At 35.4% G+C, this 136,940-nt stretch overlaps 6 protein-coding genes across 23 annotated transcripts; 4 read left to right on the top strand and 2 right to left on the bottom strand.

The window, feature by feature from the left end:
• The first annotated feature begins 36,339 nt into the window (after positions 1-36,339).
• Positions 36,340-39,485, top strand: LOC128232926 (uncharacterized). The gene is made up of 4 exons (XM_052946728.1): positions 36,340-36,460; positions 38,112-38,349; positions 38,650-38,757; positions 39,182-39,485. Exons 2-4 carry the CDS (start codon positions 38,133-38,135, stop codon positions 39,358-39,360), a joined length of 504 nt encoding a protein of 167 aa, XP_052802688.1. The 5' UTR covers positions 36,340-36,460; positions 38,112-38,132; the 3' UTR covers positions 39,361-39,485.
• An 11,126-nt stretch (positions 39,486-50,611) lies between these two features.
• LOC128231364 (zinc finger HIT domain-containing protein 3-like) lies at positions 50,612-86,997 on the top strand. Of its 5 annotated transcripts, none has more exons than XM_052944087.1 (6): positions 50,612-50,820; positions 83,129-83,212; positions 84,603-84,634; positions 84,778-84,843; positions 85,343-85,414; positions 86,158-86,997. In XM_052944087.1, the coding sequence occupies exons 1-6, from the start codon at positions 50,792-50,794 to the stop codon at positions 86,346-86,348; spliced, it is 474 nt and encodes a 157-aa protein (XP_052800047.1). In that variant the 5' UTR covers positions 50,612-50,791; the 3' UTR covers positions 86,349-86,997. The 5 variants fall into 5 exon arrangements, with proteins under 5 accessions (XP_052800047.1, XP_052800048.1, XP_052800049.1 ...); XM_052944088.1 differs by lacking the exon at positions 50,612-50,820 and adding an exon at positions 75,991-76,025; XM_052944089.1 differs by lacking the exon at positions 50,612-50,820 and adding an exon at positions 76,012-76,039.
• LOC128231362 (uncharacterized) lies at positions 51,045-76,000 on the bottom strand. 11 transcript variants are annotated; one of them, XR_008260358.1, is made up of 3 exons: positions 69,908-69,979; positions 52,983-57,318; positions 51,045-52,807 (listed from the first exon to the last, which is right to left on the bottom strand). XR_008260358.1 is itself a non-coding variant. In XM_052944079.1 (2 exons), the coding sequence occupies exon 2, from the start codon at positions 57,287-57,289 to the stop codon at positions 56,315-56,317; it is 975 nt and encodes a 324-aa protein (XP_052800039.1). In that variant the 5' UTR covers positions 57,290-57,318; positions 75,958-76,000; the 3' UTR covers positions 51,045-56,314. The 11 variants fall into 11 exon arrangements, 9 of the variants coding, with proteins under 9 accessions (XP_052800039.1, XP_052800042.1, XP_052800044.1 ...); XR_008260359.1 differs by having other exon boundaries at positions 53,033-57,318; XM_052944079.1 differs by lacking the exon at positions 69,908-69,979 and adding an exon at positions 75,958-76,000 and having other exon boundaries at positions 51,045-57,318.
• A 4,070-nt stretch (positions 86,998-91,067) lies between the features above and the next one.
• LOC128232785 (nuclear cap-binding protein subunit 3-like) lies at positions 91,068-104,989 on the bottom strand. The gene is made up of 13 exons (XM_052946517.1): positions 104,707-104,989; positions 102,198-102,260; positions 101,950-102,041; positions 100,418-100,578; positions 98,747-98,890; positions 96,352-96,473; positions 95,512-95,695; positions 95,304-95,375; positions 95,136-95,163; positions 94,729-94,819; positions 93,908-94,034; positions 93,181-93,397; positions 91,068-92,855 (listed from the first exon to the last, which is right to left on the bottom strand). Exons 1-13 carry the CDS (start codon positions 104,983-104,985, stop codon positions 91,361-91,363), a joined length of 3,075 nt encoding a protein of 1,024 aa, XP_052802477.1. The 5' UTR covers positions 104,986-104,989; the 3' UTR covers positions 91,068-91,360.
• A 92-nt stretch (positions 104,990-105,081) lies between these two features.
• Positions 105,082-116,887, top strand: LOC128232989 (sphingomyelin phosphodiesterase 4-like). 4 transcript variants are annotated; one of them, XM_052946824.1, is made up of 19 exons: positions 105,082-105,135; positions 106,535-106,618; positions 106,801-107,016; positions 107,425-107,521; positions 108,336-108,558; positions 109,255-109,414; positions 109,860-109,928; positions 110,319-110,360; positions 110,987-111,007; positions 111,560-111,705; positions 111,992-112,082; positions 112,372-112,472; positions 112,695-112,818; positions 113,151-113,190; positions 113,542-113,702; positions 114,009-114,233; positions 114,564-114,749; positions 115,166-115,294; positions 116,128-116,887. In XM_052946824.1, the coding sequence occupies exons 1-19, from the start codon at positions 105,091-105,093 to the stop codon at positions 116,452-116,454; spliced, it is 2,487 nt and encodes an 828-aa protein (XP_052802784.1). In that variant the 5' UTR covers positions 105,082-105,090; the 3' UTR covers positions 116,455-116,887. The 4 variants fall into 4 exon arrangements, with proteins under 4 accessions (XP_052802784.1, XP_052802786.1, XP_052802785.1 ...); XM_052946826.1 differs by lacking the exon at positions 110,319-110,360; XM_052946825.1 differs by lacking the exon at positions 110,987-111,007.
• Positions 116,888-120,686: 3,799 nt separating this feature from the next.
• Positions 120,687-134,848, top strand: LOC128229849 (trichoplein keratin filament-binding protein-like). The gene is made up of 15 exons (XM_052941702.1): positions 120,687-120,898; positions 122,841-123,063; positions 123,617-123,725; positions 123,988-124,089; positions 124,572-124,628; positions 124,906-124,974; positions 126,233-126,406; positions 126,656-126,768; positions 128,218-128,284; positions 129,151-129,261; positions 129,967-130,028; positions 130,328-130,409; positions 132,095-132,280; positions 132,857-133,000; positions 133,737-134,848. Exons 2-15 carry the CDS (start codon positions 122,873-122,875, stop codon positions 133,761-133,763), a joined length of 1,494 nt encoding a protein of 497 aa, XP_052797662.1. The 5' UTR covers positions 120,687-120,898; positions 122,841-122,872; the 3' UTR covers positions 133,764-134,848.
• Positions 134,849-136,940: the final 2,092 nt, after the last annotated feature.

Genomic DNA, 136,940 nt, shown 5'->3' with positions numbered 1-136,940 from the left:
AAGAAACATTGTTTTCGAAATTTATTCAACTTTTTTTTTGAATATTAAAACAAAGTTATTAATTGTGGTAAATCTTGTTTGGGAGTAAGTGTGCATTTTTAATGTGTTTGTGCCTCGTCATGTGTACAGTTTTTTTCTTTGTGACAACATGTTTTATAATCTCCTTTTGTAACTACCATATGTATTCTTGTAATATACCAAGGGTATATTTCTATAAATTGTATTTACAATAATGCTATTAGTAGTTTTACATTTTTTTTAAACAAAGATTTACATACACTATCCACTATGTCAGTAAATGACTGACTATACATCTTCTTCACTTAAGAGCTTGACACATCTAAGTTTTCATATTTACAATTCAAATTATTCACAAAAAATATCAGAAGAAAATGTATGCATGTCCATTTCCTTCTTTTTGTATTCCATTTATATAATTATATATATTATGGTATTGTGGATATATCATCATGTATTATGGGGTTTATATCATGGTGTAACAAAATTAACCATATAATGATCTGATACAATATTAGAATCCATAATTTCATAATATATATAGCAATAGTTACATTTTATTGTTTGAAGAGTATGAATGGAACTCCTTATTGAATTTATTAATTCTACGCTCAAATATGTTTGTTTTACATATTACGTTATTTACCAGTTTCTTGTTTTGATAATGTGACTATGGTGATGTACATATACGCTGGTCATTGATACCAGATTACTGTGGTAACAATTATTTCCATTTAGCTGAGCTGCCAATGTGATGGTAAGTACTTTATTTCGTGAGGACTTCCACGGGCTCTGTAAACCTCATTAATGATACTGAGAGAAGCGCTTGTAAATATACTGGAATATGTGTGTCAATGTATTTATATAGATCTAGATCAATTAACATAAGTGCGTTTTAGTATTCCCTTATGGACGGACGTACATAATACATACCAAGTGAATTGGTCGTGTTAAATGTTGCACCCGCTAATTAATTCTATTAAAAATTATGTCACAATGTAACTACAAGTTATCTTGTTAGTTAAAGTGACACTCTTATTCAAAATCAATACATACACATGTATAATAAACATAGAAATTGAGTGATAAATCTTTAACTACTTAATAAATAATGCATTTATGGAAAATATTAATTACTAATAACAAGATTGTAACAGGGTATTTAATAGATGAAAACCCAAACATATTAAATGATTGGTGAATGCTAAAAGATTTACGGTGATCTTCTATAGTCTCATAAGGTAGAAATACCATGTTTTCTGCGCATTTCTTTCACACTAAACTCGGAATCCTTCAAAAGAACCATTGTTTTCGACATTAATTTATCCTTTCTGGTTAATTGAACCAATTGCATTTATTGTGGTCAATCTTATTTGGGAGTAATAGTGCATCTTTAAGTAATGTGTTGCTGGTCACCGAGCCGGACAAGGTTTTCCCCCAAAACACATGACCACATTCTCGAGTAAAATCGTGCCAACAAAAGTGATTAATATAATGTTGTAAAGAATTATTTCACAATCGTTCTGAAATAAATTTCTTAAAACCTAAAACAATATGTTGCTTAATTGAAACATGGACAAAAAAGTGTCCTTATTCTTGTAAACTCTGAAGGTCTGAGGAACTTTCTTGAGGTTAAAAGGGTCCGTCAAGTCAAAGATCAGATGAATGATGATACTTTTATAATTATGAAAAACGAGTGTTCCTTTTCAGGTCAACGCACGTAATATATAACAGGAATAAAAAATCTCTCCCCCAAAGAACGAACTTTTAATGAGTTAGTCTTCGTTGGTCAGCCTGTACAATTTTCTTACACCCATATTGATTAAACACATCTTATACGCCTAAAATAAAGGATATCGTAAATCGTCGCATGTTACAATTGCTGTATACCTCCATTTAAAAGTAGGTACCTTGTATCGCTTTAAATTAACCATGCTCTGTTGCAACTTGCATGCTAAATGCAACAATCTAAGTATAAGTTAAAGATCATTTTGGCGATCTTCAGAAAATGGAGAGAGTGCAGTAAGACCTCAGAATTATCTAAGTATGTTTGCATAGTACAGAACTTTACTTGGATGACCTCGTTTTCAATCGTTTTTCATTCATAATGATCAACAAAAGATTGCACATTTTGGTATTGAATATGTTTGATTGGTTGTATATTACAAAGTGCATTTCAAATGAAGAAACGTAAATGAGATTTGTATTAAAATATTGTCACGTAAATAATTTAATTGTGCACTGAATAGATGTCAATACGATTTGATAGCTGATTACTCATCTAATATCATATTCGATTTCATGACGTAAGCTTCAACTGCCTCCAGAAAACGGCACCCTTAACTTCCAATCATGGTTACTCCGTGCATGCGCAGCGTGCATAGTGATCTATAAAATATAGACGACTTACCTAATCATGTAGATTGACAAAATACTCTCTACGAAAATAAATATATATCTTCTCTATACGATAACGAGCTGCAGTGATAGGGTAAATAATCGATTGCCATTTGCCAACAAATATGTGCGACACCAAGATGAGTATCCTTCATTACTTTAACTTCCTGTTGATGATCAGATATGCCTTGGACAAGAAGAACAAGGATCTGAACAAATGAATCATAAAAGCCCTCAGCGAAAGTAGCCGTGTCACAAGTTGTGCCTGCTAATAACTTCCTTCATGTCTATATGCATTTGTTTATGGCTTATGGCCATGCTAAGTAGTTTAGCGAACTATTGTTTCACTGACTGTTCCAAGGCGGTTATCCCATCAATTAGCGATAAAGCAATTTTGATGAGGACTTAGTGTGTTTGAGGTGTTTGTAAAAGTGTATGTGGTGTAAGTTTGTCTTTGTTGTTTGTATTTGTGTATGCTGTGTTAATATGTTTTGTTTCTTGTTCATTGTCGTTTAGGACTTTGCCTTTTGCCTCTAAATAGGGTTTATTTTTTGAGTTTTCGACTACTAGCCATGTCCCTAAGTTTTCATTGTAATTTTTATTTATCGTGTTAATGATTCATTATTAAGTTATTAGAAAATACTAAATTTTAGCAAGAGAAGTAACCTTTCTGCTTTTTATGGAGAATCTTGCAGGCACTCGTAATTGAAAAGCATTATTACATGGGTATTATTAAACCAAAATAAGAAAGACAGACGGACGGACGGACGGACGGACGGGCGGACGTACAGACATACAGAGGCAGGGCAGGCAGGGCAGGGCAGGGCAGGGCAGGGCTGACGACAGACAGACAAACAGACAGACATAAACAGTTATTGTCGTTAACATGTAACATAACAGTTTCATGACAAAATATAATAAACATAAGCATACATATAAAAAGTCAGTATGATCAAAACGATACATGGCCTAAATACAAAGAAAAGAGAAAAGTATAAGTGAGTTAGATTAAAGAACATACAAGAAGGTAGCAAAAAAAGAAAAGATACATATCAAAATCAATCTGTGAGATATATAATAAATAGAGTAATAAAATATTAAGGGAGGCTATTTACATATGTCATAATACTTGAAAGATTTAAACGATGTTATTTATATGATATGTTTTAACAGAAATGCTTGATTTATAAATTTACCTAAGCTACGTAGTATGCTTACGGTTTTTTGATAACGTAAGTTCGATAAACTTGTACTTGGGTTTCTAATATAATATCATTCAATTATTTTTCTGAGGTTGTTTTATACAAGACATGTTATGATAAATGATATTCGTCTTCTAAATCATTATAGTCACAGACAATACAATAACGTTGAGCTCTATATGTTCTATTTGGCCATATTGGCCGGTTTCTATATGAAGTTTATGAGATGACAATCTTAACTTAGACAAAGATATTCTTAGTTTCTTTGGTAAAACATCTAGGTCAAGTTTAATTTCAAAATGCTCCTTAATGAGTTTATATGTGCGTATGAGTATTACTATTGCTTATCCCTTAATACCGTGATTGCTTAAAAACATCGAGCACTCTTTTCTTAAACATATTATGAACGTTTTTCAAATTTTGGATTTAACCACACATATGAGAAACAATACATATCTAACAAAGGTTTTACCTTATTGGCCCAGTTGTTACGATAATCAGGACTCCATAACATGTCACTTTACATATTTGTGATAAACATTATGTCGGTAGAAATAGTTTTACACCAAAAATTTTATAATCATAACATATCAATTGAGGTATGGAGGGTATCTACCTATTTCACCGTAAACGGCCATGTTGCATGGATTCGATTTAACACCATATTTACAAAATTTAAAGTGAATACGCTCGATCTCTTTCGATTTTCTAAATCCCCATATCTCAGAGCCATGATTCAACCTGGCCCATGCAAAGGCGTCAAACAATTGACAAAGAACGCTAGGCTTAAAATTGTAATGCTTTGTATATTTTTTTAGGACATAAATAGCCTTTAGACTTTTCCCTGCTATGGATTCTTGGTTTTGAACAAAATACCCGGTAAAGTTAAAAACCGTTCCAAGGTAATTTATATCATCAAATGTTTCAAGATATTTATTGTCATATGTTCTTTTTTTCATTTTCACGTAAACTGCCCCTTTTCCAAAATACCATTATCTTTTATGTTAACTTCTAGTCCCCATTTCAAACAATAAATTAAAATGCAACAAATCTAAGCTATTTTGTAGTTCATTAACAGTATTGCCAAAAGTACCATATCGTTGGCAACTAACATCAGTATGACAGTGATATCATCTAAGGTAAGTCCGCTTACGGGATTATCTTCAAAAAATAAAAGTAATCAGACAACGAGCTACATTCTTTTGCATATGATTTCACATTGGTATACATAATCTTAACAATTCTAAGCATTTTTCCCACCAACTCATGCCTATAAAGCTTTAGCCAGAGGCTATGTAAACAAACACTATCAAAAGCACGTTTCATGACAATAACAATAACATCTGTAGTAAACCGACACCTACGAAACCCAAATTGAGAGTCGCTCAGTATATTATTATTTTCTGCCCTGTCAGTTACTCTTTTATTTAATATTCCGGTAAAACTCTTTGAAAGCACCTTACTAATGTAATTCCACGGTTATTACTTGGGCTGCTCGAGTCGTTCTTTTCGTATACGGAAACAATCATACCTTTAGACCACTCCAATGGAAAGTGACCCGAATTAAAAATCGCATTAAAGAAATTAACTAGATGAGGCGACCGAATATCAACGAGCGTAATTAAAAACTTGCTGAATTTCGCACGATTAATTGATAGAAACAGGTTGACAACATAACATCCCTATAACTGATACAAGTTGTACTAATTGCAACATGCATGTCATTACAAACGAATACTTTGTTCTCCTGGTGCGTCCCAAATACTATAGTTTAAAAAAGAATATCCTCAATTACCCTACGTACAAGTATGTGAATTTTGGATAGTGATAAGATATGCAGAGAAAGAAAAGGTATTAATATTTCAATCCGAAATATTAGAGACAAGTATTTTGACCTCGACAGATTGCTTAAAGTGCCATTTCGAGGTATTTCGGTAATTGGTTTTCATTTTGTCAATTAACAAGCAATATCGTTTCAATTGTTACCAAAATAAGATTAAAACAAGGGGCAATGACTCGATATTTTCACATGCTTATTCGACATAGGTTTCTTTAAACCCTGAATTGCCGACGGCTACCGAATCAAAAGTTTTTTAGGAGTAAAATAAAATAGATTGACCAATGGCAATTATATATTATACAGTTAATATAAACTATGAACAAGAGCACTCCAAATGCTCTTGAATGGTTTGCACAACAGGCATTCTCATGCTAGATTCATCTCCTCATGGAAGAAAATTTATGTTAAAAGGTATGATGCTAAATAGAGTCATATCAACAAGTACAACGATCTTGGACATATTGAGCCATAACCGTATCCACCTTCAGCAAATTACATTATCCGCGTCAAGTATGTCCTTATGTCACTGCTGCTGAAATAATCTCTTTAGTTAATTATCAAGTCGCTTAAATGTTCTTAGACTGAAAGTTGCCGTTGCTCTTATAAATGCTAAAGGCCTGATAACCTTTCTCGCGTTTCAAAGAGTAAGACAAGTTTAGATAGTGTGTATAATGTGAAAATGCTTCCAAGTCGTTCAGTTGAAATTCCTCATATAACAAAATGCGTATTTGCCTTTGCCCCAAATAGGAAAATAATTATCGAATAACGGAAGCATATATTAGTTATAGAACACATATTTCATCTCATCGCTTAGATAATAAATAACTTTCATTGAAAGAAAAACTTTTATCCATATCCAAATCCCCAACATTCAAAATATTATAAAAATAGTTTTAAGAGTCTTTTCGAATAAAGTGACATCTTGCTTTTTTTGAAACAATCAAAAATAGTGATATGCCCCAGCATATATGTACGGTTGTGTTAGAAAAATATGCACGTACCTTATTCTTTGTATAATATGTATTATTGTTGTTATCGGTCAATGGCAAATCACACAAGAAACTAGCAACGCCCCGACATTCCAGGCGCGCCAGCCTTGTTTGAATTTTGCCACCGCCGAGTGAGCAATCATTCCACATGGATAAAAGTTATTACAAATGCTACACAAAGCTATCTACATTTATTTTATTCAGATTTCATTGCTCACAAACCTGATAAACTTGGGTAAAGACACAGAAAATCAGACGTGAATATCCTCGTGTTCATGTAGAGAAGATTGTTTATTTACTTTTTCAATAGTTCACAATCTATGACGACGCCATCTTGGATTGGCTGTCAGCCAATATTTTTGGGTCATTTGACCCAAATATATGGGTCGTTTTCGGTCGGGTCATTTTCGGTCGGGTCATATGACCATGATTTTCGGTCATTTGACCATGTGTGTATATAAGGCAGGGTTTTCCAGAATCGAGAGGAGACGTAACTTGGACATAGCTTGAAGCACATCCCGTACGATTCGCCCTCGGGCGTTTCGTCCATTTTGGCATTTGGTTTTGACATTTAACTGGAAATAGAAAACGATAACAAATGAAACGATTTTTATTATTTGTCTCCTTGATAAAATCCAAAAAGAATTATATAGGAAATTCGCGGGAAATTAATGTTTAAAGGACTTATAAAATTCAACACGATGATATAGCGTTTGACTGTGTCTACCCAGCGATTGCATACTGTACCTTTTCTTCTTTTGATGTTTAAATGATGATTTATTCCGCTGGTGTACTGTTTTCCAACGTTTATTAAACTTGTAAACATCGATTTGAGTTGTCTTCCCGGTGAACTAGTTTTTGACACGCAATGGTTAGACTACATACAATTTAATCGCCATTGAGAGGTTTCGCTACCAGTACCTGAGGGGCAGTCACGAGGGGAACACTTCAAATACTTGGTCACCCTAAAAGGGACAGTTGATAGCGTCGACGGACCACGGTCGTAACATTTATTGGTGGCAGCGGTGGGATCTGTTATCATAACAGATTCAGCGATACGAACTACGCCAGACGAAGGGGGTGGTGACATAGGACTTCACGCACCAGGCGGGTCAGGGGTCAGGGGTTAATCCAAGGAATTCAAGAGTTCGCGATATGACTGATCCGAGGGACGTCGATAGTGGGAATATTATATTTAATAAGCCAGAGGCAGAGGACGACGCCGACGAGTATGCCACACTGGACTCCGTGTCCGAGGCCGGGTCTACAACCAACGACCCGCCAGTTGATCGTGACAAGGGGCCGTTACGTGAGGTTATGGTAGGTATCACGGGGGCCTTAAAGGATGTTGTTAGGGAGTTACAGTCCATCAAAAGAGGGATGGCTAAGGGCAATGATGGATCAGGAGAGACGGTCAAATCTTGTACAAATAACAGCAATATAAGTGAGTATAACAGTAGTAACTCAATGAACAAGTGCAATGAAGGTAAGCATATTTCAGGTCAGGCCTGTAACGCAGATGCTTCTTCTTATGTGCGCTGGGGGACGACGTACTACGGTGCCGGCCGAGCGAAAGTGGATGCTGACCCCATGTGGGACGCGGGTAACCAGACCGGGGCGCCCTATGGCTACCACGTGACGGAGTCAACGCGATGGGATGGGTATGCGATATCCAGCTCCAGGAACACGGAAGTAGGCGGTAGTAATTGGGAAACGGACCGGATGTACCAAAGGCCATACGCTAAGCCTGATAGGACACGCGGCGTCCCCTATTTTCGCGAAAGCACTGCGAGGTACCCACCAGTTAAGTTGCCGGTGTTCACTGGTAAAGAAGACTGGACCACCTGGCTGTCGCAGTTCGAAGCCATAGCCGGACGTTTCCGCTGGTCCGAGGACGATATGCTAGACCAGCTACTGCCTAGGCTGGAGGGTGCAGCAGCACAATTCGTATTTTCACAATTAAAGCCTAACACCGTGAATGACTACAAAGAACTTATTTTTGAGCTTAATAGTAGGTTCAGGGCCGTTGAAACGCCCCGGTCATATGCCGCGATATTCAGCAGACGGACGCAACGACAGGAGGAGACGGTAGAAGAGTACGCATCGGACCTCAAGTTGCTGTATGACAAGGCACATGGGTTCAGAGACCGGAAGACCAGGGACGAGGACCTCGTGCGGCGGTTCTTGGACGGGGTCACAGACGAGGACATGCGGTTCGAACTTGAATTTAATAAAGAACCTAGGACGGTCGATGAGGCGGTGTACTTTGCTGTCAACTGGATACAGATCATGGGACGAGACAGAGCTGACGGGAGAGGGAGTTTTCAAGCAAGGCGGGCGTACGAACCATGTTGGGACAAGCACGATGGTGGCCATTACGGACCTGAGCGGCAAAATACGGTCAGACGATTCAAGGGGCAGGGAAATGAAAACAGGACCGAACTAATGCCAGATGAGCTACAAAATGACCTACTAAAGGAATTTATAACCCGACTTGAGCGTTTAGAAGGTCGAGTGAACGCAGACCCCAAGACGAAGGTCGAGTGTTACAACTGTCATGGGCAAGGTCACTACGCACGGAAGTGCCCGGATCGGAAGGAGCGGAGGACTAAAGCAATGACCAACCGCGACCAGTACCCAAGCGAAGTCGGCGGCGATGACGGCTACCCTGCAACCCGAGAGGTTCGGAACGGGTTAAGCAGATTAGACGCCATTAGTGATTCGAATTCGGCAGACACTGACGGAATCTATGACAAGGTTGGCAAAAAATGCCACGATGGTCAAGGGGGACATTTAAACTTCCCGGGACCAGCCCTTGCGACCGGAGGGTGGTCCATGTAAGCGTGAAAGGTCATGACTCGGATGAGACGATCGACAACACAACTAGATTTAAGGAAGGAGAACCATGTAGCGCAGCATGGGTAAAAGGGCAAGCACCAAAATGGTACATCCAGGGATCTGTAAACGCAACACAGACGACGGCGTTTGTGGTGGACATTGGTGCCCCCTGTTCGGTTATTTCGAACCGTTTATTTTTGTCGTTGTACGAGTGGAATCGTCCTAGGCTAAGGCAGGTGGACATTTGCCTGACCGGGGCAGATGGTGTGCCTTTGGAGGTAAAGGGCGTTTCCACGTTGCAACTGGATATAGGTCCTGTGGCTTTCGACCATGATTTCATTGTGGCGGACATTGGGGATGACGCCTGGATTGGTCGCGACGTATTGGTGTGCCATGGAACGGGACCGGTAGACATTCTGTATAGCAAGCAAAAGTTGGTTTTCGGTGGGGCGGAGGTACCCTTGATTCAGGCCGGAAATTGTAATCTAGTTAGGCGCGTGATCGTCGACGATACAGAAATATTATCCAAGGTAGATAGACCTGAATGTAAAACGGTAAATAACGGTGGAGCCCCTTTAAGTAAAAAGGGCACAAAGAAAAAGTGTGCCAAAACAAACCAGAATAAAATACGCCAACAATCTTGTTTTTCTTCGGCATCGCGCCAATCACGAACGCGCCTACTTGTAAGGGAGAGCCGTCGCCAAGGGGAACATCGCACGCGCAATGGATGCGCGCTAGCGGTTGCCATTCCCGTTTCACGTACAATGAAACGGTCGAAGAGGACGTCATCGAATGGGACGAGAAGGCAGCACCATTGCCATGGATCACCACGAGGATACCGGACGACTACTGCGATTTCTGCAGTAGTTCCGTGCCGAGACCGGCTATGTATGGGGTCTCCGTGCGGATACGGGGGATGTGAGCGGCGCACCCCCTTTCACGGCCCAGGACCACCGTCAGCTCGGAGCTTCTAACTACTGACGGATCTCGACGGAAACGAAATTCAGGATTCTTATGAAGACAAATAATGAACACTTTACTAGTGATTATTTGTGAACTGATAGTGATTAACAAAAAAGTGATATTGTTCAAAGTGAAATTAATAACTATTGATAAAAGCGACGTTAATTGCAAATAAGTTTGTGTTTAAGCTTTACCGTGGCGTAACTCAATTACAGTATGGTATTAACCTTTAGCTTTGTTGATGTTTAATTGTAGGCAGCGGGAGCTTTGCCTATTTGCCAGGGGGGTATTGATATGCCCCAGCATATATGTACGGTTGTGTTAGAAAAATATGCACGTACCTTATTCTTTGTATAATATGTATTATTGTTGTTATCGGTCAATGGCAAATCACACAAGAAACTAGCAACGCCCCGACATTCCAGGCGCGCCAGCCTTGTTTGAATTTTGCCACCGCCGAGTGAGCAATCATTCCACATGGATAAAAGTTATTACAAATGCTACACAAAGCTATCTACATTTATTTTATTCAGATTTCATTGCTCACAAACCTGATAAACTTGGGTAAAGACACAGAAAATCAGACGTGAATATCCTCGTGTTCATGTAGAGAAGATTGTTTATTTACTTTTTCAATAGTTCACAATCTATGACGACGCCATCTTGGATTGGCTGTCAGCCAATATTTTTGGGTCATTTGACCCAAATATATGGGTCGTTTTCGGTCGGGTCATTTTCGGTCGGGTCATATGACCATGATTTTCGGTCATTTGACCATGTGTGTATATAAGGCAGGGTTTTCCAGAATCGAGAGGAGACGTAACTTGGACATAGCTTGAAGCACATCCCGTACGATTCGCCCTCGGGCGTTTCGTCCATTTTGGCATTTGGTTTTGACATTTAACTGGAAATAGAAAACGATAACAAATGAAACGATTTTTATTATTTGTCTCCTTGATAAAATCCAAAAAGAATTATATAGGAAATTCGCGGGAAATTAATGTTTAAAGGACTTATAAAATTCAACACGATGATATAGCGTTTGACTGTGTCTACCCAGCGATTGCATACTGTACCTTTTCTTCTTTTGATGTTTAAATGATGATTTATTCCGCTGGTGTACTGTTTTCCAACGTTTATTAAACTTGTAAACATCGATTTGAGTTGTCTTCCCGGTGAACTAGTTTTTCACACGCAATGGTTAGACTACATACAATTTAATCGCCATTGAGAGGTTTCGCTACCAGTACCTGAGGGGCAGTCACGAGGGGAACACTTCAAATACTTGGTCACCCTAAAAGGGACAGTTGATAGCGTCGACGGACCACGGTCGTAACATTTATTGGTGGCAGCGGTGGGATCTGTTATCATAACAGATTCAGCGATACGAACTACGCCAGACGAAGGGGGTGGTGACATAGGACTTCACGCACCAGGCGGGTCAGGGGTCAGGGGTTAATCCAAGGAATTCAAGAGTTCGCGATATGACTGATCCGAGGGACGTCGATAGTGGGAATATTATATTTAATAAGCCAGAGGCAGAGGACGACGCCGACGAGTATGCCACACTGGACTCCGTGTCCGAGGCCGGGTCTACAACCAACGACCCGCCAGTTGATCGTGACAAGGGGCCGTTACGTGAGGTTATGGTAGGTATCACGGGGGCCTTAAAGGATGTTGTTAGGGAGTTACAGTCCATCAAAAGAGGGATGGCTAAGGGCAATGATGGATCAGGAGAGACGGTCAAATCTTGTACAAATAACAGCAATATAAGTGAGTATAACAGTAGTAACTCAATGAACAAGTGCAATGAAGGTAAGCATATTTCAGGTCAGGCCTGTAACGCAGATGCTTCTTCTTATGTGCGCTGGGGGACGACGTACTACGGTGCCGGCCGAGCGAAAGTGGATGCTGACCCCATGTGGGACGCGGGTAACCAGACCGGGGCGCCCTATGGCTACCACGTGACGGAGTCAACGCGATGGGATGGGTATGCGATATCCAGCTCCAGGAACACGGAAGTAGGCGGTAGTAATTGGGAAACGGACCGGATGTACCAAAGGCCATACGCTAAGCCTGATAGGACACGCGGCGTCCCCTATTTTCGCGAAAGCACTGCGAGGTACCCACCAGTTAAGTTGCCGGTGTTCACTGGTAAAGAAGACTGGACCACCTGGCTGTCGCAGTTCGAAGCCATAGCCGGACGTTTCCGCTGGTCCGAGGACGATATGCTAGACCAGCTACTGCCTAGGCTGGAGGGTGCAGCAGCACAATTCGTATTTTCACAATTAAAGCCTAACACCGTGAATGACTACAAAGAACTTATTTTTGAGCTTAATAGTAGGTTCAGGGCCGTTGAAACGCCCCGGTCATATGCCGCGATATTCAGCAGACGGACGCAACGACAGGAGGAGACGGTAGAAGAGTACGCATCGGACCTCAAGTTGCTGTATGACAAGGCACATGGGTTCAGAGACCGGAAGACCAGGGACGAGGACCTCGTGCGGCGGTTCTTGGACGGGGTCACAGACGAGGACATGCGGTTCGAACTTGAATTTAATAAAGAACCTAGGACGGTCGATGAGGCGGTGTACTTTGCTGTCAACTGGATACAGATCATGGGACGAGACAGAGCTGACGGGAGAGGGAGTTTTCAAGCAAGGCGGGCGTACGAACCATGTTGGGACAAGCACGATGGTGGCCATTACGGACCTGAGCGGCAAAATACGGTCAGACGATTCAAGGGGCAGGGAAATGAAAACAGGACCGAACTAATGCCAGATGAGCTACAAAATGACCTACTAAAGGAATTTATAACCCGACTTGAGCGTTTAGAAGGTCGAGTGAACGCAGACCCCAAGACGAAGGTCGAGTGTTACAACTGTCATGGGCAAGGTCACTACGCACGGAAGTGCCCGGATCGGAAGGAGCGGAGGACTAAAGCAATGACCAACCGCGACCAGTACCCAAGCGAAGTCGGCGGCGATGACGGCTACCCTGCAACCCGAGAGGTTCGGAACGGGTTAAGCAGATTAGACGCCATTAGTGATTCGAATTCGGCAGACACTGACGGAATCTATGACAAGGTTGGCAAAAAATGCCACGATGGTCAAGGGGGACATTTAAACTTCCCGGGACCAGCCCTTGCGACCGGAGGGTGGTCCATGTAAGCGTGAAAGGTCATGACTCGGATGAGACGATCGACAACACAACTAGATTTAAGGAAGGAGAACCATGTAGCGCAGCATGGGTAAAAGGGCAAGCACCAAAATGGTACATCCAGGGATCTGTAAACGCAACACAGACGACGGCGTTTGTGGTGGACATTGGTGCCCCCTGTTCGGTTATTTCGAACCGTTTATTTTTGTCGTTGTACGAGTGGAATCGTCCTAGGCTAAGGCAGGTGGACATTTGCCTGACCGGGGCAGATGGTGTGCCTTTGGAGGTAAAGGGCGTTTCCACGTTGCAACTGGATATAGGTCCTGTGGCTTTCGACCATGATTTCATTGTGGCGGACATTGGGGATGACGCCTGGATTGGTCGCGACGTATTGGTGTGCCATGGAACGGGACCGGTAGACATTCTGTATAGCAAGCAAAAGTTGGTTTTCGGTGGGGCGGAGGTACCCTTGATTCAGGCCGGAAATTGTAATCTAGTTAGGCGCGTGATCGTCGACGATACAGAAATATTATCCAAGGTAGATAGACCTGAATGTAAAACGGTAAATAACGGTGGAGCCCCTTTAAGTAAAAAGGGCACAAAGAAAAAGTGTGCCAAAACAAACCAGAATAAAATACGCCAACAATCTTGTTTTTCTTCGGCATCGCGCCAATCACGAACGCGCCTACTTGTAAGGGAGAGCCGTCGCCAAGGGGAACATCGCACGCGCAATGGATGCGCGCTAGCGGTTGCCATTCCCGTTTCACGTACAATGAAACGGTCGAAGAGGACGTCATCGAATGGGACGAGAAGGCAGCACCATTGCCATGGATCACCACGAGGATACCGGACGACTACTGCGATTTCTGCAGTAGTTCCGTGCCGAGACCGGCTATGTATGGGGTCTCCGTGCGGATACGGGGGATGTGAGCGGCGCACCCCCTTTCACGGCCCAGGACCACCGTCAGCTCGGAGCTTCTAACTACTGACGGATCTCGACGGAAACGAAATTCAGGATTCTTATGAAGACAAATAATGAACACTTTACTAGTGATTATTTGTGAACTGATAGTGATTAACAAAAAAGTGATATTGTTCAAAGTGAAATTAATAACTATTGATAAAAGCGACGTTAATTGCAAATAAGTTTGTGTTTAAGCTTTACCGTGGCGTAACTCAATTACAGTATGGTATTAACCTTTAGCTTTGTTGATGTTTAATTGTAGGCAGCGGGAGCTTTGCCTATTTGCCAGGGGGGTATTGATATGCCCCAGCATATATGTACGGTTGTGTTAGAAAAATATGCACGTACCTTATTCTTTGTATAATATGTATTATTGTTGTTATCGGTCAATGGCAAATCACACAAGAAACTAGCAACGCCCCGACATTCCAGGCGCGCCAGCCTTGTTTGAATTTTGCCACCGCCGAGTGAGCAATCATTCCACATGGATAAAAGTTATTACAAATGCTACACAAAGCTATCTACATTTATTTTATTCAGATTTCATTGCTCACAAACCTGATAAACTTGGGTAAAGACACAGAAAATCAGACGTGAATATCCTCGTGTTCATGTAGAGAAGATTGTTTATTTACTTTTTCAATAGTTCACAATCTATGACGACGCCATCTTGGATTGGCTGTCAGCCAATATTTTTGGGTCATTTGACCCAAATATATGGGTCGTTTTCGGTCGGGTCATTTTCGGTCGGGTCATATGACCATGATTTTCGGTCATTTGACCATGTGTGTATATAAGGCAGGGTTTTCCAGAATCGAGAGGAGACGTAACTTGGACATAGCTTGAAGCACATCCCGTACGATTCGCCCTCGGGCGTTTCGTCCATTTTGGCATTTGGTTTTGACATTTAACTGGAAATAGAAAACGATAACAAATGAAACGATTTTTATTATTTGTCTCCTTGATAAAATCCAAAAAGAATTATATAGGAAATTCGCGGGAAATTAATGTTTAAAGGACTTATAAAATTCAACACGATGATATAGCGTTTGACTGTGTCTACCCAGCGATTGCATACTGTACCTTTTCTTCTTTTGATGTTTAAATGATGATTTATTCCGCTGGTGTACTGTTTTCCAACGTTTATTAAACTTGTAAACATCGATTTGAGTTGTCTTCCCGGTGAACTAGTTTTTCACACGCAATGGTTAGACTACATACAATTTAATCGCCATTGAGAGGTTTCGCTACCAGTACCTGAGGGGCAGTCACGAGGGGAACACTTCAAATACTTGGTCACCCTAAAAGGGACAGTTGATAGCGTCGACGGACCACGGGGCTAGGTCGTCACAATAGCTAAAGAAGCTTGCTTTGCAATATACTCTTCTGCCTAAAAAAGAACGACTTCTACTAAATAAAACACCTAAATATTATTTTACTAAGCGTAGTCTATCATATTATAGAAAAAATTCATAATCCATATATCTTCCATTTGTTTCGGTAATGTTATCAGTTAGTTTCCATCTATAAGAATATATTTCATATATATTAAGAGCATTTTGAAAATCTTAATATGATTATGACTAAATGACGGGATTATCAACATATGGTAAAATAATTAAAATCAAATCAAACAAACGAACATCATTATCATATTTTGACACAATTTTATCCTTTAACATGTTCACTATTTTTTTTAATTTTAACTATGCAAATCATTTACAACAAGTGAAAATAGCAGTGGAGCTAAACTTTCTACTTGCCTTACACCTTAAGAACATTAAAAATATTTGGCCTAATTTACTTAGACACAGCTCTTTGCGTTTTCTTTCATGTTTCTACGAATTTGTAAGAACTTTTCTTCTGTACATATTTTATCTAATTTGAGCCTCTATGTAGAGCGTCAAATGCACTTTCAAGATATGTAAATGCACAAAATAGCCGCCTTCCTTTGAATAATGAAGAATATTTATTAATATAATTAAGGTCTAACAAGGTTGTCTACTAGGTTGTCTACTATTGAATATCCTTGTCGAAAACCAGATTGAAAGTCAGGTAACAAATCATGTTTTTACATATGTCTTAAGTCTGTTATTTAATATTAGAGTAAATAATTGACCAAAACAATTCAGTTAAGTAATTGGCCTGTAATTAGCTGGGTCAGACATATTTCCTTTGATCTTCTAAGTTGGATTTATAACACAAGTTCAGTGGTACCAAACCTTTTTCAAGAATGATAATGATATAATGTGTTTTTATCATATCTTCTTCACTGGCCTTATTATGTTTCAAATGTTTAATTGCTTCTTCAGTTTCAGCATATGCAATTGGTGTATTCAACGCAGCTTCGTCAATAATGGGGCTATTCATATTTTCGCCATTAAGATCTGAATTATCGGGAATTTTATCAGAGTTCATATTTTTGAAGTAAGTTTACATTTCTTGCAAAGAGGCATTGAAATTGTTAGGTTGTTTTGTTTTTCCGAAAATGTGTTGGCTAAGCTTTTCTTATTTGTTTTATTTTCTCGTATATACTTAATCAAATTTACATTCATATTTTCGGTAAATTTTTCCAAATTATGTTTATTTGCATCATATTTTCTTAATATTTACATAAACTTAGCTGTATGAAATTTTGTCTTGCATTCGTCGTAAACCAACAACGTAAGTTATCACTTCTTCTTCCAACTCAACTCAACTTTTTTTTAACTCAACTCAACTTCCATTGTTTAGATCGTGGGTTGCATTAAACAATTTTAATTAAACTGTCTTGAAAAGGTTTACTAATACAAAAACCCTTTAATGTATCTATGTTTATATAATCAATATGTTCTAAACGAATTAACTCTTCAAGAGTATCGCTAATTTAAGCTGAATCAATAGTACAATCAAACTCATCTTTTTTACTATCATCCCATTGTCTAACTGTATTCGGAGCACCGTCCCGTGTTTAGGCAATTGTTTCCCACTTTAAACAAATGTAGGCCTCAGACCTTCAGACTTTAGTACAGCAAATCGAAATCAGTTATCGTCAGATCTTCTTTTGACATGTCATGTTAAAATGAATAATGTACGGAATTCTATTTCACTATACAGTTGTGATGACACTAATTTGTTACACGTATAACACACCCTATGACTTAATACATTAATCCTGCGTTACATGAGATTTTTTGACGATTGTTTTACGTAATGATTGCATGTACGTATTTATGTGTGAATGACTGACAATTCTTTTAATATTGTTAAATTCAAGTACATTGTATAAATGCTTACCCACGCGGTATGATAAGAAGTGTGTCTTCAATGATGTTCCACTTATACTGTTGATAATTTAAAATAATTGGGAACGGTCTTCAGTTGTAACTTGTAAGGCATTTTTGTTTCAAATCATTCTACAATAACTTAAAAGGCTTAAAAGCGCATAAAAATATACGCTACGAATTAATTTCGTTTATTAATTTAATACTCTCAATGCAAAAAGACAAACTTCAAATTGAAAAATAAAATGTATTTCTAGCTTTTCAATACGTTTCCTTAGCATTCAGTTCAATCCCAATTGATTTAACAATAAAAGGGTGTGTCGCGTGTCTCCCTCTCTCACTTTAAAGTGTTGCACTGTATATTTTTCAAGGAATCCATGTTGCATCGGGCCGAAAGATAGTAAGTTCTAGAACCAGCAAAACCTATTCAATCTCTGACAAATTTATTATTCTTTTCTCTCTGAGTGCAGTTATGGGACGAAATTTACACGGTACCTGAATGGTATACAATCAATGTATGTTACCTTTTCAAAATCAGGTCTTACCTACTTATAAGTTGTTAAGGTTCTAAGGACCTGCGCAAACGATTTTTAATCAAGTCGACATGCTCTAGAAGTTAGCAAACTTTGGATTGAACCTAGCATATATGAAAATAAGTTAATTATGTTAAGTCACGCGTGTGGCGTTATTATGAATAATGCAGTAAAACATGTTCTTTTTTATGTAATTTATTGTCTGATATTAGAACTAATCTAAAAAGTAAGCTTTCAGAAATATTTGTTAACGACATAAATTATGTTCGTTGATTTCGTTTGGTAATGAGGAGGCAAAGTTGCAATGCTTCATTGGAAAAAACAACAACAACATTTAGCTTTCATAAATAAGAAGGTTCACCATTTTAAGTATCATACATTCGTGTAATACTTCTTTGCGGTATGTATTGCGTGTGTATTTATGATGTACACATAATAAAAACTTGTACAACTTGTACAGTAATGAAACAGATCGAAAACAAGTGTTTTTTGTCAAAGCTCTGAAACGTTCCTCATGTCATCTCTCACATTTTATTTCAAAGGTACGATGTTTCCCTTCCCGTGGTCGCTGAACCGTATCAAATGATTAAATCACATGCGCGTCTCACAAAGAAGTGGCGTCACGTGTTTTACTGGATAAAACACTTCCATTAGAGAGTATGTCCCAATGAAATTGTTAATGGTTGAAATAAACTTGATGATTAACGTAGTAAGCTGCTTAGATCCTGTCTGTTCTGATCGTTAGTCTTGGTATAATACAATTTATATGTTATAGGAACTTTCTCATGTTTTCTAAGGTCAGACAGTGAATCTGTCAAGTATGTGCGTAATGCGTAGATAATGCTCGTGAACATCAGGAATTCGCTTCATTAAGGAATTTGAGTTGTATAACCTTCAAGTTGTTCGTCAGAACCGTAAATAAAAGCATTATTGTGCATTGACATTTAACAATGTGACAGAAAATGACCCAAATCATGTTTTCTTCAGAAAGTTCCCACAAAAGGTTGAAATCTAAGCCTCACATAAAATCAAAACCAAATCCAAGATTTTAGAATTGTTTCACCACGGGTTAAATTTTTAAAACAAAGTCAAAAGAATCGTCACTTTTTACCAAAGACCAATGATTGGAAAAAGTTGGCCTTAAATACCAAATAAGAAAGTTGCAAAACTTACTAAAAATCCTTGAGAACTTTCGCTTTATTTATTTTTTTAAAAAAATCTTGTTTATTCTAAATCGTCTATACATGGAATTAATAGAAAATTCTAGAACTTTTCAAACATACCTCGACGAAAACATGCTAAACTATCATAGTGAAAGACATCTATTTAGATTGTTTTGATGAACTACGGTCATCATTCTAATAAAACGATATCATTAACAATGAAGAACTGCATCTAAAACCCATAAGCATGTTTCAGCATGGACAACGTGACCATAATGAAATATAGTAAAAATGACTTTGGAATCTCGTTAAAAAGATTTGCGTATCTCATTAAAACGACGTTAGTATCTCATTAAAACGACTTAATACCTCGTAAAAACGACGTTAGTATCTCGTTAAAACGACGTTAGTATCTCATTAAAACGACTTAATACCTCGTAAAAACGACGTTAGTATCTTGTTAAAACAACGTTAGTATCACGTTTAAACGACGTTAGTATTTCGTTAAAACGACGTTAGTATCTCATAAAAACGACTTAATACCTCGTATTAACGACGTTAGTATCTCATAAAAACGACTTAATACCTCGTATTAACGACGTTAGTATCTCATTAAAACGACTTAATACCTCGTAAAAACGACGTTAGTATCTCCTTAAAAAACAACATACGGATCTCATTAAAAGCACTTATTATCTCGTTTAAAGGACTAAGTGTATCTTCAAAACGACTAAGCAACTCGTTAAAATGACTTTTATTTAACTAAATAATTCGTTTTAACGGTTTATATATCTCTTTAAAATGACTAAGTATCTCGTTAACACAAATTACGTATCTCGTTTAAACGAGTGTCTCGTTAAAACGACTTAGGCCAAAAAAAAGAACATGTGTTTCCGTATACATGGCGAAAAAAAATAGGGTCGGTCGGTCGGGGTTTTTTTTGTTTTTTTACAGTTTCCATAACATGCAATTTTCTGTTGTATCAGATCTATTATGTTATATCTAAGCGTTTCCTTATTTACAAAAAGTCTGATAAAACAGCATTGTTTAATGTCTGAAAACATTTCCTTACCTTCGACTACCGTATTTTCCCTCCAATTTTGCCCATGAAATCTGGTGTTTTTTGTATACAATACTCGTTTATAAGTCGCGATCGGTTTTAATGAAAAATCCAGCACTTCAATTTCTTCAAATCTGTGATAATGTTCAAGCCAAACAGTCAATTATCAACTAAATTTGTTAATTTGCTGTGGAAAATCGCCGATTTTCTAGTCAACAGTGAGCTCCTAAAACTAGGCCTTCAAGTGGAGGTAGGTTAATAATAGAACAAGTAAACGCGAATATGGATTTATTTTACGTATCTTATTTTCGTACAGTCAAAGTTTCATTCATATTTATAATGAATTCAAACATTTCGGTCATTGTTTTAAGATTCCCAGACGACGATTAATGATTATTATTTTTTCGATCGTATGGTATTTTCTTACCAGCCTAGGCGAAATCCTGGCTTTCAAATGGGATCATACGGTATCCGACTAACCGAATTAAATACAAACCACAGCCATGCGCCTTTGATCTTGTCACCGCTCGTGCTCTGACGTCACAAATTCTACCGTCTGATCTGCAGCCGACACATTCCAAAAAATGTGTTGTTAACTTTCGCAGGTTTTTGTTTGGATTTCAGTTGATTGGACTTAAATTTCGCGAAATAAATAACCATTGATAACTGCGGATAAATTTATGTAACGATTAATGAAATGTGTTTTGGAACCTGGCAGTTAGCCTGCATGAATTCGCAAAGTCTAATCGTTAAACAGTAAGTTTTATTTTTGACATGGATATAGATAAATAACACGGCGAACTATAATTCAAAATATTTTCATTATAAAGACAGCAAAATATGTCTCCTGTGATCAACCACGTGTTTGGACCGAAAACATGCGTTTGCCAATTTGAAGATATCGGAGAGGCTTCGCCGCCCTCCGCCATTTTGTTTTCCCGTCTCGGTAATTCATAATCAGGAATGAAAGTTTATTCCCCGGTTACATTGAAAGACAAACAACGAAAATAATGATGATATATTTAAATATATATAATTTTTTGCGATATATTTTTTTTGCTTTAATGTCTAATAAAAGATTAGGGTCGGCGAGGAAAAAATAAGGTCGGTCTGGTTACCGGAACACAGGTATTTTTTTTTTTTGCCTTAGTATCTCGTTAAACGACTAAATATCTCGTTCAAACGACTTTGTATCTCGTTCAATCGACTTTGTGTCTCGTTACACGACTAAATATCTCGTTCAAACGACTTTGTATCTCGTTCAATCGACTTTGTGTCTCGTTACACGACTTAATATCTCGTTCAAACGACTTTGTATCTCATTAAAACGACTTAATACCTCATAAAAACGACATTAGAATCTCACTAAAACGACATTAGAATCTCATTAAAACGACGACAGTATCTCGTTAAAACGACGTTAGTATCCCATTAAAACGACTTAATACCTCGTAAAAACGACGTTAGTATCTCACGTTAAAACGACGTTAGTATCTCGTTAAAACGACGTTAGTATCTCATTAAAACGATTTAATACCTCGTAAAAACGACGTTAGTATCTTGTTAAAACAACGTTAGTATCTCGTTTAAACGATTTAATACCTCGTAAAAACGACGTTAGTATCCCATTAAAACGACTTAATACCTCGTAAAAACGACGTTAGTATCTCACGTTAAAACGACGTTAGTATCTTGTTAAAACGACGTTAGTATCTCATTAAAACGATTTAATACCTCGTAAAAACGACGTTAGTATCCCATTAAAACGACTTAATACCTCGTAAAAACGACGTTAGTATATCACGTTAAAACGACGTTAGTATCTCGTTAAAACAACGTTAGTATCTCGTTTAAACGACGTTGGTATCTCGTTTAAAACGACGTTAGTATCTCGTTAAAACGACGCTAGTATCTCGTTAAAACGACTTAATACCTCGTATAAACGACGTTAGTATCTCTTTAATAAAAACAACAACATACAAATCTCATTAAAAGCACTTATTATCTCGTTTAAAGGACTAAGTATATCTTTAAAACGACTAAGCAACTCGTTAAAATGACTTTTTTTTAACAAAACAACTAAATAATTTGTTTAAACGGTTTATATATCTCGTTAAAATGACTAAGTATCTCGTTAATACGAATTACGTACCTCGTTTAAACGACTGAGTGTCTCGTTCAAACGAATTTGTATCTCGTTCAAACGACTTACTATTTCGTTCAAGCGACTTAACAGCTTGCTCAAACGACTGAGTGTCTCGTTAAACGACTTAATATCTCGTTCAAACGACTGTGTATCTCGTTCAAACGACTTAATATCTCGTTCAAGCGACTTAATAGCTCGTTCAAGCGACTTAATAGCTCTCTCAAACGACTGAGTGTCTCGTTCAAACGACTGAGTGTCTCGTTCAAACGACTTAATATCTCGTTCAAACGACTGAGTGTCTCGTTCAAACGACTGAGTGTCTCGTTCAAACGACTGAGTGTCTCGTTAAACGACTTAATATCTCGTTAAAAATACTTTGTATCTCGTTCAAGCGACTTAATATCTCGTTCAAACGACTGAGTGTCTCGTTCAAACGACTGAGTGTCTCGTTAAACGACTAAATATCTCGTTCAAACGACTGAGTGTCTCGTTCAAACGACTTTGTATTTCGTTAAACGTGTCTCGTTAAACGACTAAATATCTCATTCAAACGACTGTGTGTCTCGTTCAAACGACTGTGTGTCTCGTTAAACGTGTCTCGTTTAACGACTAAATATCTTGTTAAACAGCTGAGTGTGTGTCTCGTTAAAACGACTTAGTATCTCGTTCAAATGACGTTGTATCTCGTTAAACGACTAAATATCTCGTTTAAACGAGTGTCTCGTTAAACGATTGAGTGTCTCGTTAAACGACTAAATATCTCGTTCAAACAACTGAGTGTCTCTTTAAACGACTGAGTGACTCGTTAAATCGACTTAATATCTCGTTCAAACGACTTTGTTTCTCGTTTAACGACTAAATATCTCGTTCAAACGACTGAGTGCCTCGTCAAACGACTGAGTGTCTCGTTAAAACGACTTAATATCTCCTTCAAACGACTGAGTGTCTCCTTAAATCGACTTAATATCTCGTTCAAACGACTTTGTATCTCGATTAACGACTAAATATCTCGTTCAAACGACTGAGTGTCTCGTTAAACGACTGAGTGTCACGTTAAAACGACTTTGTATCTCGCTCAAACGACTTTGTTTCTCGTTAAATGACTAAATATCTCGTTCAAACGACTTTGTATCTCTTTAAACGACTTAATATCTCGTTCAAACGACTAAGTGTCTCGTTAAAACGACTTAATATCTCGTTTTAACGACTGAGTGTCTCGTGATTGTCTCGTTAAACGACTTAATATCTCGTTCAAATGACTAAAGATATCATGAAATAAACTGCAATTGTTCTTCGTTTCAGGACATGCATGTTGTGACAGTTGGCGTTCTTGTTACAAAGTGTTGATGTGATAAAACATACAATTAATTAATTTTGCTACTCGCTGAATATATGAAACTTAGATATTAATAATAGCTTAAAAATTGAAATGATTTGATATACTACTTAAACTCGTTCATTTGTTTATCTCAAAATGTGTATGTGTATTTATAAAAATAATTTGTGACCCATCGCTAGGTATTTGTGCATAAAATAACGTTATCAATTGATCAAAGGTCAGAATTGACCTATTTCATGATGTTAATTTGTCTGAACTGTTTAAAAACGAAATAAATTGTGTTCTATTCTGTTCTGTTCGGTTATCCCTTAAGTATCACGAATTAATGGCACAAAATTCACTGCATTTAATAATTGTTGTCTTTTGCATGAGAAAACCCATTCATATTTCAAGTTAAGAATGGAAAAATGGGGCACGTCAAAAGTGCACATCCGTGTTGAATTATGAATAGGACAATGGTGATAAAAAATACACCTTTACAGTACGAGACAACGATTGTATTGAGAAACTTGCAGTGAAAAAGTGACCGTGAATTCGTAACAATGAAGGCATTGTTGTGTATCTTCAGCTACCGATATCTCCATTAAAATGGATAATTAAAACAAGCATTCTTTAGAGAATACCCAAGGATGCTTTTGATAGAATAAAGGACCTGTCATTTGATAAGCCAAGAACATGAATTTATTCTTGGCAGTGAATTAACTCAAAGACAAGTCTGATTGAAGTTGGAGATACAATAATGGCATTTCTGTTGTGTTAGCTAGTTGCTAGCTTCTATTCAGGGCTCGTGAGTGTTAATGCATGAATATAGTTATACCCATTTATAGATCGACAGCGGAAATGCTGGTTTCAAGTTTCAAATTTTATTGAAAAGGTTATGGCCCATATATGGACTGTGACAACCTGACACAGAATTCGAAAACAACGACACAAAACAGTAATCAGAACGAAATGTATAAATGGTAATTCCATTTCAAGCATTGTGCTATAATAATATCGGTTAGCTGTATGATATAAGTATTACAATGTTTTTAAAAGAGTCAACTCATAATGGAATATCAGAAAGTTTTTTTTTGTTTTTTTAACCAAAAACAAATGCCAACCTTCTTAGTATTGAGCGGAAACGCTCCGCAAATGCTAGCAAGAACGCATGCGTTAGCTTCTATTAATTACTCACTTAATAAAACACAATAATGACTAAATGGAAATTCGGCAGTTGCTATCATTACTAAATGGATATTCGGCAGTTGTTATAATAACTAAATTGAAATTCGGTAGCAACTACCGTAACTTAATGGAAATTCGGCAGTTGTTACAGTTACTAAACGGAAATTCGGAAGTTGCTATCGTTACGAAATGGAAATTCGGCAGTTGCTATCGTAACTGAATGGAAATTCGACAGTTGCAACATACTAAATGGAAATTCAGCAGTTGCTATCGTTACTAAATGAAAATTCGGCTGTTGTTATCATAATTAAATGGAAATTCGGCAGTTGCTACCGTTAGTAAATGGAAATTCGGCAATTGTTACCGTTACTTAATGGAAATAAGGTAGTTGCTACCGTTACTAAATGGAAATTCGGCAGTTGCTACCGTCACTAAATGGAAATTTGTCAGTTGCTACCGTTATTAAATGGAAATTTGGCAGTTGTTATCGTTACTAAATGGAAATTTGGCAGTTGTTATCGTAACTAAATGGGAATTGGGCAGTTGTTGTCGTTACTAAATGGAAATACGGCAGTTGTTGTCGTTACTTAATGGAAATTCGGCAGTTGTTATCGTTACTAAATGGAAATTGGGCAGTTCTTATCGTTACTTAATGGAAATTGAGCAGTTGTTATCGTTACTAAATGGAAATTCGGCAGTTGTTATCGTTACTTAATGGAAATTGGGCATTTGTTATCGTTACTTAATTGAAATTCGGCAGTTGTTATTGTTACTTAACGGAAATTCGGCAGTTGTTATCGTTACTAAATGGAAAATTGACAGTTGTTATCATTACTAAATGAAAATTGGGCAGTTCTTATCGTTACTAAATGGAAATTCGATAGTTGTTATCGTTACTTAATTGAAATTCGGCAGTTGCTATCGTTACTTAATGGAAATTCGGCAGTTGTTATCGTTACTAAATGGAAATTGGGCAGTTGTTATAGTTACTTAATGGAAATTGAGCAGTTGTTATCGTTACTAAATGGAAATTCGGCAGTTGTTATCGTTACTTAATGGAAATTGGGCATTTGTTATCGTTACTTAATTGAAATTCGGCAGTTGTTATCGTTACTTAATGGAAATTCGGCAGTTGTTATCGTTACTAAATGGAAAATTGACAGTTGTTATCATTACTAAATGAAAATTGGGCAGTTCTTATCGTTACTAAATGGAAATTCGGCAGTTGTTATCGTTACTTAATTGAAATTCGGCAGTTGTTATCGTTACTTAATGGAAATTCGGCAGTTGTTATCGTTACTTAATGGAAATTCGGCAGTTGTTATCGTTACTTAATGGAAATTCGGCAGTTTGTTTCGTTACTTAATGGAAATTCGGCAGTTGTTATCGTTACTAAATGAAAATTTGGCAGTTGTTATCGTTACTTAATGGAAATTCGGCAGTCGTTATCGTTACTAAATGTAGTCGGCTTAATGGCTTTAACGCCGTCAGAGTTATTTTAGATGATCAAATGTTAGTTAATCAGTTCGGTGTTCAATATTGGTTGAAGCATGAGTCTAAACTCTATAAATATTATTGTTGTCGAATGGTATTCTCAATTACAAAGTTTAATACTGTTAAACAACTTCCTTGTGTTTGCAAAAATGTTTCATTTTGGTTAACGTTTTAATATTGAGACACTTCTGGAGATGATATAATTGTACAGACAGTCAACCGCAGAACTTTCAACTGTTTTAAAGTATACATTGACCAATCAAACGCTATTTGCGTTACGTGATGCATTACTGAAACCAAAAGCATGTTCTAACCATTGTATAAAGATTTGGACTGTTCGTCACAGGCCTCCTTCAAAGTTTGTAAACCTTTGAAAATCGCATGATTCTCTTCAACCATTTATGTATATGTGTATGTATTTATTTATTATTATTTTTATTCCATAAAGAATATTTGAGAGCAGTTTATATATTATTTGACGAAAAGAAATACGCGTAAAAAAACAATAAAATGTATCCTCTCACGACCGACCCGAAAACATCGGCTCGACCAAAATCATCACTTAAAGGGTCAAACTATGTTTTGCCGCCAACAGATCTTACAAACATCCAGCGATAAAATTCTGAAAAGATACATTCATTAAATAAGCATACTTTGTGGGATTTTTTGAAACGTTTTGCATTAAACATTAGTGGTTTTTAGTAGTTTAAAATGAATTCTATAAAGTATAAAACACATACCTTACAATATGTCATTTAACAACAAAAGATGAGAACAGTTCCAGCTTACATTTGACATTGCTCCATGTCACCTCGACGACGGATTCCGACGACAAAAACCCGACCTCGATATTTTTTTTCTCTATTTAGCAACATAAAGTACTTAAATCATTTTCACAGTTTCTGTGGTAACAGAGGATTGACAATCATTTACAATTAAGCTTCCGTGTACCAACAGAAATACGTGGATAGTTACGTAAATATCAGTTGAGACATTAAAACCGACGCCCGACGAGTATCCCACGTTGCAATAACGTCGTAAATCCACGTCGCACGGACGTCAGAGTTTTTACGTCGCCTCGAGGTTGGTTTTTGATTTGCCACGTCGTTACCAGAACCCCACGTCGAGCGACGTCGTTTCGACGTCGGGAGTTTTTTACTGGGAGAGCCAAGTCGAAATTTCTTTCTTAACTTGTACTCAAAATTTATTTTGGCAAAAATAAGCCAAGTATGGGCTTTGTGCCTAAAACATTAATGTCATTGTATGAGGATATAGTGAATGTTACCTAATATTGGTTTTGCAGTATATTTTATTGCCTTAAAGGGACTGTACACCAGATTGGCACCAGATTTTCTGTAACGAATCTTAAGACAATTATCTAATAAAGTGTTTTACTCTTTGATATCATAATTGTAAAAAAATGCCAAAAATGTACAAAACAAATGTGTCGGAGACCAGGTTCGAACCGGTGTCGCCAAAATTGCACACCGGCGTTGTATCCACTGTGTTACGAAAGCTTACCCTTAATATTTGGAATATTTAAGCTTTATACCTAACCTGGTAATATCACGTGATAACATTGACTAGCCAATTACGCTTAAGGAGTGAATTCTACTGGGTAGACATACCTAGTAATAGTTTTTAATGGAAAAATACGAAAAAACTGCGAAAAATAAAATAATTGTAAACTATGTGATACTTCAGTTAGTAAGTTTCAATGCATTGTACACATCGATACCAAGTTTATGTCAGTTTTCGACAATTTTCTCTCTCTTTTTTTTCGCTATTTCATCATACGGAGTACAGCCCCTTTAATTCAATAAAATTTGTAGAAAAAAACAATGGTTCGTAAAATGTACTCGTCCAATTTGTCAAAGTCGGGACACTTTTTCGACTTTCATGACCTTACAAAACAAATCTTAGCGACAAAAGCGGTATCAAATGAATGCTTTCATTTTCCACAAGGTTGTTCGTGATTTTAACGATTTAAATCCCCCGTTTGCTTCACTTGCATGAAACGTGTTTAGTCTAGCTGCGCGGTCATTTATCCCCCAACAATCATATTACAAACATAAGGAACACTGTGTTTGGCTTTCGGCTCATTCCGTTCTCTCAAACGACATACACATGTACTAACAATAAGGCAACACCAAATTAGTGTTTTGTTCCTCGAAAAATATTCCAATACGCACAATTTACTCATCCGTTTAGAGTAAGCACAAATGTGGATTAACCAAATAACCAAGATAATTATAACATATTTTAAATGTTTTGATCATTCATAAGTATGATTTACATTCAGTTATAATTAATAACCCGAATGTGTGGTATGAGGGTATGTTCAGAACACTATTATGGTCATGATGCTGATCTATTTATAAATGAGTACATACATCAAAGTAGGCTTACCTACTCTTTGGTTCGCAATATTGTTGTTTTTGTCAGTAGTTGGTAAAAAGTTTTACTTTGAAACATAATTTCAGATCAAACAATGAAACGTGTGTAGTTGATAAGCTGTCGTCTACATAACTGACGTCTTCATGTACGACTCTAGTCACTAGTATAACGATTTAAATGAGATAATGGCATTTAAAATAGTAAAAAGCTTGGACACATGGTAGCTTGTGCTTTTATTACCATGGCAAGTATTTCACAGAAAAATGATAAGCATTTTTTTGAGAGATATTTTGAAAAAAATCTTTAAAGTTGAGCTTTCATTTCAGTGATAAAATAACATTTCACCTACGATCTTAAACAATGACAAAACAAGATTCATATTACATGCATGGAATAATATCAAATGAACAAAAATTTAGTCAAAACAAAACACATGTTTATTTCATATACAATATACATTATGCACATCCATCGAGACAGTGGAGATATCATGAACCATACAATTCAAACGTTATTTATATCATAAAATGTCTTACATTTCGAATCATACGGAGAATGAGTTATCGAATGTTTGATAATAATATTTCACAGAAAAGAGCAATCTTTGTTATTCATAAGTGTGTAAGTATTTAAATGAGTTATGTAGTAATGTTGTAAGCATTTCTTCCTATCATTGTAAAAAAGCCCATTCGAACAAATAATGGAATTCATCACCCACAGAATTACTGGAACAAAGGTGGCATAAACGAAGATTCCGTTCAATATTTAAATATTTACCATTTTTTATTGGTAAACTATGCTACTCAGTTCGAAAATTAACACAGAGACAAAGCCAAATCAAGATATTCCTCCAAACAATGTTCTTTTGTGTACAATCTATAAACAAAACACAACTTTAATTATAATCCAGTCTTGCAAAAATGGTAATACAGCCTAGGCTTAACATTTTCTAATACATAAAGACATATGACAAACCAAAATCGTTTACACAGGATTTAACTTACGAAAACCATGGACATTTTACCACATTATGGGTATGAAACTTATTAGCAGTATTGTACAATATCCTACAAAATTTATTATTTTTAGCAGTAACAGCGTTACTCCAATTGCACAAAATTCAAGCCTTAACATGTAATTGGTTTTATACACATGTCACCATAAATCATTCAATTTGGTGTATAAATTTTAAGCATAAATTTACACTAGTTCAAATGAAACTGCTCAATAATTTTGATATTTTTGAAACCCCATTCTTTAGATCCATACAACAAAATAGGCGTTATCATAGAATCAAATAAATATACTAGTGAGTGAATAGTGATGGGTAAATTTAATTTTCGAACTACATATTAATTACTCGTATATTAATGCAAACATAGCAATTCTGGCTTGATGAACAATACATTTCTTTGTTTTCGAGAAATTCCGACCGTAACTAAACTGTACCCCAAAAGTATGAAAAGTCATCAACAATGTCCAGTTTGGTATTTTCATAATAATTTTCATATTTGTTTTTGCTATCTTCCGTATCATCAGCATACAACAATATATAATACCAAACCAATAAACCTCAATGCCTTCAAAGCTTCAATGATTAAAGGTTGCTCATGGCAAAGTGGGTAATAGCCTTCAAACTTTTCCAACATATATGTTGTAAGACCGTTCAAAAACAAAGAAAAAAGTGTAACAAATGTTCACCTTGTCTTTCCCCCGCATGGCTAGCAAAGAGGTTCGACAAAACATCACCCACTTTAACACAAGATTACGCGGCAGAATACACAATCATTATGAATAATTTTAGGACAGTTACCTTTCAAGTATTGTTCAACAACGTATGCCAAAAGAGCCAATCTATTAATAATGTCTGAAATAGCTTTCTTGTAATCAATAAAAGACACAGACTAGCTAATTCATGTTAAGTAAATAAAAAGTTAAAACCCTATTTTTAACATTAATGAGAATATGTGGTCATCTTTAGTGCATGTATATCCTTTACGAAAACCAGCTTATTCGTCACAAAGCATAGTTCTAGAAAACGGTTAAGTCTACTGTTTAAGACAGAAGTAAACAATTTACCGAAGCAGCTCAAAATGGTAATGCCAACAAAGTTAAATGGATCATTTATATTGCCTTCATTTTTTTTAAATAGGTTAAATAATACCTTTACTCTATGCTTCATATAATATTTAGAGGGAATCATTGTTTTTATTAAACATGTTTTTTTCGGATGCCACCATGTTGCTTGAATTTATTGACACTAATGCTAAACCGGTTGATATAGGTTGATATAGTTAAGTTTTTACTTACTTAAGGACTAAAATTCGACGACATGTTGCATTTTATTGGGGTATAGCATTTTTGGACACTTTATGTGTGTATGTTTTTTTGTTGTTGTTTTTTACAACATATGAGTTTCACTTGAATTGGTTTAATATGTTAAAATATGTCACTTTTGGTGATTTCCACATATCTGCGATATGCCACATGTTTAATTGTAAAGCGCCCTTGAACGTATTTTTTTTATGAAAAGGGCGCTCAACAAATCTGGTCTAATAATAATAATGTTCAGAATGGGTGGAGTTCGAAGGACTCAAGGAAGCGACATGTCGAATTTAATACTTATATTTACATTTATTTAAATCTACATTTCTGCTAAAATTAAAAGATTATTCAAGAGCTTTTGCTCTTTTTTCTTTCTCTCATTGATTTCAACGGTGGGTAAATTAGAATAGCTATCGTAACCTAATTTTATACAACAATGAATGCACGGATAAAATAGTTCCTTATTTATATGTTTAATTTCTATCTTTTCAAGGTAAGAATACTACAAATACGTTATAACTGTATTACAAGTAGAAAAAAATATAACTTGAGCTATGAAAAATTAACAATAACAAGAAAACAGTAAAAATATCGCCATCTACAAAGTTCTCATTATATCTCGCGATAATACGTTTGTTAGGTCACGAGTTTTCAAATTGGAGAGAAATTCCAGTCAATTTACTTGTTGGGCGTTATGTTGAAGGATCAGTTGGTGTATGAATCATGCTGGAATACGGTGTTGGACAAATCAGCAAGTGCATTGTCATTTCTTTGGAAGTTAACATTCAATTCGGATAAAACGACAGTGGCGGTGGGTGGGGTAATGTGAACTTTCGCGGAAGGAAAGCCAGAGGACGCGATAAGACCTAGTGTAGAACTGAGATCTTTCTTCTGGACGTTGCTGGGGGCACTAAAAGATGTTATTGTTTCATATCTCGATTTCATGTTTTGTCAGATGCTTTATTTTTACCAAATGTCAATTCCAAATTCCGAAATAAAACGTCATCATTGTCATTTAATATTGTTTTCAACTGTTCCATCCATCATGAAATCATCTACATTAAAATCAATCAAATTATCGTTGCTTATTTTGTTTTAACTGTTTACTGCAAATTACAGTTTTGCATGTCGCCAATAATTTTACTACGATTTCATTGAAAAAATAGTTCCGTAGTAAATATGCCCCGCCCATTAGTATTATTGCGCCCAATGACAGGAAAGAAGTATCGAACAAACGCACGCGATTTCGATGGGAAATGCTATTGCACTATATACAGAAATACTGTGAAATTGAAAAACAACAACCATCGTTAAGGAATGAAGTGTTAATGTAAATATATAACATAACATAACATTTATTCAGCATTAAACGTTTGTAAACACATTCATAGCCAACATATGTTATGTTATGTAAATATATGTACATATTTTACAACGACTGTGAAACAAATTATTACAGCATGATATTTATCACTAACTTACGCGGAAGTGTGGTCTTGTGTGGTTGGGGAAACCCCGGAGGAAATCCACATGTACGGCTTCGTGATCACAAACGGAACTCACATGCGCACAAGCCGGGAATCGAACCCATGTCACCTAGGTGAGAAGCGAGTGTGCTAACCACTTGATATACAAGTATACATATCCTCCCACCGGTTACTTCCAATTACAAAACACTTTCAAACTGCGTAAAAAATTGAATTGAATATATTAAAGCTTGGAAAAAAAAGCTTATAACCATCTAAAATTATAGTTCGCGGTGAAGATAGGTGTGGTTGCATAAAACAGTATTTTTGCATTTCAAAAAAATAGGTGCGATAAAACCGCGAAACGAAGCATCAATTTCGGGTGGCGAGAGAGTCGCAATAAGTGCAGAACCATGAGTATCCGGATGAAATATTCGGTGTTGATTACAAATCGACATGAACAGCACTAAGCTGTCATCTGCTTAGTAGTGGGCGGCACAAATGGTTTGTTTTAATGTGGGCGTCATTGGATTTTAAAGGTAATTTACTTTTTATATATCAAACGTTTTTTATTGACATTATTTCAAAAACTAATTATTTCAATTTAAACTAGGAGACAAGTGCTGCTTGTCGCTAGATTTTGCATTTGTACGTGTAACTAAAAGTGAACCAAGATAACCATATTTGATAAATGCTGACATTGATTTCTTCGCCTTTTGGTTAAAAAATAAGATTTATATATATGGTCACGTTGAAACTAAGTTAATATCCTACCGATTAAATTTCGATTTCTTTTCTTATAAACATATTACAAGTGTGACAAAGATTAGATAATGATTGTGATCTGTGGGATCTTGATACAGCCAGGCGCCGACTTTCTTGTTTAGAGGACCAAAAATAAATGATAGCTTTCGAAGTGTTGAGCGCGAAATGCCTCTAGACCATGGCGGACAATCATTGGAGCTAAAACATTTTGGTATGTGTCCCATGGTACCTTCCGTTGTAATGCCAATGAGATGAAAATGGGGGTAAATGGTGAGAATGATCTCTTAGTCAAAATAAATTGTCTGTCTGTCTGTCTTATTTTTCCATTTGAAAGGTTTGTACAAGTAAAATAAAAATGAAATATAAAAGCATCCGGGAATGATTGATCGACAAAGAATTAACTATTTTGTTAAATGTCAAAGTTCTGAACTAAAATCTAAAACTAGAAACTTTTACTTAAGTAGGTTAAAATCTATAATGTGTCCTATAGAACTTAATGTGTGCTCAACATGATTGATTTGTTTTCCTTTATTTTGGTCCAACATTTTCATCTGAATCCGTCCTGTCCTGAACAATTTCAAAACATTTTTGTTTCGATTTGTAAAATATAGTTGTTTTTGCTCTATTTTTAAAGTGTACCATTAAAGGTCTCGGGCCGTATTCATAAGATAGCTTAAGTCAATTCCTAACTCAAGTTGGTTGCTTTAAGTTTTCACAGTCAAATTAAAAGAAATTCATCAAGTGTTTTGAACATTAAAGTATGTTCTTTTAATAAGGTCAATGAAAATAGTGTATTTTGGTAATTCTGAAGTTTTTATTTCATGTGATTCAAGAGATAACAAAATTAGGAAAGTGACTTAAGTTATGAATTTAAACAAAAAATTAACAATAATAATGATAATAATGGGAAAGGAAGATATGAAGATCTAAGATCTTTTTTCTTAATCTTTTTATTAGGCAATACACTTTTCTGTTACCAAAAACTAAAAATAATACGCTTAAGTACATCTTTACACTTAAAATTAGCATCAATAGCAAGTTCAAAGTTAAATACACTTCATTTGTAACTTTTTAAATAACTTAAATCGCAATAAACAGCTTTTAGATCGGGGCCAAAATATCAGGTAGGACGGGACACCGGAAACGAACATTATTTTTTAAACGCCAAAACGTAAATATCTCATGATCTTAAAGTTGCATAACCCGCAAGAAGCAATTAAGGGGTATTCGTATTCGAACAGAGCTAGGATATCGTGCCCCGATCAGCTTGTATGTCATTCTGTTTCTTCAACAGCGGTTATCTAAATATGATTGCAAATTGAGGTCACATTTAACTCCAAGTCACTTTTAGCATTTGGATTCACTGTAAGGTCTAACACAATTATGAAGCCGATTAAAGGATATGCACTCGTAATACCTCGGCCACCCGCCATCGACAACAACCTAAGATGTATGTGGACGAATGTTAGAAATCTTTACGTTTGAATACACTGCAAGTAAATCGCGTAGCAATTTTAATTTAGTAGTTAAACATAATGACTTTTCTTTCGGGAATCTTGATTATTTATGCAATGATACTCTTCACTGGCTATCAGTTAAAACTTAATTTACACAAAACAAACGTTACAACGCTTCACTTTATTTATGCTATTATTCAAAAATGTATGCACTAATTCTAATGATGAGCTGGCATATTCGATGGAAACTGGGCTCGTTCCGAATGGGTTCACGGGGTTTCCGCCATTCGGAATTCGTCGGCCATATTCTATCGAATAAAAAATCGGATGTATATAGATGTTATACAATGACAGAAATAACTACGCTGCAAGTAGATCGCGTAGTAATTTCAATTTAGCACTTAAACTTAATGACTTTACTCTTGGGAAACTTAATTATGTTTGCTATAATACACTTAGGTGCAATCTATTTTAACTCAGATATTCAAATATACGTTAAAACACTTCACTTAATTCATAATTGTATTTAAAATTTTACGAACTACTTCTACTGATGTACATCCGAGGTTGTTCTAGAAGAAGGCCGAGGAGTTCCAAATTGGTTTCCGCGCGAACGACCACTCAGTATACAGTAGGGTTCTGATATAGCAAGAGTGTTCTACAGCCTTCCTGTATCATTTCCATCAGTTTGCTAAATGTGCAACATACGGCCAATGGATTCCGAGTTACCTAACAAGAGTGATCATTGCATGAACCTTGAAAACAACAACCTGAACTACGAGTAGATGGTGAGTGCCATTAGTTTACCTTAAAAGCTGCACTCTCACAGATTGAACGTTTTGACAACTTTTTCTTTTTTTTGTCTTGGAACGAGCAAATTGTTGCGTAAATATCTGAACACCAGTGATAAAAGACTGATGTCAAAAGATCAGATAAGCCATAAAACATTAAATTTGGAATGGAAATATGAAAATCTGCGATTGGACGGTCGCACATCTTCATGTGTGATCAATGAGTATTAAAAATTGGTTAATTTCGTATTACATTACAACAGTTATTTATGGCTTTCTCCTATAATATTTCATTTTAAGTTACAGTGATTTGTCTTGTACAAACTAGAAATATGTTTAGAAAGGGATTATAAGATTAATACAATTTTAGATGTTGATGTTCTTAACTCTAGTATTGTAGAGCACGTTCCAATGTCTGGGAGTGTGTCCCCTTTTCCTGTATTAAAAGGGCCATAATAGAAATATTGCAATTTTAATCCCAAATGTATTGATTTTTAATCAGGCTTTGTCGGTGTATAATCACAAACAATCAAACATGCCGAAGTAGGTAATTACTGTCGAGCGCAGCCCTTTATCTGAATGGCGATATGTAAATATTTGTAACACTATTTGATTTACTAAACAAACTGATAAGAGGCCTTCTACGTGCTTTCGCAATTATACAAGGACATATTATAGTCAACACAAGTTTGAAATACACGGATATATAAAATGTGAAATGAAGGTAAATTTTATTTTATATTTTGATATTTATCATTTAAACTTATAAATTCATATGTTTGTCTCTAAACGGAATTAAAAGACCTTCTATATATTACTTTAACCACTTTATATTATACAACGATTGAGGAAGCTATGATAGCTTATGCTATGTCACTCCCGTTGGCACGATGTTGCGCGAGAGTGTGGTCTTGTGGTATATGTCTATATATTACCGTATACTTAGTTGCCTTTGATATTGAAGCATCGTTTATTGTAAAATAACTACCAACAACAGCAATAATCGTAGCAGCACAAACAACCTCATATAGTGTGTGGATATATATACATTGGCACCAGGCGTTAAAGAATAGTATATGCTGCCCATGTAGTTTTTTTTTAATTTTATGAGAGAACTTGCATGAAAAGACCAATAATATTAAACTTTATTGATATTATTGTTTATGTAAATGTTGAAATATATAATATAACATTTGAAGAATGGTACCATCGTAAATTGAAACTGACGCACGAAGTTGCCCACTCCTGATGTACGTGGTCTCTACGCCTTAAATACCACCTTTATTAAAACGGTGCATCATCATCATCATCATCATCATCATCATCATCATCATCATCATCATCATCATCATCATCATCATCATCATCATCATCATCATCATCATCACTACCACCACGTCCATCATCACTAAAGTCATAGTGTAGCTACAAAGGCAGCAGTTGAAGTCCTACCAACACGAACTCGTACTTCTACATTGTCGTGCCATATACGGAGAAGTCGTCCCGAATTTGGAGTATATAGTACACAGTCGTCGATATTTTGAAACAAGTTTAGGAAGTATGTCCAAAAGACAAGCTAGTTTTATGAATCCAACCCGCAGTGAAAACTGTTGCCCTTGTCGCTCTCGACAACCTATTATAATTAAATTAAATCATAATTTCAAAATCGAAGACTGTAAAATAACAGGAGATACAAACAAAGGACTATGCGTGATTTAGCGTACTTTTAATTTCGAATAGACATCTTCATTCTTTACCAGTTCAACCGACAAAGAAGAGCACCAAGTGAGAGGGTGGGTACGGTTATATTACGACGCCACTGACCTTTCGATGGGCGTCGACCCCAGTGCGAGTGGCTTGTTAGGTTGTGAGGAATAATGTACATACAGGGTGATTCCCTAATGGGACATTCTCGGGCCCTGTAATGTGCACCGGAGTTTAGAGATTACTTTGTTAATTAAGGGGTGATGCGAGTGGTAGAGCCTGCGACCCCTGGGTTGACAGGCAGGTGTTCTGCCACTAGACCGATAATCTGCTTCTAGCGAGGGCGCCACTGGTTCCATATTTCATAAAAGTATGTATGGGATTGAATTAGCGATCTTCCGCCATAGAAGCTGACGGTCTAACACTGAGTTAGCAGGACAGTAACAACAACAACAGCTGCAACAGTATCCGTACAACAATAAGTAATACCTTAGCAGTAGCAACAGCAGTAGCAGTAGCAGCAGTAGCAGTAGCAGTTTTAATAGACGACGACTAAACTAAACTATACGTATAGATATAAATTATATAATCGACATTTAAATTGAAATAGATAAGCATAAATGCGCTGGTGAGGTATTTTAAATATACAGTATATTATTCTTTTTTTCCAGCTCGATGACTTTTGACGGAAGATGCATGCATTTTTCATCTTTCTGTTGATTGGCTGTCTATATGATGTAACGGCACCAGCACCAGCGCCCTCTGGAGTTCATATTCTGGACGGACTGTGTCTCCCTAAGCGCACAGACCGTTTGCTCTACCGGAACAGGAACGACACCCATATTTACATCGCGTTTGACATTCTGAAAAAGGGCGTTGTCGACGTTTACTCATGGAAGGTTTTGAAATGTAAGTTCTGAGACAACGTGCAGGATATTGTAGTGTACAGCGTAGTGATGGTTCTTACCACGGTTAAAAAGTACTAGCGTCATTTATAAATAATCAACGTGTTTTTGCTAGCTTAACCATAACTGTCCGTATATTCCCGTGGTATACCGGTTTCTATGTTGTGTATAATATTGGCCATTTTTATTTTATTTGAATTAGTAATTTCCGTGCTTTCAAGTTTCTAGAATGTAATACTTACTTATGTATTTAGATGCAAACTATAATAAAACAAGCGTTATAATGCATCCTTTCTTTTTACAGCGACTAAAGGGACGTTTATTTCCCCGGAAGTAATTGAGGAGACGGAGCTGGCGATCGACTTTCGGAAGCGCGTCAACAGGGACCACATAGTTGGCGCCTGTGGGAAACGTAAACACTAAACATCTCTTATTGTCATCGCCATGTTTGACACCATACAAATAATCTAGCCATTTAAAGCTAATAAAATGTTATAAACTAACCTTAATCACTATTAATTCACTTGGAAATTTAAATTGGATCTTGGTTGTTATATATTTTGGAAAATGTTTCAAAAACTAAAATTATACGGACTTTTATGAATGGACCGGTAAAGTAACCATGCAATCCTCACTGTTATTCTCTCACATTGTAACTCCAACATTAACCCGACATTGTGAAATATTTCCGCCAGTGTAAATGCTTGCATCCTGTACAGTTTTGTTTTAATATGACTAGTTCGCCGACGATACTGTCGCCACCGACGACAAATGGCGACACCAGCGCAATAAGAAACCATAACTGTGTCTTTAATGTTTTCTCCTTCTCCCTTCAGGTCACCAGAAGACGTTCAAGCACCGGATGGTGCGGAAGATGGAGCACTGTAAGGAGATCCATAAGCGGAAAGGGAAGTACTGCAAGGTGAAGTCTGTTTCCGGTGTATACGTAAGGATGAAAATACGTAACGTTAAGTTCGACGTGAAAGAAGAGGACTGTAGTAACAATTTCTCCTAAGGCAATGTCGGTGTGTGCGCCGTAACCTGGACATGTCGTTTTCAACAAGAGTGCATTGTTTTTTGTTCTATATATTTGTTAGATGTAATTCGTGTAGTTACGCAATAAATTGTACAGGTCACTAATTTTCTTTGTGTTATGCTGTATTTAAATATCTATAACTCTATTAAGGTCTGGTACGTTCACGGGGGCTCTATTCATGTGGATTCATAATTGTGTAAATGGGTATCGGGGGAATTCCCTCTCGGAAAATGTTGAAAACAATGGTGCATTCTGGGCGTTCTGAGGTGCTTTAGTAAGTAAAGAAAACTGGACAGCTTTAGGATATCATTTAGTCAAGCACACATACTGCAACTTTGCCTGATTGATTTATTTATTGTCAGAATCAAGTGGATTCAGCCGCGTACACGCGTATAGGCAGCTACGCGTCTGCGTTCGCCGCAAATCCGCAATGACTATGAGTGTCACGTCTGTTATGCGCTTAGCGCCGTGATCATACACGAGCATTTTACAATTACGTATTAAAGAATTATTATTAATTGACTGATTTTGAGTCTAGTTTAATCATGCCGTTACCCATCTGCATGCGTTCCGTCACCCGGTATCCGCAGACGTAAACAAACAGGGTAAAACTCGTTGGGTCTAATCAAATGTCCTGACATCCGCACAGACGAGTACATGATTTCAGCTACGTTTCTGCGGATGCAGACCCAATGAGGATAAGGTATGTCTTGACAAAACACACAGAACATTGGCACACGATTCTTATGTACGAATAAATAAACACCGGGCAGACAGACAATTTGAAGTTACAGAGCACAGCATACGAACAATCCAACTCATAAACCGTCGTTAATTCAATTTGATTTTTTAAAGATGGAAATTGAACCTATTTAAACAAATTCATTACACATACATGTATATCAATGGTTCCCCTGGATGTAAAAAGAATGTGCAACTATCGAAGGAAACTTGCATTTTAACTGCTCTTAAAACACATGCACTATGTTAGGGGCAATAATTCAATCATGACACGAAAGAATGAAGGTAATATGTTGCTTCCCTTGTATCTTGAGAAAACCTTACAAAGGCGACATCTTCGGAACACCACTGGCCCCAATATCACGAAAATACTTAAGTCAAATCTCAAACTCAATCTCAACTCATTTTACCATATAATACAAAATTTATTGGAAACAAAATTAGTACAAAAACGACGTTTGCGATTGGTCAATGGACGTTTTGTTGCGAAAGAGGTAAGTGACGTCGTTGAAACAAGTGACGTCATTGACAACGCCGCTGTTCAGACAGCCGCAATAATGCTACGTTCAATTGTCTTGGTGAACATATTTTCAGCCTTGTCGTTGGACTATCCAAGAGAAAATTTGCAAATAATGCCTGTAAATAAGAAATATACATTGTATATTCTACAGTTCGCGGTTCATCCGTGTAAGAACATATTGTGTCTGTTGGCATTTTAAACGGCTGCGTAGTGACGACGCTATTTAGGTGGGGGGGGACGAAAATGCCACGTAACAAAGGCGATAATGTATCTTCTACTATTTTTTTCATTTTTTTTAATTGGTAGGTGACTGACGGTACGATCAAACGCATATTGACAGTTGTTGTGTGATGCCTTCATTTCAGTTCAAACAGGCATTTATTCATTATGAAATTTGAATTCAATTTTGCCGATCTGAAACTAAATGTTCCGTGATCAAGAAATGTGAAAGTTTTGAGAAAAACGAGTTTGAAATCTTGGAAATGCAAAGATAAGGGTTTGGGTTCCGTTATATTCCGATCAGGACACAGCACGTTTACAATTTCCTAAACACTGGTGATAGTGGTGTCCTAATTAAAAAGGGTTATTCATACATGTATTATCAGGTTATTGTTACAGCGGATGAAGTCTCATTTTATAGTCTAGTCAAAGCGTCTCAAAATTTGCCAACCAGCTGAATACAAATGTATCCGTCGATACCACAGGCATCTGAATCATTGTTTGTCACTAAAATATTGTTTAAAACCATTTTGGGTACATACAATGAGATAAACAACACATCTGAAGATATTTAGTGTCTTTGATATACAAAAAAGAAACTTAATATCTTCAGATGTGTTGTTTATCTCATTGTATGTACCCAAAATGGTTTTAAACAATATTTTAGTGACAAACAATGATTCAGATGCCTGTGGTCGATACGGCAGAATGGCGGCCATATTTCGAATTGCAAGGTCCTGGATCATCATTTTCTCCTTTTAGCTCAAGTTTTATGCACATGCTATGTGTTATAAATAAAAACAACAACATCAACACTATATTTTAAAGTATAACCTTTCTAGTCATCCTTGTACAAAGACCAGTTATTTGTAAAATTGATTGTTTCAGCGTTGTTGTTTAAACATAGTCGTGTAAAATAACACCAAAATGATTTGTTAAATATATTTCTTGTCAGTGAAAGCATTTTTATTATTATCGAAGCTGGTTATTGAGTCTTTGTGCAATTACGGTTTGCACTTCCGGCCCTCCTCCCCTCTCCTCTTTGACCGAAAGCCCACACCTCGCTTGGCAGTGTCCGCGTTCCAAGCCATAACCGCCGGCTGCTCGCGACGACCGATACCGGAAACCTCTGTTCCCGTCTTCTGACCATCCTGTGTTACCATTTTCCGAACCTTTTGGTCAGCAGTATGAGAACTTTCTATTTTTGCGAGAACTGACTTTTTCTTTTGAATAGTAACTTGTGGGGTCATTGTGCAGGCCTGCTCGTTCTCCAGCAGCTGTTCAATATCGTCAACCGTCGGTACCTCCTCTTCCAGCAGTCTTTTCAGCGCTGTGAAACTAAACCTCGTCTCCTCTGACTCTTCTTGTTTGTTAAAAATGTTGTTATCGAAATCCTGTATTTTATCGACCGGGTGTAAAACTGGAGCCAACTTTGTACCATGTTGCTTACTCGGTTCATCGATTCTGCTCTTTCTTTTCTTTGTTTTCCTCTTACGCTTATTCTGTAAGAGCTCCTGTCGCTTCCTGTCCAGCTCAACTTCTCTTAGAAGTTCAGCGCGTTTGAACTCATCTTCACTGATTCTTTTATCAAACCGTTTCTCCCTGTTTTCGTCTGGCCTTGTTTGTTCTGGGTCACCATGGATACTATATTCTTGACCATCATATACTCTGACGTCATCCGTGTATTCTTGGCGTACACGTTCAGCTGCGAAACTACGGTCGTCGGCGAAAAACGGTAGAATCCTACTCGAACGTCCGTAATGCTCGTCAAGACACTGTGTGTACGCCGACGCCATGCATTTCCGGCGGACTTTCTCGCCGAGCACGTTGTGGTCACTGTAATTTGAGGGCGAGTTGGTTTCCCGAAGTGCAGCAGCGGACGTGAGGGATGCTTGGCGGCAGTCCTTTGCAACCCTCTCCCCGAGTTGGCGCTTGGTAGACTCTGTGTCCAGGTAGCTCTGGATGTGCCGTGGAGCCGTCGACGTTCGGTAAACTGGTGACATGGCAGACTTTAGGTCTGAAAAGTTAAATAGACGCACTAAAATTTCCTCTAACGTTTAAGTCGATTTTGACGACAACTGCAATTAAGCTAAAATGAATCACTTGATCTTGGCGAAGGCGCACATGTAAAGTGGCAGACAATTTATCATCGATCTTTGAATTACTAAAACTCCATATGTGTAAAACGGTCACTTTCATCAACTAAAGCCACAACAAATTGATCAGGTATTGATCTGATTAACCGCAACTCTTTTTTCCAAAATGAAAAAAGTAATAGAATTCAGCCGAGACTGACTATTCTTTTCGTAATATTTCTTGAAAAGTTTACAAATTCAATGTTAAATATATGCTTTCATTTTTTTTTATCAAAATTGTGAATGCCTGCTAATGAAAAACATAATATAAGCTTTGTTTTCAAGATGTAAATCATCAAACGAACCGGCAAATTTGATCAACCTCGGCGGAATCGGAAGTCGATAACTTGAGAATATCAACAATAACGAATCGGAAAAAAAGAAAAACGCATTTCCTTGGATGGAACGTATTTGTCAAACTGTCTGAATTGTGTGTTTCATACATGCATATGGTACACACTGTCTTGAAACTTAACCTAAAACCAGGTTAATAAAACCATAGTTATGGTAAAGCAGTGAATGTCGTGGTTCTGTCATTCATTTCCAACATGTCGAGTTCTCGGATGATTATTTTGCAGTACGACTTATCATGAATAACTGGCCACAATTTCTCGAAACATCTTAAGCCTAATCGGCTTAAGTTTCTTATTTCAATTAGAAAAAATACATACTTAAATTGATTTTTTATAAATGAGAAATGGTTTATTGTGATAATCGTAACGATAATTCCTTTCTTAAATATTAAAACATTTGATTGAGTATATAAAACGCAAAATATTGAAAGACAAAAAATAGTGGTTTAAGCTTAATCCTGTTATAAGAGACTTAAGAAGTTTCGAGAAATTGGGGCTGGAGATTATCACGATTCCTTTTTATTTCAAAAGGAAAACCTAGACAAGAAATTCTAGACATGTAATCTAAAAGCAGAAAATGTGATTGTGCTAAGCAGTTTCTTCATATCGTCAGCTATGTGATTGTGCTTAGCAGTTTCATCATATCGTCAGCTATGTGATTGTGCTAAGCAGTTTCATCATATCGTCAGCTATGTGATTGTGCTAAGCAGTTTCATCATATCGTCAGCTATGTGATTGTGCTAAGCAGTTTCATCATATCGTCAGCTATGTGATTGTGCTTAGCAGTTTCGTCATATCGTCAGCTATGTGATTGTGCTAAGCAGTTTCGTCATATCGTCAGCTTTGTGATTGTGCTAAGCAGTTTCGTCATATCGTCAGCTTTGTGATTGTGCTAAGCAGTTTAGTCATATCGTCAGCTTTGTGATTGTGCTAAGCAGTTTCGTCATATCGTCAGCTTTGTGATTGTGCTAAGCACATCATATCGTCAGCTATGTGATTGTGCTAAGCAGTTTCATCATATCGTCAGCTATGTGATTGTGCTAAGCAGTTTCATCATATCGTCAGCTATGTGATTGTGCTAAGCAGTTTCATCATATCGTCAGCTATGTGATTGCGCTAAGCAGTTTCATCATATCGTCAGCTATGTGATTGCGCTTAGCAGTTTCATCATATCGTCAGCTATGTGATTGCGCTAAGCAGTTTCATCATATCATCAGCTTTTTGGGACATCAAGAAAACAAGTAATTAGATTGGCAAAATTACCAATCATGGGCAGTAAACAGATTGTACTTGAGAATTTGAAGTGAAGAAAGGACATGAACATTTGATGATTCAAACTCTGGAAACAATAATAGGAATGAATATTGGCTGTCCAGAGAATCTGCCCAGTGATTGATCGTTGACCTTTGCCGGACTCTAGTACTGACTCCTGAGGTAAATTCCCGTGTAATCAACATCAGCTTTCGACAACTCAATTTACAAGTGACATGTCAGAGAAGTAGATTTTCCAGTATTGTGACAATGTTCAGACTTGATGTCCTCGTGTCCTGGGTTTTTCGCATTGACTGCTGGTGCACAAACATCTATTTTTCCTAAATGTCAACTTCTCAGTGTGTAACAATGCATAATACATGATGTCGTGACATTCTGTATTCAACAATACAGTACAACTAGCGGACGGGTGTTCTTTTAATTTTAAACGCACCGTTCGTGAAAAATAACTGCTGATAAAAAAAAACTGCATACGTCAGAGTAAAATGTGTTTTGCTTCAAATATGAGAGGGTTAATAATATATACAACTTTTCGCTCGCCTCAGAGTGCGGCTTATATGGGGTTTTTTTTTATCAAAAGCGCCGTTCGCCGCTTCGCTGTATCTTTGAAATGGAAACAAAGCTGTTCGCTCGCTCGCCGTATTATTTTCTTGAAAATCCGTAGAACAGAAAATTGATTCGGTGTTAATGATAATTATATACGTTATCCTGTTTTGCAATTCGCTTAATTGAAAATGAATACCACTTATATTTCTACAAGGACAATGCCAGTTGAGTTCCAGGCCATGGAGATGTGAAAGATCATCCATTATAGATAATATGGATATTTATTTTCAGGCATTGTAAGGATGCCACGATACTATATCATACATTTTTGTTACAATGCAATAACATCTTATTTTGTTCGGCCATTATTTATTAATGTTGGTCGTGGCATTAGTGGTGTGATAGGCGACCAGATTTCTACGGTAAACTAAACAATTAAGATATCAAGCAAAACAGATGACAATTGCAAATTTGCAATTGCATTTATCACATGGTAGCTAAAATTGCAGTGTTGGACACTTTTCATTCCTGTCATTTACGGAACATCCTTGCGTTTGTTTACATGAAAAGAGCATTGCCTTTGAAAACTTGAATGCGTTTAAGCTACTCATTTGAAAACGACTTTGCAAACAAAAACGGTATCACCCAGCAGGGCGTAGCTTACCTTCCCCATCGTCGGGGGCGTACTGCATGCTTGTTGGGGCGGGGTTCCGGATCACGCCCGTCAGGTCGCGGGCAGTAAAACATGACCTCTGGTCAAGCCCTGTGGTCACTGCTGGTGAGGCGCGGCCTGGTCTGAGGAGGGGTGAAAATACAGTTTAAAATGTGTAGTGGAGGCTGGATTCAGGACCACGCCCGTTAGGTCGCAAGTTCGGTCGTTGATAACGGGAAAACGCGGTCTAGCCTAGGGTGAGGGTTTAGCTTAAAGCTACAATATGTGGTGGGGCTGGGATTTGGATCACGACATGTGGCTGCGGGACCGCGCGGTGAGGCATGCTCTTTACTCCAGCCCGCGGTCATTGCCGGCAAGGGGCGATCTGGTCTGAGAGTGATGAAAAGTACATTGCCGTATAAAGTTGTGAAATATATGACATTGTGAAAATTAAAATCAGTCAGTTCATTATTAAACCTTTTCGAACTATTTCTGCAGTCATGTCTTGAAGTCGACCACGATATCATAAATTTTAACAGGATTGGAAATAACAGCATATTTCATAATGTTTGACCACTAATATATTTCATAATTAGCTTTTTTTTCACAATTTAAAAATGACAAGACTGCGAATAACAGGGAAGAATCCAGGAATTGACAGCCCTCGATCAGAACTGAAATGTATATGGATTAAAAATTTTTCTTAACAGTGCAAGTCCGATATGCTCGATAAATGTATTAAAACAATTTCCAATATTGACGTAAAAAGTAAACTTGGACGATATTCCAGTGCCACCTTCACCTCACCCTAGATCCGCTAGTGAATTAAAAGTCAAATCGTGCCTGCCACGTTCGGCATGTCTTAAACTCAGAAATTTAAGACATTATTTAACAGCTATACTTACCCGTCCATATTACGATAAAAGGTGCATCTTCAAAACAGCAACAACAAACACCATGAAATGATAAACATCTTGACAACCACGTCGTGACTGTGTAATTATGACGTGTTTTCACGTTCTGAAATGACATGACGTCCCTTACCCATCACGATGCACGTATACTTCCATTTCACCAAGAATCCAATAAGCGGCTTCATACCTACATGTAGCAGGGACTTCCGACAGTGTAATACTAATCTTTCCAACCTAGGGTTCATGAAACCCATGGACTGCAGGTTGATATTTCTCGCGCGCTTTTCCCATAAACAGTGAATGTAGGTTGATATTTCTCGCGCGCTTTTCCCATACACAGTGTATGCAGGTTGATATTTCTAGCGCACTTTTCCCATATGCAGTGAATGCAGGTCGATGTTTTTCGCGCACTTTTCCCATATACAGTGAATACAGGTTGATTTTTTTCGCACGCTTTTCTCATATACAGTGAATGCTGGTTGATATTTCTCGCGCGCTTTTCCCATATGCAGTGAATGCTGGTTGGTAATTCTCGCGCGCTTTTCCCATATACAGTGAATGCAGGTTGATATTTCTCTCGCACTTTTCCTTTAAACAGTGAATGCAGGTCGATGTTTCTCGCACACTTTTCCCATATACCAGTAAAACTGCGGTCGTTCGAACAAGCGGTCGTTCGAGAGCCGGTGTAACGTTGTAAACTGACCCCCATAGAATAAAAAACCCGGTCATTATTTTATATAGAATAGTGACTCCCCGGTCATAATATTATGACACCTCTACACGTAGTAAAATGACCCTCACATAGAATTGTGACCCCGTATAGAATAACGACCCCTAACCCAAACCATAACCTTAACACATCTAAGGTACACTCACAACATAATTATCCCTCCCGATAGGCAGCGGCGGAGAATGTGGTAATGGACACCGTCCGTGCGTGCGTACGTGCAACATTTTTTGTGACCGCAACTCTTCATTCATTATTGGACGGAATTGATTCAAACTTTCAGGTAATACTACTACCGATGCCTAGTTGTGCAGAAAGAATAAAATGGATTTGCTCCACCTGTTCGGGAGTTATGGCCCTTAAATTCGAACAACATCTTACTGGCATGGGCGTTACAGTTCATAAAACATGGGACCTCCCCACAACCGATTTACATATTGTATGCCTTATATTGATATAATTGTTTACTTTTTCTATTTAAAAACGCCTGAAAGGGACACCAATACCCCAAATCCAAAGAAGGATGTCTCTTCAACAATAGACTGAAATTTGAATAATTTCTAACGACGAGGAGCGTCACAGGTAATAAAACCACTGGGCTACCCAACACCCGTTTCGCCTATTTTTGGAGGTATATATGAGTGACATAAAGATGACATAAAGAAGGTTAAGGGTATTTGACATCACTTTCAGGGGCGGCATAAAACATTGTGCTTTTCCACGTATGAATTGCCTTTTTTACAATCTTGCACTCTAGAAAATGAAATAGTTTACCGTCAATAGCATTTTTCGTAATGAACCCGCGAGCCCATGCTATAACTAAATAAGTGCAACATGTAGGATGCAATAACAAAATGATGTTTCTTCTAAAACTTCGGACAAAATCACCGTTACTATATGTTCCTGAATGCTTACACTACATTGTACAAAGGGTAAATTAATAATTATATACATGTATGCGTAACATAATGCGATGCCACAAAGTTACGAGGCTGTTAAAGGTACTATCTCAACGAATCTTGGAAAAAATAAAACTTAAGCCTGTTGAAATACTTGAAGCATGATACAATGTACCTTTATAAGTAACAAAAAGATTTAGATCTGAAACATGTTCTGAACAAAAAGTTTATCAAATGCCATATCTGGCTGGAGAAGCAAAGAAACAAATCTTCTCTGTAAAATAGGCTATGTAAAGCCCAAAATCGATGACGAACCAGCATATAAAATACATTTCCAAATGTTTCTATTTTCGTAAACGCTTTATTTCTAAAGGATGATCTCAATTTCTATCAATAAAATATGACCAGAATCATTTCCGATGAATAATAAAAGAGGATAATACACTGTTTGTAAACAAAACCAAATTATCCTCCAGCCTAAATATCGGTTCTCTCTATTTCTACAGTAACCTTAAAACTACTTAGATATATCTTCTATTATTGTAAAACTTCTCTTTAAGTACAATAATGATAATTCAAACGAAAACCATTTTAAATTTCATTTTCAATAAAAGTACGCTTATTCCTTAGCGGAGCCTCTAGGTTATACTGCTGTTGTGTAACAAGAAATATAAGCAATAGAAACACAACAGTGACTTGAATTGATGTAGAGTATGTTAGTAATAGGTTAGGTGGGGTCAATATTTTATAGATAAAATCGGGGGGGGGGGTCATTATTTTATAAGGGGTGTCAGTATTTTATAGAAAAGGGTCATAATTCTATATAAAATACTGACCGGGGGTCATTATTCTATGGGGGTCAGTTTACAACATTACACCGGCGTTCTCTCGAGGTCGGAGCTTGGTCCCGAACTTGTTTCATTCTATTTTCATATAAAATATACCTACGCTGCATCGAAACCTAATTATGTCGAGGAGTCGAGCAATATACTCGGTCCGAAGTACACAAATCATGCACAAAACCTTATGGCTCCCTCGAGGTCATAATTTCACACTTTTTTTCTGAACGCGTGTTCCAAAATAAACAAAAAATTGCTAGGTATTAAAATTTTCGCAAATTGTAAAAATTGCAATGACAGTTAAAAGGCAATTTGTTAAGGTGTGACAAACCGTTTAACACTGTTAACGCATGACCGATATTAGTTGATATGGGCATTTAAGAAGATAATTATGAGAAGTTAATGACGAGAAGTTAATTGTGAGGAATGTAAATGAGTTATAAAAATATGAGTAAACACTACCATATCGATCCAACAGCGGAATCTCTGAAAAGAATTCCTTCTTGTCACTTTGCTTTGCAATATGGCAATTTTGTAAAAATAAAAATGTCAATTTATTGAAATTTCTTTTACATTTTATATTTAGTATACATATATTATACGACGGCCTTTGAACATATGAGCAATTCCCACAACACAACACATAATCGGTGTCTTAGTAAACAGACCACTTCAAACTTAAAATACACTGAAAGATATTTCATAACAGACTGGAGAATTGAAAATCGGGTCGATCGAAACATCGGTTCCCTCGAGGTTTAGGCTCGGTCCCCGGCGACCTCGAGCGTTCGCAGTTTTACTGTACAGTGAATGCAGGTTGATATTTCTCGCGCGCTTTACCCTTAAACAGTGAATGCTAACGCAATTCAGTTTTGTAGGGAAACGCCACCTTTGACATAATACTCATCGAAGTTTTGTCATAGAACGTTGCGTTTGTTGAAATAAATCAAGGACCAAATAGGAAACAAGAGCACCGTAGGTGAGTGCCAATAATTGTCCGTTTTTCAACCAGACTTAAAAAAACCTATCACTATTCATTCCGTGTACCATGTTTCATGTCAATATCTTTATCTATTTTAGAAAACATTGAATATTTGCACGAAAAAGACAAGGACTATCCGGATTTGGACCTTGGTCAACATTCAGGTCATGGTCCATAAAGGTTGGATTTAAAATATGAATGCCTGTTTACACAAGCAAATGCTGACACAGATAACGCATAGTCGAGTCAAGAGAACTGGCACATACATGGATGTTGTAGTTTTAGACAGTCTGTGCACTTCAAGAGCATTAATAGTTAACTAGAACTGCACTACATAGGGCACTAAGGTCAGAGAAGTAAGAGATTAAATGAAGACAAGGGGCTGACCAGATAAGGCTTTTTCAGTCTATGATTAATTCTATCTTCACAGTGAAATCAAGCATGATGTGTGTAGTTTAAGCAGAAGTTTTAATGTTAAATAATATGTAGAGAATGTAGTTGGTTAAATACGGAAACCACTGTGTTACCATGTGTGTAATGCAATGTGAAAGCGGGTGCCAACACTAGTCTATTTACCGGTCTTCTTAGTCGAAAAGGGACACAACTCAACAATGAAGTCAGTAATGGGCAACGCCACACGGTATGAATCTTGTCTCTCAAGAAACATCTGTACCAAGTTAAGTTTAAATATTTTGAATGGTGTTTGGAGTTATGGCCAATTTAGCTCGCCAAAGACATGGCTATAACAAAACCTCATATTGTTAATTAACAGGAAGATTCAAACCTCCTGGCTCCTTGGTCAGTACATGTACATGTAGCTCATCTTATTCAAGTGGCAGGAGAACAAACAAATACAAAACAAAGCATATTTATACATAAACATTTATTCACATTTTAACAGAACTGTATATTTGGAATGACCAATCGCATAAAACAAAAACAAAACAATTATACCCCGACATAAACAAATATAATATAATACATGAATTGATATTTTCATATTATTGCATGAACATTTTGTGTCTTTTACAAATTTCAATGTGACAAAAAACATACATTTTAGAGAAAATTGTAAATATGTGCAGTACTAACAAAACAGAACAGCTACAGGTAGACACGCACATCAAAAACTGGCTTGTAAGTATGAAGTGATTAAACACAGGCATCATGATGGACCAAACCAGAAAACATTTGATAGCATCTAGCATTATAAATCAGCTAGTTAACAAGTTACAAATGATGAAATACCCTTAATGACAAACCCATTAAAATGATTTTAGAGAAGAATTTACTATGTGTACCAGGACACTTGAGTTCAAATAAGTCACCTTTGCTACCTTTAAAGGGACTAGACACCAGATGGTTCCAAAACCGACAAATATAGTACGTCCTCAAAACAAGCCTAGAATTATTAATACCAGCTAGTATGAGGCCGATAATACATCACTTTACATGCTTAAAAGAATATTTTGTCGCTGACCCGTTTAAAAATAACACATAATTGTTTCTCAGCTCGTAGTGTGTTTATTTAGCGTGTGAAAGTCACGTGATAAGTATAGATACATATACCGACGCTATTTTCATATTAACTGGGAGTTACGTGGCTGCGACAAACCCAGTAAATTTCTGAATTGGAAATATACACAAAAACTTTTAAAGATACATGTGTTGTAAGCGATGTAATACATCAGTAAGTAAAATTCAATGCATTGAGCGCAACAATATCAATTCTATGTTTTAAGTTTTTTTTTCTTGCAGTTGTATCAGCTGATGTCTAGAACCTTTATAGGAACTTTTGTGGGAAATGGATTAACAGTTTGGTTTGTGGTCACCAAGCCGGACAAGTGGGTTTCCTCCGGGTTCTCCGGTTTCCCCCACAACACAAGACCACACTCTCGCGTAAAATCGTGCCAACGAGAGTGATTAATATAATGTTGTAATAACTTGTTTCACAATCGTTGTAAAATAAATATGTTTAAACTAAACTAACAAACACACCATTAAATAAGAATCTTTTGAATTTCCAGAAGCCAAAACTGCCCATTTAATTATAATAGATAACCTTTGTGTAACAATATGTTACACCATGTTACGTTCATTATTGTTCTGCTTTACTCGAAAGTAGACAAAATTATAACTCTTCTGAAAATATTTCTTGCCCTGTTTTTTTTTTTGATATGTATTTTCTGGTTTCTGAACATTTTATGAGCTTGCCAGACAGAGGTCCTTATCAGTTGAATCTTATCACAGTTAAAACACCAGGGATTGAAATGTCAATTTAACATTTTCAGACTAGACATGTAATCTAATATAATGGATATATTGCAAGAAAAATAAATTAAGACTGCAAATAAAAGAAGAATAAATTGATATTTATGTAACCTGGTTTTTGTTTTATTCTAGATAGTAATTCAATAATTCTTTTGCGGAAAGTGAGTTATGAATGTGCATGGAAATAATACGAGCTTCTGTAATCTGTACTATGTCTGAAGAATTGCATTCTGATTACTTTAAATTTTAATGCCTCTTTAAAAGTGTGTATGAAGTTTGAATTAAATCTGGGCTTGATGCTTTGATCTCAATCTGGGCTTGATGTATTGACCTCAATCAGGGCTTGATGTATTGACCTCAATCAGGGCTTGATGTATTGACCTCAATCAGGGCTTGATGTATTGACCTCAATCAGGGCTTGATGCATTGACCTCAATCTGGGTTTGATGCATTGATCTCAATCTGTGCTTGATGCATTGATCATAATCTGTGCTTGATTCATTGATCTCAATCTGTGCTTGATGCATTGACCTCAATCTGGGCTTGATGCATTGACCTCAATCTGGGCTTGATGCATTGACCTCAATCTGGGCTTGATGCATTGACCTCAATCTGGGTTTGATGCATTGATCTCAATCTGTGCTTGATGCATTGACCTCAATCTGGGCTTGATGCATTGACCTCAATCTGGGCTTGATGCATTGACCTCAATCTGGGCTTGATGCATTGACCTCAATCTGGGCTTGATGCATTGACCTCAATCTGGGCTTGATGCATTGACCTCAATCTGGGTTTGATGCATTGATCTCAATCTGTGCTTGATGCATTGACCTCAATCTGGGCTTGATGCATTGACCTCAATCTGGGCTTGATGCATCCACCTCAATCTGGGCTTGATGCATCGACCTCAATCTGGGCTTGATGCATTGACCTAAAACATTGACATTGAACTTAAAGCTAGGGGCCTGGGTTTTGCTATCAGCATAATTCTTAAGTGTGGTGTTATATGAAAACAAATGTATACATGTAGTAAGGACATAAAGTGTAAATGTCAACAAAAGTGGTGGAACATTATAAAGAAATATTGACAATTCAAAATATCAATCAAGTAAACAGTAATCATGGCAATGACTTCCGCTTTAACATCCAGTTTAACAATAGGCATCAGATTGTATTTACACACACTTGCCACTAATTCATATTGGAGTAGCACTTCATTACTGCTCATTCAGTATTGACAATTGTTCCCTTATAACATTTCAGAAATGTTGAGCCAAGTAACAGGAGAGGAGACCTTATTTATGCCACATGTACAAAGTCAGGAGCCTTCTTATATGGACAAAAATAAGTTTGAATAAATCACACTTGAACAATATCATGATATGTCAAAAAAAGATTATTCCAAATAATTGTCTTTGAGCCGACATTCCTGTCATGTGACAAACACTATATATATGTGTCTGTAATGTATTTAAATGCATCAAAAGCCCATTTTTTTATAGATCTTATATGAAATTATATCTAGGGTCATAGTTTCGTATAAATACAATATGATATACATATGAATTGAACCTTATAGATATTATAAAGCTGAATTCAAAGTTTCAAAAAAGAAACAAAATCAGCTATATTCATGCATACATGTTCAGATTTTTGAAGTGTTATATTTTTCGCTATTTTTGGTTTACATTTATGAAGACTGACCTTAAATCATTGTACGAGATGAAAACAATTTTGAGGAAACAAAAAACTGTAGCCAGCCATCCTTGATGTATCTACAGTTTAAAGATTTGCTAAATTATACTACTATCTAAAATTGACTAAAATCTTTTAATTAAATGGGCTTCAGATATATGAATTGTGAGTGAAAATAAAGATTATGCATTAGAAGTTGGTATTACAAAAAACACAAATCAATATTAATGCAGGAGATCTCAGCAACCACTAAACTTTTGGTCCCCATTTTTCTGAGCCAGGCAGATCTATTGATTATAACACTAATGAATAACCCACCCATATTAACAATCAATCAGGAAGTTTGCATAATTCTCCACTAAAAATTGTGATTTCAATGTTTTCATGGGAAACAATTCAAGAATTATAATGCTGTCTAAACTGATAAACACAGATAAAAATGCATTATAATAATAAATGCCTAAGACACAGTAATACATGAAGTTGTAGAACAAGATTACATATCTCCATGAAAACAGACCTAACATGACAAGTATTTACTCTTGAAACTTGAAGACTTTGAGCATTATCTCAACTGCAACTGCACAGTCTGGTTTTAGTAACCCTTAACTCAACTGCACAGTCTGGTTTTAGTAACCCTTAACTCAACTGCACAGTCTGGTTTTAGTAACCCTTAACTCAACTGCACAGTCTGGTTTTAGTAGCCCTTAACTCAACTGCACAGTCTGGTTTTAGTAACCCTTAACTCAACTGCACAGTCTGGTTTTAGTAACCCTTAACTCAACTGCACAGTCTGGTTTTAGTAACCCTTAACTCAACTGCACAGTCTGGTTTTAGTAAAATGATTGAGTATGATACTTAAGGCAATGTTTTTAAAATAATCGTCTTGTTTTCCTTGGCATGCTCCTAGAAAATGTATGACACATAAATAATGGTGATAAACGGACTGTAACAATATTTGCAAAGCGTTCAATATACTGGCATCAGACATCTTGCATATAAAGAATACATTATAAGACAATTCATGTTATATGATATATTCCAAATGAACCAGCAGGCAATACCAGGCTTCTATTATAGGCCTTTTGGGAACAAATGGTTGCGCCTAAAAATAGAGTGAAAAATCACTGAAATCAGTAAATTTGGAATGGTATTTCAAGAAGTAACTTGTGAAAGCTGGGAGATTCAATAGCATCATACAACTAAGAATACCCGACCCATGGAATAGCTAGAAAAAGCCCTAATAATGCTCCTAACACATATCATGCACATTCTTATAAAGCAATTATCTTCAATAACTCTCATTTTTAGTCAGAAAGTATTGCTCTTTAGTCTTATATTATTTTTGTTTAACAGATGCCTTCATCTTACAAAAGATAATCTGAGTTATGTATTTTCTTACTTTTAATTCATCCTTGTACTTCCTAAATTATATGTACCGGTATATTTTCAACAAATATTGAATCAAAACTTCAGTTCCTGAATAACAGAGTTATAATTCTTTACAAACAAAAAAAGATACAAAAATAATGTTCATGTATAATAATGATAGTCAATTTTGGCAGCGATGATTTATAAAGTTATAACAAAGACAAATAATGAAATATAATCATAATATGTAGTGAAATATTTAAACTAGAAGTTGAAAAGCACCTTTTCCAAAAAATGAAATGATTAAAAGGGTGAACCAAATAAACAATGTTCCTGAACATTTGCGATACAAACACTTGTTAATGATTTCTCCTGAAGTTGCACTCTCACAGATTAACAGTGTTGTCTTTTCTTTAAATTTTGTCTCAGAATCAGCTGAATTCAGCATCTATGCCTTCAATTCAGTCAAATAAGATTAATTACAATAGAACAGCTCTCAATTGTTTGGAAAACTGTCGAAATTTTTTTTTTTTAAAGCTTTAGTAACACTTTTAGACATTAAACATCATTTTAGAACATTAATAAGAAAACAGTGAGATCTGATCTTTTGTCAGCAGTCTTATATCACTGGTTTCCAGACATTTAGGTACAAAATTGGCTATTCCAAGACAACAAAAAAAGTTGTCAATCTGTGAGAGTGCATCTTTAACAAAAACTAATATTAAGTAGATAAAGTCTACATCCATGACTCTGTATGAGCTATTTGCATATTATTGTCATAAAGACTACACTTATCATCATACAAATGTTTCAAACTTCTCTTTTCTTAAATAACCTAATGACTTAATGGTTTTGTACTGATCTGGTATCTCCATCATGGCATGCAGAGCTAATGATGTCTCAGGTTTCCGTGATTTTGATGTCACTCTGTGGTAATTCACAAACTGAAAGTTATCAAATTTTCTCTTTGGCAGTAGATTATCGAAGTCGTCCATTGTTTCCCATGGACCATCACCGACCCCTATCACAACGATGCTTAATGGATAATCTGACGCTTGAACAATGGCATCAATAGTTTGATCTTCTTCCGTAACTTGCCCATCGGCAATTATTAATAGAATATGGTATTGTCTTTCCTGTTTCACAATGTCAATGGCTTTGTGTATTAATGGAGCAAAATTAGTAGGTCCACTGAGTTGCACGCCCGCTGCAATGCTGTTGTATCTGTACAACACCTCTGCAAACCCTTTGCAAGGCGAACTGTCGGTATTGAACGGAAAGACACTGTTGTCTAAGGTTTCAGCGTCACCGAAACCAAACGCTGGAATGAGCTGATCTTCGTCAAATGGTTCTAATGTGTTTCCCATGATATGAATGACTTTTTGATATGGATTGATGATTTTTGAGCCGGTTATTTTATGCAAAGAGTTGCCACTGAATGTTTTGCGTCCCTGCCACTCGTTGCTAGCAGTAAAATCCACACCAACAATTAGGCCACACTTTTCTAGGCCAGCGCGCGCACATGCTCTACTGACCTCACTAAAACTATTGAAATGATCCTCGATTGCATAGAAAATCTTGTCATTATTATTTCTTTCAAAACCCAAAACCGATAAAATTGATGGCGTTTTCTGCAGTCTTTTTCGCCTTCGCAGATCAGCAGTTGAAGGAGCCATTTTTGTCTTTTCGCGTCGTTGGTAGGTGTAGTAAAGCAGTAAACCAATGAGGATTGATGTTACATAGGCTAGGCAGGCATAGAAGCTCATCGTCATGTTACCTCTCTCATCATGAACACCATACACTGGAAATAAAAGAAAGAAAGGTTAAGGGGGTCATACATTTCACAGTGTCAAAGTGCAGAGCTATATTAATAATATCTGTAACATGTTTTTGGAATGGAAAGGAAAATTTAACCGAACGGCAAGTTTGGAAGACAGTAATGAGGCTTGCCAAGTGACCAACCAAGCAGCTTGCCCGACAGTTGGTGTTTCGGATCTGGACTGAAAAGAGATGATCAAAAACTAAAGTCTTCCTAAACCATTTTAATATTCTATTTGTAAAAAAATTGACCTATAAATGCATTTTTGTACATTTTGCCAAAATGTGCATGAGACATAGTTTACTGAGGTCATGAATTGTAGTAATTTTAGCTCAGTATTTGATTTAAAGTAGTTCCCCTGAAACATTGTCTTTTTCAAAGAAGATATCCTTTCCTAACGTTAATATCATTTTTACAAATATATGTATTCAAATCCATTATATTGAATTGTCATAATTTCATTTTTCATAAATAAGACAATAAGATAAAAAGAAATGGTGCCTTGCTGCGCATGACTCATCTGGCATGATGGGGGGAAGGGAGTGCCAGATGGTATTTTCCAGCACGCCCAAATACACTAGAATGCGTGTTTAAGTGTGCAGTTAAAATATGTCTTTAGACTTGTATGGAAATGCAACAAATATGCAGTCTCCAATGGATATTTCACAGCAAAGACTTAATTGTTGACACAACCATTCTTGCACAATGTCTTATGTATTATTCAAAATTAAAGGCAAAAACTGTAATGACAAAGTAAAGGAAATAAAAACAATCAATGTCTGTTGCCATTTGTGACTGTTTCACAGATTTAAGGTTTTTACGACTAAAACCCTTAAAAGGAACATTCATCAATTCTCTTAAAATATTACTATTTTCTTTTTCCTTTTTTGGACTAAAATATGTCGTAGAGATCTGTGAGAGTTCTATCTACCTAATCTCTGTAAGTTAATTACGTTCCGCCTGTCAGAAAGGGAACCAAGAGTAATGACTTCTGTGAATTACTAGTAACAGTCTGAAAAAAATATCTAACAGGAACCGAACTAGCCAATATGTTGACAAATATGTCCCTAGGAATTTTTCTAGAATGCCCATGTCATGTAATAGGAAATGGTGCATGAAATAAAGGAAAGACTAGACAGCTACAAGAGGCTATTTTTCAGATATTCGTTCGACTTTTCTTATTATTTAACCACTGCGCTTACTTTCTTTCCTATTTGCAATTTTCTTGTCAGCCCAAGTAGAGCTTACTTATATAGTCAAAGCCAAAAAGTCTTCAAATTAATGTACATGACTGGTATTAGGGAAAAAAATCTAAACAAACCAACATAATGACATGTGTGTGTCATTTGTGAGAAAAATGTCTTGTTTTGCTTAAATGGTAAAATGTATTTAACAGTGTTGGCGCAATCACATAAAATCTTTTATCACAACTAATTGGTTCTCTAGTTAACATCTATTATTTCCGTTTAAATTGATTAAAATTCAATTAAACCAGAAAATCACAAGCAGACACCAATCCTTGTCCATAATTCTTCAATTTAACAAAGGGGCATAACCCAAAAGGTAATTTAGCCAGAATTATTGGACTCTTACTTAGAAAAATAACTCAACAGGAAGTATAGCCAGAATTATTGGACTGCTTTCATAGTTGTACAATAGTAACATTGGAAAGATGAGAACTAAGTTTCAGGTTGTCTGAATGGTTTCTGAGTCATGGCAGTTCACTGGTTAAATGCTTACAGGGCTTGCACATTTTCAAGATTTGAATAGTAGGGCTGTATAAACATGATAATTTTTTAACAACAACCAGAATTAAGCCAGGGAAGTCAAATAAAAGGCTTTCGACAATACCCTGTTGTTGTTTTTTATTGAAAATCCCCAAGACATTAACCAATAAAAAAAAAGAAGATTAATCATGTTTCAAAATTCAGCTCAGAATTTTTGAGAAAGAAGGTCAAATTTCTTTTCAAGAGAATTAAAGAGGGGATTCCGTGACGAATGATGTCACTAAAATTCTGCAATTTATCAATGGCCACAGAAATCATCATTGGAATCGCTCATTATATCAGACCTTATGGAGACATGATCTGAATTTGTATGTTACAATCAACACATTTCAGATCTTTTACATGATAACTAAATAGCATCCTAGCATTAGGTAAGTGTTTTTACAACAGCAAATCACAGGAGTGATCACTTCCTCCGCACCCCACCTAAAACACAAGACATTGGAAAGAGTCTCAGGCAAAAAAACATGGCAACAATGTGTACCATATATGGAAACAAAATTTCCTGTGTATGGTTATGCAGAAACACATTCTTATTACAATAATTTTTGGACTTTAGTCATCAAGGTCCTTCATGGAATTTCACACTCATAAATTTATGGATGCTTTCCACTGTTAACCATGAGCTAGTTAAAAAAAAAAATTCCCGGGAATATGGATCCCCCAGTGGGCGACCAGGGGATGGGTCGGAATTCAGGGGGATTAAGAAACCATCATTAAATAAAACAACCATCTAATATGCATCAATCAGGGACCAATTGTTATTACATCTCACTGTAATAAAAAAAAACTAAATTAAACAACATTTTAAGAAACAGAAACAAGATTATAGAACTACAAAGAGATTCCAATGCTTGCCAATTTTTAAGTTGCTCATAGCTCAAAAAAACTTTCAGCCATGGTGATGGCATTGGCTATACACCTTCATATTAATCTTCTGAACATATATACCAAGTTTTATGTTGTTTCTGTTACTTTTTTCATTTTAAATAACATCTAACAACATTTTGCACAACCTCCGATTACAGCACCAAGAGTATATGAAAACATCTGCACTTTTTCTTTATAAATGAAAAAGCTTATTATAATAAAATGCACAAAAATCCAAGATTTCCAATGCCTTAAACAAATTCCTTGAAATGACCCTTTATATCACGATGTAATTCCTTAAAATGATCCTTTATATCACGATGTAATGCTCATCCATGTCCATGAAAATGTCTCTCACTTGATATGGTTTTCTTTGCCCAGTATATCCCATATAGGGTCACCTAAGCTTCTTTAACCCCGTAACTTATAATACAATGGCTACCCCGTATAAATACATAGTTGCAATTAAATCTATCAAGATTTAATTACTACCAGATAATTTAACCCAAGTGGTTGATGATTCTGATAACATTAAATGGAGATTTAAATCAATTAATAAGTGGTATAGATATGACATGATGTAAACATACTCACAGGTTGTATACTGGCTATTGATGCAAAACATTAATTTGTATATAAGCCAAGCCACTTGTTGATTGTATGATTCCCTTGAGGACACTCATTAGTTTGAACTCATTAGGACTGGTGTTCTTAATAGAATTCTAGATTCCGATTCATATCTAAATCATTTGTACTGTAACATGATGTCAATCATAGTTTTCATGGCATTTATATACGTAGGCCTTAACATGAAATAGGTTGGGGGTTATTAATATTTTTTAAATATATAGATATATATATTTAATTTTTTTTAATTTCATTTTCGAAAATATCCAAAGGGGTTTGCAGCTATTAACCAAACATAAATAATGACCTGAAATGAAAATAATTAGAGTTTATTTATTTTATTTAAAAAAAACCCAACCTACCAGTACTAACCCATATTTTTTTCAAACCATAACCCAAAACATACCCTTTATTTGGTTTAAACTAACTCATCTACATGAGAGATGGATGATATACATGTAGGTGCACAATAACCAAGCTACGACAGCGATGGCATTAACCAGGCCATGCAAAATGCTTCATTATTCTTTAAATAGTATCACTAAAATGATTTCAACAGACAGAGTTACTAATTATATAATGATCAATGAGTATATTAAGCCATTAACTTTTATAATTCTCTTGTCGTTACAAATATGCAATACATCACCATTTATAAAGAAAATTCCTCTGGAAAAAAGGATCCCTCCAGTACACTCAATTTAACTCCAGGAGATCGCAGAGAATTTATGGTTAATATTTGCTCTTTACAAGAAATAATCATATAAGTAATAGCTTCCAAGGGAACAATCATTAAATAGGCATACGTCTAGGGTAGGTCATATCGCTACTGCTGTTTTATTGCTTCCATTATAAGCTACTGTGCATGCATGAACCTCCAAAGGACCCACTTGATTAAAACTCATTTTCGTCAGATGTTCGCAATCAAACTCAGGCTTGGGCGCAAACGCTTAAAGATCATGAAAAATACTTTAACATATCTTCACATTTGTTGAAATTACAAAAGGAAATTTCATTAAGGCCGGACAGTAATACCGTATTCCATGAGAATGCAGTTTGTGTCTGCTGTCAGCGTATGTTTAAATCAAACTTAAAAGTTAAAAACTGTTGGTTCCGTTCCATGTGTCAACTTGCTCATCCGATCCTTGTCCGCTAAAATTGCTGGTTTGAAAAATACATAGAAATAGTTGCAAATTTTTATGAACTTTAATGAACTAAAATCCAAAACAATAATTCTATGAAGGAAACATATGGAAAATCAAACTTTTAAGTCTATATTTGTTAAATTTGAACTTTCCTATATGAAAATGAAGTATTTTAATAAAAATCCCAACATCTTTATGATTAAAAGAACTGCAACAATTGAAATACAATGGCTTTTTAATATTCAGATGATCTTTATAAAAATATGATTTTTCTGTATTCTTTTAAAGGGACTGTCATGTGTGTGTCACAGATTGGCACCAAAAAAAGTTTTTTTTGTGACGAATCTCAGGACAATTATCTAACAGATTGGGTTACGCTTTGATATCATAATTGTAAAAAAAGTACCAAAATGTAAAAAAAAGAAGATTGTGTCGGAGACCGGGTTCGAACTTGCATGGCCAAAATTGAAGTCAAGCATCTTATTCACTGAGATACAAAGGCTTATTCTTGTCGGGTGACAAAATTAAGTTATACACCTACCACAGTAATATCACGTGATAACACCGACTAGCCAATCACGCGTAAGGATTGAATTCTACCTGGTAGACATACCCAGTAATCTTTTTTAATGGGGAAAATACGAAATAACTGCTAAACTTAAATAAATTGTAAACTATGAGGCACTTCAGTTAGTAAGTTTCAATGCATTGTACACATCGATGCCAAGTTTATGTCAGTTTCCGACAATTTTCTTTTTTTTCGCTATTTTATCATACGTGAGACAGCCCCTTTAACAGACACCTTGAATATGTTTTCCAATATGAAATTTAAAATAGAGATAGGAACATATTACATGTTATCTAGGGAAGCAATGACAGACTGTACAGAAAATACTGGTCTAACCTTTGTATATCCATTTGATTCAAGTAATTTTGGTAAATAATAAATATGGTATAAGATCTTGATTTCATATAATGCACTTTTGTATAAATATCAATGTCACACTATTACACTGTCACACTATTTCACACCTGATCTCACTAAATTGTGACTCAGATGACTCAGATATTTAAATATCCCAAGCATGACTAACATTAAATCCATGAATTATGTCAATAAAGAAGACATATATCTGCTAATTTTCCTAATGAAAAAATTCTAATCTGTCACAGCACTGGTTCTACATACAAAAAAGCCAGCTGTTGCAGCATCAATAGAATATTACATGACACATGATATACATGATTGTCAGCGCTTGTGTATTTTTATCGGCAACAAGTTAAGAATTGCTCCAAGTTTCAAATCATTACAACTCTGCTCCACCAGTACAGCTGGCTTTATCTGCATGTCGCCTCGGGCATTATAAAACATTGCAAATTATTTAAAGAACAAATCCAACTTGCAATCAACCATTCATCAACTTAATTGTTTTACACCTTCTCTACACTTCATCAGAGTGATCAACTGTATATTACCCTTGGCATGGAGGGTGGTGTTAAACACTGGATCCTCCATGGAATTCAGTTAATGTTTATGAATGTTTGACAATGGTCCAATAAAGACTAAACAACAAACAAACTGTCATCATTTCTGATAACAAAACTGCATGCTGACATTTCTATTTGGCAATCCAACATCATCCGATTTCATGGTATTATGGAAAACACATGATTTATAGCACATATTGTTGCATTATTCAGTACAAGACAGATTGAAATTGCATTAGCGCCATAATATAGTTGTGAAATTCATCTTCATTTTGAGACAGCTTTATCTCTTGCGCCACTACAAAGCACCATTTTATGACCCTAACCAATCTATCAAGGTGCCAAACAGAATATAAATATCTTCAATTCAATTTGTGATAAACCTGAGTCAGACACATATGTGACATAATAGAACACCCCCTAGGGATAAATAAGTAATACGGTAAATGCAATTTTGATGACATTCAAATATCAAAATAACTTAATTATCTTGTAACATCCGCTTTTTCATAGATTTTTCATAAATCATCACTCAATACAAACAATATGAATATTTAAAATGCTCTTCTCCCATTTTCCGTCATTAAATATTGATAATTAAATTTGTGAAATCATAAAATCCAGCTATTCTTTTCTATCTTATAATAAAGGACCCCAGTATATAGGATACATGTATATACCTGTGGATATTGATCATAAAGCTTTGCAACATTTTTCATTGTTTCATTGTTTATACAAATGAGGAAGCATTGAGCTATGAAAGATATCTTAGTATAAAGGTGCCTAATAAATGTTTAAGGCATAAATTCATCAAACCGTCAAGTATCTCCCTGATCCTTTAGTAACATGATGAATTAAGTGAGTTCCTCTGAAAAAATACAAGATGCCTGAAACTCAAGATGTATGGGACATTTTCAGAAGGTTATTTAAGGTCAATGATATGTAACAGAGTCAATCACATTAACGTGGTCAATTGGAAACCAGTCATTTGGTAATGAAGAAATGCACATGTCTCAACAAGCCTTGTACTTTCATAAATTTGGATTTTGCATGCTACACACATCAATTCACAAGTGTTGTCTGTATTAAAAGAATTTCTGTTTGCAACAAGAATATGGAGAGTTAAAGCTAATTAAAGCCTGTTGTTTAAAAACCATGTCATGCTACAAGAGTTTTCTGTAAGACGGTCAATTCCAGTCATTGCCATGCTACAAGAGTTTTCTGTAAGACGGTCAATTCCAGTCATTGCCATGCTACAAGAGTTTTCTGTAAGACAGTCAATTCCAGTCATTGCCATGCTACAAGAGTTTTCTGTAAGACGGTCAATTCCAGTCATTGCCATGCTACAAGAGTTTTCCGTAAGATGGTGAAGTCCTGCCATTGCCATGCTACAAGAGTTTGCTGTAAGATGGTCAAGTCCTGCCATTGCCTTGCTACAAGAGTTTTCTGTAAGATGGTCAAGTCCTGCCATTGCCATGCTACAAGAGTTTGCTGTAAGATGGTCAAGTCCTGCCATTGCCATTCTACAAAAGTTTTCCGTAAGACGGTCAAGTCCTGCCATTGCCATGCTACAAGAGTTTGCCGTAAGACGGTCAAGTCCTGCCATTGCCATACTACAAGAGTTTGCTGTAAGATGGTCAAGCCTTGTCATTGCCATGCTACATGAGTGCTACAAGAGTTTGCTGTAAGATGGTCAAGTCCTGCCATTGCCATGCTACAAGAGTTTGCTGTAAGATGGTCGAGTCCAGCCATTGCCATGCTACAAGAGTTTGCTGTAAGATGGTCAAGTCCTGCCATTGCCATGCTACAAGAGTTTGCTGTAAGATGGTCAAGTCCTGCCATTGCCATGCTACAAGAGTTTGCTGTAAGATGGTCAAGTCCTGCCATTGCCATGCTACAAGAGTTTGCTGTAAGATGGTCAAGTCCTGCCATTGCCATGCTACAAGAGTTTGCTGTAAGATGGTCAAGTCCTGCCATTGCCATGCTACAAGAGTTTGCTGTAAGATGGTCATGTTCTGCCATTGCCATGCTACAAGAGTTTGCTGTAAGATGGTCGAGGTCTGCCATTGCCATGCTACAAGAGTTTGCTGTAAGATAGTCATGTCCTGTCATTGCCATGCTACAAGAGTTTGCTGTAAGATGGTCAAGTCCTGCCATTGCCATGCTACAAGAGTTTGCTGTAAGATGGTCAAGTCCTGCCATTGCCATGCTACAAGAGTTTGCTGTAAGATAGTCAAGTCCTGCCATTGCCATGCTACAAGAGTTTGCTGTAAGATAGTCAAGTCCTGCCATTGCCATGCTACAAGAGTTTGCTGTAAGATAGTCAAGTCCTGCAATTGCCATGCTATGAGAGTTTGCTGTAAGATAGTCATGTCCTGTCATTGCCATGCTAAAAAAGTTTGCTGTAAGATAGTCATGTCCTGCCATTGCCATGCTATGAGAGTTTGCTGTAAGATGGTCAAGTCCTGCCATTGCCATGCTACAAGAGTTTGCTGTAAGATGGTCAAGTCCTGCCATTGCCATGCTACAAGAGTTTGCTGTAAGATGGTCAAGTCCTGCAATTGCCATGCTACAAGAGTTTGCTGTAAGATGGTCAAGTCCTGCCATTGCCATGCTACAAGAGTTTGCTGTAAGATGGTCAAGTCCTGCCATTGCCATGCTACAAGAGTTTGCTGTAAGATGGTCAAGTCCTGCCATTGCCATGCTAAAAGAGTTTGCTGTAAGATGGTCAGGTCCTGCCATTGCCATGCTATGAGAGTTTGCTGTAAGATGGTCATGTCCTGCCATTGCCATGCTACAAGAGTTTGCTGTAAGATGGTCAGGTCCTGCCATTGCCATGCTACAAGAGTTTGCTGTAAGATAGTCATGTCCTGCCATTGCCATGCTACAAGAGTTTGCTGTAAGATAGTCAAGTCCTGCCATTGCCATGCTATGAGAGTTTGCTGTAAGATGGTCAAGTCCTGCCATTGCCATGCTACAAGAGTTTGCTGTAAGATGGTCAAGTCCTGCCATTGCCATGCTACAAGAGTTTGCTGTAAGATGGTCAAGTCCTGCCATTGCCATGCTATGAGAGTTTGCTGTAAGATGGTCAAGTCCTGCCATTGCCATGCTACAAGAGTTTGCTGTAAGATAGTCAAGTCCTGCAATTGCCATGCTATGAGAGTTTGCTGTAAGATAGTCAAGTCTGTTCCTAGAATGATCCTACAATTGCCATGCTACAAGATTTTGCTGCAAGATGATCAAGTCAAGTTCTATCCTATTTTTCTTCTTCCATTACTATTTTTTTCCCTGTGTGAGAAGTTTGTTGTAAAACAGCAAAGTACCATTATAAGTATGTCTTAATCTGTAAGAATATTTTCTCTGAGTGACAAAAAATGGCTGTGTTTTCACTGTGTATCAGAAGTTGGCAATATAATTGTCAAGATCAATGCTAGAATTACATACCTTCCTATACTATGTTTTTGCTTTATGACAAAAGATGGCAATTTGATCCTAGAAAATGCCTTTACTACCTTGTTTTCTGAGTTAGTAGTAGATAATCGGGTCTTTTTTCAATTTCTTTGATGATGGTTACTAGAACAACATTGAAGTAGTTTCAGTATGAAAAGTGTCAATAAATAACTGTAAAACTTGAACCAAAGCCTAAGCAGCACTGAAACAAATAGAAAGGCTTGCCTGAATCCTTTGAATCCAATGAAGGCGACAACCATTGTTCGATACGAAATGTATATAAAACATTGGCTAAATATTCCAGTGAGCTTTTAATGCATTCTGCGATATAAATACATATAAGAGAGACCTAGAAATAATTTGGTTCATTATCGTATCTATATAATGCATTTTTTTTACAAAAGTTTTTTTTTCCGATTGAATGCTGCTCAAATTGCCCTATCGGTATATCAGCTTATTAAATCACTCAATTCTTGTAAATTCTTTGTAAAGTGCATCATTTATTCATAAATTCTCGAAAGGCAAACTTTTATCAGTAGAATGCATTGAAGCGAAACAGAGGAGGATAAAACATGGGTTATGAGTTGAAGAATAATCCATGATGAGCCAGTCGTCTTCTCAACCGCAGCGGACTGTGATGTGAAAAAGAATACTCTTCAATAATCGGTAAGGTGGTATGTTAAGAAGCTAAATCACCACAATATATTTCAACAATGTTGTCCATTATGTTTCATTAAGATAGTGCATAAGGCCTTTGTTTCAGTATATTTAAAGTAAAGAAACACAATACCTTCGAAGAGATGGTGAAGGTTGAATGGGCATAGGCCAATAATGACATTATAATCTTACATATATAAGGATTATATATGTTTTAAACTTACCTACTTATAATTCTGATAATGCAAAACTTGATTTTAACAAACATTGTGAAGGGAACAATATTATTTTTGTCAATACATAAGAAGGGCATAGCTAGCCCTCTATTCATGTGGATTCATAATTGTGCAAGGGGGGTTCGGGGCATGTGCCCTCGGTAAATTTTGAAAACAATTGCAATCTGGTGCATTCTGGGTGTTCTGAGGTGCTTTATTTAGTACTGGAAAATGGCCAGTTTTAGGATCATGTAGTCAAGTACGCATACTGCAAATTTTGCTGATTTTTTTTCTTTTTTCGGAATCATGTGGACTCAGCCGCGTACTCATGCACAGGTTGCTACGCGCCTGCATAACATAAAGTTTATTTTGATGTAATAAGCATGTACAGCTTAATATCAAAATCAAGTGTTTTTCAATCATGCATATGGCATATAATTGTGAGACATTATAGTACAAACAATACACACAAACTAATAAACACAGTTTTACATGAGAGTGTATAATTAAATAAATAAAATTACTTAATATTACACAGGAATGTTGATTACAGAATTTCTTACTTTATGCCTGAATATAAACATATATATAGTTAACTTATATAAAAATTGTCCCTTTCACCATATAAGGCGAAAGTAATTGTAGTTACTTAATCACTACCAGTGAACGTCTTCTTCATGAATTTTCGATGCAACCTTTATAACTTCTCTGACGTGAAAGACCTTCATAACATTGCCCAATAATTAAGAATTAAGGAAAAATATGCGTTATATTTAATATAATTGATTTCAGTGCAAAAGAATCAATCATAAATAATAATAAGAAAATGAGAACAATTATTGAATTAAGACCACAAAAACATCCCATGAAGAAGATAATACAAATTAACCAATTACAAGAGGGCCAATATATGACCTTATTTTGCTGTACCTACCAAGGCAAGCTTTTGTCAAGAAAGTCATTGGTTATAAGGAAAATGCAGTTAGGTTTGATAAGGATGTCCATGGTTGCTGAGGAATGTGATGGTTTAAAGGTGGTCAAGCCATTACTGAAGTAATCATTTGGATACTAAGCAAAATTGTGGTTGCTAAGGAAGTTGATGGTTGCTAAGGAGGCCCATAATTGTTTAAGGAATAGATGGTTGCTAGAGAAGTGAGTTGCTGCTTAAAAAGTTACAGGTCACTTAGAAAAAGAGTGTTGCTAAGAAAGTCTGTGGTTGCTATGAGGTCAAAGGTAACTAAGGGAAATGATGGTTGCTATGGAAATAATGTGATATGAGTAAGTTGCTAAAGTACCACTAGACAAGACAACATAGTTACCTAGTTATGAACTCAGCTCTTGGTACTGCAGTTTTGGACATAAAGATTCTTCAATGTTTTCTTAAGTACTGTAAGTCTATGCATATTAATGTCCCCCAGGGAAGGGCCAACACTGACCCCAGTAGCATCATTTTATCTAATTTGGCAGTGAACTACTAGAAAATAACTATGCTCTAGGCCTTTCTGTTTTGGAAGAAAATATTTTCTATATATGTCTTCACAAGGGAGTTTTAAGAGATTTTCCTTTTCACCACGATGTATGTTTAAAGAGGAAAAAGAAAATGCTGCTGACCAATATGCACTGGTCTGACCTAGTTTTTGACCCAAGATGACCCGTGTTCATAGCTAAGAAATGTTCTGACCGAGTTTCTCAAAGATTTGTTCATGATTTGATCATGTGAAAGGAATAATTAACTTAACACAAAATGTTGTTTTATTTTTGATCTAATGACCTAGTTTTTACCAGAAATAACCCATATTTTCACTAGTTTTAAATATAATTTCTGAAATATTATGACAAAGTTTCATGAAGATCTGATAAGATATAAGACACTGAAATTTTTTGGGGGGCAAAATTGTTTACACCCATGTTTTTGTATGAACAAACAAATTGGTTTAAACTTTTTTTGAAATCAGCCAGTTGTCACTAAGGAGATGAATTTCAAAATTTTCCATACAGCAATATATATTGTAAACTAGTCTGTCTCCCTGGCAGCCATGTTTTAAACAAACCAACATGACTTGAAGGAATATGGTACAGGAACGTCCACAGAACATCTCTGTGAAATAACTTTAAAATCAGGCCAGTGGTTTGTGAGGAGATGATTTTCAATGTTTTCCACAGAGCTTTTTACAAAAATTCATGGCTTGAAAATATAGATTTATACAGAGTCACCTGAAAAATTGAAATTATATAGAAATCCGGTAAGCAGTTTCTGAGAAAAAGCCTTTCCATTCAGTTGCCATGACAACCATTTTTATGCAACTTAGAAGCACTTTTTTAAGGAACATACCTGTAAAGTTTGGTTGAAATTGGCCCATCAATGTTGAGGAGCAGAAGTTGTTTGAAGGAAAATGCTGATGATGGGCAACAACCTGTGACCGACACAAAGTTCACCCTTGAGCAATTCATGCTTAGAAGGAGTTTTGACAGTGTTACACTTCCATCGGAAATTTAATTATTACACTAACAAATCATTATTCTTTTATTTTACTCAAGAATTTTTTCTTCCTATACAATGGTTTATCACTTACGTCACCACAGAATGTCATTCCAAGGAAGATAACATTCAATTACTGAGGATTTAGCCTTAGCAAGTGCAATTGATTTATACAATTTTCTAAGCGCATTCCTAATATACCCGGTTATCCGTGGTATGATTGTGCTACCTGAACATGTATCTGTATATCATATAAAAAAGAAAATCTTTTATCAGAGAAGTTTAAAAGCTGAGTATGAGTTGTTGTTTTTTAAATATTTATTTAAATCTAATTCATTTATTAAAGAGGCTTGCTCATGTTTTGTTAAATGACCTTTTTTATTGATGAAATAGAGTGTGGCAAATCATTTGGAGTGTAAAAACTAAGATAATGATGGCTGGAACCTTTTAATAAATGTTGATATAAAAATATGCACAAATAATTTATTTGAAGTAACTCTTTTCAACAAAAGGCTTACAGTTAAATTTATCCCACCCTTATGTAAGAGTCCTTGTGGTCAAGCGGTTTTGTTGTCAGTTTTCTAATCTTTTCTTGTCCATAGCTGGCCTGGGTTTGCTCTCCGCTCAAACTGGATTTTTTATACTTTAATTGTATTTTTTCTAAAACTTAGGTATCAAAGAGAAGAGAAATTAGTCTTCTCAGATGCATTACCGTGAAAAAAATCCCAAAACAAGAGCCAGGGCATTAAAGATACATACAAGCTTGAAAAAATCTTTATGCACTGTAGTTGACCAGAATGTATATACTAAAAGTGAATGCCTTTAAAAGACCACTTATAAGTCAATATCAGTATGATGTACATTTAATATTAAGAAACCTCAGTATGTTAAAAATTATGATAGCTTTCATCTCCTTCTTGAATGGGAAGTGCTAGTATTAAGCATTGAAAATCACATGTTATTAAGTGATAGAAATTTGGACATTAACCAAGTGTAGCCCTTTTAGCAAATGTATTAAAAGAGGATTGAATAAAAATACTAATTCACTTACTCTATTTCTTGATATATCCCACAACTCAAGCTATAATTTTTATCAATTGTCTTGTGACTAAAGCAGTAAATTAGCACTAAATTAAAAACCAATTTTCTCACAGTCATTGTGCTCCATGAGTTGACAAGTAAATCCATTTACAAGTTTATACATACAAATGTGGATGATTATTGGCGTGTGGCCCGGAAGGCATCAATATCAACAGGCATGGTATTGAAATTCACCACAGGCTGATTATTAACGCTGTCCCAACTTGACCAGCAGATAGCTGTGACCAGGCTGTTTAAACCAACCTCTGAACATAGTTCCAGCTGCTGGATGATCTACTGTGTGGTTCATTGACAGTACAATATTACCATATATATAAGCTGCTAGTTATACTTCACAGATATGCACTATAGCTTCTTTAACATAAAGGCTATACTAGTCCGACCAATTTACCAGTGTTTAAAACTATTTTTTCTTATCGAGACAAACAATTCAAATTCTACATTTTTATCTACAAACTGTCGTTTAAATAAAAGCTTTTAGTACTAAGGTTCACATACCAAGGAATAGCAAACAGTTTTATCTACCACTACTACTTTAGTATCAATATTATAAAAGTTCATGCTCTGTAAACGAACCATTCCCTGGTGATGCTTCAGTATACCAACCTCACAATGTTTTAAATCTTTACAAAGAAATGAAATTATAATCACTTTTTCGGTCTTAATAAGTAAATAACTTAATTTACACTAATATATTATGCTTTTTATGTACTATGAATGAAACTGTATTTGCTTCATTAATGGTTGATTTATATGAACAGAAATAGAAATAGGATTACCTGTATTATTATGATTACTATCCTTCAAGCTTAACTTTTATACATGAATTAAACATACTAAGTCAATTTAAAAACAATAAAAAATAATATTACATTAACACACATCTCATGAACAAAGCTTTAAACAAAAGCTTATTATCATTTTACCAAAATTAAAATTCTGTACTTTAATGTTTACCTTGTATAAGATGAATCACCAATATACCCAATGTTTTTGTCACAAAGATCTATATCCAATGACCAAAACCACTTCTATACCTGTCCTTTAATATTAAATGATGTTTACAAAAATATTTACTTCTGTGTATCTATGACAATATATAAATACTAGGTATTATAATTTATCCATTCAAATAATCCATATTGATCAACTATTGTGAAATAAGCCATCATAGGGGAATCTATATGTTTAAACCATTCATTGTGTTCAAAACTGTGACCAGAAACAATATTGTTTATGTTAAGTTACAATGTTAAAGGTTCCATTCACCTTGAAACTACAAACAACCATATATTATGATTCTTTACTAAACTGAACACCTCCAAACAATTTTGAATTATCCTTCATCAGCATGGATAGAAAATTGTTAAAATATTCCAAGCGTGTCTGTATTAATTATGTACGTTTTCACTACCTTATAAACAACAATCCATCACTTAGTCGATCTAAACATCTGAAAAATGGACAGCTTCGCTCATTATTATAAAACATCTTAAGTCATTTCCTATCTTTCGGCATTTTTTTGAGTTCTTTATTGTCAAATAACAAGTAATGTATAAGTTTTTTTGAACATTAAGCTGTGCATTCTAGATAGAGTTAATGAAAATAAAGTAATTGTACCGTATGACCAGTTAGATACTTAAATGAGGAAAAAGATTTAAGTCAGGAACTTCAATGAGATGTTTTATAAATACAAGCCCCTGACTTTCTTTTATAATCTCACAACTTGTTCATACAATATTTTCCAAAAGGTTGATATCAGATTCAAAATTTAAGAAGAGTATTGCGAGCAAACATTGTCATGTTTTGATATGTTATGTATGTTGTTATTCATGTCAGAAAATAACTCATAGAGATAAAAGTTTCTTGAAACAATAAACCTGACTTTAAAGATTCTTGTATCTTAGGCCTAAAAAAAAAATTGTTTGGTTAGGGTTACATCCTTAAAAAAAATAGGTAGGGTAGGTAGGCTTTTTATTTTTTTTTATTTATTTTTTTTATTAGGTTTTATATAAGAATATAATTTTCATCATTGGAGAATGGTGTTAAAGCTATCTTCTGTACAAGCATTTAAGGTTTAAACTTAATATTAAAAAGCAATTAAAAAAAAACGAAATATTTTTTTTTTTTTTTTTTTTTAGTTTTTCATTTTTTTTTTCAAACTGACTATAAAAACGGTAGGGTCGGCGCCTATTCCGTAGGTAGGGTCGGGTAACCCGAACCAAATGTATTTTTTTTTTAGGCCTTATACACACTAGCACTTGACTGTATTTACAAGAATATTGCAAGCTAACCCTAACATTTGTCCATATTTACAAGATTATTGCAAGCTAACACTAGCACTTAAGCCTGTATAAACAAGAGTATTGCAAGCTAATGCTACCACTTGACTGTATCTACAAGAGTAATGCAAGCTAACACTAACACTTGTCCATATTTACAAGATTGTTGCAAGCTAACACTAGCACTAGTCTGTATTTACAAGAGTATTGCAAGCTTACACTAGCACTTGACTGTATTTACAAGAGTATTGCAAGCTAACACAAACACTTGTCCATATTTACAAGATTATTGCAAGCTAACACTAGCACTAGTCTGTATTTACAAGAGTATTGCAAGCTAACCCTAACATTTGTCCATATTTACAAGAGTATTGCAAGCTTACACTAGCACTAGTCTGTATTTACAAGAGTATTGCAAGCTAACACAAACACTTGTCCATATTTACAAGAGTATTGCAAGCTAACACTAGCACTAGTCTGTATTTACAAGAGTATTGCAAGCTTACACTAGTACTTGACTGTATCTACAAGAGTATTGCAGGCTAACACTAACACTTGTCTTTTTTTACCAGAGTATTGCAAGCAAACACTAGCACTTGTCTGTATCTACCTGAGTATTGCAAGCAAACACTAGCACTTATATGTATTTACAAGAGTATTGCAAGCAAACACTAGCACTTGTCCATATTTACAAGAGTATTGCAGGCTAACACTAACACTTGTCTTTTTTTACCAGAGTATTGCAAGCAAACACTAGCACTTGTCTGTATCTACCTGAGTATTGCAAGCAAACACTAGCACTTTCTGTATTTACAAGAGTATTGCAAGCAAACACTGGCACTTGTCTGTATTAACAAGAATTTTGCAAGCAAACACTTGCCTGTATTCACAAAAGTATTGCAAGCAAACACTAACACCTGTCTGTACTTACAAGAGTATTGAAAGCTGACATTAGTCTGTATTTATAAGAGTATTGCAAGCAAGTTGATCAAGATGATTATCTAGACAATAACTAAAACTAGAGATATGGACCTTGGTTATTGTAAGTGTTTATTGTCACTGGTAACATGCTTGTTAAGTAAATCATTTTTTTTTTAAATTATGGCCAATGTTAACTGTGTGCATGATTTTTAAGACAATTACTTGACACAGTTATGTGCCTTGCTACACATGTGCAAATAGTGAGTGGTAGTACCATGTGCACTAAGTTTCACTTGCACGGTTTCTGAGTTACAAATTAAAAAATAAAACAGTTATAGGATTTAAAGAAAGCACAGAAAAATCACATCAGCGAACAATGATTTTCAGATGATGCAAGAAAAAAGGTAAACAAGTTCTTGTAGAAAACATCAAGGACAGTCTGATGGGACAAAATTGTGAAAGATATACCCAACCCCACTGATATCATAATGGATTCTGGTAATCCAAAGTAGTGTTTTAAGTTTATGCTGGCTCTAATGAGGCTTATATTTTAAATGATGAAATTTATAATATTGATTATTATTGTGAGGCTATAATGGCCATATAATCGTGTTTAAGCCCCCAGTAGCTTCATGTTCCAGTAAACTCAAGTTTTATGGACAGTTCTAAGCTATTTGATGCATGTGTGGTCTGTTTGTGGTCTGTTTGTGGTCTGTTTGTACATGTTGTATGTGGTGTTTGAATGTAGTGTGTGTATGTGGTGTTTGTATGTGTGTATGTGGTGTTTATAAGTTTGTGTTTCCAGTTCTGTGTTGTTTTGGCCCTAATGCTCTTTGCTTCTAAACAAGGTTAAGATTTAAATTTACTGGGCTTGTCTGTGTGTTTTTCATAATATTATTATTAAGCTCTCTTGAACTCATCTGGCTGTTCTTATAATTTTTCAAACAGAACTACAAGCACATATGCAAGTGATACTAAGTTACCTATCTTTTTTTTAAACAAAAGTGACTCTTTTTTAAAAAAAATGAATTTGAGTTAAAGTGTTTAAATTAAAATTAAAAGGAGCCTTTATCATTTCATTAGTAAGTTTAAAATCAACGTGTAACAATATTAAATTATTATTCTAAAAAGTACTAATGTAACAAATTTTTATAACAATAATATTAATTTTCTGTTTCATTTTTAGCTGATCTGGTTTTTTTGTCATTATCATCAACCTGATGCACATGCTGCCAGAGACAATAGTCATATGTTATAGCAGGCTTAGCTAACATTATTTATTGAGTTATTCTCTTTGTCTGAATGAAAAAAAAAAACCCAGAAAAATGTTGATGTTCAAAAATCACATAACTCTAGAGATCTTGTCTAAAATTTAAAACATCTGCCACATCTAGAATAATATAAAGATACAAGGCAGTTGTTTAATAGTGGTCTTTAACCTTCGTCGTTTTTTAAAAAGACATCCTTAAAAATAAAACAACTATCCATTAGTTATAAAGATTGATGAGGGGGGAAACACATTAAAAGGTGATCCTTGCATCAATAATCAAGTGGCATTCAATGAAAATCATTTAAAACAGTAAAAAGTGGAACACTTACATATGTGAGGAAACTTTCAGGGTTTGCAATCCTCACGAAATAATATTAATGCGTATCACCGTTAGAAGGTAAACAAACACATGTGGGTATTATTTCTATAGTTTCGATACTTAGTATGCATTGTTATACATTTAATGGAAGTAATGACATATTTGATAACGTTTTGTTTTTGTATTTTATGAAAAATTTGTAAATTGCTCGTACAGAACTATAAAATTCCATTTCAAATGATGTATACTTTTTCGGACAGACTAATTCGGATAGACAAATACTAAATACTGACTGTATTTAATAATTAATTGTTAAGGATATGCTGCACGGGCACATTTGATCTAAAGATGAAAAGTAAATGATTTAGTGGCTACATGATTGGAAGAATAGTTTACATGTTTAGAACAGTGATTATGCACTTGTCAATTGTAGTCATTCTAAAATGCCGTCCAGGCTTTTTTTTTTTAATGATGGTTAGCCTGGTCCAGGCTAACCATCATTAAAAAAAAAAGCCTGGACGGCATTTTAGAATGACTACAGTCAATTGTAACCACGGCTCCCCTAGGTCCGGGGAATAGCGGGTAATTTGACTTTCGGTCCAGCCAAGCCAGGGTAATATCCCTGTCCTGCGGGGACAAACTGCTGGTAGAATCCCCGCCAAATGCACCTGCGCCCCAGGGACTCTTAAGTAAGGCCCATTCCCGGCCATTTTTGGCTCAAAGATAAAACCACCGCATTCACCAGGTACCGTGGGGCAAGCTGAAAGGTAAAAACATGGCCAGTTTCCTTGGCTATCCCTGGTATATCCCCGGACCTGGGGGGGCCGTAGTTACAACTGACTGGTGCATTAGTTCAAGAATTATGTGCGTTTAGGAAACTTTTGTAACATTTGGATATTCATTTTGTTCCCTAAACGCCACAAGTCGACTGATTCATACCAATGTAAAATATATTCTTCAACTGTAACTCCACAATACTTAATACTTCACTGTTCAATTAAAACACAAAAGTTACAATTTAATTATTTTAGCCAATACCTTTTACTTATTACACTTTAGTGTTTTATGAAACAAAAATAATTAGTTTTATTCAGATCGAGTTCTGTCAATAAAGCATCGCCATTTTGAAACCATCTAGCGGGTGCCTGTTATCTTTCCGCTCAATATACTTAGCGCTGGGATCTGTCATTCTTGGCTGGGTAAACAACAAGTGGGTTATGGACGCGTGGAGTCGACAAATAAAAAATCGTCAAAGACTCTGAAGCGGCTGTTTATATGGACTATTCAAAAATGGGGTCAATCCTTATTATAAGAAAGTAATAATTTTATTAGGATATGCTTTGCAGGCACATCCAAAGTTAGAAAAGAAATGTTTCATTTGCTACATAATTGGATACATTTCTGACTTTAGAGGCGGTGCCTCAATTGCAACCCCAGATAGGCCAATAATATTACTACTATATTAGAATCAGCGCATTTTATGAATAAATTTTCAAATGTTTTAATGTCTTCGTATTTATTGTAATAAGTTTTAACAGCTATTAAAAGATTATAAAATTCTGGTTTTATTTATGTATGAATCATAAATATTCATTAAAAACTTATTTTTTGCCCATTAATTAATAAAATGTGGCCTACATTAGCAGTTAAAACTAAGCCTTTACTTCTGTTTCTCCCTTGCCAGGCACTTGGCATTAAAAAGTAGTATTAGAAAATTTGGAGCACTGGGTATAATCCAGGAATGTTTTCTTAGGTGTCTTAGAGTGCTTTACAAGCACACAACGGATTCAATAAAAAAGAGCTTCATGAATGTGTAGGCCAAGGGCATTGCGTCTAGCCCTTTTGTTTTCCAATTACCATTTCTTCAGTGAGTGTTTAAGTGTCAGCAAGGGTTGCCATGCATTATTGTGAGCCATTTCTTTTGCTCAGTGTTGATTAAGCAGTGGTAATCACTGTTGATAGGCTGAAGTCAGTAGCAACAGTTCAACTCTAATGCCAAGCATGACTTGTTGTTGATTTTGAGCTTATTTAGGTTTGCCCGCACCCTATAATGGCTGCTCATTTTCTTTGAATATTGAAATTTATTAAAGACCAGAGTTGGCGTTGACAAATAATAAAGTTCCATACATATATAATGTTCATACATATTAAACATAGAGAGAGTTACTCTATATACAGTAAAACTGCGGTCGTTCGAACAAGTGTTCGTACAAGAACCAGCGGTCCCTCAAGGTCGGAGCTTGGTCCCGAACACTTGTCCTTCTATTTTCATATAAAATATACCTACGCTGCATCGAAACCTAAATATGTCGAGGAGTCGAGCAATATAGTCGGTCCGAAGTACACAAATCATGCACAAAACCTTATGGCTCCCTCGAGGTCATAATTTTACACTTTTTCCTGAACGCTTGTTTCCAAAATGAACAAACAATTGCTAGGTGTTTAAATGTTTGCCAGTTGTAAAAATTGCAATGACAGGTGAAAGGCAATTTGATAAGGTGTGAAAAACTGTTTATCACTGTTTACGCATGACCGATAGTAGTTGATAAGGGCATTTGAGAAGATAATTATGAGAAGTAACTGTTAATGACGAGAAGTTAATTGAGAAATGTAAATGAGTAATAAAAATATGAATAAACACTACCATATCGATCCAACAGCGGATTCTCTGAAAAAAAAATTGTTCTTGTCACTTTGTTTTGCAATATGGCAATTTTGTAAAAACGTTTCTATTCATTCATTTATTGATATTTCTTTTACACTAAGTATACATTTAGTATACAACAGCCTTTAAACATATGAGCGTTTCCACAACGCAACACATAATTGGTGTCTTAGTAAAAAGTCAGTTTGATGACTTCAAACTTAAAATACACTGAAAGATATTTCATAACAGACTGGAAAATTGAAATTCGGGTCGTTCGAACCATCAGTTCCCTCGAGGTTTTTGCTCGGTCCCCGTCGTCCTCGAGCGATTGCAGTTTTACTGTATAATTCTATTTTAGTTTTTTTAAATTGATTAAGAAAATATATATTTTTCAATAAAAAATCTGGCCCGTGCTGGAATTTTTCGCATTTTAATATGCATGTGCGTTATAGCAATACATTAAAGACTTTCTTCACATAGAAAGTAAGATTATAAATTGTTCATGTAATCCCTGGTCCAGTGTGTTCTCTTTTCCTCAAGGGGTTGTTGGCTGTAGCTATAAATGTTTTCCAATTTTTTGTATCTTTAAGAGAATAAAATAAAAGGCCAGGATCAAAAACTGTTTTTCCTAAAACAATGCACCTGGACCAGAAGCATAATAAAAACAACTTCATCACCTTGTATAGCATGTAACATCATGGACTTTTAACCCTTAGGCTGCTGATGGCGATTTTAAAGGCTTTGCAAACAGCTACCCTTCCCTAAATTTGCCACCAACTTCCACCAAATGCCATGGATTTGGGTGGCATTTGGTGGAAAATGGGTGGCACTTGGTGGAAAATGGGTGGCACTTGGTGGAAAATCATGAATTTCACCAACTGCCATGAAATTTCCACCCAACTGGAGGTGGCAGTTGGTGTAAAATTGAACTCAGTTTTTTTTTCATGTGGCACTTGGTGAAAAAGTTGGACTTAGTTAATTTTTCATATGGCAGTTGGTGGAAAAATGAACTTAGTTAATATTTTGGGTGGCATTTGGTGAAAAAAGACTTAGAAAATCTCAAGAGTTCTGTAAAATGGAAGTCAGCAAATTTCACCATTAATTATCATCACGGAATAAGAATAGCATTCAGTTGCTGTTGAAGTTCATGCTGCTGTTTTAGCATCATTACATATGCTACTATTTAACTGGTAATACTACTTTTGGGAATTTCTCCCACTACTACTATAACTACATGTCCTACTACTCTTCATCATGTTGCTGGTCCTATTGATGATGATTACGATGTTGGTGGTTCCATTGATGATGATTATGATGTTAGTGGTTCTATTGATAATGATTTATATTGATATTGGTGGTTCTATTGATGATGATTATGATGGTGGTGGTGGTGGTGGTGGTGGTAGTAATTATGATGATTGTGGTGGTGGTGGTTGATTTTGACAATTGTGGTGTTGTTGGTGGTTCATTGTGGTGTTGGTGAATATGATGATTGTGGTGGTATTGGTGATTATGACGACTCTTGTGGTGGTGATAGTGATCATGATGATTGTGGTGGTGGTGACAACAACAACATGTTGTTATTGATGATGAATGATGAATGATGATGATGATGATGATGATGATGATGATGATGATGATGATGATGACAACAACAACAATGTGATGATGATTATCATGATCATGATAATGATGAGTTAAACTAAGTTTTCTGTGTACATGTTCTCTGTTGCTATTTCCCCAAAGGTACAGGGACCCCATTAATGTTTGATTTAAACTTGGAATGACCTCTCTGCTGGAAAATCTCCTCAAAATATTTGAATCTTCTGACAGTTACTAGCATTAATTTTGTGGAACTTTGAATAGGGAGAAAAAGAAATTGTGCAGTTTTGTTTAATTAAATGGATTGATTATAAGGTAACTGTTTTTTTTATCATATTAACAACCAAAAAAGATCATGACTTATCATTTTATTTTTTTATTTTACACATATTAGGCTCTTTGTCTTTGTTTAAAGTTTGACTAAGAGATAAGCTTTATGCATGTACTGTCAAGTATGTTTCAATTTTTTCCCAAAAGAAATGACAAACACTCAGTCAAGGAATGTACTAAGTTTGAAAAGTATCATTCAATTTGTTCAATGAAGTTTAAGATGTATAAAGAAATGTTATACACATTTTTTTTCCAGACAAATCCCCCCATAACGATGACAATGTACTCGGACAAGATTCTAAGACCTATTTGGTAAATATTTGAATATTACAATAACTTAAAATGAAGACTGACCTCATAGTATAATCATATTTTATTAGCTATAATACTTATTTTAAAGTCCTAAGTGCTAAAAAGGGTGAGATAAACAATATTAAATGACAGTCAAGAAAAGATGTAGAAGATGTATATGATCTAAAGGGTGTGTGTATTTTTCAGAAAAATCGTTGACAAAGCCTTAGTGTTATTCATGTTGTTGGTTGCATGATTTTGAAAAAATAGAGATATTCAAGTGAATCTTGGTGTACACATGTTTCCAAAGACATTTGTAGAACAAATTGTAGAACAAATAACATTCTGCTGCGAGGCAAACCCTGTTATATTGAACAGATTTATTAAAATGTTCCCTTTTTCAGAAACAAATATGAATAGAGGACTTCTTAGCAGAAGAAGTATAGCCAAACTTGCAGAAAACAACAACCGGATGTGCATCACTTAAGAAAAGAAACAGGTTATTGACATTTCAATATTCAAAATACCAAAACCAGTAGTTAAATTAATTTTTTACCTGTATTGTCATTGCTAATACAACAGTGGAGTGCTCTTGTAAAACATATTTGCAATGATTCAATGTATATGTCTGGATTATATATTTTGTTATGGTATAACATTTTGTTGTAATACTTGGTATTAATCTGGCTAGGCCCAAAGCTGAAAAAACATATTTAAGAGTATGTTTTTAATGTTGTAATTTTAAAATAAATTTTGAATAATGATAGCTAAAATGAAACCTCCAAAATAAATAATACTAAAACTGTTTTCAGGATTTCTCCAAATGTAGAAATGCAGACGGCTCTTCACCATCAACTGTGATCCTTTGTAATTTTGTGTACATATGAAACTTAATGACTGCAAAGAATTGTTTTTTTTTGTTCTTATGTTGTTGTATGCATACTTCATTATAAATCCCATGATTTTATTTCCACCAAGTGCCACGTAGTTTCCACCAAGTGCCACATTGGGGTGGCATTTGGTGAAAAAAAGATCAAAGAAACTGAACATGGCATTTGGTGGAAAACGTTCCAATACTCCACCAACTGCCACGTTGGGGTGGCAGTTGGTGGAAAAATTTGCCAAGTGACATTTGGTGGAAAACGTTCCAATTTGGAACCAGACCAGATGCCGAGTAACTCGGCACCTGGTCAGGTTCCAAGCTGTTTGCCACTCAGTCAATATATGCCCAAAGTTTTAAGTAAATTGAAAGAAATTTAGAATAAACCAGACGCCATTTTTGAGCAGACGACAATTTACCCAGCATGCAAAGAGTTAATAGTACTATTGGTGTGTCCACCAAGTGTTTATTATGGTTCAAAGTAGAAGAAAATTTTGTAAATACACTGTCTCTATACTTGTGATTTTTTTTCCTGATAATGTTTTTCTTTCTTTACTTATCCAGGCACTAATAATTTTGGTTTCATTTGTGGATAATTTGTTATGCCTATGGTGACTTGAATTAAAATTGTATGTATCATAAAATTTATTCTGTAATACCTTGTCCTTTCATGTGGAAACGAAAGAAGAAAAGAAAAAAAAAAAATTGTCACCATAGTGTAGATCATTTAAATTTGTCTTTCAAATGATTTATAACTCATAAAAGTAATAGAAATCTAAATAATATGCATTCAGCTCATAACTCTGGAGATGATTTTTGTTTACCAGGCTCGGTAAAGTTGAATAATCAATTTGTTATTCATTGTATACAGTTACGGCTAATGTTGCAGATAACATGTGTAAATCCATGAAGTCCATTCTTTTGATTCGATAATTTCAAAACAAAAACTATGTGGAAAAAAAGCTAAACATTTAACTGTTCGCTTTGTATTTATGTCATCCTTGAATCACGTGTGTGTGTTGCTTATGGTACTTGTTACCATATCTTTTCTTTGTTTCTTCTACATGTGTATGTGTTTGAGTGTTTGAGTTGTTATTTAAGTTATTTTTTTTGTTCAATTTAATTTTACATGTTTACAGTTGTGAGGTAAGCCTATAAATTGTTGTAATTAATGCATATCTAAACAAAGCGCTAGTGGAGGTTGTGATGCCTCTTACTCAGGTAAAGTTAATTCCTGGAAAATTATGTTTTCTGCTTCCTTGGGATGTAAAATTTGAAAGTCTTTGTGCCTTGGGAGGGCACAGATCACTAACAAAGGTCATACACTTTACCTTCAAACTGAAGAATTCATTTTATTTTACTTTTTTCTGTTAGTTTATTTTATTCAGAATAAATAAATGTGATAATAATTAAAAGCATAACTTGTTTCAGACACACAATGATCAAGAAGGCAACCTGTCAAGTGTGTAATGAGGTGGAACATAAGTACAGATGTCCAAAGTGCAGAATAGTGTAGTAGGTTCATTTTTAGCTCGACTATTCGAAGAATAAGGAGAGCAATACTACTCACCCAAGCATCGGCGTCACCCCTTGGTTAAGGTTTTGTGTGCAAGCACACATAGGTTTATATCTCAGCAACTACTTGAGGTGTTGCATTGAGACTTTATACAATGGTACTCAACCATCCAACCTACTTAATTAACCAAGTTTGATAACTCTACTTTGCATTTAATGCCAATAATAGGCCTTTATTATTTGACTTAAAAATTCTGGTTTAGGTTTTGCGTGCAAGCACACATAGGTTAATATCTCAGCATCTACTGGATGAATTGCATAGAGACTTTATAAAATGGTACTCAACCATCCAATCTACTTAAATAACCAAGTAAGATAACTCTAGTTTGCATTAAATTAAAATAATGGCCCCTTTTTTATTTAACATAGAAATTCTGGTTAAGGTTTTGCATGTAACCACTTTTAAGTCAATGCTTCAGCAAATACATCATGTATTGCATTGAAACTTTACACACAGGCTCCCAACCATTTAACCTTCTTATTTAATCAAGTAAGATAACTCTATCTTTCATATTATATCATTTTTGCCCCTTTGTTATGCGACTTAGAAATTCTGGTTAAGGTCTTGCATGTTAGCACACAATGGATAATATCTCAGCAACGACTTGATGTATTGCATTGAGACTTTATACAATGGTATTCAACCACCCAACCTAATTGAATAATCAAGTTAGATAACTGTGTTTTGCAAATAATGGCCCTTTATTATTACACTTAAAAATTCTGGTTAAAATTTTGCATGGAACCACATTTATGTTAATATCTCCGCACATCATGTATTGCATTGAAATCTAATCTAACAGTGATCCATGCATGTTTCGCCAAAACTTTTCAATCCTTACACTGAAAAGCAGCGGAATAGTCGAGCGCACTGTCTCTGTGACAGCTCTTGTATTTATAAAGCATAATAATGCTAGTTGCTAGAGATTGAATTTACAACACTTTCATTTAAGACTACGACTGAAAGCATTTTTTTTCGATAACAGTAACTTATCCAGTTTAAATTGCACTCATATATGTACATAAGACCCTTATTGTTTGTTTAAGATAACATCCCCAAAATTACTATAAGGTAGGTAGGGATTTAAAAAAAAAATCATATATACTTTATGTCAAGATCATTTTCTTGCATACAGTGCTATTTCTTGCAAATGTCACTCATATTGATGTTGCTATAGAGCTTTATTCTGTCAAAAATTAATGACAGTTTGTTTTATTTTTTAAAATATTTTTAGGTACGGTCGGATGACTCGAAACAAACATCTTTTTGTAGGCCTTAACATTATTGTTAAAATGAAAGTATTTATGATTACTGTCATTTACATTGCAGTTGCTCCTTGGATTGCTACAGAACACATAAAGGTAAAACATTACCTTTGATGCCATTTATCCTTTAAACTCTTAGTTCATAACAAATTATATTTGTTAAAAGAAAATGATATATCAGGGTTGCATCTAAAGTCTGGCCAAAACATAAGTGAAATGTATTATAAATTTATTTTCAGATTGTTGTATCGAAAAGGAACCAGAAAAAGAAGTTGCCCAAGTACTTACCCAAGTAGATGTCTCAGGTATGGCAGTTAAAATTTGATAACAATTATTCAGAATAACTATGTTATATACTTGTACATGTATACATGTGTATATTACCCAAGTTCTTAGTGTAAAAAGTTTTACTGGAGATATATTGTGCATTAGTGAGTTTAACTTGGTTTAAAGGAACATGTACAGAAATTAACAATGTATATGTTTAGTGCATGAAAAATGTTATATCATTGGCTTTGCAGATTTCTTACCTTGTAAATGTAATTTTCCTTAGAAAAATAGCTAAATACCGTAGTACTTTTTTCATGTCAGCTCCTGCAAGTTCCTGATGCTATAGTCTAAGCAATCATTCCATTTCAGTGATAAGTAACTGAAGCCATATTTCATTTTAATGTGTATGAACAGTTTGTTATATAATTAAGGATGGTTTGTTTCAAATATACTGAATTGGTATCTTTAGGTTTTTTAAAGAAATAGCAGATACTAAACAATGCATGCGAATGTAATATTGCTTTTACTGTTTAGAAGTGCCAGACTATCACCTCGGTGAGGATGGTTCAGAAGACCGGGTTAGCCTCCAGCAACTACAGGCTTTAGGTTGGTTTTATAAATCAGGGCAATCAGGATCAAAAGGAAAAAAAAAAATACCAAAAATATGATATGTTGTTTTGACCTACTTTCTTATTTTTGAAATCTCATCAATGAAATATCAACCACTGTACTGTTTTGAAAACGAATATCTGTGTTGTGGTTGGATGACCTTGACTGTGACCTTTTTACCTACTTTCTTATTTTTGAGGCAAAAGCAAATAAATAAAGACCATGTTTGCAGTAAATAAAGACCATGTTTGCAGTTTGGCAATCAAATATCAATGTTGTCCTCTGATGAGCAAAGCTGTGACTTTTGACTTACCTTCTTATTTTTGAAGCTACAACAATGAAATTTGGTCCATGTGTACAGTTTTGAAAAAAATTGAGACACAGCTAAACCTGTAAAAAAATCCAGGCCTACTGACTCTATTATTTTTGGCAATGAAATCGGCAACAGCCCGAGTTTCTTTGGCTATTCTATAAACTGTTATTTATATACTGCAATAATAAACTCCATCTAATAAGACTGTTATTATTGATTTTGAATTAATCTGGTTAACCTAAATGAGGTTTAAGGCTATTATTTTTTATTACTGTACAGAATAATGGGGTGTAATAATAATTCTGGTTAATTCAGATGATCTCAAAGGCAATTTAATTGTTAAGTAATAAAACTAAATTTGAAAAGAAATAAAATAGGAAAAAATCAACAGTATAAATGAATCAGCATCACTATTATGATTTTTCAGAAGGAAGTGGAGAGTTACGTGTCCTGTTGGAAAACCCTCACCTCCGTCAGATGATGACCTCCCTTGTCCACTCCAAAGTTCCTGGTTCCCTGCTTGAGGCTGCCATGCAGGAACCAATCTTCACAGAATTTGCTGATACATGTCTGTCTATTGTTGATGACAAGAATAAAGTGAAATTGGTAGATGGTTAAAATGGCTTTGTTTGTATTGCTGATGCCAATAATGGTTTGTTTTGTATCGCTGATTATCCCAATATGGCTGACTGTGTAGCTGAATTAATAATTGCTACAAATCTTCCTTAAAAGAAACACTTGAGATAAAAGCTCAATTGCACTGCTATTTAATACACAAATATCAAAGTGTTTGGGGCCTAATTCCACTGTAATGTCACAGGCCTTTGTATTATATGTTTCGCCTACCCACAAAGCAGTCCCAAGCTACGTCTTGGGAGTTTGGTATATTTAAAAAGCATCACCTATTCCTGCTATTCTTTTCACTACCAATCTGTTCAGTGACCTGTTTTCTTGGGCTAGTTTTATTTTTTAGCACATTGAGAGCATATTCCAATATATTCAGGTTTTCTAAAGAATGTTTCTTCCTCCATTTTAAACAAAATCACAATATGAATGTGCTACGATTAGCAAGCATACCTTACTTTTTATGTTGTGTATATTATTGTCAAATAGGAAATGTGCAAATTTTTCCATTTACATATAGTCTGTTATAACTGTTTGAGACTGTTCATGTGCATATAATTATATATTTCATGGTATATGTTTCAAGTGTATATATAATGTATCTATGTACAAAGATGAACATTCAATAAACTATAAAACTATTCCTGATATTTGGGTTATTGAATAGAGACTGTCAATCTGTATGAACGCGAGATGTGACCATGATCTTCTATCTACGTACCTTTTACCCGAAACGAGGGATTCATGTGGTTGCCATTGTGGCGCAATAATTTGTGGTCCCCTTGTTGTAGGCCACATCTTCCAATATATTTGCTAAGTTTCATGTCAGATCTTGGTAGTAGTTTGGTTGTTTGCTATAATTTATATATATGTATACCGGTATGTGAATTGAACCTTAGCTAATATATAAGTTGAAAACAAAATTGAGAAATTGAAAAAGAAGCTTTTGCCTTCTCTGAATCTTGAATGAAACTGGGCCCAGACCCTTGATATTGACAGGCGTAAATGTCTGATGCTGGTGTGTGAATTAGATGTTTATTGTACAAAATTCATTTAAAGCTCTTACCTACATGCAGATTAAAATAAAAATGTCTTTCAATAAATGATTTTCTTCGTTACTACATGTTTAGGCATATCTAATTTAAATTGGATGATAAGTCGGATAAATCCAGCTCAATAGTGAAAATGCAAATTTTAGTTTTATCAGGACCATCTGCGCTCAATCTTGTGCAATGAAAATACTGAGTACTGTTAATATACTGTTTTACTTACAATGATAATTTAACATAAGCATTCAGACGATATATCCATTGCTGTTCAATGGTTCAATACACACTTGAGTTATGGTCGTTAGTGTATACTGTATTGAATATGTGTACAATGCTCTACCTTGACACACTCGAGTTATGGCTGATGGTGTATTGAATATGTGTACAATGCTCTACCTTGACACACTCAAGTTATGGCCCTTGGTGTATTGAATATGTGTACAATGTTCTACCTTGACACACTCAATTTATGGCCCTTGGTGTATTGAATATGTGTGCAATGCTCTACCATGACACACTCAAGTTATGGCCCTTGGTGTATTGAATGTGTACCATGTTCTACCTTGACACACTCAAGTTATGCCCATTGGTGTATTGAATATGTGTACAATGCTCTCCCTTGACACACTCAAGTTATGGCCCTTGGTGTATTGAATATGTGTACAATGCTCTACCTTGACACACTCGAATTATGGACAGTGGTGTATTGAATATGTGTACAATGCTCTACCATGACACAATCAGTTATGGCCATTGGTGTATTGAATATGTGTACAATGCTCTACCATGACACAATCAGTTATGGCCCTTGGTTCATTGAATATGTGTACAATGCTCTACCATGACACACTTGAGTTAAGGCCCTTGGCTCATTGAATATGTATATAATTGCTCTACCTTGACGCACTCGAGTTATGGCCGGTGGTGCTTTGAATATGTGTACAATGCTCTACCTTTACACAATCAGTTAGGGCTGTTGGTGTATTGAATATGTGTAATAAGCTCTACCTTGACACACTCAAGTTATGGCCATTGGTGTATTGAATATGTGTACAATGCTCTACCTTGATACAATCAGTTAGGGCTGTTGGTGTATTGATTATGTGTACAATGCTCTACCTTGACACAATCAGTTAGGGCTGTTGGTGTATTGAATATGTGTACAATGCTCTACCTTGACACACTCGAGTTATGGCTGTTGGTGTATTGAATATGTGTACAATGCTCTACATTTACACAATCAGTTAGTGCTGTTGGTGTATTGAATATGTGTACAATGCTCTACCTTGACACAATCAGTTAGGGCTGTTGGTGTATTGAATATGTGTACAATGCTCTACCTTGACACAATCAGTTAGTGCTGTTGGTGTATTGAATATGTGTACAATGCTCTACCTTGACACAATCAGTTAGTGCTGTTGGTGTATTGAATATGTGTACAATGCTCTACCTTGACACAATCAGTTAGGGCTGTTGGTGTATTGAATATGTGTACAATGCTCTACCTTGACACACTCAAGTTATGGCCATTGGTTTATTGAATATGTGTACAATGTTCTACCTTGACACACTCAAGTTATGGCCCTTGGTTCATTGAATATGTGTACAATGCTCTACCATGACACACTCAAGTTATGGCCTTTGGTTCATTGAATATGTGTACAATGCTCTACCATGACACACTTGAGTTAAGGCCCTTGGCTCATTGAATATGTATATAATTGCTCTACCTTGACGCACTCGAGTTATGGCCGGTGGTGCTTTGAATATGTGTACAATGCTCTACCTTGACACAATCAGTTTGGGCTGTTGGTGTATTGAATATGTGTACAATGCTCTACCTTGACACACTCGAGTTATGGCCATTGGTGATATGAATGTGTCTACAAAGCTCTACCTTGACACACTTGAGTTAAGGCCCTTGGTTCATTGAATATGTATACAATTGCTGTACCTTGACGCACTCAAGTTATGGCCATTGGTGTGTTGAATGTGTACAGTACTCTACCTTGACACAATCAGTTATGGCTGTTGGTGTATTGAATATGTGTACAGTGCTCTACCTTGACAAACTCGAGTTAAGGCCCTTGGTTCATTGAATATGTGTACAATGCTCTACCATGACACAATCAGTTATGGCTGTTGGTGTATTGAATATGTGTACGGTGGTGAAACAAACTTATAATTCAGATATTGTTTTTTCCTTGGAGTGATCATGGCCACTTTTCTTCAGCTTAAGGTAAGCCATCCACCAAATGGATGCAAAAATGTCTAGGTTTTTATTAGGGATGCAAACGAATATTCGATCAAACGTTTGGTATTCGAATGTCAAAATCGGTTTTCGAATATTCGATGTTTTTGTTGAATTAATAAATTAATAAACTTTTTGCCTACAACTGTCATCTTTGTCTGTCTTGTTTTTACAACGATGGACCTGTAATGCCAGAGGTGTGAACTTGATGACACTAGACACGCGCCATTTCGGATATATCGTCGGGAACTATAAACAGTCCCCGTAATTTTGCATTTACTGGTTGTTAGACCAGTGACATCAAACACATTCCAATTATTTTGGGAATATTTAAGTTGGCCTTTATACCAATGTGTTGTCTTCACTGCTAATCAAGCTTGGCGATATTGCGCAAATCGCCTAGATGTTTCGAAGGACATGTGCTAGTTATGTGCTTTAAACTGTTTTCCATGTTTCGTTACACGCTCTTGCGTTGAAAAGTCATTACATGGTTTAAGGATATATGTCCTGTATAGTTGTACAAAACATCAGTCAAAATCGACATTTGGCCATGGATGGTGTCATTTTCTAGAAATATATTTCGTAAACATAAATCCTAGAATGAGGCTGCAAGTACCACGTTTGCACACATCGTCATTTAACCGGGAAAAAAACGAAATTCCCTGATCTTATTTTGCATTGTTTACAAAAGTGAACGCAGAGGAATTGATATAGTTCGTTTTTTTTGTTTAAAATATATTGCTTTTTCTTGGGATATATTCTGAAAATGGGGAAATTCAGGGGCTAATTTGTGGAACAATAAGTGTCTTTCGCGTGTACCGAATACGACAAAGAAGGGTTACAGGGCCCTGGCTATTACATTAGTGAATATTAGTTTACTACAATTCTTAAAGGATCAATTTTGTATTCAAATATTCGAATATACGATCGAAAAAATTACTGAATATTTGAATATCAATTTTGCCATTCGTTTGCATCCCTAGTTTTCATTGATAAACCTTACATTTTTTTGCATGAATTACATGTTTGAATAACACTATAATGACGCTACTACTATGATATATATTAAAGGGAGGTAATACACTATAATGACGCTACTACTATGATATATATTAAAGGGAGGTAATACACTATAATGACGCTACTACTATGATATATATTAAAGGGAGGTAATAAAACAGAATCTTACTATGATTAAATAGCAACTGTATTTATATGTTTCAACATAATGCCTATATCAGAAAAAGCTCTTGGTGAAAACTTGTAATCAAACTTAATGTGTTAAATCCCTAAACTGAAACTTTACCGGTAGCAATTTTATTGTATTAATGATGGATGACAATCGGTAACCTTAAAACATTCACATTCAAAGGTCTGAGAAACTATGTTTCAGGACTAAATTTTGAAAACAAATGTGGAATAAGACTTTATTACCCATTTGATGGTTATGAACTTGAATGACTCCAATCTTTCTACAAATAATTTAAAATATTATCAATTACAATTGTACAATTGCATGAAATGAAGTGACCTCTAAAGTGTCAAATTAACATTCAGATTTACCGCTGTAAATTATTCTTAAGTTGTCGTAGTCATATACAAAGTGTGCATTCCAATAGTCAGCTATAAATAAAAGCACAGCACAGCTGGATAAACAACTACAACTAGCCAGTACATAAAGTACAATAACCAAGTTTCAGCAATAATCAACTCCTCTCCCTCTCTCTTCTACCCCCTGCTTGTCGACCCTCCCGTCTGTAATCCCCTGCTGAGCGTAAATCCCTCCTTGAGTCTCTCGGTCTCCCTGAATCTAACCCCCTGTTTTTTTGACGTGCCATTTCCTTGTCTCTAGATCTAGGCCTTTGATTTTTGCCTGATCTTTTAGACACCCCAGTGTCCGACCTTGAAGGAGGAGGAACAATCTTCCTCTGAACCTTTTTATTTCGGATAGCTGACCGCTCTGAGGCATCACTGTCGCTGCTGCTGCTACTGCTGCTACTCTCTGATGATGATGATTCTGAGGATGAGGATGATGAATCACTGCTGGAGCTTGATGAGCTGGAATCTGAACTGGATGATGAACTACTAGATGATGAACTGTCCTCCTCCTCCTCCATCGCTGCCTGTTTTGCCTTCGGTGCAGGGGCTTGTTCCTCTTCTGAATCCGACTGTTCAGTGTCTGTTGGAGACCGAGATTTTCTACCAAGTCTAGACCTGGCATCACGCCCTTTCCTTGTTCTATTCAGTGGTGGTCTTTGCACTGGTGACCGACGCCTCATTAATGGTGAGCGAGATCTTGATCGCATGGGTCTCCTTCGTAAAGGTGACCTAGATCTTGACCTGGCAACATTTAATCGTCTTTGCACTGGCGATCTCTCATCCCTGAACCTTCTCTTTATTGGAGATCTGATCGGTGATCTAGTCCTGTCGAATTCTCGCCTTCTACTCCTTGGTGAGGGCGATTTCCTCATTCTACCTGACCTGAAATTATCTAAAGAGCGAGACCTCCTTACTCTATTAAAACGTCTTTCATCAATTCTAACAGGACTTCGACGTTCCGGAGATACCCGTTTACTCAGTCTTGACCTAACATTATTAGGAGATCGTCTTGACAGTCTCTTACTTAAATCTTCTTTAGCACGATCACTCAACCTTGACCGCACATCTTTCTGTCTATGCACTTCATCCATTTTGGACTTTAGTCCATCAGGGGTCAATGCCCGTGACTTTTTGCTAATAATCCTCCTCGCATCTTCCTGCTCAGACTCAGAGGCAGGAGAGAACTCTCTTCTCACTATTTTTTCAATCTCCCCTTCCTCCTCCTCCTCCTCCTCTTCTTCCTCCTCAGAGGGACTCTCGTTCTCAATATCATTCTCTATAGTCATATGCATGGGTGCAATTTTGAATTTCCTCACATTCTCGTTTTCAAAATCACCCTCCACTTCGGGAGATTGAGACCGGGAACGTGACCTACTCCATGAAACCGGAGAAAGTCTATCATTAACAATTTTACGAGCAATTTTCCAGTCATCAGGCGATGGGTCTCTATGTATGTCAATGTCTTTTTGTTTATTCATTTTCTTCTCCTTAAGAGCATCTCGTAGGTCTGCACCCACAATCAGCTGCCGGGCATCATTCACTTTCTTTACTTTCTTCTTTGCGTCTGCAACAATGGAAAGAGCTCCAACCATCTGTCTGGTCCTGTTTAGGAGAAAAAGTTGTTCAGTTACAGAATTTTAATTACTTCAACTTTGGGCAAAATGTAATATAAGTGGTCAGATTGTCATGATGGCATAGTTGAGAAGTGCTATGTTCTGTAAAAAGTTTTACTCGTTTTAGAAAATAGCTGAGCACTTACGTACACAGTCAAATATAAATGACTGTGTATGACAACATATTTTAGATTACGGGTATCCAAACATTTCAAAGGCATGAAAAGGAAATGATTCTAAGTGACCTTCAATAAAGAAGCACTTGAATGTTCTAATTCTAACCATTACTATTCAGACATCAAAGCCACTATTACCTGTTTGCCTGTTGTTTTTCCTCCACCTCATCAGCGTACATCTTCATACTGGGGCGCTTATTCCTGACGCCCAGGAGTCTGTTTAACTCCGCCTCATCCACATCACTCCCTGACCCCTCTTGCTCCCCATGGGTGGGGTCTACACGCTCTATGATGGGAAAGTCTGCATCATCTTCACTCGCACTCTCCATCTCCCCTTCCTCACTCTCATCGCCAGCTGAAATAGGGAATGGTGCAACAATAAATTGCTGAGTTAAGAAAATAACAAGAGAGCCAACCTGTTGTTTTTTAACTGAACAAGGGGCATGACAATTATTAAAGCTAGAATTATTGGCCTTGCTTAACATTTGAGTATTTGTCGCTGGCAACATATTTACCAAGTTCCATTTGAATATCATGAATGGTGTTTGAGTGATGGCCAAGGTAATACTAAATGCCTAATGACAACGACACCAATGCTATCTCAATACCTATATATCAAAGAATGGACAAGCTAAATTGCTTGGTTTTTTTAATAGCTTTATATTATTGTTTTCCAATATTCTTAAGCATATGGAATATAACATTAGAAAATACGATATTTCTAGGTGAAAGAAAGCTCTTACATTAAACACTAAAATTTGCTAGGAATCAGAAGCTGTTGAAAAAAGCCTGTAGTGCTTAAGATAAGCAAGAGATTACATCATAAACATGGTCAAAATCAAGAAACACCGCAACAAATAAATACCAGGTTTGTCCTTCAACTTTGCTCTGCGTTTGTCTGTGCCATGTTTCTCCGCAGTGCTATAGATGTCCATCTCCTCAACCTCCGCAGGCACCACACTGCTTGAAAACAGGTCATCCTCGTACGATATCTGCATGACAGACAAGGAAAGAAATAATATGAAACTGGTGTTTTAACTTTAAAGTTACTGCAGGAATGAGAAAGTTAAATCCTGAAATCAAGATAGAGAGCTCTTCATTTTAGACTATTGGACATTTGCATTTAAAATAACCATGCTTCAGACTTGAAGCCTTATACTCATATGTCTTCTCAGGATTGAGATTTTAAGATTATAATTGTCATCTGAATAGGCTCAGATCGAAGAAACAAAAAAAACTAATTAAAGTGTGGTATCTTCAATGGCTTCAACAATACTTTATTAGTGTTACTTGTACATGTAAACACTTTCTGCAAGTGAGAATACAATGATTCATTTTATATGCAACAGGTTCACACTTTGACTGGTAAGATATATGATTTACATTGTAATAAATGCAAGAAATAAAGTTTGAACTTGTAAAAACGAAGACCAGGCAGGTATTTCCCTGATGCAGAAACCCAAGTCTCTGAATCGACTGGCACAACAGGAACCCTCATTTCCAACATTCTGTGCATACTTCAAACCCCGAAAATATTTATTGTGCAATATAAACAAACTATTGTGAATGCAACAAATACCCAGAGACTGCATTATGTCAACTATGAGCATTTAAAAACTAAAAACTCTGAGAAAACCCTGTCAAGTCATGTAAAATCATCAGATTTTGAGAACGTTTGGGTGTTACCTGGTTCCGGTTTCCAATGCTTGAGCTCACGGCCGGCACACCAAATGTTTCCAAGTCATTCCCAGTCTCGTGCTGTCTCATCCTCCTCTTCCTGCATTTAAGCAATTTATACACATTACAGCAGTTCAATTAAAACTTCATGATAGGTATAGTAAACCTCCTTCATACAAGTAAAAAAATTTTAACATTGTAACGTGTATTTTTGTACAACAATATTAATTCAGAAAACTACTAGAAACATTTCTACTATTTAAACATGGCTTGATACATATACAAAATTAAATGTACCATAATGCATTTCAGACTAAGCAGAATAAATGAGCACGTGTTTAATAAAATTACTTGAGAAATATTTAATTAAAACAAACAAGGAATTATTCTATATGACAGACAAACAGAACACTTACATTGATTTACTCAGGAGACCTTTCACTCCTGAAACACAAAAAACACTTTAGGTACATTCCCATCTTTCACAAGTTTTGAGCACACAAAAATGAAACTTATATGCCAGAGGAACAAACTCAATATGGCAATACAGCACTGCTGACAGAACAAGACAATAGAAATGTTACCTCCATAGTTTGGGTTGCCATATTTCTGGTAGAACTTGCTTCTCTTCTCTGCACCAGGTAATTTTACATCAGCTTAAAATATGTATAAACAAATACTTAATAAATATATTCAATGTAATTTTTCATAAATTTAAAGAGAAGTTTTATTTTATGGATGTTACTTTAGGAAATATAAAGGAATTAAATTACATACAGAAAATGTGTGTACCTTTATTAGCGAATCTGAGGAAGATGTTCCTGGCCTTGTGTTGGAACGGCACGCCCAGCCTCCATCTGCCTGGGGGCCACGCTATCTTGTTGAACTCCTGTCGTCTAGCATCATCCTCCCCCATGTCAGAGTCGCTGTCAGATATCTCACCCTCCTCGATACCCTCGTCCTCCATCTTGTCTGGCTGAAATACAAAGAAACGAAACATGCAATCTCTGGTATACGTTCAGTTCAGGGTGCATTAAGGCTGCATTTTTTTCAGTACAGATATCGTAAGATGTGACTCTTCCATAAGCTGTAGAGGCTAAAATATGCAGAAATATGTTTCAAGTTAACAGTTATTTTTTTTAGGCTTGATGAAAGCTGATGGAATCACACTCATGTCTGTTTCCTAGCTAAAATACATTATGAAATGAAAAAGACCATACTCCTTGATCAATGCACCATCAGACTTTCAATGCAAGACCCTTTGTTCAGTCAAGGCTCCAATTTTTATACAAAATACTTATATTTGATGTTCATCACTTCAAATTGCTGTACATATATTTGCTTGTTTTCCACTTTATAAATAATAGTGATATTTATCAATACACTGCTATTCCATTTAAAACTGCTGTTTATCAATAAACTTGTTTGCAACTTAAATTGCTGTTAATAAATACAATTGTTGACCACTTTAAAATGCTGTTTATTAGTACCTCTGTTGCCAAGTAAACTTCTTATGTAACATCATGAAAACCTTATATTGACTATTAAAAGTCAACATAGCTGACTTTCTAAAAAATATGAAAAAACAAAATATGTAGTTTAATGTATAACTAAGGAGCCAAATTCAAATACCTGTTTATCTTGTGCAGGCTGGCTGATGTCCTCTGTTAAATCTAAGTCCTCTTCTTCCTCCTCCATTTTCTCCTCCTCCCGTTCTTCTCCAGCCTTATCACCACCAGCATCACCTGCCCCTTCTACAATAAAAAAACTTCCTATAAATACAATGTCAAAGGGTCTTAAATCTGAAAACAAAACAAAAAACATTAGCTACATAACTTGTCACAAAAGGGTGTATTGTTACTGTGAGGAAGTTCTGATGTGTTGATGGCGGAGGATATTTAACAAAACAAGAGCTGTCACAGAGACAGCGCGCTCGACTATTCCGCCGCTTTTCAATGTAAGGATTGAAAAGTTTTGGCGAAACATGCATGGATCACTGTTAGATTAGATTTCAATGCAATACATGATGTGCGGAGATATTAACATAAATGTGGTTACATGCAAAATTTCAACCAGACTTTTTAAGTGTAATAATAAAGGGCCATTATCTGCAAAACACAGTTATCTAACTTGGTTATTCAATTAGGTTGAGTGGTTGAATACCATTGTATAAAGTCTCAATGCAATACATCAAGTCGTTGCTGAGATATTATCCTATGTGTGCTAACATGCAAGACCTTAACTAGAATTTCTAAGTCGCATAATAAAGGGGCAAAAATTATATAATATGAAAGATAGAGTTATCTTACTTGATTAAATAAGAAGGTTTAATGGTTGGGAGCCTGTGTGTAAAGTTTCAATGCAATACATGATGTATTCACAGACGTATTGACTTAAAAGTGGTTACATGCAAAACCTTAACCAGAATTTCTATGTCGAATAAAAAAGGGGCCATTATTTGAATTTAATGCACACTAGAGTAATCTTACTTGTTTATTTAAGTAGATTGGATGGTTGAGTACCATTTTATAAAGTCTCAATGCAATACATCAAGTAGTTGCTGAGATATTAACCTATGTGTGCTTACATGCAAAACCTAAACCAGAATTTCTGAGTCAAATAATAAAGGGCAATTATTTGCATTAAATGCAAACTAGAGTTATCTAACTTGGTAAATTAAGTAGGTTGGATAGTTGAGTACCATTGTATCAAGTCTCAATGCAATACCTCAAGCAGTTGCTGAGATATTAACCTATGTGTGCTTGCACGCAAAACCCTAACCAGGATTTCTGAGTTGAATAATAAAGGGCAATTATTTGCATTAAATGCAAACTAGAGTTATCTAACTTGGTAAATTAAGTAGGTTGGATGGTTGAGTACCATTGTATCAAGTCAATATGCAATACCTCAAGCAGTTGCTAAGATATTAACCTATGTGTGCTTGCACGCAAAACCTTAACCAGAGTTTCTAAGTCAAATAATAAATGCCTATTATTTGCATTAAATGCAAACTAGAGTTATCTAATTTGGTTAATTAAGTAGGTTGGATGGTTGAGTACCATTGTATCAAGTCTCAATGCAATACCTCAAGCAGTTGCTGAGATATAAACCTATGTGTGCTTGCACGCAAAACCTTAGCCAGAATTTCTAAGTCAAATAATAAAGGCCTATTATTGGCATTAAATGCAAAGTAGAGTTATCAAACTTGGTTAATTAAGTAGGTTGGATGGTTGAGTACCATTGTATAAAGTTTCAATGCAATACCTCAAGTAGTTGCTAAGTATTAACCTATGTGTGCTTGCACGCAAAACCTTAACCAAGGGGTGACGCCTACGCCGACGCAGACGCTTGGGTGAGTAGTATAGCTCTCCTTATTCTTCGAATAGTCGAGCTAAAAACCATAAAAAAATTTGGACAGACTGGAGCCCTCATTAGAACTACCCAGTAAGTAATATTTTAAATGTATTTAAACAACTTCCGAGTAATTCGCTGTAGTGCTTAAAAGTTACTTTTTAGTAAAACGTTCTTTATATTATTCCCTCTATATTTTTCATAAAAAAACATGAATATATTATCAGGAATTTTTCTTCTTTTTTAATATTTTTGGTGTAAAAAAAAAAAAAAGATACTGTAGTTTGTTTTAAATTCAAATTAAAAAAGGCATTTTTCACTTTCACTACCACTAAGATGCTGTAAGAATACAGCCCCTTATGAATTTGACTCTTTATTAAATTCTTAATGATTAAATGCTTGCTTGCAAGTTTTAATCGAAGAGTGCTGCAGAGCAATGGCCAATGCTCATCTGTCGTTTTTCAGTCAAAAAAGGGGCATGACTCAAAAGTAATTAAAGCCAGCATTATGGGACATGCTGTCTTGTCTCTGGCTACAAGTGCACAAATCTCAAACCTTAACATCTTAACGGTTTTAAAAGCTTTTGCATGCTAACACCTTGAGGCTACGATAATACCCCAATAATTTTAAAAACAGAAAAGCTAAAAACCAGTTGCCTCCAGTGCCATGTCCCTACCCTTAGAAGGCTTATCCTGGCTTGGTCTCCTGGGCGCTGGTTTGGTCAACTTCAGCCCATACTCTGCCATCACATCATTGTAACTACGACTAAGCTTTAACATGGCTCGTGCTGCCGTCATCTTATCCAGCCAGACAACGTTGCCTGCAATGACAGATTATCTTGTTTATATCTAGTTTGTTTGTAACTTACTATTAAAGAAAACACAGTTTTTCATACAATTTTCAAGAATCTGATTAATATTTAAAGCTTATTTAACAAAACTCAAGGGTAGGAAATAAACAAGAGCTGTCACAGAGACAGCGCGCTCGACTATTCCGCCGCTTTTCAATGTAAGGATTGAAAAGTTTAGGCGAAACACGCATGGATCACTGTTAAATTAGATTTCAATGCAATACAAGGTGTGCTGAGATATTAACATAAATGTGGTTCCATGCAAAATTTTAACAAGAATTTCTAAGTCTAATAATAAAGGGCCATTATTTGCAAAATAATGTTATCTAACTTGGTTATTCAATTAAGTTGGGTGGTTGAATACCATTGTATAAAGTCTCAATGCAATACATCAAATAGTTGCTGAGATATTATCCTATGTGTGCTAACATGCAAGACCTTAACCAGAATTTCTAAGTCCCATAATAAAGGGGCAAAAATTATATATTATAAAAGATAGAGTTATCTTACTTGATTAAATAAGAAGGTTAAATAGATGGGAGCATGTGTGTAAAGTTTCAATGTATGCGATGAGGTATTGACTTTTGGTTACATGCAAAACCTTAACCAGAATTTCTATGTCAATAAAAAAGGGGCCATTATTTTAATTTAATGCAAACTGGAGTTATCTTACTTGGTTATTTAAGTCGATTGGATGGTTGAGTACCAATGTATAAAGTATCAATGCAATCCATCAAGTAATTGCTGAGATATTAACCTATGTGTGCTTGCATGCAAAACCTTAACCAGAATGTCTAAGTCAAATAATAAAAGCCCATAATTTGCATTATATTCAAAAAAGGGAATACATATCTAATGTTTCAATGCCATACATGATATATTTGCTGAGATATTGACTTAAATGACTTATGTGGTTAAATTAAATGCAAACTAGAGTTATCTAACATGGTTAATTTAGTAGGTTGGATGGTTGAGTACCATTGTATCAAGTATCAATGCAATACCTCAAGTAGTTGCTGAGATATTAACCTTTGTGTGCTTACACGCAAAACCTTAACCAGAATTTCTAAGTCGAATAATAAAGGCCTATTATTTGCATTATATTCAAATATTTGTTATCTAACGTCATTAATATAGTATGTAAGATAGTTGGGAATACATATCCAAAGTTTCAATGCAATAACTGATGTATTTACTGAGATAATGACTTAAAGGTGCTTACATGCAAAACCTTAACCAAGGTGTGACACCAACGCCGACGCCAGGGTGAGTAGTATAGCTCTCCATATTCTTTGAATAGTCGAGCTAAAAATGGTCGCACATACTGATGACTTATCAATGAGAGGATAAAGAATTGTAAAAAAAAAAATAATTGCAAATCAAGTTATAGTCATTCTTTTGATTTATTCTTGAACTGTCTGTTTGAAATTGATGTTTGTGCTTGCATAGCATCTTAATTAACAACATTTGATCTTTGAATTGTTAAATTGTCCTTACAAGATTCATCATCAATCCATTCACAACCGCCAGGAGCAAATTCCTGGAAGTATTTGAATACATCCTTTGTGTTCATCTCAGTTACACCCCGAATGTGGATGGCATCAAGTCGCATACCACGCTCATCCTTGAGCTTCACATCGTCTGGTTTCAGTCCGAGACTGCAGATAAAACAGATTTAAAAAAGTAACAAAACATCTACGAAGAAAGACTGGTGTAATGCTATAGGTATGTGAATTCACAGTGTTTGTTTCTGACTGATTTGGAGCCGAAATTCAGCCCCATTCCCAGTGTTTAAACATATCCAGTATTTTTTTTCACCAAATGTGGAAATAAAATTTGTTTTGAAATAAAAGAAAAGTAAATTAACTTAAAAAAATCAAACAATTCAATCCCAAACTGGGTTATGTAAGGAAGAGTTGGAATATTCTGTAACAAACAAACTTTATCTTATTTATTTCTCCTATCTGCTATTTTTTTTAAGCATTCTTGTTCATTTATAAGCGTAAAAAATGGCACATTTTTTCCCATGAATCAGAAAGGCCCTAGCTTTATTCCTAAAATGGTGAAAAAAAAACGCTGGTTAATCCTGTCTAGTAAAATTCTTCTTGGTCTCTTAAAGCTGCACTCTCACAGATATACCGTTTTTACAACTTTTTTTATTTTTTGTCTTGGAAAGAGCAAATTTTTGCGTAAATATCTGCAAACCGATGATAAAAGATTGCTGACAAAAGAGCAGATTGCAGATTTTCATATTTCCGTTCGAAAATTAATGTTTTATGGCTTAAACCGTTACTTACGGTTTAAGAAAAATGCATAAAACATCAATTTTTTAACTTAAATTAATTATAAATATATAAATATCGATCTAATTTTTTGTCAGCAGTCTTATATGACTGGTTTCCATGCATTTTTGCAAATATTGGGTTGTTCCAAGATTTTTTTTTAAAAAGTTGTCAAAACATTCAATCTGTGAGAGTGCAGCTTTAAAACAAAGGGACACAGAATTGCTTCTGCCAAGGAAACATACTCATGAATGATTCATTTCAGTTTTCATCCGTCTTCACAATTGAGCTTAAAATTTCATGTACATGTAGATTCCAGACTTTGAAATTAGCACCCGCTCGACTGCCTGTGCAAGTATATGTTGGCTGGGATGGCAATTTTTTTTCAACATTTGTGGCCCAAATGGCAGGTGAATTTTGAGATTAAATCAAGCTCAGAAATCTGGGTTCCAATGTTATATTAATAGACAATAATTTGGTCAATAATTTGCATACAAAATATACCAAGGATTACATCACTGAGCAGCATTTTAAATCCCACTTGGTCGATTCCGGAGTTCTAAGAACACTAAATTTTTTTGCAATATCACATTTTTCCATTTATAAATCAGAGCTCTGAGTGATGTCAGCATATAATATTCAGGTACTCTCATTGTGTTTATTTAGTTTCCGGTTTCCTTTTCACATATTCTGTTCTTAATTGTAAAACTATGTCGAGAAAGACCATACCGTAATAATATAATTTACCTGTCATATAATGTCTCCAAATCAACTGCTGGTTCAGGTATGAAATCTATACCAAATCTTTTTGCCCTTTCTTGCATGCGCTCAACTGAGCTCTGAAATAAAAAGAATAAAAAATAGATAACAATATAATAACCACACTTTCTGATAAAAATGGAGCGTTTCTTCTTTTATTTAAAGTAGAAAATAAATTGTTATCATTTGACTCCTGATATAAATAACTATTTATGTACATTTAAATCTTTACCCACCTCCACTCTGAAGTCTATTCCCGTAACAAAATCACCAGATTTATTTTCATACACTCTTGTTGGCTGAAAATAGAAAAACAGATTAGATTTTACCATTTAGATTTGACTATTTCTAAATGGGAGCAATGGATACACCAGCAAACAATACATGATTTCAAATTAGGATTTCAAAACCAAGATAAGATTTGTTCCACAACCTTTCTAAAATTAATAGATAGAGTTTGTGGGGACTGCTAAACTTGGAAACAACACCATTTTTATATTGAACATTTGAAATCTTGCAATTTGATACAATAATCACCCGAGCATGACCATTTACAGTATTCAACTATACTCAGAGGAAAAAGTTAGGTCAGTATTTTCATTTTAGTTCTAAATTAATCAACTTTGATCGATTTAGAAGCAAATACTTGTATACAATATCACGTCTGCGAAACAGTGGCTCTAGCTCTTTTAGGAGCTGTGTATAAAAAAGAGCCAATGACACTTCCGAGCTAGAGCAAAAGAACGGATATCATCATAAAACGTAAGTATGACTGGTTATTTTATCTAATATCACAATTATGAGGGCTTATTTGAGAAATGAGGGAATGCAGTGCCATATAAATATGTTTAATCTTCACACGTATTTCGGTTATTTTGTAAACATATTGTTTATGGAGTTATAAAACCGATTCTCCCATCAAAAAAATGCGTGTTTAAGTAGAACATTTTCACCACTTTTCAGCTGAATTTCACTCAAGAAGCTTACATTTAAGATAAAAATTGTATTATCAAGTGCTTTAATTTTGTCTGGAATAAAAATGATCATCTTTTTACCCCAATAAGCATGTTTATACTCTTTTATGGGTTGGGCTTGAGCCAAAAGCCAGGGAGCTGGAGCCAAAGCGATAATAAACAAAAATATTTCTTTAAAGAATTTACAGCGACTTTTGACTTCCATTCAGCCACTGCCACTGGTATTTGCTGGTCAAATATTGGATTTTGACAAGTCTGGGTGGAGTACTTGGGGTTATCATTTCAGGCCTCAGCATATCCACTCGCCCACTCGAAACGAGTGAATCTCAAGGTCGGGCGAGAAGAAATTCAAAACTATATAAATCCTAATTATTTTCTAAAACAAATTGATTGCGATAAACACTAGAAAATTAAAATACTGGATGCAAACAGTAAAATTGAGACCGGAAATGTGACCTCATAATTGGCAAAAAATTTAGTATGTTATTTTATTGAATGCATATGGTCAAACACGGAGGCTGTTTCATTGATTGTATGTTAAATGTTGTTGATAGTTTCTCAGGGAATACAGAAAAAGGAATGATTAATTATCAAATGTTAAATCAATTATTAAAATGTTTTAAATAATTTATAATCAAAGGAATGATTAATTATCAATTGTTAAATCAATTATTAAAATGTTTTAAATAATTTATAATCAAGTATTAGCCAGTAATAGGCAATCTGAATCTCGACTCCATCATAAATAAATCGTGCAGCAGTAAGTGGCCAGGACTAGGTAAAAGAACACTGTTATGACATTCGAGCGGAGTAGTCTAAAATAATAGACGTGTTATACGGGATTCTTCCAATCCCTTACGTCTAAACGGGTTTGTGCAGAAACCGTGGGGAGAGGGGAAGGTTGAAAAATATTGAAATTGCATTTATTTAAGTATTTTATGTTTGAAATGGATAATAAAGGTTTATATTCATATTTTACCATGTCAGTGCAAAGCTATTTTGCACACAACATGCAATAAATGCATTAAAACACATGATTTACCTTTCCAATAAAATGAAACTTGACTGACACAGACAACAATTATGCCAAGCGGAACAACTCGGCCCAATCATAATAACTCGGCCACCTCCGACAAGCTTCGAGATAGACCTCGTAAATACAATTGTAACAACTCGGCCATGGCCGAAGTGCTCCAATTGATAAAAAAACTGTGAACTGCAGTCTTGCATGTATATATCATTATGTTTTGACAGAATAAAATGAGGAAAAAAACATCAAACTCATAATTACTCGTTGGATATTAATGTTTTTGTGTACGGAACTAATATAAAATAACATTATCTGGTAATATTTCTTGTTTTTATGATATTTTATAGAAGCAATATGCTTTAACCCGGAATCCTGATCGGAATAACTACCCACTTTTGGTACAAAACAATTTGTACGTGAAGGGTTTGCCATATCAAAAATCGTAAAAAAATATGTCAACATACAATTTGTTGGACTATCGAGCGGAGCAAATGTTTGTCTTTGATAGTAAATTTGTGTGGCTGCAAAACTAGCTAATGACGAATACTAATACTGTAATCTGTGTAACCCACTTATGTTCGTAAATTTTGTTGAAATTGAGTATTTTTGTGCAGGGTGAGAAGAAAATCAGGGACCCTAAAAAAACAGCTGGAGATGTTTTTTTCAATATTTTGAAATGTTAAAACGTAAAACTGGGTGTTACATCTATCAATATGAAGATTATATACATTTAAGTATTACCCGAATAGTTGGTTTTTCAGTTTGTGGAGGATCTAACTTGTTCAAATACACATTAAACTGAACATCATCTTTTTTGTCAACCGCATGTTGTTGGAAAGGAGAACTTGGCGGAGATGTTTCAGCATTTGCGGGAATAAGTATTCGTTTGTCGGACTCCGTGTCATCTATATCAATCTGTGAATCTTCAGTCAGAGATATATTGTCATTTTCTGCATCAGATTCGTCATTATCTATGCAAATTTTAAGGTTTGGAAAACTTTCCTTCCCTTCCAACGCCATTTTGTTTTCCAACGTTGAATGTTGTAAAGTCGTTGCTTATTGGTTAATATTTCAGACAAACTTTATTACAACCATTTTAATTGGATGGCCGTAATTGTCAGAAAAATGGCCGCCTCCAGTGTACTTTCTGTTTCTCCAAGTCCTATTTGGGTGCGTAGCAATAGTTTTTGTTTCTATTTCATTTTCACAAAATCAAGTTGTTGTTTTTTTTTATGGAAAACCACTTTGATTGTTTTTTTAACAAAATGCATGATTCGTACTCAATGAGCGCTGACACTGCCTGCATATTTTTTTCTTTCTCATCTGACACAAATTGACTTGGTTGTGTATAGTTGAACGTTAACTTTCAAACTCAAGAGACCTATCTTGACAGTTTTTATAGAAATATTAAAGTAAACCTTGGAAGAAAAGTGCACCCGGTGTGGGGCTCGAACCCACGACTGCCGGAACACTAGCATGGCGCTCTGAGCTAACCGGGCAGCTGGTTCCAACCCACACACACTACAATATGCACTTTCGATTAGTTCTTTTTCGTATGCTTTGATGTCTAGATGATTAACGGCACAATATCATTTCGTTAGAAACCAATTACCAAAAGCTTGGACTTCAGTTTTGGTCAATTAAACTATTTTTGCATAGCAATTTGGTCCCCGAGTTGACCTTTAGCAATTTGGTCCCCGAGTTGACCTTGTTGGCTTGAGAATTAAAAAAACAGGCATTGTACTTCACTGTGATCTATAAAATAAACAAAGAATCAATTGTTGTTTTACATTCATTTCAAATTCAAACATTCCATTAAAAATTTGATTTGTTTTTCATGTACTGTGCTAGAATGCCTGTTGTCCAAGAGGTCATCTCAGGGACTCACTTGCTCAAAAATAGCTGTAAAATAAAAGATAAAAATCCCATCTTTGTGGCTTATCTTATTCCTACTCTAAACTATCACACATTATTAAGGAGATAATTGTTGTATTGATGTGCTTTTTGTAATTTTTGATAGATTAAAGACCCTACCTACGGAATAGGCGCCGACCCTACTGTTTTTATAGTCAGTGTGAAAAATAAATGATTTTTTTTTTTTTTTTTATTTATTTTCACTTTGTAGTTAAAAACCTTAAATGCTTATACAAAAGATAACTTTAACACCATTATCCAGTGATGAAAATGACATTCTTATAAAAAGCCTAATGAAAGAAAAACAACAACCTACCTACCCTCCTATTTTTGAAAAGGATGTAACCCTAACCAAACAATTTTTTAGGCCTTATAAAACATACAATTGTGGCAACTTAATCTTTCTCATTTTTGGATGAAAATCAGTTAACTTATATACAAATAACAATAAACAAAAGGTATTTTGGTTCAATGAAAGCATTTGGTGGAAGATTTACATTTCCCATTCATGAGTTTTAGTTAGGATCAACTGTCCTAGAATTGGTAGAATATAGATTGTTCTTTGAAGGATTTGCCAAATTGTTATAAAGTCCTTGTACAATATTGATGCACAATAATTTCACTAATTGTATCCCATTTGTAATCTATTCTTCAGAATAAAGTTCAGGTGTGTTTGGGAAAGCCTTTATATCAGCGATGCCCAGAATTGGAGCAGATTTTGGTGAACTCAAGCCAAAAGGTAAATTTAGTTACTAGTATTTATATATTATATACAAATGTAGTGATACATGTAACAAAATGTGTGGAATTTAATCGTATCAAGACTGGCACTGGTAAGCCAAATATTTACTTTGCAGTGGAGAATATACCATTTTGATTTTTGAATTATTTTTCTTGGGAACACTGAAATCCTTATTTCAGGACCTAAGTGCTGTTTTACCGGGGCTCTTGGAGAACATATTCGGGTTTGGCTCAGAGCCAGGCTGGGGACTAGATAGCATCTCTCGGGGCCACAATGGGGTAGAGTATGATGCCCTAATGAAACTGCTGGGACCAGAAGGGCCCCTGATGTCACTCGTGTGCAACCTGCAGACAGACCCATATCTCACGTTTGAGTTTCCATCATCCTGTCTGCCGGTAAATATATTTAATTGCAATTCATTAATTATATCTTGAACTTTTTTAATGGCATAAATAATTTCTTTTGCTTTGTAACTGATGTAATACCACAGATGTCTTTACTTTAAAAAGTATGGTTTTAATAAGAGATTAAAAAAATTAAACATTTATTTATATACTCCCTGGTACCCTGAATGTTTCCTTGATTATTTTTGAAAAATTTGGAGAATATTAAACAGGCATGGAAATAAGACTTTTGGATAGACAAGTTGGACTCATTATACTAGTGCTTATAATAACAAAATTCAAAAAGCCCTGCTACATAAATTAAAGAATTTATACAAGCCCGGAAAGCATTTTACCAGTACAGGGGTTGTGTTAATTTCGACCACTGATTTATGATTATTGTATAGTTGCTTGTTTTAGGGCCCCACACGACATATGATCGAGGATGGCAGCCTACCTATGTTTTATATCAACAAGCTGCAGTACCAGGGATACTCCAAGCCTCTCCTTGCCCTCGGTAAGCTAGAACATATTTATAAATGAAACAAGCTCCAGAAACAGATTTTAATCGGCTGTCTTCACAATGAAATTTAAATGTATTGAAAAGAAGTAGGTGTATATACAGTCGAAACCCGTTGGCTCGAACTCACAGGGACCGGCGAAAAAACCTCGAACCTCGGAAAATTCGAGCCAAGCGGGAATGCTTACGTTCTGTTTAAATAAATAGGTCCTTAACATTTAGTTCGAGCCAACGAGGAATTCGAGCCAAGCGAGTTCGAGCCAACGGGGTTCGACTGTAGTACCTTGTTAAGGTTTAGGAGACCCAGAGTGTGGAATTCTGAGTACACTGAGATACTTGATACTGATCAAATTACTTACTTATGTTACTGTTAGAATATATAATTATTGTATCAATCATACTGAGTCATGTGCTAGGCAGTTTTAAAATAGATGTTACAATATTTAAATGGATTTTCTCATATTTCATGTTGCCAACTTATTTGCTCAATTTAAATAATTTCATTTATGCCTATGAAGAAGAGAAAACCAATCACTTTGAACAAACTGATTAATTCTTGTAGATAATCAGTCATTTTCTCCATTTCCAATAGCATTACTTAAGTGTTTGAGTAAATCAATGCATTTGTCACATTTTCAAAAAAAAAATGATAAAGAAAAAATCTGAACTTCTGAAGATGTTTTACATTTGTAATTGGCATTTTTTTCTTCATATATATACACTTAAAATGGATTTCTAATCTGAGCTTATAAAACATGAAAGAATTCCTTTCATTTGTAATTGATGAGTACTTTTTAAATCCTATTTTCAGGAGCCTTTGAGCTGTACATGTTCTATTTCTGCCACACTCTGGTGAGCCCAAACTGGCAACAGAAGTCGCTCAACTGGATCAATATAACAGACATCGTGTACCCTAGTCTTGTGGACGTATACATGCGGCACTTCCTGCCTCTCAACAGGAAGGCTCTACCCAGGTTCCCCCAGATGTCAAGCCCTGGTGTACGCTCCACTGTTCTCCAGCAGTCTTCAATGAGGTGGGTGATTACAGGGGTTTCAATAAGACCCCAAATCAGGAATGTGGGTGATTCAGATTATATTAAAAAGGATTGCTTTTATATGTTTGTTGTTAAAATTCATAGGCACAACAAATTGTGATTCTAGTTGTTTTGATGCCCCCAAAGGTGAGCATATTTAAATATTACCATCAGTCTGTCCATCTGTACGATCAACTCAATTTTTTGTGTCGGGACTGTACCGGGTAACTTTCTCTTGTATGGACAGATTTAAAAAATAATAAGCCTAATGTGTTCCCCATACCAAGATGATGCATCACAAGCTAGACCTGTGTTCCTACCTTTGAGGTAAAGCTGAAGTTTAGTGGTTGTTTACTATTGAATGCTGCATATGAAGACATAGAGTATAGGAAGTCTTTTCTGGGCTGTAACTTTCTGTTGTATGGACAGATTATAAAACAACTTGCCACATGTGTTTGACATGTCAAGACAATGTGTCGTGTGCAAGATGAACATCCTTTCCTCTAAGGTCCATCCATCCCTGCATCAGGCTCAATTCCTTTCTTTATCCACACATTTCATTGCTGTTTTTGTCCCTTTATAATTAACCTCACACTTAAGTACCAGTTCAGGGCATTTGTCACTTACTGTGACAGCTCTTTGATAGCCATTCAGACAAACAATAATTGTATATAAAGCAGGAATCTGGTATTTCAGTGTGCGACAGTCACCAGGAACAGGAAACCAAACAAGGTCAAGGTCACGGCTGGGTCTTCTCAAGGCAAGCATCCTGTCACCACAGAAGTCTCACTCACAGGCATCTCCAGGGGCGGAGAGAGCCGAGGGTGACATCTGGTGGTCTCAGACATTTGTACAGGTGGGTACTTGGTTGTTAAATCAATGATTTCTTTCACCACCTCTGATAAAAAGCCTCAAACATGGAGTGAGGGTCCCTTTAGTGTTATGTTAATTGATATTTGACTGGAGTTTTATTAAGTTTTTTTTTAATTTGTATATTTAAAGAGATCTATCTTTATGAGGCTTGATTGAATTCTAGTTAAATGACATTAAATGTGAGTTGTAAGTGGAAGCTCAGTTTAACTGAATTTTATGCTTACACTTGATAGTTTGAACAATTTAAATAAAAAAATTGGTTTTGAAAGTATTAAAGGTAAATCTAGCATGACTGTTTCTGGAATGATTCATATATTCAATATTATATTCGTTAGTCTTAAAGAGATCTAATTAATCTCTCACCCTGTTGCTGCAATATGAGTATATACTTGTACCATGTTGTAGAAAATATTTATTTTCCTCTTCAGATTGTGGCAGAATTTTGGCTTAATCAGAATGCCCATGACTGTGAAAGGGGAATCACTCCGCAAAACTTGGTAAGCTGGGTCTTTGAATGAATATAATTTCAATGTGGAATGCTGTAACATTTTACAAAACTATCATTATCATCCCTGTTTTGATTTTTTAGCTTTCTGTTTTTTGAAGAGAAGATTTTAAAGTGTTATTATATCCCCTCTTTTTTGTCCAAGCCTATAAATTTTAACCTAAGCCATAACTTCATGATGTTAAAATAAAGCTTGGTACTTCTGTTGCCAAATACAATATGAAATAAAATACAATCATCGGCTCCACAGGGCTCTGCTCTTTTTTTACATGTACTGATGTGGTAATATACTAAGTACAAACTATACATGTAGTTTCCGGGATTCTGGATTTATCTGGATGCATGATAATGAGGTCATTTAAAACTAGATTTTCTTCTGTAGAGAAAAGGTTGGCAAACTAGAGGTTTGTCTGACATGTTCTTTGTAAGTATTGCATTGTTAATGTATATTGTTACCATGTATATACATACATGTACATATAGCTAGCTCATGTTGTTCAGCATGCTTTCTTTATTGATGACAAGCTTGTGATTGGCTTGTTTTGCTTCATCATGTTTTAATTTCAATAACTCAGTTTTATTAGAATTACAGTCACAAAACCTGCAATGTTAGACTAGATGTTTAAAAAGTAAACTTGTATTGATGACTCCAGGTACAGATTGGAAAATCTGACCCTCGGAAACACTGTGTGGCCGGTTATATGCAAACCTTGTTACTGGCTTGGGTACATGCCCTTGGGGTCAATTTTTCCCATCTGCCTCAGAAAAACATGAAAGATACAATGAATTTTTATTATGATTTACTGGATATTTTAGTTATACAGTCAAACCCCGATGGCTCAAATCCCAGGGACCGGCGAAAATACCTTGAGCCTCGAAACATTTGAGCCAAGCGGGATTATTTACCTCCAGTATAAATAAATCGGTCCTTAACATCTAGTTCGAGGCAAGAAGGAACTTGAGCCAAGCGAGTTCAAGCCAACGGGGTTTGCCTGGTGTATGTTTTAATTTTGCCCCAAACCTTACCGAGCTTTGGTTCTGATTATTCAGCTAAATAGTATTGGTAGTATGGTAAGTGCACTTCGTTGTATCCATTGGTGAAGGTAGTTAGTGTAATGTCACAGTATATCGTAGATCAAATAATGCCTTATTATTTTGTACACAATATGCATTGTAGCATGAGAGGAAATGTTTCTATTGTTCTTTTACAATTTAATAAATGCATGGTATATTTTCAGTTTATTGTTCTGTTGCTATTTCATGTGGCTTTTGTTCATACTGTCAATTAATATGAGTTTCACAAAACGTTATTTTGAACTTATAAGTTTTGTTTTTTTAGTCTGTTTTTCCGAAGTCGTGGTATTTTCATAGCCATGTTTTAATCTTGTTCAGTAACTATAATTCATACTTTCATAATGACAATAGTTTAATATCCTCTGCATATATTCTTATACTAGAACTAAATACATATTGCCATACCTCTATAGTGATGTAACCGATTGACTTTGACATGCAATGGTTTAATTGCGTTAAAGTTTACCGTAATATTTATATTTTTGTCAATAATTTCCCAATTATTAGTGAACCATTGAACAATTAGTTACATTTTTTTTTTTATTCCAGGAGAGTTTCATGCCAAGTAACAACCACATTCGGCTAGTGCGACTTGTGCTGAAACACCTCCATTACTTTGTGAATAGTGTTGAGCCAGAGACGATTAACTCCGCTTACACACACATGGAGTCGTCTCCTCTGGATGAATTCAAAAGGTGTGTTAAAGCTATACTGCTTTTATTGTAATTTGATTAAGACTACCTGTATGTTACAGGTATTCATCCAAACTAATTTTGATTGTTTGAGTGTTTGCTGTAATATCAAATTTAGGCTAAGATACATGTTTGAAGCCGGGGACGTGAAATATAAAGCCCAACAATCATTTTACTAGTGCCAGGCTTGAGGGCTTGTGCAAATTTTAACAGTATATTCTCATTCTCATACCAACTTTTGTTAGATTTTATGTATGCTAATATATGTGTGTTGTGTATTTACATCCAGGTCACTCTTTCCCAGCGTACTACAGAAGAAGATTTATTGCTTCTTAAGACATGGCTTTGAGAGATGGCCTTTGGATTCCTCATTTAGATTGGTAATGATTAAGCAGCTGCTTTTGGATGAAAGATTTTGTAACTTTAGCATGATGTCATCATGGGTTCATATTTGGGTCATTCTTGACAAAATCTTTCTTTGATAGCAAGAATGCCTATATTGTGTATTAAATCGTTTGATTGCATTTATTTTTGAGTTCTGTAGAACAAGAATGCATCATTAATTTCACTAGGCTGCTTTTGGCCATTTAAATTGTAAATGTTCTTGCTTCTTTCAAAATTGGCATGATTTGTCTGATACTTTGAAAATGGCACTTCATATACTTTCAGATGTTAGAGACATGGTTGACGTTTATCCAGCCGTGGCGCTACAAGGACCCAACAACTCCAGTAGGACAGGGCAAGGACACAGACAGGGTCACAGATAACTGGTACACTACAGTATTATGGCTATAAAAATATTATCAGCATGTAGTATCACTATTTTTGTTAATTATGCAAGCTTTAATGAAATAAAAGTTTTACATGATTACAGAATGTTTTGCTGAGGAGAAAAAACTTTTCTTTCTTATTTTAATTACATTCTCCTGCAATAATAACTTATCTTGCTTCCATGTATTACCCTTCATATTTCCTTATACTTGTATTCCTAGGTTTCCATTCATCCGAGACAACTTCCTGTTTTACACTGCAATCTTCCAGGAGTTTCTACAGCGCAGTCATAGAATGCTTCTCACATCCACACACAATGCCTACATTGTCTTCAGGGTAACCAAGGTAACACACCATGCTTATAATTTCTTTAGGTTTCCAAGGAAACTACCAGTGTAACCAAGGTAACCTAATCCCTACATTGTCTTCAGGGTAACCAAGATAACACAGAATTCCTAAATTGTCTCCAGGGTAACCAACAATGGAATGAATTACAAATTCACTGTATTCAGATTTTGAGATTCATGTTTAAAATCTTACCCTTTTATGTACATGTAGGTTTGTTATTTAATTTAAAGGAAGATATCCTGTCTATTTAATCATGTTTTTGTAGGATAAAGTTTATTATGAGAATAGTCATAGTATCTGCCAAGTCCTTAAATATGTGTATGCTTCAGGTGTTTAGTCTGCCAGGTCTTCCCCAGCTGCTCAGAGAGGGTAAGTTGAACTAGATGTGTTAAAAACATGTAGTATTAAGTTATTAACATCTTTAAACTTTCAGAATCTAGGTATCATTTCATTGTCATCGACAGAATTGTTCCTTTTGAACATCATTGTGCAAAAATTGAAATTTTTGCCAGACTTTAAAATATTTAAATTTATCCACATGAAACACTGACTATTTTTTACTAATAAGTGTTTTCCCTTTGTTTACTGAAAAAATAGAGGAGTGTGGGATCTACATGTGGTGCTTTTATGCCTATTTTAAAATGGCATTTAAAAGAATTTAAGATTTTCAAATATTTTAACATATGAATTTTACTCTGAAATATTACTCCTATTTCCCAGCTGAGAAGACAATGTACAACTGTGGGTATGGGCAGGTTCATGATATGGGTGGGAGCTACATATCCCCAGACATCTCCGCCATCCTTCGCATACAGATCTCCGAGCTAGAAAGGCCCGATTTCCAGTATGTCAACATGTTCGGACGGGAGATGCATAATGAGGTGAGATATGGGTAAAACATCTGTCTGACTGATTTTATTGAAGTTTTGAGTGAATATCAAAGATTACAACCAATTGTCTACCATTTCCACAATGGCTTGTTATATTGAATATTGTTTTGCATCTATCCAATTTTAGAATGACTTGTAGATAATTTAATGAATGATTCTAGGTTCCTTTTTTTCAATCTTATTTGTTTATAAGTCCTTTAAATTATTTACATCATTTTTGATTGCTGTGAAAAGTGTTTGAGACTCAATAACTTTCCTTAAAATAAGCATGAACCATATCTGTATTGTTGTTTGCAGGTACAGCAGTTGATCCAGCAGATGGTCTCCGCAAAGACCACATTGGAGACCCATCTCCAACAGCCAACGAAGAAGGCGGAAAAGTCTGGCCTCATGTCCTTCTTTGACATGTCATCGTTCTTTGAGGACACATCTAAGGCTTTTGGGGATATGAGTTTCTCTGAGGTGAAGAAGCTGGTCACCCACCTTGACCAGGCTCTCAACCAGCTGTGTTATATCTTTGGAGTATGTATAGATTTTGTTTTTCCAGAGACATTTCAGAGATCAAAGCAGTTAGTGTATATTGCATTAATTTGGCAAGGGTTATGTTTTTGATAATATTTGTATATTTCAAACTTTGTTAAGAAGTGTATTAGGACATTTTGTGTATACAGAGGAATTATTATCATTAGAATTTTATTGTATGCACATCTTGTCCAAAAATTGCGAAAAAGGGTCCTTTCTTAATTTGTATTAATTTAAAGTACTAATATTTTAAATAATTCAATGATTTTCAATTAACTCTGAATATATAGAGGAATGAAACTTGCCAAAAAGCATTTGTTACTCTTTCAGATGAAGGTTTCTGAACAGACCATGTTGTATGCGCCACAGTCCCCCAACGAGCACCTACACACCCCTATAAGGCCTGGGTGCGGACAGACAAGCCAGCTCAACACCTCCCTCCCCTCCCTCCCTGTCACGCCCGACTGCCAGCAGACAGACTATGGACCTCAGCTGACACCAGCTGGCCGGCTACAGGTGTGTATAAGTGTTTGGTATTTTTGTTTTAAGCAATTCATGTTATTATCTAGATTAATTGTGCTGCCATTGAAATTAAGATTGTTATTGAACATAAACGATCCTTATTATTCATATTAGGATTATAACCAACAAGCCGGAATAAACCAGAATGTAAATAGCAAAAACAAAGCCAGATTCTTTTACGAGAGCATACTTGATTTGGATTTGTGGTCTTATTTCTATTTGGATCACCTGCGAAGTAAAGCATATAGTTTAAATGTCAGTGCTTGGTCCATTCCTTTTGCCTGTTCATACTTCTTTTTTAATTTCTTTAAAAATTGTGGATACATGTATAACTTGATTCATCAAGAAATCACAAATTATTATACTCGATGTTTTGAGTGCCTTCATGCAAAATTTGGTTTCTTTTCAAGCTGATAAATGGTCAACGGAAGTTTGACCTTGGCTACCATGGTGACCCGGACCTACAGCCAATCAGAAGCTTTGAGAATACCACATTGGTGCGAGTTCTACATAGGCTCTCTTCCTTTCTTAACAAAATGGTATGTCCTTGTTATCAAGATAATTATATGCTTTCCATAGAACGGGAGGTATTATTGTTTCACATGCAGTGTATGGGCGGGTGGGCAGCGTTCACTATGTTGTCCGATCAAGAACTTTAAAAGCCTTTGTGTAATCATCACCAAAATTGGTCACTGTCAGAATGTGTATGGGCATAATATCATGGACAAATTTGATAACCAGCCATATCGGTGAAGTCACTTGAGAGTTGTCATCCTTTTATTATAGTACATGTAATACAATTATACATTGTTTATATATATATATACATAATAATAAAATCACCATGTTGGAGTCACCAAGTCTTATTTACCAGGTAGTGCCAGGGTTCCTTCTATAGCTGTGAAATACCCCTAGCCTAATCATCATTCCTACACATCTTCTCATTGTTCGAGTCCATCCATCTTCCGTCAACCTTTCACTAACCCCCAAACCCCTCGCCGAAATGGTTTCAGCCCTTCAGCTTCAAGGTCAATCACATCCATGCTCTGTCACTCCAGAGTTTTGACCCTTCAGTTGGCAAAAACTGTAATAACAGTGTCCTTTCTCTTAATTTGGCTTAAAATACAACCACTTATCACCAAACTTAGTGTCCTAATAAGAGGACTGGCATATTTAGCGATAGTTGGCCCTCTTGTTATGTGTACTTTAAGCTTTTACAATGCCAAGTGTCTTAACTCTTAGAATAGAAATTTAATTATCCACTTCACCTTTTTTTCGGGTAACAATTTACTTTAAAAATGTCACTTTGTACAAATGTCAGACATGCTTGGGTGGGTTTTTTTTACTTTTATTTTGAAATTGTGTTTTTCAGTTTGAGTCGGAAATACAGCGTCTTTACAGCCGCAATGATATCATTGGGAAAATGTCACAAGTGTACTTTGCAGCCCCCCTGTCTCCATCCAAAATGCCATCGTCGCCTGTGAGACCTGAAGAATACAGAGCCTTAAAGACACCACGGATCAGTCTCCGATTTCTAGCCAGCTATCAGACATTTCTCTATCTGGCTGTGATGTATGTGTTTCTACAATTTGCCTTTGGGTTTGGACCTGTTGGTTACCTGATGTTCGTGCTGTTGTGTACATTGGTGTTTGGAATGTTTAGAGCTATGACACTACCAGATGGCACCAAAGTTGACTGAGGCTATGCACTGTCTTGTGAACTAGTCAAATCAGACCTGAGCTTCAGGTAGTTGTGAGCAAACCAATATGTGTTCATTTTTGCATATGTTGGACAAATGTTGCAGGCATTTTTTAAAAACATGGATGACAGTTTGAAACCATCTGTCTGGTGATAAAATCTTTCTGTGTACTAATTGTTGGATGCGTTAGATTCACGATAAGGATACATTCACATTACCTTCAAGGTCATGTACAAGGCTTGTACACCAAGATATGTTTGCATTGGTGCACATTTTATTGTGTAAATGATTCATTGCTTAAGAAGCTGATATCTTTATTTGTTTTGGCCATGTACATCATTTCTATGTTTATTTTTAAGGATGTAGAATATGCTTCCAATTAATATTTATTGTCAGATGAGACAAATGAAAAATAAATGTGAATAAAAACTGCCGTATTGTAATGTTGAGTCTGGAGCATGAAAACTGCCGTATTGTAATGTTGAGCCCGGAGCAAGAATACTGCCGTATTGTAATGTTGAGTACGGAGCATGAATACTGCCGTATTTTAATGTTGAGTCCGGAGCATGAAAACTGCCGTATTGTAATGTTGAGACCGGAGCATGAAAACTGCCGTATTGTAATGTTGAGTCCGGAGCATGAAAACTGCCGTATTGTAATGTTGAGTCCGGAGCATGAAAACTGCCGTATTGTAATGTTGAGTCTGGAGCATGAAAACTGCTGAACTTTTCGGTGGAATCCGAAGCCTGATAACTGAAAGAGGGCTGTTTTCAAATCTTCTTTCTTAAATAAATCAGAATGGTACTGTTAGAATAAAATCTTATTTTGCCATCTCATGTGCCTATAAACCAGATAAACGTGGCACTATTTATCAGCGGAAAAAGTTGTGCACTTGTTACTATTACCAAATTGTCCAAAATCAACTACAAAAGGCTATGGGAGTGAAAATAATTATATCAAAGAACATTTTACAGGTAATATGTAGATCTAGTGTAGTTTTACCAAAAAATGCTTCACTTGATTCCTTCCATGGTTTCTGACAGTTGTCAACCCTTCCCTGACTCTATCATAAGCAGAGGGAGTGGAAACACACATACAACGCTTCAAATGCTATTTCAATTATTTGACACAGTCATTCACAAAATTAACCATTCAAGTAAATATGTTAAAATATCCCCTAAAATATCATAATAACGTAATTAAAATAATATTTGCAGATACAAATGCAGTTTTTACTTCCTTTCCAAAATATAATGTTGAATATTATGTAGTGTGTGTGGGTAAGAACCAGACACCTGGTATGCTCAGAGCTCCGTGCTCATGTTCTCTAACCTGGAAATCGACCTCAGCGCGGATCCGGGGGAGATAATTGCGTTGGACTTAACTTTTAATGTTAAGGATGGTATTGTGTAACCGATAGGAATTTACTTTCATGTAGCCTTTTGCTTATTTTACGAACATGAATTTCTTATTCATACGCTTGCGCATTCGTTTACGTCGATGCTATTGTCTATCTCAGATTATTATACGACCTCTTATTGGGCATCACAATTATTAATATACTGTAAAGTAATGTAAAGTAGCTCGACTACCGTAAATTGGTCGTTTTAGGTGATACAACATGGCGGCGACCTAGTCTAAAATAATAGACGTGTTATACGGGATTCTTCCAATCCCTAACGTCGTGAAGGATTTGCCATATCAAAAATCTAAAAAAATCCGTCAACGTACAATTATTTGGACTAGGCGGCGACCATGCAAAAAAGTTTATTGGAGGCTCTGGATGCGATTCGAACACATGAAATTGAAACGACAACTCGTTTTTTGTCATGGTCTTCGCCTAAAGGATTTGGAAATCTTGGTAATGGTTTTAATATTGCTCTAACTTCGAGTTTATAGACGAAAGTCAACAAAGGAGAAACACATTTTTGGTGTCCATCTTCATAATCTTGAAAACAAATTATGAAAAATTTATAGTTGAAGCATAAAAAAGTGGTCTTATTTGTCATATTATCTATCATTCATGATCAACGCAGTTCCTCTTGTCTATCGTAAAATATTATTCTTGAAATGTTGAACTTTAGCTGTTTATCCAGATTTTTTCTTATATGTAAAATATGTTATTGTTTTTTAAATTTATGATAGACAATAAGAATTATTTATATTTTGCTTATTTGTCCTATAATTACATGAAAACACAAGTAGTAAGTTTCTTACAGTCAATCATGGTTTTTGCTTTACTGTAATTGTAATTATGTATAATTTGTTTTCGTATTGTCTATCATAAAATATATTTATTAATATTTATGATAGACAGTAAGAAAAATATTTCATGATAGATAATAATGAAAATAATTCCTGATAGACAGTAAGAAAAAAATTCATGATAGACAATAAGAAATATTTAATTTAAACATGTGTATTAAAATTGATGATAGACAGAAAAATATTTCATGATAGACAATAATAAAAATAATTCATGATAGACCGTAAGAAATATTTTTCATGATAGACAATAAGAAATATATAAAAAAAAAATCTTATTGTCTATCATAAAATATGATAATATTTATGATAGACAGTTAGAAAAATATTTCATGATAGGCAATAATAAAAACAATTCTTGATAGACAGTAAGAAATATTTTTCATGATAGACAATAAGAAATATATATTTCATGATAGACAATAAGAATATTTTTTCTTATTTATCATTTACATAAAAAATATTGTCTATCATAAAACATGGTTTTCTAAATTGTCTTTCCTAAACATATATATTTTATTTATTTTCTAATAAATAATGAATCTTTCATACTGGGATTAATCTTATCAATAAAAAAAATAGAAATGAACAGTAATGTTCATTTAACTTTAACCATTGTTTATCTGCCATCATATGGCTTCAAGATAAGTTTAATGAATTTTATTATAATAATAAGGTAATAAGTGATACTGGTTATGAAAGTTTATCTTAAAAGCAGGGGAGAGTTCAGGAATAGACGTTAGAGAGGGCATACCTAAGGGGCGTACTCCGCTCCCCAAGAAAGGGCATACCTAAGGGGCGTACTCCGCTCCCCAAGAAAGGGCATACCTAAGGGGCGTACTCCGCTCCCCAAGAGAGGACATACCTAAGGGGCGTACCCCTCCCCCCAAGGGTCCGCTTGACGTAAGCAATTTGTGAAGACATCAGAAAGACATACAAGTGAACATAACACATCGGTGGCCTTCAAGTAGTGGTGATATTGACTTCATGGCATATCTTGCACATGTTCAAGGATTGCGTTCTGCTACAAGACTGGAGAAAATAACTTTTTTCTCAGTTTTATGGCATGTATGCTTTTCTTGTTTTCAACAAATATCACACGGATGATGGATACATTTTCACCAGTATTGGAAATTGTTGGAAGACGTGGAAACTGTTGTTTATATACGGATGAAGAAACATCAAGAGGACATAATTAAAGGAGGTTGCGCTGTTTGAATTTGTTGTTTTTATGAGTTCACATCGCCTGCACATGATGGCATTTGAAAGGTGTAGTTTTGAGATAGAATGCAAACTTTGAAGACTTTAGTGATGGGGCATGTGCCGGGTGTGCCATCCCCCCTCCCACGGAAGCGTTTGTGTTAACTGTTGGTCATTGCAATTGCTCATTGATCTGTGATAGACTGCAGACTGTGAGCAGAAGTTATTGATTGGCAATTGAAGCCAATTCTATTTCTTTCTCACTTACACTTGTTTGATCAATGTACTTTTCTTTATATTATCAAAGAACATATTTGATGCAAAAATTAAAATATATCAATTGATTTTGTTAATATGTACCTTCAAATGTCCATAAAAGAAATGGTATATGATAGGGTTATTTTTGTATGACATACATAAATATCAATTAAAATATTTCTTTGATAGACACTAACAAGTTCGTATTAAAAGGTACATATTATTGAGATGCGGACAACAGTTTCATAAACGTGATACTTTTAAGCCTAAAATCTGTTTGCTCAATAGCCTATTTCGTCAAGCTAAATAATCTGTGATAGACAACAGTTTCAACGTATTTATAAACGTTGCATTAAAATAGTTCATGATAGACTCCTAAAAAAGTATGGAATACACTATAATATAGTAATATAGCCATTCCTTTTATAACATAAAAGTAAAAAAAAAAATATCACGACAAAGATGAACGACATTAATAATTTTGGTGGCCTCAAGAAAGGTCCGATCATAATTTAGGATAGACAACTGGGCCGACCATTTGTTTACATTCGTAACATATTTTTAAAAATATTTACATTTTAATTATGTCATTTATTCAAAGTGGCACATGAGAAACAGTCTGCCACTCTACTACCGTTGATTACGTTCGACTGTTGCTGATTATATACACTTAAAAACTCATCGGTGACCGTTCCACAACCACTAGCCTGTACTGCTGTAGGCAAGTGCTTGCATGTTTTTGCATTTTTTTGTTTTTGAGGTTTGACCTTAGCTTTTAAATTTGTTACATGTTTGAAAACTCAGAAGACTTTTGCCTCCATTTAGCCCAGCTCTTCTCGTAATTTCTTAAAATATAACTGGATATATTGTCAAGATAATTTATGAAACCAAATGAACAGCAAAAGTATCATATCCCGGAACAACCTATTTTCGACCTCAACCTATTTTCGACCTCAACCTATTTTCGACCGCCCTCTAAATATAGGTAAAACATTTCTATTTTGCATCACTTCCAGTCAAAATAAGCTCAAATTGTTAACCATAACAGTAGAACTGTCAGAAAACTTCATTTGAAAAAGGATGGGAATGCTAGTGAATGGGAGGTCAGTGCGTTGGGCGATGGCTGACTTTGGCCGCACTTCCAGTGTCACTGACATGCTACACACCCTAAAATGGCGCCGCCTAGATCTCCGGCGCATTGACTCCAGATTGTCCCTCATGTACAAAATTACTAACCAGTTGGTGGCAATCCCCATTCAAGATTTCCTCACCCCTCTTACTAGACAATCCCGCCATTACCATCCCTTATCATATAGGTTAATCTCTGCCACAACTGACTACTACAAGTACTCCTTCTTCCCCAGGTCCATAGTACTATGGAATAATCTCCCCCCAGATGTACCCCTCCTTCAAACCCTAGAACAGTTCAATGCTGCTGTCAGCTCCATTGAACACAGTTCACCATAACCTGTTCTTCACTCCTATTTTTAACCTTTTAAACCACTAACAAATGTTTTCCCTTTATATTTGTATTTTGGCCGGAATTCTTTGAACTTCTACTAACAATCTTTGTGGCTTGACGCGCACAAAAATGTCTACGTCCCTGTAAAGGGTTCGACAGTACAGGAAGATAGATAGAAAGATAGTGTTAAAAAAACTTCAGTTTTACTTGAAACAACACAAATTGGTCATTTTTAATTAATGCCAAATTAAACCCTTCATTTCTAATGATTTCAGGTGTGAAATACTTCTTTAAAATCATGTTGTTTTTGTCTGCCAGATTTTACATATCTACCAGAGCCTAAAACCTAAGCCCTATCGTTTTCTAAGTATAGTGCACAACATTAAAAGCGCATTAAAATATGGTATATTGCTTATTCTAAAATTAATGAAATTTATCTACATGTAACTACATTGAATTATGATTGGGCTCTCATTTATCATAAAATTATACATATTGTAGCCTAGGCAGGTATTATGAGGCTCATTCAGAGTTGGTCCAGTGATACCAGGGTTCATGATGGGTGAAATTATCATTTTTACCCATATCATAGCCATTAGAAAGGATGATGCATTCCTTTGCCCCATTTGTGGTGATAAGTAGCTATAAAGTGACTGTATGACAAATGTGTAAACATTTTATTACTTATTTAAAAAATAAAATACTTTACACAATTAAACAAGTTATACAAATTAATATGAAAATGGCTGTGCACATACTTTTGTTGTGAAGAATAGTTTAAGGTCATGGTCGAAAATAGGTTGTATTGAGGTCAAATACAACATGTGACAGCTGCCATTTTGGATGCAAAATGTAAACAACAGACGATTGAAACAGATTTAATTTTTTTTTTCAAAGATGAATGATTGCTTTTAATGGTACACACAAACATTTATCTTTCATTATCACTTATTTATGATTGAAATGTAAATAATCCTTAGGCGGTCGAAAACAGGTTGCTCCGGGATACCATAAAAGTTTTTTGTGAATCCGAGTTTATCAAAACACATCAACTGCACAAAGAAGCTATATAGTAATTGGCGTTCATGGATTTGAAACAGTTTTATGCCGTATTTATCGTTTCAAATATTATTGAATCTTACTTAGAACTGACACATGATAATTGTTTAATGAATGATATTCAAATTTTTGCTGCTTTCAGATAGCTAACAGCTCTCAAGAACGGTAATCATTATGGCCCTTCCAACTATTCCTCAATATTGGACGACACGGAAAAATGTCTACGAACAAAACATCGTGCGACGACGAAATAATGACACAGATTTTAGACAGAAATGGTCAAATACATCAAACTACTTTTTAAAGAATGATATTGAGATGACAAAACAGAGGGCTTGGGAGTCGGAAGATTCCAAAAATGATAGGTATAAAAACTATAAATATAGTTCAAACCATATCAACTTTTGTATTACAGTAAAACTGTATTTTTCTCAACAAATGATTAGTGCCCCACAAAAAAAATATTAAAAAATTACCCTGTCCTTCCATTTACGTTTTTTTTTTAAATAACTTAGCAGCCTTTATCAAATTCATACTACTAAGTATATAATCTACCTCACAGTAATAATACACTATTGTGACAAGCTATGGCCCTTTGTTTACTTAGAAATTATGGTATTTTTTAGTGTTTTGTTCATAACTTAAAAATCATTCAAGATAATAAGTTCAAACTTTTCATACTTGTTTATTTTTTTTATTTTTGGGTCATTAAAGGTTTGTCATACATTCATTCACTGTCAGTTCAAAAACCTAGCTAATATTGTGCTAACTCAAAATGGAATCTTATTTTTGATTATAGAAATTGTCTTTAATTAGTTACTTATAGTTTTAACAGTACCCAGACGAAATGCAATTGCTTTGCTTTAAAAAAAATAATAGTGAAGAATTTGAACAAGCACTGTTCTGTTTGCTTTTAAGCTTTGCTGCCTACCGTAAGGGTAAAGACGATGAACAGAAGAAGAGAAAACTGGAGAAAAGGCGGATAAAGTTGGCCCAAATGCTCAAAGAAGAAAGGGACCAGTATGAGGTAAACCTTGTTTTACTGTTTTTTATGTTTTATTGGTTAAACATAGAAAAAATTGATTAAACAAAGAAAAAAATAAGGGTAAACAGTGCCTTTAGTGACAATGTGTTGGATTCCTTTCAAATGACATTTTCTAGGCCTCAAATAAAATCTACATGTACAATGAAAAAATAAATCAGGAGTTTTATCTTTTGCTCAGTTATGACATATAAGGGTATGACATATATAAGGGTATTAAATCTGAGAATAAATATGTATATTTCAGGCCGAACTAAAAGGATATTCGAAAGATAACTACACAAGGATTGATGAGATGAAGGATAGAGTAGACACACTACGCAGTGCAAGGGAAGAAAAGCGGAAAAATGTATGTCATTTTGTTACATCATGACAGGGTGTTGGGTTGAATAGAATGCTGTTCTGTACTTGTTTTAGCCTTGTTATTGATATTTGTTTAAATGGCCTAAAATTGATCATACAGTGTGCTTTTATGGTAAAATATACATCTTAACTTGATAGGAAACCAAGATAATAAATAGTCAGAACTAGATTAACTACCGATACTAAAATGTTTTAGAGAATTATATTTTACTAAGGTGTAGTATAAGATGCTGTTTTTCATCCACTTTGGGATACATAACAATGCTTATTTTACATTGTTTGTAATCTTCAAATTAAGAGTCAAGGAACTTCGGAAAAGTTTATGTCTATATACTTTTGACCTTATTAGGATTGTGTACTAAATGAACATGTCAATGATTGATCATTAAAAGTAGTTTTTAAGTAATGATGATAAGTCCTTATCATCGCAAAGTACGAAGGAATTGTAAATGATGTTGCTGTTTTCAGGTTGCTCAAGAAAAGTTATACGAACACTGGAGGCAGAACAATCCAGACATGAGGAAGGTACATAGTAATAAATATTTTAATACAGAGCATTGATTTCTAATGTAAGATGTTAAATGGAAGTATTTCTTTATACAGATATATTCAACCTCTCCTTAATTTAGGAAGTAAATCATTTATTGATTAAATATATTTCTATAGATCAGTTATAAAGTCAGATATGGACATGTATATATAATGAAACAAATTAAGTATAAATACATATTATGATAATGTAAATTGTAACACCTCTTGTTAGAGAATAGAATTTCCTTGTATGTTTTATTTATGTTATCAGATAGAATCAGAGCAGCTGAAGGATTATGTTGTGGACCAGTGGCAGGGACAGGTGGTAGAGAAACATGAGGTAATTCTAATCAGATTGGAATTGGGACCATAAGTCAGTTATGTTGCCAACGGCTGGTATTCATAAACAAACTTTCCTTATGATCTTATCTAAAATGATCGAATATGCATAGACTCAACCATCATGATTTGCGTCAAACAGATATCAAGATGTTTAATGTTAAAACGTTCGTGTTGACTCGTAACTTCTGGGATGATAGCTCGATTTTGGTTCCCTACTGGGTAAATGTTCACCTCATCTGTGCAGAAAGAACACCTAAAAGTTGTTCTTATGACCCTCATTGTACAGGCTGTTAAACTATAGATCTTACCTTAACAGATCTTATGTGAAACGCTGATATCAAACAGTCTAAGATCAAATTGTGATTGTATAACTGTAACTTACTCATGTGAACATTAAACTGCTAACAATGCCAATGATGATGAAAAATATAATTATTTTATTTAACCATGTGAAATTAGAACTGTCTAAACAGACCAAGCAGGGAAAACCCTATTCAAAGGTCTAAGAAACCAAGCATCCATGGTTAGGCACTTATCCTATCCCACACATCACCTTGTGAATCCATAGCAGGGCAATACATGTTTTTGGTCTGGGAATGTTTTTCACACTTTCTGGCAGGAAACATACAAAAATACCACCATGCCCTTCAAATATCTGATCTTTGCTCCATGTGTGTGAGCTATTCTTTTCAAGAAGCGGTGTATGGGAGTTCTTGTTATTCTTTCCAAGCATGTTTGGGAGTAATACCCTTTTTAGGGCAGGAAAATCAAATGCTCAGTAATAACCATATTTTATCTCCAAGGGAAGAAAGACTACTGAATGTACTGTTAGAGAGCAGTAACAGATTGGAAAGTACTGAAAAATTATCATTTTCAATAAAATTGGAAGTTTTTGTATGGAAATGAATGAAAATGCTTTAAGAAATAGACAGAAAAGAGAAAAGTTTATTTTTCGGGTCCATTTTTTTATGAAATAATGAATATTATTTTTTCAATTCTTTCTTTCAATACAGAATTTAGGATTTTTTTTACCGTGGAAAAAGTATTAATGTTTAACCATTAGGAATTGGACCAAACTTCTGCCCCAAATTGTTCAAGAAAAAACACTGCATGCTCTTTAACCTTATGATGCAATACTGCGCAGGAGTAATGTGAAGAGTAAGGAGTAAAGTTCTAATTACACTGTACTCGCACAATTTTATGTAAATGATGGACTTCATGTATTGCAATTAAAAATGTTGTTTTTCGGTATGTAGCGCCTGGACTCTGCACGGAAGGAGCGTGAGGCCCTGGAAGCTGAAATGGAGGAGGAACGACAAGCGGCAATGGCTCGAGACCGACAGAGGATGGAGGAGAAAGTGGAGGAAGAGAGACGCTTTAAGGAGACGCTCAAACAACAGATGCTTGAGTTACGTGCACGGGATGCAGAGGTATGGTGTCGTGGATAATTTGATGATTTCTGCATAAAATATTTTATTTTCATTGCAATGCACTAATACATTTATGTATGCAGAAAATTATGTATATATGCATAATGCAGGCATGTCATAAACCTGAACCTCTTTACAAAGGATTACAATAAGTAGTAAAAAAAGAAATATATATACATATGTATATAAAACGGGTCAGCGTAGTCATCCACATGCTTTAAGTACTCAGGTTATGTTAATTTGATACAGGCTGAAATGTTACGCAAGGAGGAGGAAGAACTGGCCCGGCAACAATGGGAGCTTGAGGATCTCGAGGATCAGCGCAGGAAAATGGAGGAGGTCCGCAAAAACCAGGACTTTGGGTATGATTGTGAAGTGTTTACATTGTAGTATAGTTTATAGCATCATTGTTGTCCTTGCTTAGCTTTGGTGTCTGTTAATTCCACTTTATAAACATATCATTAATTTTGGAATAGGTGACTGATGTTACAAATCAGATAAACAGTATTGTAAGGTTAATAATTACTGGTGGAACGATTATCTAGTAGAATCTTGAATCGATGTTTAGGCTATCGAGTAGAATCTTGAATCGATGTTTAGGCTATCAAGTAGAATCTTGAATCAATTCTTGAAGAATCTTTCATAGTATATATTTCTTTATAATTATGAACACAAAATATAATGTTAAGGAAGTCTACATATATCTCTTACATGCTGTTCATTAGACAAAATAAATAGTTATGTTTTTCTAAACCAGCAGGCAAGACAGTTTAATTTGCCATTTGTGTAAATTTTGTGTTAATTTTTTCTGCCTATTAATTTTATGTACATGTATGGCACCATTGGTACAAAAATGGCAAGTAAACTTTATAAGGTAATCAACAGTTTTAAAGAATTAAAAAAAGCAAAAACACAACAACGGTTGTTTTGTGTCAACCTACCGAATGTTGTCCGTGTAAGACTGTAACTGTGACTTTTATTTAAATGTAAATTTTGTATGCCATGTATTTCAAGTAGTAGTACTGGCAAGGTATGATCAGCAGTGGCTTTATAATTGTCAAGTTACGCCCCCTTATCAATTTAATTGAATAACTAAATGGGTTGCATCTTCTGTGTGATGCTCTGGCTTGACTCTGTTTGACAATGGTTGTTGATACGATTTTTCAGAAAGTTTCTTTAAAAGCATGCAGTTTTCTGAAACTTTAAAGACACTGCAAATTTCATTCCCTTGGCAGAGTTTATTGTTTCTCTAAAATAGATAATTTTTGCTTGGTTGAAAAAACAACAACATGTTTTCATTGTTTTTTTATTATAAGAAAACATAAATGTTGTTCATACTGAGTCAGTCAGGATTGTTGAAACTGTCTTGAAGAAATGAACTTTTGTTGTTATTCTGAACTAGATTCATACCATGCCTAGATTAGTTGATTGTAGGAGTGCTAGGAGTCTAAAACAATGTGAAAACAGTTCTCTGCAGGGGTTATTCACTAAGAATATGGCATATCCTACAGTTCATGGAGAATTTGCACCTAGATTCTATGAACAAACATCCTATACTTATATATAACGGTGAGGACATGTTGTTCCAGCAACCATCCCACTAATTATCAAGGATATAAGTAGACAATATTTTGTGTGTGTTTTTTTTTGTAATTTCAAAGTAAAAATCTTCCTTAACTCAAAATATGGAGAAATGTTGCAGGTTTAGTGAGTCTTCGTCAAATCTGACTTAATCCATGATTTAAGCTTGATTGTCCCATCATTTTCCTATTTTCTGATCAAATTTGATGCTTTGATAATGTCCATTTCAGGCGTGTTTTGTTAAAACAGCACATCGCACAAATGAGGCGGCACTCGAAACAAGTTCAGGAAGAATTGGTAACATCATTTTGTAATTGATCGAATCATTATATTAAAATATATGGTATAACAAAACTAGGGCATGGATGAGTACCCTCAGGCCATGTACATTTTGGCGGGTTCCTGGGTACATTTATAGTACCCAGTACCTGATCAATACAACAATGAACCTAACAGTACAGCATTTACCTATACAATATAGTACGAGAAAATATAGCAAAAAAAAAATAATGGTTTTTAAAAATTATTACATGTTTTTAGCTCACATGAACACCGGCACTATGTAATTTTATTTGACATTGAAGCAATAAAAAAATCCAAACTGTTGTTGTTTCAAACAATATGATTCTATATATTTAGTATTCTTTGTGGAGTTTATTCCACGGGTAAATATGTATCTAGTACCATGTATTTGTGTTCAAAATTTCTACGATTCCATGCCCAGTTGAAGCATACTTGTTTCATGTGAACTATCTTTCACATATAAGTAAGATAATTTTTGTTTTGTTTTCTGCAATTTTGTTGTGTTGTTATTACCTGCACTTCATATTTTAACTCACATGTACACAATAAGATCAGTCATAGTTAGTAATCATTTCTCCTTCTTCGCTATCTCATGATCATAACCTTAAATGCAGCCATTTATGAAGTTGCTGTAAATGCTTATGCTTATGTTAATGATTGTACAAGAAGGGTAAGATAGATAATTAATTATGAACTTAATATACATGCAGTAACTTCCCTTCCGTTAATAATTTTTGTAAAGGATTTGTACTGTCAGATCTTCTACAAAACTATGGTCAGGCTTCAAGTTGTGAGAAGGTCCTTGCAGATGCCTGATGGATGATGGATTGACTGTAAAACGTTTGTTGTCTTTTATACAGGAGTTGGACCGTCAGATCCTGGCCGCCCTGGTGGAGAAAGAGGAGGAATTACAACAGGCCCAGACTGCCCGTCGGGAGAAGGCCCAGGCTGATGCCTCGTGGATGATGAAGGTAACAGTTTTAACTTGCCTGATTTTAAAAGAGAAAAAAGTTGAGATTTTGTCATTTTCAGTAGCATCATCCTGTTAAAGCCTTAGCATTAAACATTCCAACTGTGAACTAGTACCAATATATAACTGATCAGTACAAATTAAAACAGTGTCTCTGTAAGGAGGTTTATAACCAATTATACATTTATAACATGAACACACATACAACCTGGAAGAGCTGGACAACTAAAGAAAGGGCTTACAGGATGCCTTTAACTATGTGGGTTAACTTATGAAAGGCTAATAGAAGAACTTTTCAAGATAGTCACAGGAAACTTTACATATGCTACCAATGACATGGTGCATATGTGTCAATTGTGTCATTGTGTTAAATGCTGCCTTTTAGCTAGTCTGATTTCCAAAGAAAAAGGTTAAGGTATAATCATAGCCAGTGATATCTTCGCTGTTTTGAACATCGGCATGGTGGGAATAATTTAGTGTGCCATAACATTAAAGCTATTCATGTGCATTTGAGTTTAAATATTGTCTTCCAATGTGCCACTTGTGAAATATGAGTTTTGGCACTCACACAGTAAAATATACTGCGATCATGCACTAAAACATATAATCATTTATCCTCCATTTATTGTAGTATACATTTACCTTGATTACGTTGTTAAGAGAATATAAGAATATAGTAGGAATTCTTGCTGACTGTTTTTTGCAGGTTGTTGAGGATCAAATCAAGGTAGAGAAAGCCCGAGAGGCCGAGCTGGATCTCCTCTATCAGTGAGTACAAGTTAAATGTAAACTCAAAGTCACAAGGGCCACCTTATCACTGAATGTACAGCAAACCATCATATGATCAAGAAAACTAGTTGATATACTACCCCATTGTCAGAAATTGAATAAATTTCTTTACTTGCAAATTCAAAGTTACAGAGAGTAACATTACCAACCAAAGGAAATATATCTGATTGTAACCAAAAATAAAATTTTAACCAAAAATAAACTAGTTTTATAGTATTATATGCTTCAGAGTATATCCTTGTTTCTGATTGCATTATCCATGTACATATATGTTTCAGGGACGAGGCAGCTCGTATGTGGCAGAAGAGGGAGGCCGAGTGGGAAAAGGAGAGACGGGCACGGGAACGACTCATGAGGGAGGTCTGTATACCAACAATGTTCATCTTTGATAATATGCTTTTGAGTAACCAGTCCCCATAACTTCTTCTGTGACTGCAAAAAACAGGCATGCATTTGTATCTTCTTGTGAGTAGTAGCAAAATGGGAATTTACTCATGCATCTGCATTTATTGTGGTATGACCTAAAAGATTAAGTGACCTGTGGGCTAAAATTAAAGCAGAACCTACAATCTTTTACATATTTGGCAAGATATAATTCCTAAAAACAATCTACTATGAAGTAACTATGAACTATATTACGGTGTTTAAGATTTTAAGATGTTTTAAAAAAGCTTCAATTCTTTTTATTGAAATTTTGATAAAAGTTATTGTTTGATTTTATTTTACCGCAAGCAATTATCAATCATCATTGATTATTGTTGACTTAAGTTATCAATCTTTGTTTTATCCCTATATGACACTAAACAGAAAAGGATCTGTTCATTCCCTGCTTGAGTATAGATTTTGTTCACTTTCTTAATCTAATACATTACTTAAATGTGTCTAGGTATTTGTAAAATTTAACCAGTCAGAAAATATCATCAAATTCACATAAGAACGTAATTGTGACTTCACCCACAACCCAGTCATTGAAATTATACATGAGTCATTGTGACAATATACTGGTAATTTCAGTCACAAGGTTAAAGGGTGATGTCACCATTTTGTTACATGTTTTTAAGGACAACTTTCATTAACTAGTGTATAGTACAAGTAAATAGTGTTGTAATTTATTCGCGCGATAGTTATTGAATGTTTAAGCTACTCCTACTAGTTACCGTTCTAATATGGGAGTTGACTTGTAGACGAAGCAAAGACAACGCTCATACCCTACTCATGAACCCATGTTACAAGTTTAGAAATCTAGTCCAAATGGTTACTTCCATGAACCTCAATAGTGGATCAACAGCAATACAAATTTGTGCTAGAGCTGTAAGTTTTAATACAAATATGGCACAAACCATTTATGTTAAAGCTGTAAGTTTTAATATAGTGTATGTTGTTTTAGCTTTATATGTTTATAACTTCTTCAGCAATGTCAAGAACCAAAGGTGGCCAGTTAGTGTATAAAGACAATAAAAGTTGTTTTTTTAGTTTAATATGTGTATGTGTCATAAATTAACCAATATACACCATCTGTACCACATGCCAGACACATTTGTAAAGAAATTGCTAGTATTTGGAAAAAGCTTGGATATTGTTTAGTATAGAGGGCAGTGCCATTAATAATCCTAGGATTGATTAAGAAATGAGAAGAGAGTTAAAACAGTGCAGTACTATATCTACTTTCAAACTGTCTAATGCCTCTCCTAGTAGGTACAGAAATACATCTAGGTGTGAAACTATCCTCAAGCTTATAATTGTTGTTGTTTGATATGATGGACAGTTGAATCTCCTACTTGTTGCTGAAGACATTCCTAAATAAGGGTTTGTTTACCATCAGTTTGCATGTACAGTTTGAGGGACAAACATGAACATGATCTAAATTAAATGACAGAGTGATGCAGATAGAATCTGTTTCCTTTCAGTCCTTGAATATCCCTTATTCCTCCCTGTAAACAAGTCTCATATCAAGGAATATGCATTTTCCAAGGTACAATCCAAATGCTACTGGTATACACTAGTTATGACAAGTCACTCATTGAACCCTCTGTTCTTCTCCATAGGTTATGGAGGCTCGAAGTGACCAGATTGATGATCGAATGGAACAGGTACGTCAACGGAAGGCAGAGTCAATTGAACATCGGGAGCAACTTCTCCGTGAGCTGGAAATCGCAAACCAACTCACAAAACGGGATGTCCAGAAACAGGAGGCTGAGAAGGAACAACTTAAGCTGGATTTGAGGGAACAGGTGAAAAGAACGCTACATTAAACACCGATTATTCGATATTTTATTTTTTTCACAAGCAATCATAGACTTAAATATTTTTTAGGCTTTTCATGATTTTTTTTATCATTATACATTTTAAGATAATTTATTATGCATTTTATTGTAGTTGCCCAGAAAATCACTACCTTTCATGCAGTCTTACAGATCATTTCTGATTCTTGCAAAAGCAATAGGAAATGCAGAAAACGTTAGAAATATACAAATTTGTATCCTGTCAATATGAATCACAGTATAAGCCCAGGAGCCTAAAAATGATTTTTTTGCTGGAATTAATTTCAATATATAAATGGAAAAAGTATACAGGCTGAAAATGATATTACTTTTCATACAATATGATGATATAAGCGCAGTGTTTATCACCTTTTGTCACCATAGTGACTTGTACTGTTGAGCAATTAATTGAGTTGCCCAGGTCAGTTAGCTCAGTTGGTATAACACCTGACTTGCAAGCAAATTCAGATTGAGTTCCCAGACTGGACACATACTAATTAATTAATTAGCCTATGACATTTACATATGTCTTTTCCTCCCCTACAGTTGACTGCGCGGAAGGCTGTGGAGGAGGATGTGCGTGATGCGGAGTCGCGGGCCCTGGCAGAGCAGCAAGCTGAGGAGCAAGAGTACATGGACTTCTTGCAGCAGGAAACACAGCGACTCAAACTGCGGGGTTTCACCCCCAGGGTAGGTTCTCTATGGTGTTGTGTGTAATTATGGATTATAAAGATCAGGAAAAGGCTTGAAGTAATAGGCCATCTACATAGAATTCTAACTGGCTGAATTCACTTAGATATATTTAACTTGGCCTGTGACTGGTACCTATATTGAAAACATGGGTGACTAGTTCAAAAGATTTAAGAAAATAATTTTTTGTCTTAAACTAAGCTAGACATAATGCTTGAGTAAAGAATTTAAAGCTATAAAAAGGAAAATCTTATCACCCAAGCTATTTTTGTTTCCATGGGAAGATTCTGTTCTAATAGCGCCGAAAGGGGGACAAAAGCTGTCAAAAAGAGATTTAATAAATCTTCAGAGATATTTTTAAACAACCAAAACAAAACATGTAGCAGTTGGAGAGTATATCTTGGATACCTTTAGTTTTTTCAAGATACCGTCATGATCTGACCTTCTTCATCTGTTGAGATATGCCATATGTTTGCCGGAACTGTAAACTTCAGCTCCTTTTTAGTTAGAAACATACCAGTTACAATTGAAACTCTTTCTGCACAATTGATACATCACAAAAACCTGACTGATTTCCAAAAGAATCTTTATGTGATTTTTTGAAAACAAAGCAAAAGTTGTGACTGTCTAAGTTCTACTCCTGTCTGAGATCTATCCCCGTATTGATATAAAATTTATAATAAATAAAACATAACAAGCATATTTTGTTTAACTTTCTTTATATTGCTTCTTTCAGCGTCACGGAAAACAGGCTTGGACATAGGACAGTCACTCTGCGGAATATGTAACTGTATCTAAGCTAGACTTTCATCACCCTGGGGAATAGGTTACAACTGGAAGCACAGATCTGTGATATTAGTGAAACCTATTTGGTTTGTGCACTCAGCGACCAACTCTACTCTTATTATTTTGTGTCTAGGTAGATTAGATTCTACTTAACAAGTTAAGATATGTCAAGAAAAGTTGAAACATGTTTAAATCCTATATGTTGTAAAATCTACTGATAATGGTGTTTTCTTGTGAAAACTTATATACTTACAAGTACTTAATGCAACTATGTTGTACGGTATTTGACTATAAAATGTATAATATGTAGTTTCATTTACTGGATTAAAACACTAAGAAGACACATTATTACATAGTAAAATACATTATAATGACGCACTATTTTGTTTTATGACGTCAATTTAACATCGCACAATGATACTTGTTATGATGTGACATCAGCAGAATTGTATTTTGCAATATGTATAGGTTGAAGATTTATGATGAGTTTAATATAAATGAAGATTCACTTCAGAAACACTCCATTCTTTGAATCATCCCAAAGTTTTAGACTTTTTACATCTCACTGACAATAGTGACATTTAAAAAAAAGGGTATCATTATGATCTATTTTGTTCCACTTTGTAGCACAACCAGCAAAAATAGGTCTTATTGATGATATTTAAATTGTCAGTCTTTGGCATCCTATCAAACATTTTATTTATTAAAAAATGTAACATGGACCTTAAACATAATGTCACACCATGGACACTTCAACTCCATTCTTAGTCACAGAAAATGATGACATCACATTTCCCGATTACATCAAATGTACTTTTTACTACAAGGACCTATTTCTGGTTGCTGTGGCCTCCTTTAACAACCTAGGTGTTATTTGTACATTAGTAGATGTTTGAACACTATTCATCATTACAAGATATCTCCTTGCATAGCATCTACAGATATCATTCTACATCAGGTTATCTGTCATCTTCATTTTAAAATATATTTCATTTGTGTTTTCATTTCAGTTTTATATTCAAATGTGATATTTATTTTATTATTAAATTATTTGATGCTTGATGTTGTATTTTTAAGTACTGTGTATTAGAGCAGGAAAGATGGTCACTAGGAGAAATAGAAGGGACTTTATAAAGGTCGAAAAAGAAATAAAAAGACACAAAACTAATGTTAGAGGTTACAAATAAACATTTGACAAATATGAGTTACTCATATGATAATCACTGCACCAATTTCTCATATTCAAGAGCAAAAGTATTTTATCATTATGTGACAGAGAGAACATATTGTGTAACATCTTAAGATTTAACATGATGGGCAGATCATTCAGAACTTTATATTAAAGTTGTTTTCTTTCAAATCTTTATTACTCACTAAATTACATGGACACAATTTAATTGTGGTCTGCATGCTTCTTACATATTTTGAGACAACTGTTTCAGCTGTGCTTGTATTGGCTGGAAATCTAGCTAATTATGTTATATTGTTTTGAAATAAGGTATTTGGTACAACATGTACTAGAATAAACTATGGTAAAATCTTAATGATTAAGAAGGGTGAAGTGAGGGAGATTTTTCTTAATGATAAAGATGTTTAGTTGTTAAACTGCAAGGCCGATAAGTGATTACGTTGACTGGAACTATAGGTTATATTTCATATTTCTTTACAATAAGCTCTATAGGGGTTGATGGTTAATATACACTTATGAAACAAGGATATTCTCCCATTGATGCACTTTGAAAACATAGAAACTAATTTGAATTGATACTAAATAAAAGTGTGAAGTGCCAGAGCGCTCAGTAACTTCTGTATTGATAATACCCTGTGTATCGTATGTGTGTGTATCATAGGTCTAGTGGATGTATGTCTGTGTATCATACGTCTAGTGGATGTATGTCTGTGTATCATAGGTCTAGTGGATGTATGTCTGTGTATCATAGGTCTAGTGGATGTATGTCTGTGTATCATACGTCTAGTGGATGTATGTCTGTGTATCATACGTCTAGTGGATGTATGTCTGTGTATCATAGGTCTAGTGGATGTATGTCTGTGTATCATAGGTCTAGTGGATGTATGTCTGTGTATCATACGTCTAGTGGATGTATGTCTGTGTATCATACGTCTAGTGGATGTATGTCTGTGTATCATACGTCTAGTGGATGTTTGTCTGTGTATCATACGTCTAGTGGATGTATGTTTGTGTAATGTTTCATCGAAATGTGGCACTTGCAGCAGCGTATCGTACATACTAGAGACAAGAACAAATAGCTCAAGGTTGTGGTCAAGTGAATGCTTATATTTGTAATTCTGTTTAGCGTTCGGTGAATGAAGTTCTGAGCTGTAAGCTATTGACAAGATGAACAAATTTAATGTAATCGAGCATTATATGACATTGTCCACTCCCTATTGCTTGTACTATCTCCACCAAACATAGGTACAGTGTTAAATATCTAAGCCAAGTGCGATAACCCACCACAGCTCACTATTTTTACCCTGGAAGTTCTCCTTTCATAACGTTTTCATTTCATGTTTTCAGCGTTCAATGGAACCTGAGATCTAGGTCCGCTAACTTCTTTCCGCAAATATTAAGTACTAGTTAGATGACATGAAGTGAATTCTTAATGATTAAGAATGGGCGTAGTGAACATAGCGAAAGAGTCCTTCTTTATCATTTAGAATTCATTTCATGTTATCTGACTCACTTAGAATACAACCTTATTGGCTGATACATTGTCAACGCAAAATCTGACACAGGGAGCGTGTATCGGATGAGTGGCAGTAGGCGGACCTTTAAACACCCGCGAAACTTGTTGAAATTCTTTATGATTAAGTCTACTACTAAATGTTTCCTATCTGCAATCTCATTGGCTGAAAATGTAGGTTGTATTCTAATGTATAAAACACGCTGAAAACCAACACGCGGTGATGATATCGATATACCTGAAAAATATACATGAATATACACAATAAGGATAATGTGACTTTGTTTCAAAAAGTTCATTCATTGACGTTCGAGTATTCACTGTCGGATGTAATTAACAATCCGGATCTAGACCAGAAAAATCCAATGACCGATAAACTTGGCTTCTACTGAATATTGTAAAAAAAAATCAATTTCATTACGATATATAATATCATTCATGTACATTTTTGA

The sequence above is a fragment of the Mya arenaria genome, chromosome 4 (assembly GCF_026914265.1).
Source record: "Mya arenaria isolate MELC-2E11 chromosome 4, ASM2691426v1".
Classification (NCBI taxonomy): Eukaryota; Metazoa; Mollusca; class Bivalvia; order Myida; family Myidae; genus Mya; species Mya arenaria.
The sequence above is the reverse complement of the archived record's forward strand: the minus strand, read 5'-3'. Positions and strand labels throughout refer to the sequence as shown.

Excerpts from the sequence above, each read along its gene's own strand:
- LOC128232926 (XM_052946728.1), top strand. The coding sequence starts at position 38,133 with ATGCATGCATTTTTCATCTTTCTGTTGATTGGCTGTCTATATGATGTA. Across the intron at positions 38,350-38,649 it reads CTCATGGAAGGTTTTGAAAT|CGACTAAAGGGACGTTTATT; the intron begins GTAAGTTCTGAG and ends TTCTTTTTACAG. Across the intron at positions 38,758-39,181 it reads AGTTGGCGCCTGTGGGAAAC|GTCACCAGAAGACGTTCAAG; the intron begins GTAAACACTAAA and ends TTCTCCCTTCAG.
- LOC128231362 (XM_052944076.1), bottom strand. The coding sequence starts at position 69,935 with ATGGGCCAATTTCAACCAAACTTTACAG. Across the intron at positions 57,319-69,907 it reads ATTTCAACCAAACTTTACAG|TGTATGGTGTTCATGATGAG; the intron begins GTATGTTCCTTA and ends TTTTATTTCCAG.
- LOC128231364 (XM_052944086.1), top strand. The coding sequence starts at position 77,223 with ATGGACTATTCAAAAATGGGGTCAATCCTTATTATAAGAAA. Across the intron at positions 77,264-83,128 it reads TCAATCCTTATTATAAGAAA|ACACACAATGATCAAGAAGG; the intron begins GTAATAATTTTA and ends AACTTGTTTCAG. Across the intron at positions 84,844-85,342 it reads TACCCAAGTAGATGTCTCAG|AAGTGCCAGACTATCACCTC; the intron begins GTATGGCAGTTA and ends TTTACTGTTTAG.
- LOC128232785 (XM_052946517.1), bottom strand. The coding sequence starts at position 104,985 with ATGGCGTTGGAAGGGAAGGAAAGTTTTCCAAACCTTAAAATTTGCATA. Across the intron at positions 96,474-98,746 it reads CCAGGATAAGCCTTCTAAGG|AAGGGGCAGGTGATGCTGGT; the intron begins GTAGGGACATGG and ends TTTTTATTGTAG. Across the intron at positions 95,696-96,351 it reads AGCCTGCACAAGATAAACAG|CCAGACAAGATGGAGGACGA; the intron begins GTATTTGAATTT and ends TTTGTATTTCAG.
- LOC128232989 (XM_052946824.1), top strand. The coding sequence starts at position 105,091 with ATGGCCGCCTCCAGTGTACTTTCTGTTTCTCCAAGTCCTATTTGG. Across the intron at positions 110,361-110,986 it reads GTTTGTCTGACATGTTCTTT|CTAAATAGTATTGGTAGTAT; the intron begins GTAAGTATTGCA and ends CTGATTATTCAG. Across the intron at positions 112,083-112,371 it reads TGGATTCCTCATTTAGATTG|ATGTTAGAGACATGGTTGAC; the intron begins GTAATGATTAAG and ends ATATACTTTCAG.
- LOC128229849 (XM_052941702.1), top strand. The coding sequence starts at position 122,873 with ATGGCCCTTCCAACTATTCCTCAATATTGGACGACACGGAAAAATGTC. Across the intron at positions 132,281-132,856 it reads AGCTGGATTTGAGGGAACAG|TTGACTGCGCGGAAGGCTGT; the intron begins GTGAAAAGAACG and ends CCTCCCCTACAG. Across the intron at positions 133,001-133,736 it reads TGCGGGGTTTCACCCCCAGG|CGTCACGGAAAACAGGCTTG; the intron begins GTAGGTTCTCTA and ends TGCTTCTTTCAG.